Raw genomic sequence first — 144,179 nt, 5'->3', positions numbered from 1 at the left:
TGACTGTCACCCAGCCTTTCTCTTCTTGTCTGTCACCCAGCCCTCTCCTCTTGCCTGTCACCCAGCCCTCTCTTCTAGACTGTCACCCAGCCCTCTCTTCTTGACTGTCACCCAGCCCTCTCTTCTTGACTGTCACCCAGCCCTCTCTTCTTGACTGTCACCCAGCCCTTTCCTCTTGTCTGTCACTCAGCCCTCTCTTCTTGCCTGTCACCCAGCCCTCTCTTCTTGACTGTCACCCAGCCCTCTCCTCTTGACTGTCACCCAGCCCTCTCTTCTTGACTGTCACCCAGCCCTCTCTTCTTGTCTGTCACCCAGCCCTCTCCTCTTGTCTGTCACCCAGCCCTCTCCTCTTGCCTGTCACCCAGCCCTCTCTTCTTGACTGTCACCCAGCCCTCTCTTCTTGTCTGTCACCCAGCCCTCTCCTCTTGTCTGTCACCCAGCCCTCTCCTCTTGCCTGTCACCCAGCCCTCTCTTCTTGACTGTCACCCAGCCCTCTCTTCTTGACTGTCACCCAGCCCTCTCTTCTTGACTGTCACCCAGCCCTCTCTTCTTGACTGTCACCCAGCCCTTTCCTCTTGCCTATCACCCAGCCCTCTCTTCTTGACTGTCACCCAGCCCCCTCTTCTTGTCTGTCACCCAGACCTCTCTTCTTGTCTGTCACTCAGACCACTCTTCTTGACTGTCACCCAGCCCTCTCCTCTTGCCTGTCACCCATCCCTCTCTTCTTGTCTGTCACCCAACCCTCTCTTCTTGTCTGTCACCCAGCCCTTTCTTGTCTGTCACCCAGCCCTCTCTTGTCTGTCACCCAACCCTCTCTTCTTGTCTGTCACCCAACCCTCTCTTCTTGTCTGTCACCCAGCCCTCTCTTGTCTGTCACCCAGCCCTCTCTTGTCTGTCACCCAACCCTCTCTTGTCTGTCACCCAACCCTCTCTTCTTGTCTGTCACCCAACCCTCTCTTCTTGTCTGTCACCCAACCCTCTCTTCTTGTCTGTCACCCAGCCTTGTCTTCCAACCTGTGAAACATAATTTAATGAGAGTTTAGATGTCTGTGTTTTATATCTTTAAAGTAAATGTATTTATTTAAATCGGCTGTGTTCACTTACATCATTTGTTTACCAGTATCAGCTGATCACCTGTTTTTATCTATATCAGCTGTTCACGTGTTTACCTGTATCAGCTGATCACATGTGAAGTGGATCGCTTATCACACGTGTGTTTACCAGTATCAGCTGATGACCTGTGTTTACCAGTATCAGCTGATGACCTTTGTTTACCAGTATCAGCTGATGACCTTTGTTTACCAGTATCAGCTGATGACCTGTGTTTACCAGTATCAGCTGATGACCTGTGTTTACCAGTATCAGCTGATGACCTGTGTTGTGTCCCGTAGCTCGCCACCTCCCGCCACCGGGGCCCTGACGGAGGCTTCATCACCAGCATGATCAGGACCAGCAAAAAGTAAGTAGAGATCTGCCGCTGGGCACCACCGAGTGCACGTGATCACTGGGAAGTTCACGGGGTCACTGTTAAGTGCACGTGATCACTGGGAAGTGCACGGGGTCACTGGGAAGTTCACGGGGTCACTGGAAAGTGCACTATGTCACTGGGAAGTGCACGAGGTCACTGGGAAGTTCACGGGGTCACTGGAAAGTGCACGGGGTCACTGATAAGTGCACGTGATCACTGGGAAGTGCACGGGGTCACTGGAAAGTGCACTAGGTCACTGGGAAGTGCACGAGGTCACTGGGAAATGCACGGGGTCACTGGAAAGTGCACGGGGTCACTGATAAGTGCACGTGATCAATGGGAAGTGCACGGGGTCACTGGAAAGTGCACTAGGTCACTGGGAAGTGCACGAGGTCACTGGAAAGTGCACGGGGTCACTGGAAAGTGCACGGGGTCACTGGAAAGTGCACGGGGTCACTGGTAAGTGCACAAGGTTACTGGGAAGTGCACAAGGTCACTGGGAAGTGCACATGGTCACTGGGAAGTGCGCATGGTCACTGGGAAGTGCACGAGGTGACTGGTAAGTGCACGAGGTGACTGGTAAGTGCACTAGGTCATTGGGAAGTGCACTAGGTCACTGGGAAGTGCACAAGGTCACTGGAAAGGGCACAAGGTCACTGGAAAGTGCACAAGGTCACTGGTAAGTGCACCACGGGATCACTGGGAAGTGCACGGGATCACTGGGAAGTGCACGGGGTCACTGGAAAGTGCACAAGGTCACTGGGAAGTGCACAAGGTCACTGGAAAGTGCACGGGATCACTGGGAAGTGCACGGGATCACTGGGAAGTGCACGGGGTCACTGGGCAGTGCTCAAGGTTACTAGGAAGTGCACAAGGTCACTAGAAAGTGCACGAGGTCACTGGGAAGTGCACGAGGTCACTGGGAAGTGCACGGGATCACTGAGAAGTGCACTGGGTCACTGGGAAGTGCACGAGGTCACTGGGAAGTGCACGAGGTCACTGGGAAGTGCACGGGATCACTGAGAAGTGCACTGGGTCACTGGGAAGTGCACGAGGTCACTGGGAAGTGCACGAGGTCACTGGGAAGTGCACGAGGTCACTGGGAAGTGCACGAGGTCACTGGGAAGTGCACGAGGTCACTGGGAAGTGCATGGGGTCACTGGGAAGTGCACGAGGTCACTGGGAAGTGCACGAGGTCACTGGGAAGTGCACGAGGTCACTGGTAAGTGTACAGTGTCACTAAGGAGTGCTCAGTATCCACTATTACTGCCCACATAATGTGGGCAGTAATAGTGGATATTGAGCACTGTGCCCTGCCCACATTATGTTCCCTTGTTGCTGGAGCAACAAAGGAACATTTTCCTGAGCAGTTACCAAGGTAACACGTGAAATGGGTGGGGAGGGGCCGGGGGGGGGGGAAATAATATCCTATTATGTTGCAAAGAATGTTTGACATATGTTGAATGTTGCAGCGCCTGGTTACGAGAGATTGATGAGCCAGATACGCTGCTGGTGAACCTGAGTAAGAAGGTGGAGATGACGACGGGGCTGCATGCTCTCCGGCCGTCCGCCGGGGAGGACTACCAGGTGGGTACTGCCACACTCCCTTAGTCTCTCCAGTAGCCTTGCTCTAAACACACACAAATGTAACTATTTTACCTAACCACAGAGGTTGGAACCCAGTCAATCCACCTGACCTGTAGAAGCCGGTATGTTGAAACCTCAATATTATCAACGCTATAATTTGTACTTATACGTCTTATTTTTAACGGATTAGTCAGAAAAAGTTCCGTTACGAATGCGACACATAAGTGATAGGACGGACGGACGGACGGACGGCGGCGGCGGCGGCGGCGGCTACTTCTACTACTCCTGCTGCTGCCGCCGCCGCTACCATGACCTAGCTGTATGTCACTAAGACCAGCTAGGTTCCACCTGCGCTGCCGTTGAGTGAGGACGTGTCGCTTGTCCGCCCCGGCAGTTTGAGGTAGTTGCCGTTTTCACCAGCAGGGGGTGTGGGGGGTGTCTACCCTCCCTGCTTTTCCTGGTGGTGGGGACGTGGCGTGTTTTGCGATGGGCGGCCCTGTTCCCGCTGTCGTGCGGTTAAACTCCATCGGATTGGAGTTTACTGGCCGTATTGGTTACCCGCTGGTGGACGTGGTATTGAGTGACATGCTTCGAGTCCCGGTTCGGGACGTATATGATGTTGAGCTGGTCACTGCTCACCGTGTCATCATTAAGTTTGTGGGTGAGGTGGTGTACCGTGATTTTCTACGGAGGTACGAGGGACGTACTTTGCAGCTGCAGGAAGGCTCCGGGTCTGTGACCATTTCGGACCGTAGTGGTGCTGTGACGTATGTCAGTGTTCATGGCGCCCCCATGGAGTTTCCTGAGACTCCTACGGCGATTCTTCCAGAGGTACGGCTCCGTCATCAGTGTGCGGATGAACTCACTTTCGTCTGGCACGTATTCGGGTGTGAAGACCAACATTCGGACCCTCGGGATGCGACTGAGGTCGGACATTCCGTCCTCTGTCCGGCTGTTGGGTTACTACGTGTGGGTGTTTTATGCCCGACAACCCCGTACTTGCTTCCGGTGTGGCTTGTTGGGGCATCAGGCTGCCGGGTGTACTGCTGATCCGGTCGCTCCCGTGAACTTGTTCCGTGAAGAGGATTTCCCGCCGCTCCCTCTGGAGGAGGACTCCGGGGGTGAGGAGGTGAGCGTCCCGTTCGCTGCTGGGGCTCCCCCAGCGTCACCCGACATTCCCCCGGTTGTCGCAGACCCTCCTCCGGGTGTTGCAGTGCCGTCGGATGTTCCTTATGTCCATGTCTCTGGCCCTGCCGATCCCGTGGACCTTCCTGGTGACCCCTGTGGAGCATCGCCGTCTGCTTCCTCAACTTCGGATGCGGATCCTGGCCCTGCGTCCACGCCTCGGGTCCCTGCTATGCTGGGTGCTGGGGTGGTTGCGGAGCCTCCTGCTGTGTGTGGTCCGGTTCCTCCTGTGGTAGAGGCTGCTGCCGTTCTGCTTCGGGCGTCGGTTCGTCCGGCTAGTGGTGCCCGTGCTTCTGGATCTGCTTTCGGCTCTGACGATATCCGGCCGGAGCCCAAACATTCCAGGCGTTCGTCTACTGCCTGGGCTGATGTTGGGGAATTCAGTGACTGTGGGTCTTCAGGTGTTGAAGGCGTGGCTCCGGATGAGTCGTTGTCTCCACAGTTGGTGGTGGCGGAGGTACATGTGCCTGCTGGGGCTGGTGACTGTGTCTCGGGTGTGCCTGCTGTTCCTTCCCCACCCAGGGGGCTCTCCGCAGTGGGGTGTGGTGGCTTTCGGTGCAAGGGGTGGTGAGGATGCTGGTGCTGGGCGTGGCCTGGTGGTGACTTTGAGAAAGGATGCGCGCCGCCTTGGTTCCCTGCAGTCGTCTGGTGGTGTGCCCGTGGCCGCTGGTGCCCCTGTGGTGGTGCCCTCTGTCCGGCCCCCTACTATGGTGGACCTGGAGGCCTGGGTTGCCGAGTTCCTGCTGTCTGAGAAGCCGGAGGACTTTTCTGATGAGCGGGTTCCAGGTGTATGGGATAGGGTGGCGGATACTCGCGTCCAGAAGGACACCATATGGGTTCCCTGTCTGCGAGTGTTTGTTGCCGGGGTTCCGCTTCACATGGCGCCCCCGGTGGTGGGTAAAGCCTCTTGGGGGAGGTGGCTGATTTGGGAGGCGTTTCATGTGCGGTATCCCTATTCCCGGGCAAATATGTAAGCTGATTTTACTTTGACATGTATGTTATCCTTCTGCATTGCTCGCATGTGTTTTTATTCTTATCTTGTTGTGTGTTGTGCGATTTTCTTGTTTTGTTTCATGATGTCCTTTATGTTGTGTTTTGTTCTCGGTCCTTCAGGCCGATGCGTGTTTGTTGTTGTGTATGTACCTATGTTTATTTTCTGATTTGCATGGGTTGCTTGGTTATTATTGGTTTGTTGCGGGGCGGTTGGTTTGGTGTGGGTGTTTTTATTCATGTCTTGTTTCTGTGCTGTACGTTTGCACTGGTGTTTTAATTATTACTTTACATGTTGTACTTGTTTATTATTTTGTTTATTTTTTGTTGTGTATTGTGCTTGTCCTGTTATGTTTTTTGTTATGCATCTTGATGTTTGTTTTGTTTATGATGTTTTGTTTTGCGATGTTAATGTGCTTGCTTGTTTGACAATTGTTTTCTATTTTGTGTCTTGATGTCTGTGTTTTTCACTGCATTTATCGTGTTTGTATTTTGTTGTACTGAGCTGTCAGCCCTTCTGGCCGGTGGTCTATTTTGTTTTGTTTTGTTTTCTGTGTTTTTTTCTCGTTTTTATTGTATTTAAATTGCATGCTTTGCATGTAAAAAAAAAAAAAAAAAAAAAAAAATGACCAAGCTGTATGTCACTAAGACCAGCTATGTATCACCATGACCAGCTATGTATCACCATGACCAGCTATGTATCACCATGACCAGCTATGTATCACCGTGACCAGCTATGTATCACCATGACCAGCTATGTATCACCATGACCAGCTATGTATCACCATGACCAGCTATGTATCACAATGACCAGCTATGTATCACCATGACCAGCTATGTATCACCATGACCAGCTATGTATCACCATGACCAGCTATATATCACCGTGACCAGCTATGTATCACCATGACCAGCTATGTATCACCGTGACCAGCTATGTATCACCATGACCAGCTATGTATCACCATGACCAGCTATGTATCACCATGACCAGCTATGTATCACCATGACCAGCTATATATCACCGTGACCAGCTATGTATCACCATGACCAGCTATGTATCACCATGACCAGCTATGTATCACCGTGACCAGCTATGTATCACCGTGACCAGCTATGTATCACCATGACCAGCTATGTATCACCATGACCAGCTATGTATCACCATGACCAGCTATGTATCACCATGACCAGCTATGTATCACTGTGACCAGCTATGTATCACCATGACCAGCTATGTATCACCATGACCAGCTATGTATCACTGTGACCAGCTATGTATCACCATGACCAGCTATGTATCACCATGACCAACTATGTATCACCATGACCAGCTATGTATCACCATGACCAACTATGTATCACCATGACCAGCTATGTATCACTGTGACCAGCTATGTATCACCATGACCAGCTATGTATCACCGTGACCAACTATGTATCACCATGACCAGCTATGTATCACCATGACCAGCTATGTATCACCGTGACCAGCTATGTATCACCATGACCAGCTATGTATCACCGTGACCAGCTATGTATCACCATGACCAGCTATGTATCACTGTGACCAGCTATGTATCACCGTGACCAACTATGTATCACCATGACCAGCTATGTATCACCGTGACCAGCTATGTATCACCATGACCAGCTATGTATCACTGTGACCAGCTATGTATCACCGTGACCAGCTATGTATCACCATGACCAGCTATGTATCACCATGACCAGCTATGTATCACCATGACCAGCTATGTATCACCATGACCAGCTATGTATCACCGTGACCAGCTATGTATCACCATGACCAGCTATGTATCACCATGACCAGCTATGTATCACCGTGACCAGCTATGTATCACCATGACCAGCTATGTATCACCATGACCAGCTATGTATCACCATGACCAACCCAAAACAGGAGCCGAGCGGGCCAGCCACGGACACAAACTGCCAGTTGTGGTACTCATGTCTCCCTCGTGGGTTGCCATACTGTAACAAGGTGACGTGCTGACAGGTTGCCATAAAGTAACACGGTGACATGCTTACAGGATGCCATACTGTAACAAGGTGACGTGCTGACAGGTTGCCATAAAGTCACACGGTGACGTGCTGACAGGTTGCCATACTGTAACAAGGTGACGTGCTGACAGGTTGCCATACTGTAACAAGGTGTCGTGCTGACAGGTTGCCATACTGTAACAAGGTGACGTGCTGACAGGTTGCCATACTGTAACAAGGTGACGTGCTGACAGGTTGCCATACTGTAACAAGGTGACGTGCTGACAGGTTGTCATACTGTAACAAGGTGACGTGCTGACAGGTTGCCATACTGTAACAAGGTGACATGCTTACAGGATGCCATATATAGTAACATGGTGACATGCTTACAGGATGCCATATAGTAACATGGTGACATGCTGACAGGATGCCATATAGTAACACAGTTACATAAAGGTTGTCATACAGTAACATGGTAACATGCTGACAGGTTTACATATAGTTAAACTGACATACAGGTTGCCATATAGTAACAGTGACATGCTTACAGGCTGACATATAGTAACATGGTGACATAAAGGTTGCCATACAGTAACGCAGTGACATACAGGTTTCCATATAGCAGTACGGTGACATGCAGGTTGCCATATAGCAACGCGGTGACATACAGGTTGCCATATAGTAGCGTTGACATGCAGGTTGCCATTCAGTAACACGGTGACATACAGGTTGCCATATAGTAACACGGTGACATACAGGTTGCCATACAGTAACACAGTGACATACAGGTTGCCATACAGTAACACGGTGACATACCGGTTGCCATACAGTAACACGGTGACATACTGGTTGCCATACAGTAACACGGTGACATACTGGTTGCCATACAGTAACACGGTGACATACTGGTTGCCATACAGTAACACGGTGACATACTGGTTGCCATACAGTAACACTTTGACATACTGGTTGCCATACAGTAACACGGTGACATACTGGTTGCCATACAGTAACACGGTGACATACTGGTTGCCATACAGTAACACGGTGACATACTGGTTGCCATACAGTAATACAGTGACACACAGGTTGCCATATGTTGTACATGAGTATTTGCTTTGTAGGGTCAATGTTTAAGGTAATAGAGTAAGCAACTACTGGGGTTAGGTAAGGCCCGGCCCCCAGGGAAACGATTCACAGCAAAAGAATAAAAGATACCAAATAAATGGTCTGTTGTCTATAGTGATCGCCTGACTCCCTACACAGTGCAGGTGACGGAAACTCCAGTTAACATTTACCTTAATATAATATTTATTAACCCTAATTCCCCCAAAGTACAATAATTACCTTACTACTTCGATCTTACGTTACCTTCCTGAATCCACATAAGCAGGAAACGAGGGTTACAAACAGCAAACTAGAGGTAAGTCTACGTTCCTTAAGGGATAGCACCCGACACTAACAACTTCACACGTGGCAGGAGTCCACCTGGAGCTGCCGTGAGGTACAGACGTGTCGTCTGGCCTCTGGTAGTTTGGGGTGTTTGCCGTTTTCGTCGGCAGGGGTGTGGGCGTCTGTGCCCCCCCTGCTGTTGCTACCTGGCTGCGTGTTGACGTGGCGAGCTTGCCATGGGTAGCCCCCTTCCTCCTGTTAAGCGCGTGAACTCCGTGGGCCTGTATTCACTGGTCGTGCTGGATATGCAGATATAGAGATGGTTATGTGCGACATGCTCCGTATCCCTGTGATGGCCATTTATGGTATTGAGCTTGTAACTGCCCACCGGGTTGTTATCAAGTTCGTGCAGGAGGAGGAGTATCGTGACTTCCTCCATCGTTACGAAGGGCGTTCGTTGCCGTTGCCGGGTGGTGCCGGCTCTGTGTCCATCTCGGACCGTAGTGGTGCCCTGACTTATGTCAGTGTGCATGGAGCGCCCCTGGAGATTCCCGAGGACCTTCTCCGACGTTACTTTCAGCGGTTTGGAGCGGTCGTCAGTGTGCGGGTGAACACGCTCTCCTGAGGGAGGTATGCAAGTAGGCGGGCGAACATTCGCACCTTAGGGATGCGCCTGCGGTCAGATATTCCATCTTCGGTCTGGCTTCTGGGGTACTTCGTCCGGGTGTACTATGCCCGGCAACCTTGTACCTGTTTCCGGTGTGGCCTGTTGGGGCATCAGGCTGCCGGGTGCGATGCGGCTCAGGTTGCTCCAGTCAACTTGTTCCGGGAAGAGGATTTCCCGCCGCTCCCACTGGACGAGGACTCCGGGGGTGAGGAGGTGAACGTCCCATTAGTTGCTGAGGCTCCCCCAGCGTCGCCCGACGTTCTCCAGGTTGTCGCTGACCCTCCTCCGGATGTTGTGGTACCGTCGGATGTTACTCCTGCTCCTGTCACTGGCCCTGCTGCTCCCGTGGGCCTTCCTGTTGCTCCCTGTGAGGCATCGCCGTATGCTCACCCGTCTTCAGCTGCTGCGCCTGGCCCTGCATCCTTACCTCGGGTCCCGGCTGTGCTGGGTGCTGGGGTGGCTGTGGGGCCCCCTGATGTGTGTGGTCCGGTTCCCCCTGTGGTCGAGGCTGCTGCCGTTCTGCGACGGGCGTCCGTTCGTCCGGCTAGTGGTGCCCGTGTGTCTGGGACCGCTTCCGGCTCTGACGATCTCAGGCCAGTGCCTAAACATTCCCGGCGTTCGTCGTCTGCCTGGGCCGATGTTGGGGAATTTAGTGAATGTGGGTCTTCGGGTGTGGATGGAGTGGTTCCGGATGCGTCGCTGGCTCCGCAGTTAGTGGTGGCGGAAGTCCATGTGCCTGCTGACGATGGTGTCCGTGTCTCGGATGTGCCTGCTGTTCCTTCTCCACCGGAGGCCTCTCTGCGGTGAGGCGTGGTGGCCTCTGCTGCCAGGGATGGTGGGGATGATGGTGTTGGGCGTGGCCTGGTGGTGACCTTGCGGAAGGATGTGCGCAGCTTGGTTTCCCGGCAGTCGTTCGGTGGTGTGCCCGTGGACGCTGGTGCCCCTGTGGTTGTGCCTTCTGTCCGGCTCCCTCCTCTAAGGAAGTACGTTGGGGGACGTGTTACCGGAGTCTGTGATGCCGTTGGGTCACTGGTTGCAGATTGCTGCGTTACCGATCTGCGAGGAGGCGCTGGCCTTTCAGGATGGGGCAGTTCCATTGGTGTGGGAGCGTGTGCCAATCACTCCGGTCAGGAGTGATACCATTTGGGTACCCTGTTTGCGGGTGTTTGTTGCCGATGTCCCGGATGATATGGCGTTCCCAGTGGATGGTCAGGGCCCTGGGCAGTGGTTGCGCTGGGAGGCGTTCCATGTATGGTTCCCTCGGGACGTGTTTCCGGGCAAGTATGTCAGGTGATTTTCTACTATTGTGCTTACTCTTGTACTGTGTGCCCTTCTGGCTGTTTGTTTGCCATCTGGTAGTTTGTGCCCGTGCCTCTCCCTTGTTTGTGGCGAGGCGGGTGGTTTGGTGTGTGTGTTATTCTTCATGTATTTGTTTTTGTGTTGTTACTGTGCCCTATGTATTTTCTTTTATGCTTATGTGTCGTGATTGTCTTTTATTTTATTTTGTTTGTTATTGGCTTGTTGTGTGATATGCTTTCTTATTGTATATCATTTTGTTCATACTGTTGTGCTTTGTTGTCGGTCCTTCAGGCCGGCGCTTCTGTCTGTTTTGTTTCATACTGCTAAATTGTTTTAAATTGTTGCTATGTACTTGGTTTGCTTGCTTGTTTGTGCCTGTTTTCTGTTTTGTATCTTTTTGTGTTTTTATCCTGCATTTTCTGTAACCTTTCCAGTTTTGGTAATTGTTGTTCTGGCGGTCCTTCTGGCCGGCGGTTTCTTGTTTTCTATTGTTAGGTTTCAATTTGTTGTTTTATTGTAATTTAACTCGCATGCTTGCATGTAAAAACAAAAAAAAATAAAAAAAAATTACACATGGCCAATAGGCCACCTCAGAGAGGTAAACACTTGGGGCTCAAAACAATCCCAAACAATCAGGTCTTGTCACAAAAATAATGGAGTGAATGGTCCCTGTATGTAAAGAGGAGCGTTATGATCCTGAACCTGACATTCATAAAGCAGTTACGCAAGTACTTACGAACGTGTACATCTTTCCTCAATCTTTGATTACATTTATTAAACAGTTTACAAGCATAAAACCTTCCCAATCAACTGTTGGTATTATTATAAACAGCCTCCTGGTGCTTCGGAGCTCATTAACTGTTTAATAATTGTAAACAAAGTCGCCAAAGATTGAGGAAAGATGTACGTACGTGCTTGCGTAACTACTTTATGAATCCGGGTAATGGGTTCTTTCGCAGTGCCAATTATGGACCCAGGGTCGTAACACCATATGGTAACGTGGTGACATACAGGTTGCCATGCGGTAACACGGTGACATACAGGTTGCCATAAAGTAACGTGGTGAGGTACCTACAGGTTGCCATAAAGTAACGCGGTGAGGTACCTACAGGTTGCCATAAAGTAACGCGGTGAGGTACCTACAGGTTGCCAACTACGGGATCGGTGGACTGTACGTGACGCATACCGACCACCTCATGATCAACCCGGACCTCTCCGTCTACACTCCCTGGGAACGGTTCATGGGCGACCGGATGGCCACCTTCATGGTTTACGTGAGTTGGTGCAATTCTTTCCTCTAAATGTCACCTAGTTGAAGAGCACATTATGTGCATGAATTATTGCAGTCATCACCGATTGTTATGTACTGAGTTGTCTTTTGATGATACCCTGTGGGATAGTATTGCAACATGTACTCTGGTGATCCCCCTTGGCGGACGCGTCCACTCTCCCTGTGTTCACTCGAGAGGACTACACGAGGCACCAGTAAGCAACCAATCTGTAAGGACATATATTTTATTGTGATAATGTGGGTTTTATTGTTGTGTTATGTTAAGTATGGTGGCGAGTATTGTGTGGGCCGTGTGACGTAGAGTACTGCAGGAGTCACTGAAGGTTCCTCTCGCCAGGTGGCGTTACTGTCACCTGGTGGCCGGGTGCCTCCATGCTCTACTCTTCTCTACACCTTATTTATAAACGATCTAGTTACTAAGAATTATTTAAGGCAAATTTCTCATGATTCAAAGTTAGGAGAAAAAGTGGAATACAAGGATGATTTTATGAACGTTTAATGGACTTAAATAAGTTGAAACAACGGTCGGACAATGTAAATTCATTTAAGTGTGGAGGGCAGTATGTAGCAGTAGCTGGAGTTTCTTCAACAAAACCAGTCTGACTTAACTTCTCATAACGGTGTTTGTATAAGCTTTAGAGACTAAGCTGGCTAATGGAGTTCTCCAACAGATGTCTTTGTCCTGAGCAAAATGTCCTGTGTTCCCTGTTTCTTTCCAAGTAGATGCAAGTTTGCGTCTTGCCATCGGAAATGTAAGAGCATATCGTTGCAGCTGTCTGACGTGGAGGCTGGAGGGGCGACGGTGTTCCCTCGGGCCGGTGTGACCATCTGGCCCAAGCGGGGGTCAGCAGCCTTCTGGTGGAACCTCTACCGTTCCGGTGTAGGGGACGAGAACACCAGACATGGCGGCTGTCCGGTCCTCCACGGCTCCAAGTGGAGTGAGTGCGCCTCTCACATTCCTTCCCCCACACAACCTTCTCCTCACAAGTCATTCCTATCTCCACTTTAACTGAATTTGTGTTTATATGACGGATCACTTTAAATATCAATAAATAAGTTTATATAAATGTGCCATAAGTTAATGTATACAAAAGATAGCACAGATGACTAATACTGGAACATTCTTTTTTTGCTCATGGAAAACTAATAAGATATCAAAATACTACATGTGTCGTATATTAGTGTAAGCTGTTCTAACATAGTTTATTAAACACTTACAGTATGCAATAAATGGATCCACTATAACGACCAGTTCCTGCAGCATCCTTGTGGCCTCAATACCTGGGATAAGTTGACGAGCCCCTAGTGCTGCCCACCATCCACAACCCTTCCTATACTGCCCACCTTCCACAACCCTTCCTATACTCCCCACCTTCCACAACCCTTCCTATACTGCCCACCTTCCACAACCCACACCCCTATGTTTTTTCCAGTGCCGATCTCCTCCCTCCCTCCCTCCATCTGATGCAGCCCCCCTTCCTAGTGTGTCAAGTGCCGCCCGCCTCCCACTGCACTCCCACCCACTGGCATCCATCAGCACGCCCACCTAATCATCACCAACTCTCCGTCTTGAACTGGACAATCACCGTCCTCCTCTTGATTAAACTCCCACTTGAACAAAAGAAACTGCATTAATTCAGGATAAAATGGCCAAAGGCTATTTCATTTCCCGGCCAAATGGCCGGGATTATATGACTTTGCCATATAATCCCGTGCCCGGTGACTAAGGGAGAAAATAGTGATGATTCACATACACTGGAAAGACTGTATACGAGATGGTAGCTGAGTGCGTGTGACCACCTTCACGGAAACCATTCAGGTCATGAAGAACACACTCGAGTACCTGTGAACATATCTTGGCAGACATGACATGCAGTGACATATGCAGATGTTATCCTAGTCAAGAATACAAGGCATTGATGTTATGATTCAGTGTGACAAGATAAAACGTTTGCAGGTAATGATAGTATTGAGTTTATAACGAGTGAAGCACTGAACATAATCCTCAGTGGGCACCAGATGAGTCATAGCCCAGTATAACAGTGAGTGCATGACAGTGCCTTAGTTTAGCCAACTATAACTATTCTATCTTATTTTGCGGGAATGAAGTATTTGGGGACGGATGAGTCCGCCTTACTCAGCACGCAACACGGAGAGCTGAGTCAGTCTGACTCATAATTATTAACTAAACGCTGCTACTCTGGCAGGAGCCTCTTCCTCCGTGTGTGAAAAACATTACGGGCTATTCATGCCCGTGCCACCTCTTGGAGTGGCTTCATCATCAACCATCTGTGAAAAAACAAACCCATTCTCCAAACTTATAGTATGGGCAGCGTTTTGAGCTACTGGTATTACGTTGGTTAGGTAAACAAATGTCAACCTTACTTAACCTCTTCTGGGCCTATTATAATTTATTCGAGGACTATTATAATAAAAATCCCTAGGGCCATTATAAACAATCCTAGAGCCATTATATGGAAGCTTCGGCCTAATCTAAAACATGTACTATACATGACCTGTGAAAGCGTACTTGTTACATTCTTTATCGGGTCATTTACAATGGCAATTGTACACGACGGATTTTTTTTGGGGGGTGGGGGGGGGGTAGCACCATAGTTTTTTTTTGTACATACTCCACAGTCGCAATGGGTACTATCATTCTTAGAGGATATGCTGCAATGAAAATATTTCTCAGTCGATTACTTTCCATTTTTCCCCAAACTCCCTTCGTTCACTTGCTATGTTGAAGCGCACCTTGCTACATGCTTCACACACCTACTGTAAATACAAATGGATGCAGCTTTAATGACTGTAGTTTGAGAGCGGGTTGTTCCTCTGAGTCAGTCTTACTCATAATGTGATGTGGACAGATGAGTCAGCCGTACCCACCATGTGATAGACATCAGAGTCAGTCTTACTCACATGTAATTGTGATATGAATGGATGAGTTAATCATACTCAGCGTGCGATACGCGTGGCTGAGTCAGCCTTACTCAGCGTGTGATAAGAGCATCCGGGTCGGTCTTACTTTCCATGTGATATGAACGGATGAATCAGCCTTACCCTGCGTGTGATAAGGTAATATACGTCAGCCTTAGCCAGCGAGTGGTTTGGTATCCTCCCTTGAACCAGCCATGACTTACACTCTTGCACTCATTCTAATCATTTCTCGGTTCATGGTTCTTCTGTACTGCCATACACGACGCCAAGCTTGTACACAAGAGGTGCCCTCAGCAGGTGACACAAGAGGTGCCCTCAGCAGGTGACACAAGAGGTGCCCTCAGCAGGTGACACAAGAGGTGCCCTCAGCAGGTGACACAAGAGGTGCCCTCAGCAGGTGACACAAGAGGTGCCCTCAGCAGGTGACACAAGAGGTGCCCTCAGCAGGTGACACGAGTTGGATTGCGTCTCCAAAATTATATGTGACACTGTAACACAACATATCACAAACCGTAGCATATCAACAAATGACATCACGATGAAACAGAATAACTTCACATAAAATCACATAATGTAGCATAACACACACTGTAACAATTATTCGCTAATATGACATACTACAAACAACATATACTTTATATTGAAAACAACAACACAGTTCAAGAAAAACTGTGCTCATCTAGTTCCTATAAATGTATTTTTCTGATACAGTATATATACAGTATATATATAAAATGAATGTATGCGTGTGTACGACACCTTTTAAAATTATGACTACTGTACAGCAAAAAAATAAATATATATTGTACATTCATATCATTCATGGATACATAAAATATAAAATATGCATAGTGTATAATTTTGTGTTCCCCCAGTGCAAAAATAAAGGTTTATCCCCATGTATACGAGTTGGGGGAATTAGATTGAACATACTATCATTACTTCATATTTTATATTACACGTCTCTTAAAATATTTTTTTATGTGTGCACGAACCTATGATGAAATAAAATTAATAGAATCAGTTATTTCTAATTATATAAATATTGTTCCCCACAACGAGAGATGAGTCTGTACATCAAGAACTATGGAGGAGAGGTGACTTTTGTTCTCTTGTCCCCGTCGAGGCCACTAGAGACATGATGGCCCTCAGGTAAATACAGGTAACACGACTTAAAAGATTAAGCGGTCAAGTTTAAAGCCACTTTTTGTTAGAGCTGGTGGTTAATCAACTCACTTGAGGAATACGTACACTAAGAGGTGTACCTGGCTTATCTGTGCATACACACTGAGTTTACTGTAGTATATACTAAAGTGAACTTGCCGGTTAGCCAGTCAGATAACTGTAGTCTTTAATAACCTTCCCGGATTTGATAGACCCAAAGGAAAGATAATTATGAGAATGTTTTAGGCCAATATGATTATGTGGTGCATAGAAGGGATATGAGGATAAAGAACTGGGATATGATGACGAGGATCAGCTGGGGTGTGACGACAAGGACCTGGGATATGATGACAAGGAGCTGGGATATGACTGCTAGGTAACAGGGGCATAGGGTGAAAGAAACTCTGCCCATTGTTTCTCGCCGGCGCCCGGGATCGAACCCGGGACCACAGGGTCACAATTCCAGCGTGCTGTCCGCTTGGCCGACCGTCTCCCTGGCGGGTACTTTTTTTTTTTAATTGTTAGTATGAGTTATGGTCATATACATATATATTTATATTGACGGAATCTTAATTTTTTTTACGAGGGAGCCAGTTCCCCCACCGAGGGAGGATGTGACTACGCATAATAAGGAAGATGACAAGAATTCTCCTACAATGAAATTCAAGTTAAGAGATGAAGAGGTCGAGATGGAGGTCATCTCAGACGATGTGGTAGAGAAGGTACTTGTCTCTGAAGATGTGGTTGAACATGCAAAACGTCCAGAGATAGAGAATGAACCAGAGTGGAGCAGAGCGATATACCAGAATAACAACAATGACATCTCAATTAGGGACTTTGTATAATAGTGCAATTAATAAACTTTTAAACAATTGATTGATTGTTGACCAGACCACACACTAGAAATTGAAGGGACGACGACGTTTCGGTCCGTCCTGGACCATTCTCAAGTCGATTGTGGTCCAATCGTGTGGAGAATGGTCCAGGACGGACCGAAACGTCGTCGTCCCTTCAATTTCTAGTGTGTGGTCTGGTCAACATACTTCAGCCACGTTATTGTGACTCATCGCCTGCAATTGATTGATTATTTTTTTCTTTATTGAATAATTGTAGCTATAGGATGGATGGAAACACACTCTCTCACTCAGTTCAACAAGTAGACTTTGATTCAGTCTTGGGCAGCTTCCAGAGACAAATATGATTCTTATACTGATAGAGCCACACAAATACTTACCATCTACTAATGATACCTGAAAACTGATGTCAAACAACGATAAACTCTAATAAGAGAGAGAGAAACCATGTAACTCCCAGAGACACGTAAGATTCTGATAACATCACACAAATTACTTTCCATCTGTTGAGAGGTGAGGCCAAAAATCCAAAGCTCAACCAACACACAGACACAAATGTAAAGCATTAAACATGTTTGATCATTGAGAGGTGACAAATAGGAGAGTACAACTAGGGGAGCTTACACACACACACACACACACACACACACACACACACACACACGTTTAAACATGTTTGACTATTGAGAGGTGGCTCCAAAGAGCTGAAGCTCTACCCACACACAGACACACAAATGTAAAACAAATACAAATAGTAAATACACACACATGTTCAAAACATGTTTAAACACAGGTGGGGCCAAGGAACTGAAGCACAACCCTATGTAAGCTCAATTAGGGTTACACCCCCCCTCAAACATCGAGGTAAGCTTACACTCACACACGCACGTGCGCACGCAAACACACTTCCACTGAGAGGCAAGGCCCAAGAACTGAAGCTCGACCCCAAGTAAGCACAGTGTTACACCACTCAAACACTGATGCCTATCACTGATAATCACATTTAAGTAGCGATTAAGTACTGATAAGCACACTTATCAACTGAGAGGCGGGGTCCAAGAACTGAAGCTCGACCCCCCCAAGTTTGCACAATTAGGGTTACATCACACAAACACAGATGCCCATCACTGATAATCGCATTTAATTAGCGATTAAGTACTGATAAGCACACTTAATGTATGCACTAAGCATGTTCCTAGATAACATATCTGATAACAACACCCATTACATCAGATCTGGCGCGATAACAGGTGTCTCGGCCTGTCAAGTGTGCAACTATTCTCGACTATAAAGAGTTTTCACTATTACAATTTTCTCCTGCTGGACCTCGGGCTGTACACATGAGCTGTGTATTATATTCTTAGTGCCATTTGTTATCTATAGTTTCCTCTCGAGGGGAATGGATCGCCTTTTCTGTCATACTATTTATTTATTTATATACAAGAACGTACAATGGGTTCTGAAAATACATAAGTTGTTAAGTGGTATATTTTTGCAAAGTCACTAACTTTTCGGGCAGGTCCTGAAGCTAAACATTGAATTTGAAGAGAAATTTCAACAAGGTGAAATATTGAATAAAAAATAAATGTAACAGAATTTGAATTCGCATAATTACATCAGCATAAAGAGGTGATCAGATAAATTATACTGATGAATTGCATTTCTAGATTGTAAAATACTAGGTGAGTTAGTAGCACAAAATACTTCAAGAGTTAGTAGCACAAAATACTACACGAGTTAGTAGCACAAAATACTACACGAGTTAGGAGCACAAAATACTTCACGAGTTAGTAGCACAAAATACTACACGAGTTAGTAGCACAAAATACTGCACGAGTTAGTAGTACAAAATACTACACGAGTTAGTAGTACAAAATACTGCACGAGTTAGTAGTACAAAATACTACACGAGTTAGTAGCACAAAATACTACACGAGTTAGTAGTACAAAATACTACACGAGTTAGTAGTACAAAATACTACACGAGTTAGTAGTACAAAATACTGCACGAGTTAGTAGTACAAAATACTACACGAGTTAGTAGAACAAAATACTACACGAGTTAGTAGTACAAAATACTACACGAGTTAGTAGTACAAAATACTGCACGAGTTAGTAGCACAAAATACTGCACGAGTTAGTAGTACAAGGTGGGATACATTAATGGTAAAATGAGTGCAATTACCTAAGTGTAATCCAATAGGTAAGTGTGTGTGTACTCGCCTATTTGTACTCACCTCTTTGTGTCTGCAGGATCGAGCATTGACTCTTGGATCCCGCCTTTCGAGCATCGGATGTTTACAGCAATGACTCCGGTCCCATTTCCCTTTCATACCTAATTTTAAAATTATGAATAGTATTTGCTTCCACAACCTGTTCCTGAAGTGCATTCCATTTTTCCACTACTCTCACGCTAAAAGAAAACTTCCTAACATCTCTGTGACTCATCTGAGTTTCCAGCTTCCACCAATGTCCCCTCGTTCTGTTACTATTCCGTGTGAACATTTCGTCTCTGTCCACTTTGTCAATCCCCCTGAGTATTTTATACATTCCTATCATGTCCCCCTATCCCTTCTTTTTTCTAGTGTCGTAAGGCACAGTTCCTTCAGGCGCTCCTCATACCCCATCCCTCGTAACTCTGGGATGAGTCTCGTTGCAAACCTCTGAACCTTTTCCAGTTTCCTTTTACGCTTCTTCAGATGGGGACTCCACGATTAGGCGGCATACTCTAAGACTGGCCTCACGTAGGCAGTGTAAAGCACCCTAAATGCCTCCCTACTTAGGTTTCTGAATGATGTTCTAACTTTTGCCAGTGTAGAGTACGCTGCTGCCATTATCCTATTTATATGAGCTTCAGGAGATAGATTAGGTGTTACGTCCACGCCGAGGTCTCTTTCTCTCGCGTCGTCACAGGTAGGCAGTTCCCCTTCATTGTGTACTGTCCCTTTGGTCTCCTATCACCTAGTCCCATTTCCATAACTTTACATTTGCTCGTGTTGAACTCCAGTAGCCATTTCTCTGACCATCTGTGCAACCTGTTCAGGTCCTCTTGGAGGATCCTGCAATTCTCATCTGTCACAACTCTTCTCATCAACTTTGCGTCATCCACAAACATTGACATGTAGGACTCTACGCCTGTAAACATGTTGTTAACATATATTAGAAATAGAATTGGTCCCAGCACTGATCCTTGAGGTACTCCACTCGTCACTGTTCACCAGTCCGACTTCTCACTCCTTACCATAACTCTTTGGCTCCTTCCTGTTAGGTAGTTCCATATCCATGCTAGGACCTTTCCTCCCACCCCCTCCTGCCTCTCGAGTTTGAACAGCAGTCTCATGTGCGGTACTGTATCAAAGGCTTTTTGGCAGTCCAGAAATATGCAGTCTGCCCAACAATCTCTGTCCTGTTTTATCCTCGTTATTTTATCACTGAATTCCAAGAGGTTAGTTAGGCACGATTTTCCTTCCCAGAACCCATGTTGATGTAGCCTAATTATTCTTTAAAGTATTTTGCAGGGGATGCTTGTCAGTGATACAGGTCTATAGTTAAGTGTCACCTCCCTAATACCTTTCTTGAAAATCAGTACGACATTTGCTTTCTTCCAGCAACTGCCTTCTTTAGTTGTGCTAGCGGGGGTTGAGCTTTGGCTCTTTGGTCCCGCCTCTCAACTGTCAATTAAATGGTGCCCAGATTCCTGAGCCTACTGGACTCCATTATATCTACATTTAAAATTGAGTATGGAGTCAGCCTCAACTACATCACTGCTTAAAGTATTTCACCTGTTAACTACTCTGACACTGAAAAAGTTCTTTCAAACGTCCCTGTGGCTCATTTGGGTACTCAGTTTCCACCTGTGTCCCCTTGTTCGCGTACCACCAGTGTTGAATAGTTTATCCTTGTCTACCCCTGTCAATTCCCCCTGAGAATTTTGTAGGTGATTATCATGTCTCCCCTTACTCTTCTGTCTTCTAGTGTCATAAGGTGCATTTCCCGCAGCCTTTCCTCGTAACTCATGCCTCTTAGTTCTGGGACCAGTCTAGTGGCATACCTCTGAACCTTTTCCAGCTTCGTCTTGTGCTTGACAATGTAAGGGCGCCATGCCGGGGCCGCATACTTCAGGATTGGTCTTACGTATGTGGCATCCAAGATTCTGAATGATTCCTTACACAGGTTCCTGAAGGCTGTTCTGATGTTAGCCAGCCTCGCATATGCCGCAGACGTAATTCTTTTTATGTGGGGCTTCAGGAGACAGGTTTGTTATGATATCAACTCCTAGATCTTTCTCTGTCCGTTTCATTAAGTACTTCATATCCTATTGTGTATCCTGTGTCTGGCCTCCTGTTTCTACCGCCTAGTTTCATTGCTTTACATTTACTTGGGTTGAACTATAGCAGCCATTGGGCCATTCATTCAGTTTGTCTAAGTCATCTTGTAGCCTCCTACTATCATCCTGTTTCAATCCTCCTCATAATTTTTGAATCATCAGCAAAAATTGAGAAACGAGTCTATACCCTCTGGGAGATCATTTACATATATCTGAAACAGTATTGGTCCAAGGACTGACCCCTGCAGAACTCCACTTGTGACGTCTCCAATCTGAGACCTCACCCCTCACAGTGACTCGTTGTCTTCTGTTGCTTAGGTACTCCCTTATCCAGTGTAGTACCTTCCCTTTTACTTCAGCCTGCTTGTGTGTGTGTGTATGTGTGTATTCACCTAGATGTATTCACCTAGTTGTGCTTGCGGCAGTTGAACTCTGCTCTTTCGGCCCGCCTCTCAACTGTTAATCAACTGTTACTAACTACTATATTTTTTTCCACATCACACACCCAAGGAAGCAGCCCTTGACAGCTGACTAACTCCCAAGTACCTAATTACTGCTAGGTAACAGGGAGATCAGGGTGAAAGAAACTCTGCCCATTGTTTCTCGCCGGCGCCCGGAATCGAACCCGGGACCAAAGGATCACGCGCCCAGCGTACTGTCCACTCAGCCACCGGCCCTGCCGGTGTGTGTGTGTGTGTGTCACTCAGTAATGCTGAGTGTTGCTACCCTCCGTATTTGCTTGTCCGCTTAAGATTTCCAGTAGGTATTAACAGCTTGTACGTTGACCAAACCACACACTAGAACGTGAAGGGACGACGACGTTTCGGTCCATCCTGGACCATTCTCAAGTCACAATCGACTTGAGAATGGTCCAGGACGGACCGAAACTTCGTCGTCCCTTCACTTTGTAGTGTGTGGTTTGGTCAACATATTTCAGCCACGTTATTGTGACTCCTCGTCTGAAACAGTTTGTACATTTACTCTTTGATGGTGATTTTCACTTGCAAAGAAGCCTTTCATAGACGTTTTTGTGTGAGAAGTCCATCATGCCAAACTTTGTCAAAAGCTTTTTCAACATCTTTTGTGGCGAATGTTGTCTCGAGAACCAAGTAGGTTCTGATTCGTGTAGCTGTAATTAATGATGTTGAAAGCATTTTGTGTGGATCAGTGATGCTTGCAATTAACCGTTTTCAATCAAATATTTATTGTCTTCTAGATTTTGTCGAAGTCCACAGCTGATTTGTCGTTCGTATAATTTTCTAGTGTCTCTAGCAAGCTGATTGATTGCAGTGTTTGAGGTCAGTTTCTGGTTTAATAATTTTGGGGTCTGACAATGGCTGTGGCAGCTTTGAAGAGGGGGGAAATAACCAGAGTTAGGGGTAACTATAAGTGAGTAATCAGAGGTGAGAAACTAGAAATAATCAGAGGTGAGTAAATAGAAGTAATCAGAGGTGAGTAACTATACTAGAGGTGAGTAACTAAGTGAGTAATCAGAGGTGAATAACTAAATGTAACTAGAGGTGAGTAACAAACTGTGACCGCAATTGAATTGGGTATTTAAAGCTGATATTTATGAGTCTCGAAATGATGTGAGAAGAGGCAGTACTAGTTACTCCCACGGCCCTGGGAGGAGTGCTCCCTCGGCCCCTAGGGAAAGTGCTCAAAACCCGTCCTCTTCTATACTACACAGCATTCCGACCTATAAATACTCTAAGGCCAAAAACTGATGCACTAAAATTTTAGCGCCTCACAAAATTGACGTGATATCCTGTTTTCTATGCGTCGGTCCTTGCTTGCTTGCTCCCTTGCTTGTTTTCTTGCTTGTTTGTTTAAAATTGCAGAGGTTTGATATGGGTGTTGTTGTTGTTTAAAAGATGTATATGACTTCATTCGGGTCTCTTATGTTTTGATCGTTATGTGTAAAGTATATGTCGTACCTAGTAGCCAGAACGCACTTCTCAGCCTATTATGCAAGGTCCGATTTGCCTAATAAGCCAAGTTTTCCTGAATTCATATATTTTCTCTAATTTTTTTCTTGTGAAATGATAAAGCTACCCATTTCATTATGTATGAGGTCAATTTTTTTAATTGGAGTTAAAATTAACGTAGATATATGACCGAACCTAACCAACCCTACCTTACCTAACCTAACCTATCTTTATAGATTAGGTTAGGTTAGGTAGCCGAAAAAGTTAGGTTAGGTTAGGTTAGGTTCGGTAGGTTAGGTAGTCGAAAAAAACATTAATTCATGAAAACTTGGCTTATTAGGCAAATCGGGCCTTGCATATTAGGCTGAGAAGTGCGTTCTGGCTACTAGGTACGACATATATATATATATATATATATATATATATATATATATATATATATATATATATATATATATATATATATATATATATATATATATATATATATATATATATATATTTCCAGAGACTGTGACAGCATGGGTCGTCCACACACTGCCCCCGACCGTGTGGACGTCTTTGCAACACACTACACAGCAACATGTCCAAGCAACAAGCAACATGTCCAAGCAACAAGCAACATGTCCAAACAACAAGCAACATGTCCAAACTGACGTTAAAAGTAACACTGTTCATGTTTTAGATGAATAAACATGAATTGCTGGTTACTATAGAACATCATGATGCAAGAAGCCGGACATGCGATGCAGTTAAAGCGAGTGTTCTTCGTAAAGCACAGTTTGTTAAATTAGAGATTTCAGGTAGTTACATATTGGTGCGGTTACAGCAAAATACACAAAAATCGACTCTGGGATTCATTATGGCCTGACATAAGCAATGAATAAGATGGAAGCTAACATAAGGACTGTAAACGGGGCAAGGGTAGTGGAACTGGCACGACTGCAGCCATCCACGCCATCATTGCCGTCCACAAATATATTTTTGACTCGGTCCCAGGTTCCATTGTGAGGCTGCGGCGTGAGGTGCAGAACGTGGGTCAGGACTTGATAAACATCAACCACGTGGATGGGATCAATTATCCACCCACACTTGAAAGCTGCAAAATGAAATACTTAATTAAAGAACTAATTATAATAAAACATTGTTTAACTATCTGAAATGGTGCTATAATCATTAGCAGAATGATTATAACAACTTTAGAATTATAGGGACATAAAATGATCACTTTGGGATTAACATTGTATTTTCCCCTCTATAATTAGACCCCCCTCTAATTATAAACCTATATCATTGGCAAGTGTAGTAGTCAACATACTAGAAAAAATAAATAAAACCAAATGGGGAGAACACCTGGGGAAAAATGATATAACAACAGACAGGCAATTTGGTTTTCAATTTGGAAGATCCTGTGTAACGAATTTACTGTTTCTATGATAGAGCCACAAAGATTTTGCAGGAAAGAAATAGTTGGGTTGACTGCATCTACCTGGATCTACAAAAAAGGCTTTTGAGACAGTTGCACGTAAGACGTTGTTCTGTAACCTGGAACACACTGTAGGAGTGACAAGGAGGCTTCGGATATGGATGAAAAATTTTCTGACAGAAAAATGAGAGCAGTAATCAGAGGCAATGTATCTGACTGGAGAAGTGTCAGGAGCAGAGTACCACAGTGTTCACTTCTTGCACCGGTAATGTTCATTGTCTACATAAAGGACCTACCAGATGGAATAAGGTATTATATGAACATGTCTGCTGATGGTGCTAAGATACTGGGGAAGACAAGAAACTTAGATGATTGGTATGACCTTCAAGAAGACCTGGACAAAATAAGTGTATGGGAGCACCATTTAACAAATGGAATTTTATATGAACAAATGTCATGTTATGGAATATGGAAGAGGAGAAAATACACACAACCTACAAATTTTGTGAAAAATCTTTAACAAAGTCTGATAAAAAAGAGATGTAGGTGAGGTTCTAAATAGAAAACCGTCACCCGAGGACCACATAAAGAACATTGTGTGAGAAGCCTATGCTATACTTTCCAATTTCAGAATTACTTTTAAATACATTGATAGTGAAATACGAAATACAACCTTTGTGACACAAAACTTGGAATATGCGATGGTTGTATTTTGCCCATATCTTAAGGTGTCGAGGAGTGTTGGGTACTCTGCCATAGTTTTGAGAAAGAGTATGGGATACTCTGCTACAGTGTTGTGGAGGTGTGTGGAGTACTCTGCCATTGTGTTGTGTTGGAGTGTGGGGTACTCTGCCATGGTGTTAGAGAGGAGTGTAGGGTACTCTGCCATAGTGTGTGGAGATGTGTGGAGTACTCTGCCATAGTGTTGTGGAGGAGCGTTTGGTTTTCTGCCATAGTGTTGTGGAAGAGTGTGGGGATCTCTGTCATAGTGTGTGTGGAGTACTCTGCAATAGTGTAGTTGAGGTGAGTTGAGTACTCTGCCATAGTGTTGTGGAGGAGTGTGGGGGTACTCTGCCATAATGTTGTGGAGGAGTGTGGAGTACTCTGCCATAGTGTTGTGGAGGAGTGTGGGGGTACTCTGCCATAGTGTTGTGGAGGAGTGTGGAGTACTCTGCCATAGTGTTGTGGAGGAGTGTGGGGGTATTCTGCCATGGTGTTGTGGAGGAGTGTGAAGTTCTCTGCCATAGTGTGTGAAGGAGTGTGGGGTGTTCTGCTCTAGTGTTTGGAGGAGTTTGGAGGAGTTTGGAGTACTCTGCCATAGTGTTGTGGAGGACTGTGAAGTTCTCTGCCATAGTGTGTGAAGGGATGTTGGATACTCTGTAATAATGTTCTAGAGGTGTAGGGGTACTCTGCCATAGTGTTATGGAGGAGTGTGGGGTACTATGTCATAGTGTGTGGAGGTTTGTGTGTCTTAGTTTAGTGTGATAAGGTCGACGCCATCTGTTGAGCGCACCATGAACCATTTTCTGTTCCCTGTGGATGGCTATGATCTAACTGACACCTGTGTAGTTTCTTTCTTACTAATCAACTTTTACTCCTCAGAAGTGATGTGGGTGGTACCTTGGTCGACAAGAACCAGTTCATCCAGGGCAGTCCTTAACTTAAGATGTGTTCCAGTGAGACCAAGTGGCCAAGTCGGTGCAGACTGTGATTTGTCCGATTCTTAGTGATGTATTGATGATGGGACCGACATGTCCCAAGATGGCCAGATTAAGTTACGATATGGAATTAATGTCTGTTTGTTAAGGCTTGTTATAATTGAAGCCTGTGTGGAAGCTTGCCAGTGTGTTGCCGGAGACACCTGCTGTTGTAATCCACAAGTTAGTAGGGATTATTAGCTAGAGGATCATTACTACAACACTTAACGAATGATGATTGGAAGTACATGTTAAGTAGACAGACTATGGATCACATATCCAAGAAAGGTCAAAGGGATTAAGACCGCAGCTGTTAGCCAAACTAAAAATTCCTGGAAAGAGGCCTCAGGCTTCTAGGAACAAGGTTACCGCTTCTAGAGATAAGGTTAATCGGAATATACCTTCCTTGAGAGGTGTGGTAAAATGTTTGAGGCCTTGGCTGACTGGAGACAGTCTTGTTGTGCGAGTGGAACTGGCAAGTCCTCCGGGGTCTCCGTTTGTGGCAGCAGCGAAGTGTAGCAGACAGCTATGCGAGAGCCTGATGTGATCTTAGTGACCAAGTTAAGTCTGCAGCATGTGAGTATTGAATGAAAGACTAACCGGGTGTGGAGCGTTGTAGTAATCATTCCGTATTAGGGACTCAGGCGGAAGTTACGAGTGCAAGTGGTGACCGTGGAGGTCAAGTGGTCTATGGGTATTGGAAGTGTATTTACCTAATAGAGTATGTTAATATGCTATTATTTGTCAGAGTCTATTCTGTGTAATTAAATGAAACGACATATTTGGTGGCAGCGCAAACAGGTTTTGGAACACTTTGAGTGATGAAGGAAGTGTGTTACTGGTTTAGTTGGTGAGGGAATGTTAGAGACCACTGCTAGCGTGTTACTGGAGACCCCTGCCAGCATGTTGCTGGAGACCCCTGCCAGCGTGTTGCTGGAGACCCCTGCCACCGTGTTGCTGGAGACCCCTGCCACCGTGTTGCTGGAGACCCCTGCCAGCGTGTTGCTGGAGACCCCTGCCACCGTGTTGCTGGAGACCCCTGCCACCGTGTTGCTGGAGACCCCTGCCACCGTGTTGCTGGAGACCCCTGCCACCGTGTTGCTGGAGACCCCTGCCACCGTGTTGCTGGAGACCCCTGCCAGCGTGTTGCTGGAGACCCCTGCCACCGTGTTGCTGGAGACCCCTGCCACCGTGTTGCTGGAGACCCCTGCCACCGTGTTGCTGGAGACCCCTGCCACCGTGTTGCTGGAGACCCCTGCCACCGTGTTGCTGGAGACCCCTGCCACCGTGTTGCTGGAGACCCCGGCCAGCGCGCGGCTCGAGACCCCGGCCAGCGCGCGGCTCGAGACCCCGGCCAGCGCGCGGCTCGAGACCCCGGCCAGCGCGCGGCTCGAGACCCCGGCCAGCGCGCGGCTCGAGACCCCGGCCAGCGCGCGGCTCGAGACCCCGGCCAGCGCGCGGCTCGAGACCCCGGCCAGCGCGCGGCTCGAGACCACGGCCAGCGCGCGGCTCGAGACCCCGGCCAGCGCGCGGCTCGAGACCCCGGCCAGCGCGCGGCTCGAGACCCCGGCCAGCGCGCGGCTCGAGACCCCGGCCAGCGCGCGGCTCGAGACCCCGGCCAGCGCGCGGCTCGAGACCCCGGCCAGCGCGCGGCTCGAGACCCCGGCCAGCGCGCGGCTCGAGACCCCGGCCAGCGCGCGGCTCGAGACCCCGGCCAGCGCGCGGCTCGAGACCCCGGCCAGCGCGCGGCTCGAGACCCCGGCCAGCGTGTTGCTGGAGTAGAAGTGGTGTTTTGGTACTGTGATGGTATTGTGTAGGACTGACCCATGATTTACTTAGAAAGGTGATCTCGCCAGCGTGATGCGAGTTCACCTCAGGAATCAACGAGGGAACCTTGAGTGGTGTACGATAGAAGATAGAAGTGGACTCGTCGGGAAAGAATGCAATAGTTCTTTTATAGTATCAAGTATAAAAGTGACACCTGCTGTGTTATGTACTGGTACATATGTGTATGTATATATATATTTAAGAAGTATACTTGATGATGGTTCTGTTTAGTGTTGTTTACCCCCTTTTACTTGAGATGGACTATTACTTTCAGTTCTTAATAACTTAACTATGACTCGGGGTTGGATCGAGTAAGAAGAGGCATTAAAGTACCTTATAACGTTTAATATGAAAAGAACCCCGGTTACAGGTTAAGTGAAGCTGTAACATTTACCATAGATGTTAGAATCATCTGCAAGTCTAATGATGTGTTAATTAATATTGTTAGTAATATTTTAATGTATGCGACAAAAAGGGCTGGTTTCAAGATGGAACCTTGTGGAACATCACTTACCACATTTTTCCCATTCGATTCATTTTCAATTAGGATGACTCCTTTACTTTCCATGTTTTAATCATTGTTTGATCTTTTTTACCCTCTATCACATGTGCTTACAATTGCTTTGTCAGTCAATCATTTGATACCTTATTAACAGTTTCAGAGAATTCCATGTATATTATGTCTACTGGTAGTCCTTCATCTGAATAGCTGGTTATCATTTAAAAAAAAATATGAGCAGGTTAGTAAAGTAGGATATATTTTTAACAACCATGCTGTGTTGATTTTAATAGATTGAGCACTGTGTGATAGTGAATGATTCCAAACTCTAGGATTCTCTCCTTGATCTTGCATATATGTGAGGTTAGGTTGAATGGTCTGTAGTTTTCTGCTGAGTTCTTTCTACCATATTTGAAGACGTCGGTGGCATTTACAAAGTTACAATTTAAGAAAACAGATGATTTCCGAATTTCTGAGCAAAAGGTTCAATGGTAGGCTGAGTTCTTCGGTTATTTCTCTACGATTATGGATTGAATTCTATCCACACCTGGGCGTTTAGATTCTTTTAATATGTCAATGTTTTTTCTGATTGTTTTGTACGTTATGGGATTATCCCTTAATTGTCCTCACCTATTTCAGACATTTGTGTATGTATTGCGATGTTGGCTAATGTTGACCAGACCACACACTAGAAGGTGAAGGGACGACGACGTTTCGGGCCGTCCTGGACCATTCTCAAGTCGATTGTGAGACTTGAGAATGGTCCAGGACGGACCGAAACGTCATCGTCCATTCACCTTCTAGTGTGTGGTCTGGTCAACGTAATTTAGCCATGTTATTGTGACTCATCGCCTGCATGTTGGCTAATCTCTCTAGTGTGAACTCTGATGTAAAGTATTCATTCAGGTTGTTGAGTGTCTTTTATTCGTTTTAAGTATGTCAGGTAACCAGCTAGTTAGCTTGGAGATCTCAAGGTGCCCCTCCGAGAAGAAAAGCTTGCTATATACAATATAATGTAAAGCAAAAAGTAATTGTTTACATATAATGCAGAAGTAAAATCAATTGTTTACTTATAATATAGAAGAATTTTTTTACATATACATAAAATTTAAACTTATTACATTTATTGAACAAAACATGAAAGAACATCAAAAATTACAAATTACTCCATAAAATTTAATAAAAGTAATAAATTTCTAGAAGCCATGATTTATCTTCAGATAAAAAAATGAAAACCTTCAACGCACCTGGACCTTTAGCAAAGAATATTCCCTTCATGTCTTGATTTTCTGGATCATAACCATGAGCACCAATGTAGACAAAGTCACCTCTTGGAGGAAGTTGCTTATCCGACTTGGAGCTCATGATGAAGTGTCCTGTTAGTAAGGAACAAAATACATTAGAGACAGCCACACTTATGCTACACTTGTGGGAAACTTGTGGCATAATTTTAGAGTCTTTGGTTTAGCATTGCTTAAGTGTCATATATACAACATACACAACATCATATTCTTCAAGTTATAAATTGTGGGTCTATATTTGTCAGGGACAGAAAGCCTGTTAACTCTCTAGCATTGAAATGACGCTGAAGAGTGTCATCTACACTTTTTTTTATTATTGTTATTTTCTACCATAAACGTGGCCACACATTTACAATGCTAACCAGCATATACACATTTTCTTCTGTCCTCCATGGACAGGGTTAAAGATGTGTTAAACATATAGTTCAGGGGTTTATTGAACAATCAACCACAGAAGGTGATTCGGTGCTTTTAAAATGCTAAGCTAACCTACATACGTAAATACATAGATACACAGATTTACGTATGTCTTACATAAAGTGTTCGATGTGTCTTTTACATAGTGTCATTAATGTGCATTTACAAAGGTGAAATGTAATTCTGATCAGCTTTCACATATACTTTATATACATACATATACATACACACACACACATATACGTACATATACATATATACATACATATATACACACACACATGCATTCACATACATTTGTCTCTTTTACTCTGACACGGTGAGATAGCTGATAGAGAAACTAGTGTGCAATTAAGCACTTAATCACTGAAGGTGATGAAGGTGCTTTTACAAGCTCAGGTTATATAGTTACATCACATACATGCATTGTATAATTGATACATTACATGGTTAATCTTGGGTACAAGTCCAATATATCATCAGGTGTTCCAGTACTCATATAGTAATTACACAGTTCAGCATACCTTAGCCCAGGAGGGCGAAAGTCAGTCAATATGGGACATTCTACAATATAATGTTCAAGAGAGTGCATGTTTTCTCTTTCACAAAGTTGACACATTGTGTACTCGACATTTGGGTTTTGAGAAAGCTGCCAGATACGTCTATATCCCAGGCGTATTCTGGCCACTATAACATCACATTGCCGGGTTCTTGTTCTATTAGTCCCATATGTGAATGTCTCCTCACGATATCTATCATAATATTTTTTTCAGTTTTTTTAGTTTATTTTTAAATATCATCTACACTTGGCAGTAAACGATCCGGTGAGACCATAATGCATCATCTGACCTCGGAACTTCCATAAATCACTTCCGTAACCGTTCTTTTTTAACTTTCATGACGAAACTCTTGAAATACACGAGCCCAATGTGCGTGCAGCTTATCAGAGGCCAACCAGTGTATCAGGGGATCAACCAAAGTTGTCAGGGGCCAACCAAAATTGTTAGGGGTACCAGCCAATGTACCAGGGAACCAATAAATGTATCAGGGGACCAACCAAAGCATCAGGGGTACCAACCAAAACATCAGGGGTGCCAACCAATGTATCATGGGAACAACCGAAATATCAGGGGTTGGAGCAACTAAAGTATCAGGGGACCAACCAAAGTATCAGGGGGACCAGTCATTTCCTCCGAGGAGTAACCAAAATGGCATGGGGGGGACCAACCAATGCATCAGAGGACTAACCAAAGTAGCAGGGGGACCAATCAATGCATCAGGGGACCAACCAAAGTAGCAGGAGGGGCCAACCAACTCATCAGGGGATCAACCAAAATATCACAGTTGGATCAACAAATTACCTAACATAACAACTAGAAAGTTATGTTTATTACATTTTACAGAAATGTTCATATTTTTATTATGCTGAAAAAAATGAGAAATGTTGAAAGCTCATTAATATTCATATATTCAGAGCCATTGCACATTCTATTTTCATTACACCTCTTTTTTATGCATCTGTACTCTGAAACATTCATTTGCATACACTGTGACACCGTAAATATAATTAAACACAAAAAGTGACTTTAAAAAACAATACGCATTTTAGGTGTCACTGACTGTAGCTTTGAAAGGCGAGTGATGTGTATGGTCGGGCTGTCGGCGAGGGAGCAGGCCTCTACCAAAGTTCCCTAGATCTACTACCGATCGTTCCAAGGATGCAACCCACAACAGTTGCCAAATTCCCAGGTATTGCTGCTAAGTGAACATGTGTATTAGGCGAAGGAAAACTTGCCCAAACGTCTTCCTCCTGCCACAGCAATCAAACTTGCGTCCTTTTGGTTTATAACCAACAATACTGGCTACTGATAATTTGTAAACCCATTACTTATTTTACAACAATTGCTAAAATTGTATGTACAAATGTGGGTTGAATAATATATACCAAAATTATTATATATATATATATATATATATATATATATATATATAGATATATATATATATATATATTGTGACGGTAACGCGTTGGTGTTCGGCTGTTTAAGGCTAGGGGTATGGCCTCGTCACATAGTTATAAAAAAAAATAGAAAAACTGGAACTTCGTCTGTGGTAAGGTAAGGAGAAGACACACAAAACACAAGTAAACTTTAACAATGAAATTTTAATTACGTTAAATAAATCAAAACATGAAAATAATGCACAAACAAATATGTATAATAAAATCAATGAATCAAAATAATAAGAATACTTAAATGACACAATGAAAGTTACGTTAAGGCAAAATAAGAAGTGCAACACAAAGGTAAGTGGGAGGTGCTGGAATATTGGCTTAAAGCCACCACCTCTCTCAGTACACGCTAACGTCTAGCTGGGAGGAGTGCTGGCTACGAAAGCACGGAACATTCTGAGGACTGATGTTGGGGCGACCCCAGACATCAGGTAGTATTGGGGGCGAGTGCAGGTGCAGCCAGACCGGCGACCAATCAGCGGAGCCGTAGCGATCAACGGGTAGTTTGGTGGTTGGAGTTCGAACAGGTGGCTGGTTGCATACGTTTCTGCTCACCCTGGCAAGCCTTGCTGGTGCTGGTGTTGTTGTCGTTGTTGGACATTTCTTCCATAGTCTTTTTATATAATTGTGAAGACGTAATTTTGGAGGGAAGAGCAGGCTCAATCTCTTGAAGGAGATTATCGTCACAACTCTCCCCCGAAGCCTGCGGTTCTGGAAGAAGTACGTCGTTATGTGGTGGAGTAATGGATGGAGTTGCTTCTACTTCATAAACTCTGGAGAGATCATGGGCTAAGATGTTGTCAGACTCTTGGTATAGCGTGTCTCCAGGTTGAATTTCTGCAGTTAGCAAGCCCATAGTAGAAGACGTTGAGATGAGAAGTGGGCGTGCTGCAGGAGGTGTAGGGTGGTGTGGTCCGTATTGATGGTGGACCGAGCACTTTTCAGGTGTGGAGTGAAGTGCTGAAGCTTCAGGATGAGGAAGAGTAGCTCCTTGCCAATTGTTCCGTCGTTCCTTGTAGCAGTAGTCGCTGACAGGTGAATTCTTCTCGCCTCGTTGCTGCATCACGACACCACCCACGTCGGTACCATTGGCGTCGACATGGAGGATGAAGGGCTTATCTGACGAGGTGAGAGTGGAATTAGAAGAGGGCATAGGAGCACGATTATTATCCTGAAAGCATTTGGGAAGATCATTAAGGATTTTGGAATTAGAAAGCGCCGACTCCTTGTCAGTGCTTTCGGGAGAAGAAGCCGGGATGGTCTCACTGTGGAGGTAGGGTTCTGTGAAGGTAGAACAATTAATCAAGACAGTGGGAGGAGTACCATTATATTGCTTCAGGAGGTTGACGTGGCACAGCTGGGTCTTCCGCCGCCTATCTGGAGTCTCTATCACATAATTATTATTATTCCTGCACTCTTTGACGCAGTAGGGTCCTGAAAATCTGTTTTGTAAAGGTGAACCTGGGATAGGGAAATAAGCAAGGACGAAGTCTCCCGGCTTGAATTTTCTTACTTTGCTGGTCTGGTCGTAATGAGTCTTCATTCTCACCTGGGCTTTCAATAGATTATCATGGGCAAAGCGGTGGACTCTCTCTAGAATGTGCTGAAGGTTTTGAAGAAACTGGGGCACATTCTGATGCTCACTGAAGGTGGCATCTCTGAGAGAGTCTTTGAAAGCCTTAAGGGGAGTACGGCACTTACGGCCGTAGAGCATCTCATAAGGAGATACTCCTAGGGACTCATTGGGGAGACTTCTGAAAATACACATTATTAGGTCAATCTGCTTATCCCAATCCTTTGAGGTTTCACTACAAAACTTTTTCAAGAGTGCTTTGATGGTCTGATGACTACGTTCAAGAGAACCCTGTGAAGCAGGATGATAGGGGCTGGACAATACCTGTTTGATGTTGAACTCCTCCAGTGTCCTTTTGAAGAGATCACTGGTGAAGTTGGTGCCACAGTCACTTTGAATCTCCCTGGGAAATCCGTATTGAGTGAAGATCTTCAATAGATGTTTGATAACCGTAGCAGCCGTGATGTTCTTCACTGGAACTGCTATGGGAAATCTGGTGGTAGGACACAGGATGGTTAGGATGTAGGCGTTACCTGAACTGGTCCGAGGTAAAGGACCAACACAGTCTATTATGAGTCTGTGGAAAGGTTCCGCAGGCACCTGTATGGGAATCAGTGGTGCTCTGGGAATGGAGACGTTCGGTTTGCCTGCCATCTGACATGTATGACACTGTTTTATGTACTGTTTGACGTTGTTTACCATACCTGGCCAGTAGTAGTCTTGACGAATCCCATGGTAAGTCTTGTTGAAGCCGTAGTGGGAGAATGCTCCATGGGCCAGGTGTAGAATAGTGGGCCGCAGGCTGGTGGGAATCACAAGTTGTTCGGTGTTGGCCCAATCGTCCTCCTCCTTCAGTTTACTGGGTCTATATCTGCGGTAGAGCAAGTCGTTCTCTAGGAAGAACCCAGGAATACTGTCGGGTTGAGTCTCAGCCTGGAAAAACAATGGTGTTAAAGTAAGATCTTCCCTCTGCAACTTACGGAACTCCAACTTGGTCAGATGCGGGGGTAGTTTCTGAGGGTCTTGAGGGACAGCGGTAGCAGTAGAGTCAGCTGGCTGTGGACGTGCGGCTTGTGCACGGGTGGTCACGAGAACCGGAGGAGAAACTTTATCACTCTCTTGAACCTCTGCTGGAACATACTCGAGAATAGGATTACTTGGCACAGAGTTACACACCTGGGGTTTATCCATGACGATCAGGTTGGTCGGTTGCAGGTCTTCTGCCAAGTCGTTGCCTAGGAGAAGTTGCACTCCAGGCATGGGAAAAGGCTTTTCCCTGACGGCGACTTGGACTTCCCCGTTCACGTAGGGACAATCCAGGTGGACTCTGGCGAGAGGGTATGGAGTGGTAGCAGTGAGGTCAGTGATGAAGACTGTTTCCCCGGTGTAGACTATGTTGGGCACAGCCGACTTCAAGATGATCGATTGTAGAGCCGCTGTGTCCCTCAAGATCTTCAATTTGAAACGTCCCTCCGGATTTGAACCGTTGGCAGAGACAGTTCCAGTATACAGGTGGTTACTGAAAAGAGAAAGATCATTAACATCAACACCAACATTCATCACAGGCTTACCGGACTTAGGAGGAGTTGGTTTGGGTCGTTGTTGGTCAGTGGTTCCCTTGTATTGAGACTTACCACACTTGTCTATGGTATGTCCATAGAGTCTACAATACTTGCAGTACAGTTGTGAACCAGCTTGATCGGGGCTCACCTTCTCGTAACTGTACCACGACTTCTTACTGGAGGATGGTTCAGGTGTCAGCCGGTGGATGAGGCTGTAAGTGTCAGCCGACTTAGCACACTTCAGGTAGTCGGTTTCTTCTTTATCTGCTAAGTAGAGGCGGACAGGAGGCGGCACACGTCTCAAGAATTCTTCAACAAGCATCAGGTTGACGAGTTCTGCAAAAGTAGAGACATGTGCTGCTTCCAGCCATTTCATGAAATACCTCCGTTTCGTGTTAGCAAACTCAAGGAAGGTAGTGGTACTTGCCTTCAGGTGGTCACGGAATTTCCTTCTATAACTTTCAGTAGAGAGGAGGTAGGCGTCCAACACTGCTTGTTTCAGAGTGTAGTAGTCATTCTCAGACGCCAAAGTACTGAGTGTGACTGCAGCTCTACCTGTAAGATGGACTCTGAGAAGTGTGGCCCATTGGTCGACAGGCCAACTGAGTTGATTAGCAAGGGTTTCAAAGGTGGTAAAGAACACATCAACTTCTGCTTCTACAAAGGATGGCATTAACTTACTTGCACGTGATATATTAAAACTGACGGGAAGATTGGCAGTAGCTTGCTGGCGTTGAGCGAGGTGTGAAGTTTCCAACGTGTATTCCCGTTGACGACACTCAAGAGCCAGATTCGCTTGTTGCTTGTCATGTTCGCGTTGTATTTCCAACTCGCGTTGTTTGGTTTCAAGCTGTAAGCGTTCACGTTCACGGAGCATTGCAAACTCACGTTCCTTGAGGGCGATCTCTTCCCTTCGTATGTCAGCTGCTTCCCTTTGCTGTTCGCGGGCTTCCCTTTGCTGCTCACGTTCAATCTTGGCCAGCTCTAGTTTGAGTTTCAGCGTTGCCAAATCAGTTTTATCTGCAATATAGTAAGTTTCGTGAGTTTCAGAGTCTATCTTACCTTGCTCTAAATAGTAATCCAGCAACAGGTTGTGTAGGTCATTTTTGTTGGCTTGGTAGGGAACTTCTAGTTGATACTCATGTGCAAGAGTTTGTAATTCAGTCCTCTTGGCACGACTTAAAGTCCCTATTTCATCTGCTGGATTTGCACGGAAAGTTTGGAGACGAAACATGGTGAAATTAGCAAATAAAGGTACACGAATGTTCAATAATGAAATGTCAGAAACAGGACAACGTGGCAACTGGTACCTATCCTGTGTGATCTTTAACAATTAACGTTAAGTGAAAGATATTAAATGATTAAATTAAATCAAGGGCGCAGGAAATCTTGTACCCGGTACTCATGTAAGAGAATAAGGGCAAGAAAATCCTACTAACAAATGAAACAAAGTTTCGAAAACAAATGAAACAGTTAAATGCTTCAAAAGTAAAATTGGTAGTCCAAGGATGTAGGCATACCTTGCCAAGTCTCTATAGGACATAAAGCAAGTTTTTCCTACTGAATTTAATATGATACTTACAGAATTAGCGAACTTTTGTGCTCTGAAAAAATAAGCTAATTCCCTACCGTTGTATGTATCATCATCTCTGACTGACGTGTAGGGGTGCGAGGTGTCAACTGGTGACGAGAACTGCTGCTGAGGTCCCAATTCAGCAACTAAAGTTCGAGCTAGAGGAACTATGGCCCTCTTTGTCCTCCTACAGTCAGATTGCAGAAGATTGGGTACTCTTGACCCGGGGCAGACCACAGTACCAGGGTACCAATATGATGATCTGTCAGAATGAGAAATATTCAAGGGACATAGATGGTAAACACGAGTAATAACAAGGAGGGAGAGATGACCAATTAAGAGTATGACTGCGGCCTACAGTCACCACGTAATCCAAAGTTGTCTCACCTTCACTATATGTTACTCTCGTAATGCACAATACACCGCACCTTATAAAAAATGAAATTGAATGAAAAATAGTAAAGCTACGTTAACAAAGTTAAATACGCTTACCATAAATTACCACTTGGCACCAGTACCTGAGTGAGGCTCCTAGGACAGGCCCCCATATAACTTGTGACGGTAACGCGTTGGTGTTCGGCTGTTTAAGGCTAGGGGTATGGCCTCGTCACATAGTTATAAAAAAAAATAGAAAAACTGGAACTTCGTCTGTGGTAAGGTAAGGAGAAGACACACAAAACACAAGTAAACTTTAACAATGAAATTTTAATTACGTTAAATAAATCAAAACATGAAAATAATGCACAAACAAATATGTATAATAAAATCAATGAATCAAAATAATAAGAATACTTAAATGACACAATGAAAGTTACGTTAAGGCAAAATAAGAAGTGCAACACAAAGGTAAGTGGGAGGTGCTGGAATATTGGCTTAAAGCCACCACCTCTCTCAGTACACGCTAACGTCTAGCTGGGAGGAGTGCTGGCTACGAAAGCACGGAACATTCTGAGGACTGATGTTGGGGCGACCCCAGACATCAGGTAGTATTGGGGGCGAGTGCAGGTGCAGCCAGACCGGCGACCAATCAGCGGAGCCGTAGCGATCAACGGGTAGTTTGGTGGTTGGAGTTCGAACAGGTGGCTGGTTGCATACGTTTCTGCTCACCCTGGCAAGCCTTGCTGGTGCTGGTGTTGTTGTCGTTGTTGGACATTTCTTCCATAGTCTTTTTATATAATTGTGAAGACGTAATTTTGGAGGGAAGAGCAGGCTCAATCTCTTGAAGGAGATTATCGTCACAATATATATATATATATAGATATATATAGATGTTTGGAAAATTTTCTGCATCATTAAAATAGTAATTTTTATATTTTTGATAAAAAACAAGCGTTGAATGTAATGAAACGCCTTTTCCTGGGTGAGACCCAGAGGCTCCCCGGAGCTATCCAGGCAGATATGTGTGTCTAATAGATTTCTGGCATCAAAGTGCATGGTGTTCTTGCCTACCGGGGACCACGAGCCAGAACCTGGCCCCCTCAGATAGGCACGAGGAGCAATGACCTATAAAAAAACTTGTAGTTGGGAGCATTCTATGTCTGCCATCGACAGGGCCTGGCACCCAGAAAGGTAGGTGCCCCAAAATATATCCCTATTCTGGTGAAAATATTGCTACTGAAAGCCGAACGAGTGGACAGAATTCCCCAAACGAAAATTAGCAATCGATCATAACGTCATCACGTTGCCGCGCCGCTGTTTGGGCAACCCAACTGGCAGTTTTTATGCTGAATATAAAAAACGCGAAAACATCGCCAACCAAAGGGAGGGAGGGATGCACTTCCGCCAGTACACTAGAAATCTGAACCTGGTGAACCAGAAAGAACCACCCCTCCAGCGAGCAGACAAGCAGACTAGCTAAGAGCCTACACCAACCAACCATTGAGGTGGGCCAACATCCGAATACCAAGCAGATGTAGATGGTCCAACACGATACAGAAAAGTGAGGTGCCAAAAGCAGGCCAAAAGAAAGGCAATGAAGACAAGAAGTAAACCGCCCCATCACGAAAACAAACCAGGACCTGAACCCCGGAGGAAATAGGACATACCAATAAGCAACCTGAAGGGTCAGAGACACCACCCAACAACCCGGCCCCAAAAGAAGCCGGAAATGGGACAGAGTAATCCAGAAGGAAGCCAGCGGTACAGACAGAACAAAACCAGAATCAACCTAAGAACCACACAGTCCTGGAGGGGGACTGGAACAAGAGGACTCGATGGAGTGAAGGGGAAGATGCCCACCCTGCCAGTTCCGAACCTCCACAGAGGAGGAGAAGCCACCCAACACAACCACAGGATGGAGGACACAACCCGAAATGCCCACGAAATGCGGGACCAAGCGTGGGCCAACAGAGCAAGCCTTTCCCCAGCATCCCGTCAATGGGGCAATGCGCAAAGTGACTGGTGCCCGTTCCGAGAAAAAAATAAAAAAGCAAAAAGCTGACATGAGGAATTTGGCACCAGCACAAAAGCTGCACCAGAGGCCCACCTCGACAAGCAGAAGCCAATACCCAATAAGTGCAGTCTGCAAGCCAAGAAGAACCCAGAACCCAGAACCACCAAAGGCAACCCGAACCTCCTAAGGGGGAACCCAAGAGGAAGAAAAACCTCTGGATCAAAACCGAAGAGCCCAAAGGAACCTGGAAACGAACCTGGGAAGAGCCTAAACCACATTTGCTGGTAGAACCGCACCACAGAAGGAAGGACCAAACACAAGACCCAGACAGAACCCCTAACTAAAACAGCCAGAAGCGAAAGAAAAACCGATGGCCAATGGCCGTGGGAGTAATCGGAGCAAACGGGCATAGACACAGGGTTTAAAAACTAGGACCCAGACCTCAAACACAGACAGAAAACACAAAATCGGGTGAAAAACAACAACAATCAAACGTTCCTAGAAGAACAGAATGAGCAGAATGCCCCAAAAAGAAAGAACAAAACAGACACGGCTAATAAAGGAGAATAAACTCCAGCCAGAGGTATAAACATGCCCCCAGAACACAAGCGCTCACTCCTAAGCACATATAAACAAACCGCAGTACTGCCCTGGCAACCAGGCAGGAAAGCGCCTGTGAAAATAAATTTGCCACCACAGCAAAAGAAGTCGCTGCCGACGCAAGGGAGCCAAAACACGACAGTAAATGAGGGGAAAACAAAGCAGACGGCAGGTGGGACGAAAAATATATACCCAGAAGGCACAAAACCCCAAACAGGGGCAAATAGCCCCAGAACCACAAGCAAGCTTCCCCAACAGCCCCGGGAACCCACTGCAGAGGCCCCAGGGCAGAGCCGTCCACCACACCCTCTACCCTCACAGAAAAGGCAGAGTCCAGGGGAAAGTCTGAGAAGAAGAAAGTCTGCTAGTAAGACCAGGAAGCCTCGGCAGGAGGAGCAAGCTTGAATGCCTCCGTCGCCGACTGGCAAGGGGACGTCCCCGAAGACGCCCAAATCTCAAAACCCTCTAAACCCCACCCTGACTCCGAAACCCTCAGACGTTTGGGAGCCGGAAGCAGGACAAACAACACAAACCAGGGAAGGACTTGGAAGCATGGATGAAACCAAAGTTGAAGCAACTAACACTCTCAAGTCCGGGTCCCAATAACCCAAACGGTGCAGCCTCGTGGCATCAGGGTGATCAACCAACCTAGCATGCTGCACCAACCAATATCTAGCAAGCAATGCAAAAACTGCCAGTACCCGAATATCAATATCAGAAGAATGAGTAATCTGGAGCACGAGCAAAGAATAAGACTTGCAAGACTCCGGGTCAAAGGTGTCATTGACCCAGCAAGCAGCATGATGGAGGCTAAACTAGTGTGTGTCGCCTTGAGACAAGAAGACAGAGCAACCATCAAACTCGCACCGGGCGAGTTGGAACCCAAATGTCCATAGGTCCAATGAGCCCAATGGGGTTTTCCAAGGCCCTTAGGTTGACTGCTAAGGGAATCCCAGGCAAGGTATTGCTAACTGTTTTGCTTAAACCACCAAGAGAACTGCTAAGGCTGAACCCCAGAAAACCCTGTGAAAGCACAACGCCCCCAGGAGGAACAGATCCGGCCGCTGTGATTAATGGGACACAAGCTACACAATACCTTGCAACGATACCACTTCCTATCCAAGGCCAAACAGTGGCAACAAAAGCCCCAGCTAGTCCCAAGGGCGGGTAATTGACGAGCAGTGAAAGACCTTTACGGATTCGGTTCCCGAACACCTTGTGGAAGGTAACCCCGAGACTCAGGGGTAGTACTTACAGGGCGCTTAGGGAAGGCAGCTCTAAGCGTATACAGCCCTAGTACTGATGAATTACTCCTGGCCTGCACACCACACTCAGCAGAAATGCACCAAAAGGCACAGAACTGCAAGAGTCAGAGGCCAGAGTCGACAACGACCACAGTTTACATCAGCCAAGGAACTGATAGCTGGAGCGGGGGGGACTGCACGGACGATCGACACGATAGCATTAGTGACGTTTGCTTGTTTGCTATTTTAGTTTGAGAGTTCTGCCTCCTGATTTGGCTTTTAGGTATCAGTTTTTACTATGTAAGGTTTGTTTTGTTACGCCTACCTTTCTGGGTGCCAACTCCAGTCGATAGCAGACATGGAATGCTTCCAAACATATGGGGAAAGGTTTCCATTGGCCATTGCTCCCCTAGCCTCTCTGAAGGGGCCATGTTCTAGCTCGTGGTCCCTGGTAACCAAAGAGCTCCAATTGACTGATGCCATGGACTAATACATACATACATAGCCCGGTAAGCTCCGTGGAGCCGTACGGGCTCCCCACAGAAATCTGTTTTAAGTCAACTCTTAACACTCACCTTGATTAGCTAAGAGAATAATGTCGTGGACATATTTGTTATTTTTGAAAAAGAAGTGATTGGGGATGTCATCGTGCTTGTATGCTGTCACCCCTGGTATTTGTGACACCCGTTTATACACCTGCCAAAATTTTAAGGAAGTTATCGTTACACAAACATACACTGACCTTCAAACAAGATAATTTTGTAATTTCAACAAAACATATTGGATGATTAAAAAAGTCTGGAATGAGAAAAATAAAGATACATAACACAAAGCAAATGAGGATTTTGAAGAATTATTTCATGATAAATGAAAATCCATTATTTAAACAACGAAAAATTCCACATTATATATAAATATATATATATATATATATATATATATATATATATATATATATATATATATATATATATATATATATGTTGTACCTAGTAGCCAGAACGTCGTACTCGGCCTACTATGCAAGGCCCGATTTGCCTAATAGGCCAAGTTTTCCTGAATTAATATATTTTCTCTAATTTTTTTCTTATGAAATGATAAAGCTACCAATTTCATTATGTATGAGGTCAATTTTTTTTATTGGAGTTAAAATTAACGTAGATATATGACCGAACCTAACCAACCCTACCTAACCTAACCTAACCTATCTTTATAGGTTAGGTTAGGTTAGGTAGCCGAAAAAGTTAGGTTAGGTTAGGTTAGGTAGGTTAGGTTGTCGAAAAACAATTAATTCATGAAAACTTGGCTTATTAGGCAAATCGGGCCTTGCATAGTAGGCTGACAAGTGCGTTCTGGCTACTAGGTACGACATATATATATATATATATATATATATATATATATATATATATATATATATATATATATATATATATATATATATATATATATATATATATGTTGTACCTAGTAGCCAGAACGCAGTACTCAGCCTAGTATGCAAGGTACGATTTGCCTAATAAGCCAAGTTTTCCTGAATTTATTTGTTTTCTATTTTTTTTTCTCGTAAAATGATAAAGCTATCCATTTCATGATGTATGAGTTCATTTTGTTTAATTTGATTTAAAACTAACGTAGATATATGACCGAACCTAACCTACCCTACCTAACCTAACTTAACCTATCTTAACCCAGCCTAAACTTATATAACTAAGTCAATAATTTACGTTCCTAGTAAAATAGAGTGATAATAATTCAAATAAACCAATTGCAAACAATTTATGAAAAATAAAGAAAATCACTCGGCCTATTAGGCCTCGCAAACGTCAAGCCGCCTGCTATCGCTGTATCTATCGATGATTTCTGTGTTGTTTATCATCGATAGATACAGCGATAGCAGGCGGCTTGACGTTTGCGAGGCACTACACATCAAGAAGTCAACACCAGCAATCAACAGCCAATTATTGCACAACTATATTCTACCCACCTCAAGACTCCACTCCAATACAGAAGCATCAAGAAATATGGACCAATAGGCTTTCTACAAACACTTCTATTCAATACCCATTGTTTGTGTTCTGTCTTGTGTTGATACTTTTAATACCCTATTAATATCCCCTCTTGTTCTGTCTTGTGTTAATGCCACATCACCCCTCCCACCTCACTCAAATGTAGATATAAAATCGGAGATACGTAAGTTCTATTCAGTTGTGTATTTGTAAAGTCTTTGAAAATGTAATAAGTTTTACGAAACGCGCCCGTGTCGCGTCAGACTAGAAATAAAAATGAATTTTGGAGAATTAATTTTTGATTTACCTCCAACAGTGAAGCGTAATGTACGAAAGATTGAGAAAATTCGTGTTAGAATTATTAATCTTACTTTTTCGGTCATATTTAATAATATATGTCTACAGGAAAGACTGCTACCAAAATATACTAATATAAATATATATATATATATATATATATATATATATATATATATATATATATATATATATATATATATATATATATATGTCGTACCTAGTAGCCAGAACGCACTTGTCAGCCTACTATGCAAGGCCCGATTTGCCTAATAAGCCAAGTTTTCATGAATTAATTGTTTTTCGACAACCTAACCTACCTAACCTAACCTAACCTAACTTTTTCGGCTACCTAACCTAACCTAACCTATAAAGATAGGTTAGGTTAGGTTAGGTTAGGTAGGGTTGGTTAGGTTCGGTCATATATCTACGTTAATTTTAACTCCAATAAAAAAAATTGACCTCATACATAATGAAATTGGTAGCTTTATCATTTCATAAGAAAAAAATTAGAGAAAATATATTAATTCAGGAAAACTTGGCTTATTAGGCAAATCAGGCCTTGCATAGTAGGCCAAAAAGTGCGTTCTGGCTACTAGGTACGACATATATATATATATATATATATATATATATATATATATATATATATATATATATATATATATATATATATATATATATATATATATATGAACAAGCTTGAATGGTCCCCATGCCAATAAGCAACTGAAAACTCCACACCTCCAGAAGGATTCGAACCCAGACAACCAGGAGCACTATGCACCATGGCGTCCCCTGGTTCCTTAACCACTCGATCACCGTGACTGTACAAAAGTCATTGGTAGTCGAGGCTATATCCCCAACAACCCAACAGCACTTGGTGGTAAGCTTGGGCATAGATATTTAATCGAATCACCAACTTTGTGGGGCCATGTGAGCAACACATGTGCGAACAAGGTTGAATGATCCTCATGCCCTGGTAAGTCTCCAAGTGAGCTAGGACATGGAGCAACAGCGGAATTGAGGGGGAAGAGGTATAGGTAACCGCACCATGACCAGTTGTGCCGAAAAGCATCGACCCCGACAGCCTCGGAGTTGGGAAAGGGCGCCACATATACTGGGAGATGCCTCGACCACACCAACACAGGTCCACATCCATGTCCGGCAGAGCTATCTGAATGAGTCGACGTCGACACCATTCCGTGGACAGAGGAATGAACAGAGACAGGCTGTCGCCAGGACGTTGGACACCCCTTGAACATGAACGGCCAAAAGAGCCATACCCCGAGAACTCGGCAGACGAGTCACCCAAAGCGACCAGCCCCAAAGAGCCAAGGACCACATTGAATCCCCCAGTACAGGCAATCAACCATCGGGGAGCAATCCAAGTGGAACCTGATCATTGATCCGTGAGTGACCTGAACCCCTTCGAAGTGACATCCACACCACCTCGGACTCTGCACTGTGCTGTGGGCCTGATGGAAGGAAGGACGGACCCCACCGCCCCTTAGCCGGCCTGGTGAGCACTGGTTACAAAGCCCCAGCCAAGAGACAGTGCATCCATGAACACATCAAACGAGAGTTCGAGTAGGTGCCATGGCACTGAACCCCGAAGAGGACGCCGGCGACGCAGCAGCCGACACAAGGCCATCGGAGGTTGAACCCAGCGATCGTGAGAGAGGTGGAAGGAATGTCCCCAAAGGAATCATAACAGCCGATGAAGCCAAACCTGACCCTGCAGATAGACCACTACTGCAAAGTTCAGGCTCCCGCACAAACCCTCGAGCAACCGCCGAGTGATCCAGGAGCTCCTCAGAAACAAGCGAAGGTGGGAGAGCAGCCAAAGCAGAAACTCTGGAGGGAGAGACAAGGAAGCGGTCCAAGAGTCCCATACAAGCCCCAGCCAAATTCGAACCTGAGAGGGGAACCACATGGGACTTCTGCCAGTTCACAAAGAACCTGAACCTGGCGAGCTGGGAAAGAACCAGATCCGTGGTGAGCAGACATGCGGACTGCCTGAGAGCCCAGACCAGCCAACCGTCAAGGTAGGCCAGCACCCGAAGACCTAAGAGACACAGAAAGAGCCACCATGACCCACATAAGGTGTGTGAACACGCGAGGTGCCAGGTTCAACCCGAACGGGAAACAACAAAAGTGGTAACTGAAACGTCCACGACAAAACCGAGCCAATCCCTGAACCCCGGATGAATCGTGACGTACGAATACATGTCCCAGAGGTCCAGGGACCAGTTGTACAGGGCCAGGGACCAAGTGCCTGGCTCCAGCAGAAGCTGAATCTGGAACAGAGTGGCAATCCGAAAAGAGGGGCAATAGACCCAGGGGTTCATATGGGGCAAGTCCTTAATGAACTGCAGGTCTGCACAGTCCGATGACTGGGAACAGATGGGAAACCACTCGGAAATGACTCAACAGAGCGCAGGAAAAGAAACCTGCCCCGAACCTCCTGATGGAGGAGGGGCCACCCAACAGCACCAAAGGCCGTCGGAAACGACCCGAAAAGTCCACAAATCATGAGACCAGGCATGAGGGAACAGCGCGAGCCTCCTCCTCCCCCCCCATCGCCCCTTTAATGGGGCAAACCATGAAAGGGTCGACGCCCCGTGTGAGAATGTGACTTACACACAGAGCGATCACCGCCCTGACTAGACGAAGGTGGGTCCGCAGGTGATGCTGGCACAGAAACTGGCAACAGCAACCTACCACGACAAGAAGAACTCCCCAGTCCAGACAAGACCCTTCCGGGAGGAATCCGCCCCCGGGACCCCCAAAGAACCAACAAGAAACGACCTTGGGCGACAACAGGAAGATGCTGCCTGCAGATACTGCCCAACAGCAGACTCTGCAAACAGCAAGAGACAAAAGGGTTACGAAACTTAAGAGCCAGGGACCAAGCAGATTCCAAGGAGGAAGCGAACACCACTTCCCAACACATAAGGCGCAAAGCGAAAAACATCGATACCGCATTCTGCAGGATTGCCCCAAACAGCTTCATCAGCACAGACAATGCACACATCGCCGAGACCAAAGTATCAGACCCAGGAACTGCCCGAAGCGCCTCCAAATCCTCATCAAGCAAATCCGAAGACAGCTCCCGGAGGGAAAAGAACCGCAAGACCGAATCCAGCAGGCCTCGTGCTCACAAGTCCTCAGTCACCAGTGTAGCCGAAAGGGAGGGAACCTGTACGTGAAGCTGCACCACGCCAACATCCCACTGAAGGGCAGGGGCGAACAAACACCTATTGAGGTACTCAAAATCGCCTGGATCATCGTCAGCACATTGCGCCACTCAAGCAAGCGGGTACAACAGAAAGTACTCCAAGCATCCAAAGTCAACACAGGGCAGTCCGCTAGCCAGGACGACTCCGGAACCTCATAACGAACCCAGTAGGGAGACGAAGACCCAAACCTCAATGAAGATGGATCCATTATAAAGGTGAAACTCGGGTCGCACATGAGGTAAGAAGCAATGCCGCCCACACCTCATGAGACGAGATGCGGGAAGCCAAAAACCTCCGGAAAGATGGAAACGACAGTCTCGAAGGGACACGGAACCGATCCCGGTGAGGGGCTGACGCCAAATCTAACTCATATGCAGAGAGGGGGAGGGGGTAGAAAACCCCACTCCTTGCAACAGTAAGCCCCACTCAGAGGGTAGGAAAACCCAGGCGGGGTCCAATGGGGCCAAGGCCTCCTAGTCAGCCCCTCCCCAACCCCGGAAACCTCCACACCAGAACCCAGGGCAGAGTCATCCTTCAAAGCCCCGGCCTCAAAAGAAAAAGCCGGGAAAAAATCCTATACCTAGCATGCAATGCCTGAGCTACCTGCACCTGGATAGAGCTATCAGTGGCATGGGTAAACTGAATCACTAACAAGAAATAAAACTCGCAAGACTCTGGGTCGAAGATGTCACCAACCCAACAGGCAGCATGACGGATGCAAAAACAGCGAGCCGCCCTTAGACAAAAGGACAGAGCTACTCTCAAACTCGCACATGGCGAGAAGGATCCAGGGCTGTCATCCTTCAGACCCATTGCACCCCTGAAGGGTTTCCCTGGGCCCTTACACTGGTATTGCTAAGGGAAGTCCAGGCAGTGTACAGCGAACCGGCGCCCATGTCTACCAAAATAACTTCTAAAAGCTGAACCCCTGGGACGTGTTCACCTATAGGGGCCTAGAAGGGGATACCAGCTAAACCCCATATATATTATATATATATATATATATATATATATATATATATATATATATATATATATATATATATATATATATATATATATATATATAATATATAATATATATATATATATATATATATATATATATATATATATATATATATATATATATATATATATATATATTAAAGACAGTGTCATTGAGTGATACTAAATTGTAAAATATGTTGAATATTTCAGATTGCATAGCTTAAGTGATCAATATTAGTGGTACATTTACTGTGTGATGTTTGTAAATTAAACGTTGTGCGAGTGTTTTCATTTAAGCATCAGCAGCATCTTTTTCATTACTAGAATAATTGTTTTCACTCTGAAATGTTACTATATTTGTATTTGTATTATTTTAGAAATGTAGTGAAACGAGTTCAATATGAAGTGAAATGAGTTAAATAAGCTTTGATGAAGCAGCAAAGTGGATTTTTTCAATATCAAAGTATTTAATATTAAATTACGATAATCAGACATGTATCAACTTCTTAAAATAACATGATAACTATACACATCTTACTGACAAGGTCAATGTTCTGTGGAGGAATCTTGATGTTCATGAGGGCCCCCTTATCGGCAATATTCTCAACAGTGCTGGCATTAAGGTAGTCATCAATTTCATGCCGTTCAATTGCTCCTGGAGCAGTGTAAGTCATGCCGTGATCACTCACTATCACAATGTTCACTGCAGGGTAAAAGAATTTTGGTTAGCACATATCAACATCTAGATACAGATATTAGTTTTGCAAAAAGTGCACATTATTAGCATAATATATTAATTATAGACTGTGAACAGAAATTTGTACTATAAGAGAATATATGTCTGATTGTCTGTTGAATGTTATGAGGCCAGACGCTTCGACCTATCTTCACGTAAATTGACAGAGGGAATGGTTTGGGGTCCGGGATGAACATAGGCTGGTCGGCGTCAAAAATTCAAAAGAGAACAGTGTGCCAGGGTCACATTTATACCCCCACGACGATTTATGGCACTGGCTGCTGGCAAACCCTTTAAATATTAAAAAAAAAATCACATCAATTATTTTGGTGGTAATAATATGCAACATTATTCATTGATGTTGGGAAAATAAACAGAGTATCTCTTATATTTTGGCCAAAATGCAATAAAACACGCAAGTTAAATACAGCCACCAATCCTTCCACAGCCCCAATATAAGAAAACAGATAGACCAGCCCGTCCTCTGTAGCCTCTAAAATGATATACAAAATTGTCCGAGCCTAACCTAATCGAGAACTCACGAATAGTAAGTAACTATCTAAAGAAGGCACCAAGCCGAGGAGGCTATGTAACACCATTAAACGTGCAGGATATTCTAAAGCCAATAAATATCATGAAGGATGCCAATAAGTGAACAAAACTGCATAAGGTGAATGATATCAAAGGTATCCGATTCACCAAGGATTCTATCAAGGGACAGGTGACCGCGAGGGACAGTCGGGAAGCAAGACACACGCTCATCCTTGAAGTCAGGATATTCAACAAGGATATGCATGACCGTAAGATGGACAATGCAGTTTGGACAATATGGAGCATGCTGCTCCATTAAGTGCCAGTGAGTTAAACGGGTATGGCCATTACATAACCTCGCCAGAGCCGTTTCCCACCGCTGGTTACGGTGGTAGGAGGAAGGCCACAGGGACACGCTACCCCCAAGAGTACGTAGTTTGCTATCAGTAACAGAAGACCAGCGATCCTGCCAACAGCCACGAATTGAGGAATGAACAACTAGGTAGAAGTAGAAATAAGCAATACCTTTGCAGGAAATGGAACAAGTGCAGATAGCCTTCTTCGTGGCAGTATCCGCATGTTCATTTAAGGGAACACCAATAGGGCTGGGAACCCAGCAAAACTAGAATATGCTAGTCTCCGGGGGCAGATGACACATACAGGTATAGTCAGAATAAAACAGTAGTCCTACATTGTCGGCATATTTAGATCCATCTGTGAAGCCGGAAATGGAGCGTCAAGGTTTTACAAAAACTTAGGAAGAGGGACCTTCCAAGGGGGCAAGGATGGAATGTAATGAGAAATATTGGTAACACGAACTGAGAAACAACCTTGCAAGCGAGACAACCGCTCAAAAATGGGAAGGTGGTGAAAGGGAACAGGAGCCTCAGGAGGGGTAATAGTCAAAGCACGACATAAGCGAGAGTGAGGGTGTTGTAAGGACCACGCAAAGTAGCGAAGACAGTAGCGATCACGACGATCCTGTAGAGACAGGATGCCGGTTTGATCCTGTCTCTGGATGAAACCAACGAAAGGTCGAACGAAAGGCACCAGAGGTGAGGCATAACCCAGTATGGTGAAACGTATCAAGACGACAAAGGGTGGAGGGAGAGGCAGACGAGTAAGCAGGACAGCCATATTCGAGTTTAGACTGCACAAAAGCGGAATGTAAAGAGAAGAGCGTGCCCCTATCAGCTCCCCAGAAGTATGAGACAAAACCTTAAGTAAGTTAAGATTTTATCACGACGATTGGGGAGTTAGAGCATTCAACTCCGAGGTAAGAGATATGGGGCGACCAAGACAAAGGAGTGTCAAAGATTAACCCCAAAGTTTAGCAGAATCGTTAAACAAAAGAGGATTACCATAAAGCGATAGAGGGGGTCGAAGAACGATCTGCTTCCGAGTAAATGTCCTACCACAAGTCTCAGTTGTAGAAAATTTGAAGTTATGATTAGTGGCCCAGGACGACAACATCAATTGCGAGTTGATGCCGCTGTTGGAGAAAAGATGATTAATCACCTTGACAGCAGAAGGTAAGATCGTCAACATAGAGAGCTGAGAAAAATGCCAGAGGGAAGGTTGGAAAGAAGACCATTGAGGACAACCAGAAAAAGAGTAGTGCTCAGAACACTACCTTGGGATACACCTTTGTATTGCCGAAAAGAGGTGGAGAGTAGTACCAAGCCTCACTCTAAAGGAACGACTTGAGAGGAAGCTTTGGAGGAAGAGAAGGAGATTACCATGAAGGCCAAAATAACAGAGTTGGGACAGAATATGGTATCTCCAAGTGGTGTCATACGCCTCTTCCAGTTCAAAAAGAACAGCAACAACCATGTCTGGGAGTCGTCCTCAGGCACTGACGACGACTCCCAGACAAGGTTATATATATTCAGTAAATACTGAAACGTACATGAAGGGAGATGGCGAAGCATTTCATAATGAATATCATCTGAGCCCATCACCATATAACCACAGAGGGCCAGGGCAGACTGGAATTCTGAGAGAGAAAGGATCGTTATAGGGAAGCTGAAGATGAGTGCGAAAATTTATGGGACAAGATTCAAGAAGGTGCTTACTAGTAAGGAAAGAAGGAGGAAGTTGAAAACTGGAGCTAACAGTCGAAAATTTTAAACCCAGTTCGGTTGCAATCGACACAGGATCCGCCGCAAAAGAACCACGGAGATGAAGGACTGGCGAGACATCACGAACAAACTTACCTTCTATCTTCCGTGTTTTCTTCCAGATCAGGGACAGAGAAGTCTCAGTGGTAAAGGCGGAGATATAAGATTTCCAACTCTTTCACTTCTCCGTATGGATGGCTCTATGAGCTACAGCACTATTCTTCAGAAAAAATCAAAGAATCGAGCGTCCGTCGGCGACGGTGTTTCTTCCAGGCTACACGCTTACAGCAGACAGCCCGAGCACAGTCTGCAGTCCACCAGGAAACGCACGTCTGCGTGCCCCAGAAGGTAGAGCGATGAGCAGAGCAGAGGGCATTATCAAAACTGTGTCATGAAGTAGGAGGAAGGCTCTGGGGAAAGGCAGATCAGAGAGGTTGGAAAGAGCAGTGCATAAGTTGAAAAGGTTTCAGTTAGCCTTTTTTTCTTACTAGAGATGCTATACCGATAATGATACTTTTCAAAACGCTAGTGCTCTCTAGAGTGGAGTACTGCTGCACAATGACAGCCCCTTTCAAAGCTGGAGAAATTGTTGACCTGGAGAGCGTGCAGAGATCCATTACTGATAGAATCAACTCAGTAAAGCATCTAAACTATTGGGACCGACTAAAGAGCCTAAATCTGTATTCTCTTGAATGCAGGCAGAAGAGATACATAATAATTTACACATGGAAAATAGTAGAGGGGCTGGTCCCAAACCTGCACACAGAAATAACATCACATGAGACGAGGAGGCATGGCAGGAGGTGCAGAATACCCCCGTTGAAAAGCAGAAGTGCAACAGGTACTCTGAGAGAGAACTCTATCAACATCAGAGGCCCGAGACTGTTCAACACGCTTCCACTACACATAAGAGGCATAACTGGCAGACCCCCTCACAGTGTTCAAGAGAGAACTGGATAAGCACCTCCAAAGGATACCTGATCAATCAGGTTGTGATTTGTACGTCAGGCTGTGAGCAGTCGCGTCCAACAGCCTGGTTGACCAGTCCAGCAACCAGGAGGCCTGGTCGACGACCGGACCGCGGGGACGCTAAGCCCGGAAGCACCTCAAGGTAACCTCAAGGTAAGGCAGCCTTGACAAACTGCCACCTGGTGAAGGAGAGGGGAGTGTGAAAAGAGAAGGTGACAAGGATGGGGAAATGATCACTTATGGAGGTCATCAAGAACCCGCTATGTGAAATCTAAATAAAGAGAAGACGAGCAGAGAGAAAGATCAAGACAGGAGAGGGTGCGAGTGCAGGAGTCCACATGAGTGGGTTCACCAGAATTCAGAAAAGAAGAAGAGAGGACAAATGGTTCTAGGGAGCAGCTCCGGGTGTTTGTCAGAACATCTCCTCTGAGGGTATGTCGACAGTTAAAATCACCCAACAGGAGCACAGGCTCTGGTAATGAGTCCAACAAGTGTTTAAGATCTGGAAGAGAAAGTGGGACATTTGGGGGGAGATAAATGGAACAGACTGTATACCATTTACTCACAACGATATGGGCCACAGAACACTGAATAGGCGACTGAAAAAGTCACGGAACGTAAGGAGTATGATGACTGATCAAGATAGCAGTAGAGTTAAGGACTCCAGCAAAAGTTGGAGGGGGAAGAGAAAGGAATAACCATGTTAGCGATCAGGACGAGCGCCAAGCATCGGCTCCTGGAGACAGACACGAAGAGGTGAATACTGCGTGATCAGAAGTTTGAGTTCATAGAAGTTGGTATAAAATCCACGAATGGTCCATTGAAGAACAGACAGGCAAAAGAGTGAGAACGGAAACAAAGATAACAAGGGAGAAACAAAAGCAAAGAAGATCATAGTAGACTAAGTAACATCAGGACCAGGATCAGTGAAATCGGAGTGATGGGACATAGGCAAAGCTAGCAAAGAAATGGAGGCAAGAGAGCGAGAGGATGAACCAGAGGCGGGCTGACGGAGGCCAGAGAGGGAGGAGGCTCCTCCTCCGGACTGACAGAGTCCGGAGGAGTATATGTGGCATATACCACATATACATATACTACCACATATACCACCATATACTACCACATATACTACCACAACACCCACCACCTCAACATTAACTACACCACACTACCATGTCCAGCCACATATATTACCACAGCACCCACCACCTCAACATTATCTACACACACATACCTGCATTTGCAAGATTTCTCTTTTCAATTTCGTTCATTAAATACATCAACACGTCATCCAGGTCTCTTACTGCTTGCTTTATATCTGGGGAGTCCGGGCCTTTGTTGTGTCCTGTGTGGTCAGTGTGCTCAGTGTACACCTGGTAAGAGAGCTCGGTTAATACCTCTCAGAGTACTGTGCATGGAGGGAAGATTATCTGGTATTAACAGTAACACTGACAACACATTAAACTTCAATTGTCATTTACCAAATAAAAAATAAATATATAAAAATGTCAACATATTCTCTAAAATCTTGTGTACCTCGCTGTGTCCTGGTGACGCTCGTCTGTTCATATCTCACCTGCAGTATATCACTGGGAACATACAACTCAAAACTACCGGAGACACAAATAAGGAACTGGAACAATGGCAAACTGGCCCAAGGCAACATGCAGCACCATTATTTAGATCATCGAGTGCACTTCACACTCAAGTGTACCCTTTATTTTTAAATCTCTGAAATGCAACTCTATTCACGACTCAGCCGCTACTGAGAGAGCTGTAATACAGCCCATAGACACCACACAAGAAACTAACATCTATTTAATATTCTAAGAGTCCGACTCAATCAAAGCAAAAATGTCATGCAAATAAATTACTGGAATGCTCTTCGAAGTGGAATAAAATGTTGTGCTTCTCTTAGCAAGTTTAATGGAGAAAAAAATACCTAATTTAGCCCATGCAGGCATTCAAATATCTTCATCACCAAGCAAGTACTTATTTAATGAAGGCACCATGTCTAGAAGGCAATGTAGCACCGTTTGTGTCGCTGGATATTCAAAAGGCGCTAAATATCACTCAAGATGCCAAAACGTGAACAAAGGACATACAGATAGCTACATCTCAGTTATCTTTGTTGGTACTTGTGATCTTTGTTGATACCCAGATATGAGGCGATATTCACCAAGGATTCAATCGAGGGACAAATGATCCCTAGGGATATGAGGAAAGCAAGACACGTACGTTCTGTAAATCAGGACATTCTACTAAAAGGTGAACATCTGTAAGTGGAGAAATGGAGTCCGCACAAAGAGTAACAGGACGTTAAGCTAGTGTGATCAATACAATAAGCATCCTAGCTAAAGCTGTTTCTCTTCGTCCATTACCAGGGTAAGAGGATGGCGAAGAGGAGTGGTCACTTAAGAGCATACGGTTTATTACCTGCAACGCCAGCCCAAGAATCCTGCCAACAGTTCAGAATGCAGAATGAATGACTTGGTAAAAATACGAAAAAGGATCCCCTTTCCACGAAATGGGAAAAAATGCAATCATAAATGATCTAATCAGCACGGGTGTTCCACTGGTTCATTCAAGGGAATCCCAGTATGGCTGAGATCCCATTATAATCCCACTGTCTTATACTTGCCAAAGATAAGAAACAGCCAGAATAGGATTTTGACCATCACAGGATGCAAAGGGTTGAAAGATTCCAAAGCCATGAGGGGATTACGATGGGAGAGTCAACCACAATGCCAAAGAATTGTTGATGAAGTGAAAGCTGCTTTAGAGCATACAAACTGCTTAAGCTCTGCCACAGAGATGCTAGTCTCTAGGAGGCGGTGGCACATCAGGGTTTGATCGGGAAAACTACCGAGTAGCAAACACCGTCGGCAGACTTAGACCCATCTGTGAACAGGGCAATGAAGTGTGAGTAAGCGGAAAATGTTAAAGGAAAATAATTCAAAACTGTAGTGGCAGTATAAGCATTCACCACGTGGGTCAAAGTATTGAAAAATTTCCCAAGTGGGACCCATCATGGGGGCGCAGTAGGAACAATACGAGAGGAGACATAGCCTATTGTGAATCGAGAGAAATTCTTGCAAAAGAGCCACCCGTGCAGGAAAACGAAGACAGAGAAAGGGATCGGGTCACTCCTGAGGAACAGTGGTCAAAGTTCGCCCAGAGCTGGAGTGGGATGTTGCAGGGGCCGTGTGAGGTATAGAAGGCAGCAACGAACACGATGCTCCTACAGAGACAGGACACCGGTTTCTATATACAATCTCCTCTTGGGGAGAGGACGAATGTAAGGGACCAGAGCTGAAGTGTAACTCAGTATGATTCAGAGCATTAAGACGATGAAGGATTATCCTGATTATTTTGAGATGATTTCGGGGCTTAGCGTCCCCGCGGCCCGGTCCTCGACGAGGTCTCCTTTTTGTTACACACACCCAGGAAGCAGCTGTCTAACTCACAGGTACTGGGATAGCTAGCCCCCCCCCCCCCCCCACCCACCAGCGACTCCCAATGACTAGAGACCCCCAGGGACAAGCGACAACCAGGGACTAGCGACCCCACAGGGACTAGCGACCCCACAGGGACTAGCGACCCCCCAGGGACTAGCGACCCCGAGGGACTAGCGACCCCCCAGGGACTAGCGACCCCCCAGGGACTAGCGACCCCGAGGGACTAGCGACCCCACAAGGACTAGCGATCCCCAGGGACTAGCGATCCCCAGGGACTAGCGACCCCCCAGGGACTAGCGACCCCGAGGGACTAGCGACCCCACAAGGACTAGCGATCCCCAGGGACTAGCGACCCCCCAGGGACTAGCGACCCCCCAGGGACTAGCGACCCCCCAGGGACTAGCGACCCCCCAGGGACTAGCGACCCCCCAGGGACTAGCGACCCCACAGGGACTAGCGATCCCCAGGGACTAGCGATCCCCAGGGACTAGCAACCCCGAGGGACTTAGCGACCCCGAGGGACTAGCGACCCCACAAGGACTAGCGATCCCCAGGGACTAGCGATCCCCAGGGACTAGCGATCCCCAGGGACTAGCGATCGCCCAGGGACAAGCGACAACCAGGGACTAGCGACCCTCAGGATAGCGATCCCCAGGAACTAGCGACCCCACAGGGACTAGCGACCCCCCAGGGACTAGCGACCCCCCAGGGACTAGCGATCCCCAGGGACTAGCGATCCCCAGGGACTAGCAACCCCGAGGGACTTAGCGACCCCGAGGGACTAGCGACCCCACAAGGACTAGCGATCCCCAGGGACTAGCGATCCCCAGGGACTAGCGCTCCCCAGGGACTAGCGATCCCCAGGGACTAGCGATCGCCCAGGGACTAGCGATCCCCAGGGACTAGCGACCTCCAGGGACTAGCGAAAAACCAGAGACTAGCCACACCCCCCCAAGGAAAAGCGACCCACCCCCCGGACTGGTGAACCCTCAGGGACTGTGACCCCCCAGGGACTATAGTGACCCCTAGGGACTAGCGACCCCCCCAGCGACCCCCCAGGGAATAGCGACCCCCAGGGACTAGCGACCCCCTGGGACTAGCGGTCCCCCAGGGACTAGCGACCCCCCAGGGACTAGCTACCCCCCAAGGACTAGCGACCCCCGGGGACTACGACCCACAGGGTCTAGCGACCCCCCCAGAGACTAGCGACCACCCCAGGGACTGGTGACCCCCAGGGACTAGCTACTCCCAGGGAATAGTGACCACCAGGGACTAGCGACCCCCCAAAGGACTAGCGACCCCCAGGGACAACGAACCCCTGGGACTACTACCCCTAGGGACTACAACCCCCAGGGACAACGAATCCCAGGGACTACTACCCCTAGAGACTCTAACCCCCAGGGACTACAAGCCCCAGGGACTGCTACGCCCAGGGAATAAGAACCCCAGGGTCTAGCGACCCCCCAGGGACTAACAATCCCCAGGGACTAAGAACCCCAGGGACTAGCGACCCCAAAGGACTACTACCCCCAGGGATTACTACCCCCCAGGGATACAACCACCAGAGACTAGCGACCCCCAGGGACTAGCGACCCCTCAGGGACTAGCGACCCCCCCAGGAGCTAGCGGCCCCCCAGGGGTTAAGGACCCTCAGGGAATAGCGACCCCCCCCCTAAGGACTAGGGACCACCCCAGGGACTAGCGACCCCCCAGGGACTAGGGACCACCCCAGGAACTAGCGACCATCAGGGACTAGCGACCCCCCATGGACTAGCGAATTCCAGGGACTAGCGACCCCCTAGGGACTAGCGACCCCAAGAGATTAGCGACCCCCAGGGACTAGCGACCCCCAGGGACTAGCGACCCCCAGGGACTAGCGACCCCCCCCCAGGAACTACCAACGCCCAAGGACTAGCGACCCCCAGGGACTAGTGACCCCCTAGGGACTACCAACCCCCAGGGACTTGCGATCCCCAGGGACTAGCGATCCCCAGAGACTAGTGATCCCCAGGGACTAGCGACTCCCAGGGACTAGCGACCCCAAGGGACTACCAACCCCCAGGGACTACCAACCCCCAGGGACTAGCGACCCCCAGAGACTACCAACGCCCAGGGACTAGCAACCCCCAGGAACTACAAACCCCCAGGGACTTGCGATCCCCAGGGACTAGCGATCCCCAGGGACTAGCGATCCCCAGGGACTAGCGACCCCCAGGGACTAGAGACCCCAGGGACTAGCGACCCCCCAGGGACTAGCGACCCCCAGGAACTAGCGGCCCCCAGGGACTAGCGACCCCCAGGGACAACCAACCCCCAGGGACTAGCGACCCCCAGGGACTAGCGACCTCCAGACACTAGCGACCCCCAGGGCCTAGCGACCCCCAGGGCCTAGCGACCCCCCAGGGACTAGCGACCCCCCAGGGACTAGCGACCCCCAGGGACTAGCGGGTGCATGGAATCACTTTTGGGTCTTTGTTTGGAGGATGGCTGCAGGAAAGAGCAAAGAGGATTCAAATGCTTCGGAATCACCTCCTCAACAAACCAGATTACCATAGAGAAGCAACCCATCCTCAACTCAAGTCCATTACATTCAGCGGTCAACCCCACAGACGCATTCATAAATTTTATCATGCTGTTCATTCAAAACGGGAATTTTCTCAAGTATAAATTAATATTATAATATATTAGCATATTGTGTATAAATAGGCATAGGTTAGGTTAGGTCAGGTGTTTAGGTTCTGTTGGCGATTATTTGTATTTGTAGTACGTGGGTGAAGCATTTACAGCGTTGTGGTTCGAACAAAATTCGTCAGTGAAGCACTTGTTCCGGATATGTTCGAACGTCAGCAGTTGTGAGTCGTGTGTAAACCGCTTTTCATTCATAAACAGGGGGTTTGGCGGGTGCATAAAATCACTTTTGGATCTTTGTTTGGAGAACGGGCTGAGAGAAGATCTACAATCTGAGACAGTGCTTCAAGTGCCAACACTACCCGTTTATGAATGAAAAGCGGTTTACACACGACTCACAACTGACGAAATTCTAACACTTCCAGAACAAGTGTTTAGCTCACATCCTCTGTTCGAACCACAATTCTATAAATGCTTCATCCACGTACTTCAAATACAAATAATCCCCAACAGAACCTAAATACCTAACTTATGCCTATCTATATTTTTATGTATAATAATATTAATTTATATATGATTTCAAACCAATTTTTAATACATAATATGTTAAAAATGACGAATGCGACTGGGGTGGAAGGCCGCTGTTTTAAACAGCCTAGTGTTAGGACGGATTGTCTCAAACAAGTTCCCAGAACAAATGGCTAAATGCAGCGCATGCTCTGGTGTACAAATTACAAGGACTGCACTGTCAACGCCAAGAAATGCACGAAGTGTGGAGAACAGCACGCTGCCATCTCTTACCTCTGCACAAAAAAGGATGGGGAACTGAAGATGATTTATGAGCAGACCACCACTCTGCCGACCACCCTGAGACAAGTCGCCGCAACTTTGGACCTGACCAGTTCCCGAGCCTCCCTTCTACAAGCTCGGTTCCCTTCCGAGCTCTCTTCTACAGACTCAGCCCGCAGCCCGTCCTCCAAACAAAGATCCATAAGTGATTCCATGCACCCGCCAAACCCCTTGTTTACGAATGAAAAACGATTTACACACGACTCACAACTGCTGACGTTCGAACATATCCGGAACAAGTGCTTCACTGACGAATTTTGTTCGAACCACAACGCTATAAATGCTTCACCCACGTACTAAAAATATAAATAATCGCCAACAGAACCTAAACACCTAACCTAACCTAACCTAACCTATGCCTATATATGCACAATATGTTAATATATTATAATATTAATTTATACTTGAGAAAATTCCCGTTTTGAATGAACAGCATGTAAAAATTTATGAATGCGTCTGTGGGGGTCGACCGCTGGATGTAATGGACTTGAGTCGAGGACGGGTTGACAGACTACGATTGTATGGACTTGACGCCCAAACAAGCCTCAGCAGCAGGACCCAACAATACCAGAGTCACCGACATCCATCCTGAACATCCACATCCAGGTCAATGCCTCTGCGGACAGAGTTGCGAAACAAGATAGTTCACTTGTTCCTCAAAACAGTTAACGGGCTGTTTTAACGGAAGCAACTGGCTTTGCGTCTATGCTGGTACCAGTGAATGAAAATGGAATGGGAGCCACTCAGACTGAAGTCCCACTGATGACGGCAACTGTGGACACCCAGACGGACGATGGCAATTAACTGTGGACACCCAGACGGACGATGGCAACTGTGGACACCCAGACGGACGATGGCAACTGTGGACACCCAGACGGACGTCGGCAACTGTGGACACCCAGACGGACGATGGCAACTGTGGACACCCACACGGACGATGGCAACTGCGAACACCCAGACGGACGTCGGCAACTGTGGACACCCAGACGGACGTCGGCAACTGTGGACACCCAGACGGACGATGGCAACTGTGGACACCCAGACGGACGATGGCAACTGTGGACACCCAGACGGACGATGGCAACTGTGGACACCCAGACGGACGTCGGCAACTGTGGACACCCAGACGGACGATGGCAACTGTGGACACCCAGACGGACGATGGCAACTGTGGACACCCAGACGGATGATGGCAACTGTGGACACCCAGACGGACGTCGGCAACTGTGGACACCCAGACGGACGATGGCAACTGTGGACACCCAGACGGACGCCCCACGGACGACGGCAACTGTGGACACCCAGACGGACGATGGCAACTGTGGACACCTAGACGGACGTCGGCAACTGAGGACACCCAGACGGACGATGGCAACTGTGGACACCCAGACGGACGTCGGCAACTGAGGACACCCAGACGGACGATGGCAACTGTGGACACCCAGACGGACGATGGCAACTGTGGACACCCAGAGGAACGTCGGCAACTGTGGACACCCAGACGGACGATGGCAACTGCGGACACCCAGACGACGTCGGCAACTGTGGACACCCAGACGGACGTCGGCAACTGTGGACACCCAGACGGACGATGGCAACTGTGGACACCCAGACGGACGTCGGCAACTGTGGACACCCAGACGGACGTCGGCAACTGTGGACACCCAGACGGACGATGGCAACTGTGGACACCCAGAGGGACGTCGGCAACTGTGGACACCCAGACGGACGATGGCAACTGCGGACACCCAGACGGACGATGGCAACTGTGGACACCCAGACGGACGTCGGCAACTGAGGACACCCAGACGGACGATGGCAACTGTGGACACCCAGACGGACGATGGCAACTGCGAACACCCAGACGGACGTCGGCAACTGTGGACACCCAGACGGACGTCGGCAACTGTGGACACCCAGACGGACGATGGCAACTGTGGACACCCAGACGGACGATGGCAACTGTGGACACCCAGACGGACGTCGGCAACTGTGGACACCCAGACGGACGATGGCAACTGTGGACACCCAGACGGACGATGGCAACTGTGGACACCCAGACGGACGATGGCAACTGTGGACACCCAGACGGATGATGGCAACTGTGGACACCCAGACGGACGTCGGCAACTGTGGACACCCAGACGGACGCCCCACGGACGACGGCAACTGTGGACACCCAGACGGACGATGGCAACTGTGGACACCCAGACGGACGTCGGCAACTGTGGACACCCAGACGGACGATGGCAACTGTGGACACCCAGACGGACGCCCCACGGACGACGGCAACTGTGGACACCCAGACGGACGATGGCAACTGTGGACACCCAGACGGACGTCGGCAACTGAGGACACCCAGACGGACGATGGCAACTGTGGACACCCAGACGGACGTCGGCAACTGAGGACACCCAGACGGACGATGGCAACTGTGGACACCCAGACGGACGATGGCAACTGTGGACACCCAGACGGACGTCGGCAACTGTGGACACCCAGACGGACGATGGCAACTGTGGACACCCAGACGGACGATGGCAACTGTGGACACCCAGACGGATGATGGCAACTGTGGACACCCAGACAGACGTCGGCAACTGTGGACACCCAGACGGACGATGGCAACTGTGGACACCCAGACGGACGCCCCACGGACGACGGCAACTGTGGACACCCAGACGGACGATGGCAACTGTGGACACCCAGACGGACGTCGGCAACTGAGGACACCCAGACGGACGATGGCAACTGTGGACACCCAGACGGACGTCGGCAACTGAGGACACCCAGACGGACGATGGCAACTGTGGACACCCAGACGGACGATGGCAACTGTGGACACCCAGAGGAACGTCGGCAACTGTGGACACCCAGACGAACGATGGCAACTGCGGACACCCAGACGGACGTCGGCAACTGTGGACACCCAGACGGACGTCGGCAACTGTGGACACCCAGACGGACGATGGCAACTGTGGACACCCAGAGGGACTTCGGCAACTGTGGACACCCAGACGGACGATGGCAACTGCGGACACCCAGACGGACGATGGCAACTGTGGACACCCAGACGGACGTCGGCAACTGAGGACACCCAGACGGACGATGGCAACTGTGGACACCCAGACGGACGATGGCAACTGCGAACACCCAGACGGACGTCGGCAACTGTGGACACCCAGACGGACGTCGGCAACTGTGGACACCCAGACGGACGATGGCAACTGTGGACACCCAGACGGACGATGGCAACTGTGGACACCCAGACGGACGATGGCAACTGTGGACACCCAGACGGACGTCGGCAACTGTGGACACCCAGACGGACGATGGCAACTGTGGACACCCAGACGGACGATGGCAACTGTGGACACCCAGACGGATGATGGCAACTGTGGACACCCAGACGGACGTCGGCAACTGTGGACACCCAGACGGACGCCCCACGGACGACGGCAACTGTGGACACCCAGACGGACGATGGCAACTGTGGACACCCAGACGGACGTCGGCAACTGTGGACACCCAGACGGACGATGGCAACTGTGGACACCCAGACGGACGCCCCACGGACGACGGCAACTGTGGACACCCTGACGGACGTCGGCAACTGAGGACATCCAGACGGACGATGGCAACTGTGGACACCCAGACGGACGTCGGCAACTGAGGACACCCAGACGGACGATGGCAACTGTGGACACCCAGACGGACGATGGCAACTGTGGACACCCAGACGGACGTCGGCAACTGTGGACACCCAGACGGACGATGGCAACTGTGGACACCCAGACGGATGATGGCAACTGTGGACACCCAGACGGACGCTGGCAACTTTGGATACCCACAGTTGCCGCATCCCAGAGGTGGCACGGGCAATTCATGCCCGTGCCACCTCTGGGGTGGCTTAATCTTCATCAATCAATCGGTAGCAGCCGCATTAGTTGTCGATATGTAAGTTTCGTCCTGACAACATACTCAGACCTTAACAAAGCACTTTGGAAAGCGAGCAAGACAGTGTAAATCTTTAAATAAAATTCACAAAGAAATAAGTATAGATATGTTATTATGTCTGAGAAATTACCATTACTTATTATTATTATTATTATTATTATTATTATTATTATTATTATTATTATTATTATTATTATTATTATTGTGAGCGCAAATCTCACCTGTACAAAGTCAAAACCTTCATCAAATTTGTTTAATGCTTCTTTTATATTCTTCAAGAAGATTGCCTTGCCAGGTATCTTAGTGAAGGGTTCACAGAAATGTGTGAGAACGCCCTGGATGGCCACGTCACAACGAGCCCACAAGTACTGAGCTGTACGAAGACCTGCTTTTTCTGCTGTTGTCCAGATAGGTTCCGATGTCCACCACTAAATAAAAATACAGATGTGTCACTGGGTTAAAATCAGTTGTAAATACAAAGAATTTTATATTGTAAAATAGCGGAGATTAATAACAAAAAAAGAACAGCAGAAACATCTTTTAATAAACCGTAGGATTCCTATAGATTTCAATTCGGGAGGCGATAATCAGGAAAGATATCTTTGTCTCCTCGACTATAGGGATACATTCTAACACTGCATTTAGGAAAGGCTTTTTTAATCATATTTTTATTACCGTATTAATATGATATAATTTACCTTCTCTTTCCCAGTGCTTTCTTTATCAAAGAGTGAGAAGACTTCCTTTGTTTCAGAATCGTAGAAATAATTACCAACAATGCCATGTGTTTCAGCATACTGGCCAGTTACAAGGGAGGTCCAGGTTGGATAAGAAAGGGTTGGAAAGAGAGGATTAGTCCAGTGGGCTCTGCCTCCCTCTTGCAAGAACTTTGTGAAGCCAGGGAGCACAGAGGCATCTTGCTCATCCAAGTAATTCCACTTGAATCTGCAAAAATTGAGAGTACAATAAAATTAAACATATCTTTCTGGGAAGCTTCCCAGTGGCCTTTCTCGGTTAATTTTCACCTGTCATACACCTGTGACAATAATTATAATAATAATAATATTTTACTTAAGCAAGAGTATATACATACATGCATTACTTAACATACATGAACAGTGGAGGATACAGTGGTAAGATACAGTGCACGAAGCCACTGATACTCAGAGCATTTTGGGCATAAAAAAATTAAGAGAACAATGTACATTTATATTGTAATATTCAAAACCAAATGAGAAAACAGCATTTATGAATTGATGAGAAAAATTTATTGAAATTTTTTTATGAATTATTTGGAAACTAATTTTTGTAACACCATTTGAATTTTTGAAGACGTTAAAGAGATAATATGCCATCTGTATTATATTTCGACACGACATATTTAGTAACAGTAATAGCTGTTACTGTTACTGTTGTCCCACCGTCCCCAGACGGCAGCATCGCCCACTCACCACCCTCGCAAACTCAGTTCCCTCTCTCATGGCCAAGGGAACATGGACCGTTGAGTGTTAGTTTACCCAAATTTACTTGAGGGCCAATAGCACTCTAGTGGCCTCGACGAGGACAGGAAGCCGGCGGCTTGTCACCGCCTATTTTCCCTGATGGATTTTTAAGTTGGATTTTAAAATTCATCCGGGTTTTGGCATTTACGACTTAGGCGGGTGAGCGGTTCCATGGATTAATAACACTGTGGGTGAAGAGGGTGGGAATTATCAAGGAAAAGCACGAAGCCATTACGACTATATAGCCCATGGAAGGAGTCAGGATAAGGATTTGTGATAGGACGGAGAAAAGGAACGGTGCCCAACCACTTGGACGGTCGGGGATTGAACGCCGACCTGCATGCTCAACCTCTGTATGTGTGCACACAATGCTGAACCTCAGCATGTGTGCACACAATGCTCAACCTCAGCATGTGTGTACACAATGCTGAACCTCAGCATGTGTGCACACAATGCTCAACCTCAGCATGTGTGCACACAATGCTCAACCTCAGCATGTGTGTACACAATACTCAACCTCAGCATGTGTGCACTCAATGCTGAACCTCAGCATGTGTGCACACAATGCTCAACCTCAGCATGTGTGCACCCAATGCTGAACCTCTGTATGTGTGCACACAATGCTCAACCTCAGCATGTGTGCACACAATGCTCAACCTCAGCATGTGTGCACACAATGCTCAACCTCTGTATGTGCACACAATGCTCAATCTCAGCATGTGTGCACAATGCTCAACCTCTGTATGTGCACACACTGAGTCAAATTTAATAACTAAGTTTCTGGAAATGAAGGAACTTAAACTCGAGGCGCATTTTCTAGGAAGCTGTGTTAATGGTGTTGCATTTTGCACACTATTATTCTGCATGTTCTCCTTTTGGTTTTATTCCTGTGAATCAGTGGAGATATATAGGTTTCATTCTGACTCTGACTCACTGATTAGAGGCCTTCGTTGTCCTCTCCTTCAGTTGTGTGTTTCCTGGGACTTAGCCTTCGGTGGGGGTGGGGGGTGATGGAAGGCGCTTGTGCCCAGCACCCCTGTTCTTCCTGGCTTTGAGCCCCAGGTGGGAAGCAGGCTTGGTGCCTGGCTCTTCCTCTCCCACTGATCTCGATGTTTTTGGCGTTCGTTTGTCTTTTTTACCATCTGAGCCTTGGTGTTGTTCTAAGCTCTGTGCCTTCTTCCACACACTGCGTTGTATTTTGTTTCTGTTTTTCCTGCTATTCTGTGGGTTCTTTGTCTTCATGTTTGGGGGTTTTGCCCTTGGCCCTTCTGGCTCTGGGTTGTGGGTGAATGTTTGCGCCTGGCCAGTTGTGCTGCATGGCCTTGTCCCGAGTAGGGTGCTTTGATTTCTGGCAGCTGTGTCACTTGTTCGGGCGGTGTTCCATTCCTTTCATCTAGGATCTCATGACCTTCTCTTTTCCAGACCTGTACTATCCTGGTCACCCAAGGCTGCAGACCTTGGGTGACCAGGTCACTAAGGTCTGGTCTAGTACTAGTTTCCGGGGCTGCTGGCGCTGGGTTCCTAGTCCCAGTCCCCAGTTCTTTTGGGCGTGTGCATTAATAGTATTCCTCCTGAGACTATTGTTGTACGTTCTTGGCGGCCTATGGTGGCTGGTGCGGGACTCCTGCTACCCGGATGAAAACGCCACGCCCTGATGGTGTATTCCTTTCTGGTTGCCTTATTTCAGTGTTAAGGGCATGACAGCTGGGCCTCAGTATTGGAATGGCTTGTTTCGTCCCGGCAACTGTTTTTGGAGGCATTTCTTTTTCCGTGTTTTTTTTCTGTCCAGAATGATGTCTAGTTCGGTTTGTTGTTTGGGTGCCAGCCTCATTCAGTTGGTCATCAATTGTCCCCTGGTCCATTTCTGATTATCTTCCTCCTTGTAGCTGTCATTGAGTTGGTCAGTGGTGTGGGCCTTTTTCTTCTTTGGCTGTGTCCATGGCTGCTGTCGGGGCGTGGGGAAGTTTTGTTGACCCATTCTGACGCCGATTTCTTGCTCCTTCTTGAATGGTCCCCATCTGTGTGATGCATCGACACACCAGTTACTCCTCCTCTCCGAACTCCAGGCTCCGGACTCCAGGCTCCGGACTCCAGTCTCTGGCCTCCAGGCTCCGGACTCCAGGCTCCAGACTCCAGGCTCCAGACTCCAGTCTCCGGACTCCAGGCTCCTTCCATGCATTTTACGCATTTTTTCTTGCCGAGAGAATGAAAGTGAGAACATTACAGAGAAAATAATGAATTAAGTCATTATATTCTGAAAATCACACACACTATATGTACTGGGAGAGGCAATCATCAACAAATACTGGCCCAGGATTAAGTTCTCAGTCTCGTCCCAGTAATGATCCACAACAAATTTAAATATAGTAAATTTTCATCTCCGTGACATAGTAATTAGCCAAGTGTAGTTATAGGATGAGAGCTGTGCTCGTGTTGTCCCCTCTTCCCATTATTCTAGGTCATATGAAGTGTTGAAACTACTGACAACTTAACTTGTACCGGCCGTCTACCACTCTGTTTAAAAAGACAACGTTTAGAACATTTTTTCGGCATCTTCGTTTCTTCAGCTTGGATCTACGACACGTGTTCTTGAAGTTGCTGGTCACAAGAATTCTTATTTGTCAATTTTGTCGATTCCTATTACTATTTTGTACGTAGTGATCATATCGCCTCTTTTCTTCCTTGTGTCTTGTAACTCTGGTATATTTACTGCTTCTCTATTCGTAGCTCTTTTTTTCAGTTCCGAAAACCATTTTGGAGCATGTCTTAGCACGTTTTCCTGTAGATAGTGTGGCACTCGTTTAACAAGAGTAGGATACTAACTCTCACAGCCTCACCCTTGGCTAGGGGTTACTTAAATAAATGTAAAAAGCTTCTTGTGTATGACAACGGCACACCATACCTTTCCTGATATACCATACCTCAATACGAAGGAGAGAGTTAGTTGTGTACAGGAAATGTTCTACTCACATAACTATGACAACTATTATCTGCATGGTTATAGAATATCATTATCAGCCCAGATGATAATGACGAGGCACTTATGACAAATAAATGGCAACATATCACTGCTATCTGGCTTGTAATATATGAGAATAATATATATAACAACACATAGTTGTTTGAATACTGATTATAGAACTAACCCGTCCATGAGAATATAGAGCAGCTTGCCATGGTGCCCTGGCTGAAGATCAGGTTTGGGCACGGCACTTATTGAAGACACGAAGCCTGGAGCCCACACTACTGTCCATAGCAAACATGCCATCCGAACACCTCCAGCCATGTTTGTCTACCTAGAAGAGAGACTGTATTTAATATGTATGTCACCAGATATCTAAAACATTAACAATGTTGGTATGTAGAGTACCACTATGTTAAGAGCAATAATAATAATTTATATATATATATATATATATATATATATATATATATATATATATATATATATATAAATAACAGAAGACCTGATTACAGTGATTCTACAGAAGATGTTTGTATATTTTTTAAATAATTGCGCACATTTCACATACTTTAAGACTAATAAACTTTTTAATATATTTTTTTGGGCAATACTTAATACAATGAGGTACTAGTTAACGTATATATAAACAAAATTAATTTATCAAATAATACAATGTTCCAGGACCTAGATTCAAGAAGCTCCATGTATTTCTTCGTAAGTAGGTTTGCTACGAAGGTTCCTAAGTATGGCCTAAGAAGATGCTTAGGTCGGGAGGTAGGGAGCCGGTCGGCCGAGCGGATAGCACACTGGACTTGTGATCCTGTGGTCCCGGGTTCGATCCTGGGCGCCGGCGAGAAACAATGGGCAGAGTTTCTTTCACCCTATGCCCCTGTTACCTAGCTGTAAAATAGGTACCTGGGTGTTAGTCAGCTGTCACGGGCTGCTTCCTGCGGGCGGAGGCCTGTTCGAAGACCGGGCCGCGGGGATACTAAAGCCCCGAAATCATCTCAAGATAGGTGCAATTCAGGTAGGTCCACTTAGGAAGATATTTGGGTTTTGGGTCTGGTTCACCTGCGTGCCGATAGAGGTCACTACTGTGTTTCGTTTGGCCAATCAGAGAGCAGCAACATTCTTCATATTGAAGATTTAGCGCTGGCTTATCGGAGCTCTACTGCCTCCTATTTACGTCGAATTTTCTTATAAAATTAGTATATTTCGAAGTAAAACTATGTTTTTTCAACTTCTACAGCCAGCACCGACATTGTAGTAAACAAATATGTTACATTTTTTGTTTACCTACGTAATTCTAAGAGATACTGTGTAGCTGTCCTTGTTGCTCGGAAGATGCGCTGACAATTATTGTATACATTTACTGAATTTACCCAAGGGTCACTAACTATCTAGTAGCCTGGACGAGGACAGAAAACCGGCGGCTTGTTAAAGAGCCCGCCAATTGTCTTAATTATATTTTTTACCGGAATTTGGCATTTACGACTTCAGCGGGTAAGCGGTTCCATGGGTTTATAACCCTCTTGGTGGAAAAAACATCTGTTTTCAGTCCTACTTGAGAGAACATACTCTCCAACACTATATCTGTGATTGGCCTGTTATCAGTGACTTCATACCAAATGGTATGAGGTACTTTGAGCTCTGTAATTACTTCATACACTCTGGAATATTGGAAGATATTCTTGTGCTGCACCCAGATTTTGCCAGTGCAGGCTAATAGATCAGCCTTAAGTATTTTGTTATCTCCTGATTCCATGTATGACTGGCCATCCTGTGAGGTGAGAATGTTGGATGAGCTTGTAGCTGGTTTTTTATCTACACTGTGTGGTCCTTTATACAGAATAGGGAAGCAGCAGTATTGCTGTGTATACCTAAACATGTTAAAAAAACATTGTTTGAGAGGAGTCTTGTAGAGACTGGTAAGAGTAATTATAATATAATGTTTCCATGATTCAGTGCTTACCTCTTGTGAAAATCGTGAAGTGTTGTTTAGTCAGAATTTATTTGTTTTTTTGTATTGAGGCTGATATTTTTATTTTCTACCTTGATTCCATGTATGTCTAACCATCCTGTGAGATGGGAGTATTAGATAAACTTATAGCTAGTTTTTTATCTACACTGTGTAATATTCCATATAGAATAGGGTAGCAGCACATTGCTGTGTATACCTAATCATCTTAATAAAAAAAATCAGTAATAAAGATTGTAAGTTATAGTTTGTATTATTACAAGTACTGTATTAACCTTATTAAATCATGTTAACCATGGATCATTATGATCTCATGTTGATATGTAATAATCATATTTCTTTTGAAGTGCTAATCCATGCTAATCATTTTTTAATCATTCATTAAATTGTGCATTATGTCTCAATTTTTCACTTCCTTGGATATACTATACATACATATATATATATATATATATATATATATATATATATATATATATATATATATATATATATATATATATATATATATATATATATATACTTGGATATACAGTACAAAAAGATAGGATAAAAATAAACCAGTAATATTTCTTTCATTATATTTTTTATTTAAATAACTGCATCAATATTTTTACAGCCGACAGGATTTGTTTTACCATACAGGTGCATTATTTGCAAAAAAAAAATTGGTTTATTGTTACACACAATGATGCTACATAGCCTTCCCAGCTTGGTGCCTTCTTTTAATACTAATAAATAAATATATTAATAAATAAATAAAAATAAAACAAATTTATTCAGGAAAAGTACATACATAGTTGATTTACAAACATGAGGTTGAATTTATAGACAGAGCAATTCAAACATACAATTCCTAAAGCCACTAATACTCATAACCTTCCCGGCATGGTGACTTTTTTTTTTTTTTGAGATATATACAAGAGTTGTTACATTCTTGTACAGCCACTAGTATGCGTAGCGTTTCGGGCAGGTCCCTGGAATACGATCCCAGCCACGCACAATCGTTTTTTCATCCAAGTACACATTTTACTGTTGCGTTAAACAGAGGCTACAGTTAAGGAATTACGCCCAGTAAATCCTCCCCGTCCAGGATACGAACCCATGATATAGCGCTCGCGGAACGCCAGGTGAGTGTCTTACCACTACACCACGGAGACTGTAAACTTCTTTTGATAATTACTTGTTCCACACCCAAGTTGTGGAACAGGAAGAGATCTTGGACCCCTACTTCCCTCTCTCTTTTTTAATAGTCCATATAGTCATAATTATAGCTTTAAGTATTCAATGAATAAAGTTTTTGACATTTTTACCCTTCTCCTTACCTAACATCATTTGTGCAGCATATTTTTATTTTATGTCTCACCCAGATTTAATTGCAAAATAAAACCAAACTAAATAAATTGGTATGTATAGCTAAGGTACACCCTTACTACTAGGTGAACAGGGACATTTGGTGATAGTAAATGATCCCATCAGGCAGGGCTCATCACCTTCTCTCATATTTCATGTCTTAATAACTACTGGTATAATATCTTGCTATTATAAAACTAATTCTAATATCATAAAAAAAACATATTTACTTCAAGTTTCAAGCAGAGAATGCATATATAACTAACACGAAAGACTCCTCTTTACGAGATTCACCAGCTATAATCTTTTGTTTATGTTCCAAAATCTTATAATCGATCCCAGTGTTATGTAGTAGAGAAAAATTGAGTTATATCCAGTTTACGTAAAGCTACACTTAGCTTACACTTAGGTCGACAGCACACTTAGATGACGGACCAAACTTACGAAGGTTTTTCTTCTTAGTGTAGCTACCTGAATACCGACGTAGCCGCCACGAAGGTACTAAGAAGAAAAACATTCGTAGCTAAGAAGAAAAACATTCATAAGTACCTTCGCGAATCTGGCCCCAGAACGTTACTTAATGCTACGGGGTGTATACTATTTTGTTTAAACTGTTTTAATGGCAAATATAAAAATAGTATTAAATAATGTAAATGTACTAACAATAATATCAAAGACACTCAATAAGAGGAACTATTATATTTATAATTATTGTGCAGTAGAGATATAAACGACTACATGATGCTAATTTGGTGCTTCTTTGTAACTTTTTTAGTTCGTTAGAGTAATGTATAGCATTTTAGTGCATTTCATAGATCTTTCCACAAATTCTTGAAGCATCAAATATGCATTCGTTTATGTGTGGTGCCAATGGTTCTGTTGCAACCCTTTATGGAGCGTTTGAGGTCTGGATTTGTACAGCACTTTAGGAATTTGACGGTATAAAGTACACGTGAGAATATTTGTAGTATTTTGTATAGTTAGAAAATTGCAGGATTTAAGTTAAAATGCTGCATGCTGTCTAATGATATAATTTATTATTTACAACTGCTGTTTTTGTTGAATATTTATGTGGGGCAATTTTGAGTCATACAGTATTGAGGGCTAAGCATTGAGACCTCATTTACTGAAGGTAGTATGTACATTGGAAGATGTAAAACGCAGTGACAAAAATTTTTCAGTTAAGTCGACTCATGCCAGGAAAGAGCCACTGGACTAACAACACTGCAAACCGGACACGACAAGGCTCATCTCATAGAAATAATTAAAATACTGAACAAATGGGAGTATTTTAATCAAAACAATTTCTATAGGAGGCCACATGTAACATATACAAGAAGCAACAGCTTCAAGCTCAACAAGCCAAAATGTGGGAAAGAACACAGGAGATGCTTTGTCATCACTAAGGTTATAAGCCCATGGAACCACCTACCAGCCAAAGCCATAAATGGTAAGAATGGAAAGATATTTTAATAGTTCCAAATCCAGTCCCTGCCTTGGGCACTACAGATGGTGACCCTCAGGTAAGTCTTGATAATATAGGTGAGATATTGATAGATTAATGAATAATATAGTGATATTAGGCCAAAGTAACTTACAAAGAAGAATATTCTTGTACTTAATTTAATGACAGCTTAATTGACCTTCACTGGTCTTCTTGTATGCTTAATTTCCCCTTGCCAGTTCCTCGTCAGTTCGATTTCTCCTTGTTGGTCACCACTGGAAGGATCCGTCTGGACAGAGTTCCAGTTCCGTGGTCACCCCTGGAAGGGTCCGCTCGAGTCTGGGTAAATAAGTTCTGCAGTCAGGGTTTTTAAGAGAGGTTTTCACCTCCACAAAGTTATAGACAGTTTGGGTCCTGCAGTCAAGGGGTTTCAAATGGAACAAGGTATATGTTTAATATTAGACACAGTTTTGGGATCTATTATAAGCAAATAAGATTCCCGCATGGACGGACCTTGTGTCCTGTCCTCCCTCCAGCCATAATCCGTTCTTGTATCTTAACAAGTGGTCTGATATTTACAAAATTTTAAAATTGTATTTTGGATAGAGTATAAGGAAAGGCTCCACCACTAATCATGGATCTCGGTTCTTCCTTCCAGTTCTGTAACTATGTGGCAGATGTTTATAACAAATTCCCAAGGGCCGTGACAAGGGTTCGAACCTACGTCTGAGAGGATCCCAGACGTGCCTTAATCGACTCTGCCACGACATGGTTAAATGAATTGCTACCGAGAGTTCAACTGACCTCACAAGGATCCAGCAGTCTCTCCGAGACACAAACCAGGGTTTTACACAATTTCCCCATGCACCCGGGCCCTGTCAATAAGCTATTCTAGCTCTTCGCCCTTACTTCGTTACACAACTTACTTCATTACTCAATACTTAATGGCAAACCTAAGCAATTCATTACTCATTGAGTTTCTTCATTACTCAATAGCCTATTGACAGAGCCCGGGTGCATGGGGGAATTGTGTTTGTCCCTGGTTTGTCTCGGAGAGACTGTAGGATCCGTGTGAAGTCAGTTGAACTCCCGGTAGCAATTCCTTTAACCATATCGTGGCACAGTCGATTAAGGCGCATCTGGGATCCTCTCGAATGTAGGTTCGAACCCTTATCACTGCCCTTGTGGATTTGTTTATATGATGCATCACGGTATAGTGATTTCTGTGTGAGATGTTTAGAAAATTTAAACCAGCAACATTTTGGATAGAGTCTAGGGAAAGGACTTAGCTTTGGGTTCTGCCTCTGTCTTCAGACCTCGATACAATGTTAAGAGTTTCCTAAGCTGTAACTTAATTCTACCAAATTTAAAACTGTTACAATTGGGACAGACTGTTACTAGTCTTTAGTTCATGGGCCCCGCCTCTAGCCAGAGACCATTATCCACAATTGAAGTTTCAAAACCAGTCTCTTAATTCCTGGGAGCACAATTAAGTAAAAATGAGTACAAGTTCTGGCATTCCACCTCAACTGGCCTTCTTCACAACTCTTGCAACCGGATACGCCACTGCTCAACTCTTGCGCCTGGACACGCCAGTAGTTAAAACCAGGACTACGAAGTGCAATTGTCATTTTTTTACTGCACCTCGTAGTCCGCATTTTTTTCCTGCAACCTTAGCTACTGCACCTTGTAGCCCTCCCTGAATTTAGTCACCTCAGCGACACGCACAGTTGCAGCCATCCTCAATGTTTAATTACCTCATCAGTCAGCCATCCTTCATCGTCCCTCAATAATTCCATTTTCTGTGATGGCATATTTAATCCCACTTTCATTTATTAAATAATGAATCTCATTTTCAGAGATTATTTCTAGTATAAAGATCGCATATTAAACACAAGAATGAAATTAAAGAAGGCCTTTCGGGTGGACCATACGGTATTTTCTATTTACACCCATTTTGTACCAATAATTAACCACCATAATGAAATTAAATAAACCACTGAAGGCGTATACATAAGAAGCACGGGAAATAGCACAATGTCACAACACTGGTATTTGTCCACGTCTTACCTAATGTTGGATAAATACCCCCTTTCATCCCTATTTATCCACTTATTCCATTCGACCATGTCACTCATCGAGAGGCAATATGCAGAAGTCCCTATTAATACCCCATTTTATACCAATTCATTCTCTCTCCACCCAACTATAATAGCTTATTTGTTCCAATTCTTTTTAGGAGACCATTTAAGTTGTAAGAAAATGAATTGTGCCCAAAGAATACTTATTTATACCTAATATTTATAGTATATAGCCAAAGATGTTTTATCGAGCATAGGAATGAATGAAAGCCTCTGTCTTTCATTCATATAAAGGAAAGGAAACAACTTGTTATGAACTGACAAGTATCTCACTTGTTTAGGTTAAATATCTACGAGTCCCAAATTCAAAGATAATGAGAATGCCCTGTTGAAATGTCCAAACCAATCGTCAGGCGCAGATAGTCTCAGTGAGAGGGTGTGTTAACCGGAGCTCCTGAGTGTTGTTATATTATCACAGCAATATGGAAGTTGTAGTGAAGGACCTGGTGACTCTAGTGGGAGCCCTGAGGACAGAGTTGGACTCTCTGCGGGAGGAGGTGCGTCAGCTGAAAGAACAACGAGAAGTAACGAAGGAGGAGACCAGTAGTAAAGGGACCTCGTCTTGGAGAGTTGTGAAAGTATGCTCGTGATGGGGTGCATCTATCGAGAGCTGGGGTTGTTGCTGTTGCGAACTCGTTGGAAGAAGTGGTTAGAGGTGTTTGTTTGGGTTTAAACTGTTAGTAGATAGAGGTATGGGAATTGATTTGGAGGAAGGAGGTAATAAAAGTATGTGTTTGTGGGAGAAAGGAATTGGCAAAATGATCAGGGAAAGAGAAGGGCCTCAAAATAACAATTCACTTAGGGTATATTACACTAACAGTAGAAGTCTAAGAAATAAAATTAACGAATTAAATGCTCTTGTCTGCACAGAAAAAATAGATATTATTGCACTTACCGAAACGTGGATGAATGTAGAAAATAGAGAACTATTAGCTGAATATCAAATAAATGGATTTAAACTAATTCACACAGATAGATATATTAGACGAGGAGGTGGAGTAGCCATATATGTTACGGACAATTTGAAATGTAGTCTCAAAGAGGGAATCAAAACTGAGCCACACACAAACTATTTGGATAGAATTAAACGAAAAAGCTAATAATATTATAATAGGAGTTATATATAGGCCACCAAATTTAGACAGAATGGAAGCAAAGCACCTATGGGATGAAATATCTAGAGCATCTAGATCTAACAGTATTTATGTCATAGGTGACTTTAATTTTAGCGGAATAAACTGGTTGAACAAAACAGGGAATAGTGAAGCAGAAGATTTTCTAGAATTAATTGACGATTGCTTTCTTACGCAACACATTAAGGAACCAACACGGGAAAATAATATTTTAGATTTAGTGTTAACTAACAGGGAAACACAAATTAATGACATCAAAATAGGGAGTGAGCTAGGGAACAGTGATCACAAAGAAATCAGATTTAGCATAGAATGGAATAGACCAGTAGGAGAAAATTCTGTTAAAGTGCCAGATTTTCGAAAAGCTGATTTTAATAGCATAAGAAATTTTTTGGGTCAAATTGATTGGAAAGTCTTGGGTATAGGGTGTGGGCCGGTCTTGGAGCGAGACATGAACCCAGCGATAGGTGACTTAAATGGGGATTTCGATGTGGATTCAATATATAACTTATTTAAGAATATTCTAAACAAAGCACAGGAACGTAGTATACCATACAAATTGAATAGATTGAATACTAATGACCCAAAGTGGATAACAAAGAATTTGAAGAACCTTATAGGTAAAAAGAGAGCTTGGTACAAAAGGATTAAAAATGGGGAGGTCACTTTAGTACAGGAATTCGTACAACTGGTTAGAAATGTTAAAAAAGAGATAAGGAAAGCAAAAAGAAACTATGAAGTTCGCATAGCAGGGCAAGCAAAGACAAATCCTAAAGGGTTTTTTCAGTTATATCGTACTAAGACTAGGGAAAGGATAGGTCCATTAAAAACTGAGACAGGTCAAATAACAGATAGTGATGAAGAGATGAGTAGTATTTTTAATAAATATTTTGTATCTGTATTTACTAAAGAGGAACTTAACAATATGCCTTCAGCCGAACAAGTCTATGTGGGTGGGGACGAGGACAGGTTGACAAGTTTAGCAGTTACCAGGGAGGATGTTCCTAAACAAATCGTAAAACTCAAACCAAACAAATCCCCAGGGCCGGATGAAGTGTTTGCCAGGGTGCTTAGAGAATGCAAAGAGGAGCTTTGTGACCCACTGTCAACCATATTTAATAAATCAATAGAGTCAGGCAGAGTGCCAGAGTTTTGGAAAGTTGCTAATGTGATACCAGTTTTTAAGAAAGGAGATAGATCACTTGCATCTAACTATCGACCAATTAGCCTAACGTCTATTGTGGGAAAGTTACTCGAATCTATAATAGCAAATAAAATTCATCTTCATCTTGAAAAACATAAATTAATAATTGAGTCGCAACATGGTTTTATAAATGGCCGTTCATGTTTAACAAATTTGTTATCTTTTTATTCTAGCATAGTTGAGGCAGTTGATAGTGGTAAGGATTGTGATGTTGTGTACCTTGACTTTAGCAAAGCTTTTGATACAGTGCCACATGAAAGACTGATTAAAAAGATAGAGTCTCATGGTATTGGGGGTGCTATATTAAGCTGGATTAGGGCATGGCTATACCAAAGGAAACAGAGAGTTAGTATAAATGTAATCAAGTCAGAGTGGGAAAACGTAAGTGGAGTGCCTCAAGGCTCTGTCCTGGGACCTCTGTTGTTTATAATATATATAAATGATTTAGATTCAGGTTTGAGTAGCAACATTTGCAAATTTGCCGATGATACGAAAATCGGTAGGGAAATTAATTCGGAGGAGGACTCACTATCACTTCAAGTTGATCTAGATAGGGTTTTGAAATGGTCAAAGGATTGGCAGATGCAGTTTGATGCTGATAAATGTAAAGTTCTGAGGTTAGGGGGGCCTCGTAGCCTGGTGGATAGCGCGCAGGACTCGTAATTCTGTGGCGCGGGTTCGATTCCCGCACGAGGCAGAAACAAATGGACAAAGTTTCTTTCACCCTGAATGCCCCTGTTACCTAGCAGTAAATAGGTACCTGGGAGTTAAGTCAGCTGTCACGGGCTGCTTCCTGGGGGTGGAGGCCTGGCCGAGGACCGGGCCGCGGGGACACTAAAGCCCCGAAATCATCTCAAGATAACCTCAAGATAGGTAATGATGATAGAGTTACAAGATACGAGCTAGATGGTGTTGAGATTGCGAAGTCGGATTGCGAAAGTCGGAGAGGAGTTTCGGACGTAACGGTGGAGACATAAGACTCCCAGCAAGCACGTTTAGCTGCACGGATGGTCCTATGGGCCACCGCACTCGCCTTCTGAAACAAAAGAAAAGACTCAACCGTCTGCCGGCGGCGATGTCTCTTCCAGGCTGTACGTTTACTGCGAACAGCCCGAGCATAGTCCATATTCCACCAGGGAACGCACTTCCGCGTTCCCCAAGAGGAAGAGCGAGGAACAGAGTGGAAGGCAGCGTCAAAGACAGTGTTGTGAAAAAGAAGGAGGGTGCGAGGGAGAGGCAGATCGGAGAGGTCGGAAATAGTAGCATGGAGAGTAAAGAGGCACCAGTCAGCCTCGGCAAACCGCCACCTAGGGAAGGAGAGAGGAGGACGAAAAGAGAAAAAAGAAACAAGGATAGGAAAATGGTCACTGCCATGGAGGTCATCAAGGACCCGCCACCCGAAATCTAAGGAAAGGGATGACGAGCACAGAGAAAGATCGAGACAAGAAAGGGAGCGAGTCCGAGAGTGCAAATGAGTGGGCTCAACAGAATTACGAAGGGACAGGGAAGAAGAGAGGATGAAAGGTTCAAGGAGGCGACCCCGGGTGTTCGTCAGCACATCACCCCAAAGGGCATGACGACAATTGAAATCACCCAGCAGGAGCACAGGCTCCAGCAAGGAGGCTAAGAGGTGTTTAAGATCGGGAAGAGAAAGTGGGACAGGGGGGGGGAGGAGATAAATGGAACAAACCGTGTACCATCTACGCACAAAGACACAGGCGTCAGAACAGTGGAGAGGCAAGGAAAAAAGTAAGGGGACAAAGGGAACATCTGAACGAATCAAGAGAGCAGAAGAATTATGGACTCCAGCTGTCGCTGGGGGGGGGGGAGAGAGAAAAGAATAGCCACGGAAGCAACCAGGACGAGCACCAAGCATCGGCTCCTGGAGACAGACACAAAGGGGCGAAAACTGTGGAATGAGAAGTTGGATGTCAAGGAAATTGGCGTAAAATCCACGGATGTTCCATTGAAGAAAAGACATCAGCAAAGAGAAAGAGGAGAGGAACAGAGAGCGAAGAAGAAACAAAGGTGAGGAAGGAACACAGCACGCTAAAAAAGCGCAGAGTCAGGAGCAGGGTCAACGAAGTCAGGGTTAGGGGGCATGGGTAAACTGAGTAAAGAAGGAGGGAAAGAAGAGGGAGGACAGACCAGAGGTGGACGAGCAGGGTCTGGAGGAGGAGGAAGGGGAGGACGAGGGGCAGAAAGAGGGGAGCGTACCTCAGCAAGGGCAGTAACTGAGATGGAACTGGGGGCTAAAGAAACCCACACAGTAGGAACAGGGGGCTCCACCACCGAAGCGGGAGGGGAAAGAACGATAGAATCAGAGATAGGGGGTGAAGAAGAAAGCAAAGCCTTCTTACCGACAGGGGAGGAGGAAGGAGAGGAGCCAGGTTTCCACTTCTGACTAAAAGATACGGGCGTCCCAGCAGCAATGTACTGGGCAACAGACTCCAGCGTCTCGATAGGAGAAGAAGAGCGAGAGTGAACAACACAACCATCAGGAGAGCAATGGACGTCGGCCCGAACAGTCAGGCGGCGTGGAGAGCCAAGAGACAGAGGGGAACAACGGGAAGGAGGACTAGAGGGAGAGGAAAAAGAAGACACAGGAGACAAGACAGACTGGATAGAAAGAAGGGGAGCCCTAGACAGAGAACCAGGAGGGGGACCTTTCGGAACAGAACGGAGGGAAACAGGGGAGGTGGTGGTAGGCGTGTCCAAGTCTAAGGCTCGGAAACGGTTGTGAGACTGAGAAAGGTGGGAAGGACGAGAAGAGGAAGAGCGCACCACGCGAGCATAGGAGACACCAGCGAAAGAGGGGAGACGATGAACTTGGCGCCGAGCCTCAGGAAAAGACAAACGGTCTCGGTACTTCAAGCTGAGGACAGCCGCCTCAAGTTTGTAACGAATACACGCACAGGAGAAAGTAGGGTGGGCCTCACCGCAATTGAGGCAGCGGGCCTGGGAAGAAGTGCACTCCAACTTAGAGTGACCCTCGCTTCCACACAGGGGACAGAGAGAGACAGGACTAGAGCATTTGAGGGTACCATGCCCAAACCTCCAGCATTTACTGCAGAGCCTCGGAGAGGGAATATATTCCTGAACGGAGTGAGGAGGAGACAATGGAGAGGAGCAGTAAAGGACAGCAGCAGGAAGAGGGGGAGTAGAAAGAGGGGAGCGCATCTCAGCAAGGGCAGCAACCGAGAGGGAAGCAGGGGCCAAAGAAACCTCCATAGCAGGAACAGGGGGCGCAACCACTGAAATGGGAGGGGAAGGAGCAATAGAGGCAGTAGTAGGGACCGAGGAAGAAAGCGAAGCCTTCTTACCCGCCGGGGAGGAGGAAGGAGAGGAGCCAGGACAACTGGCTCAACTGTGGACATCTTCAAGAGAAAACTAGATATTTTTTTCCAAGGAGTACCGGCCCAACCGGGCTGTGGTGGATATGTAGGCTTCTGTGCCGCTCCAAGCAACAGCCTGGTGGACCAAACTCTCACAAGTCAAGCCTGGCCTCGGGCCGGGCTTGGGAAGTAGAAGAACTCCTAGAACCCCCATCAAGCAGGTATCAAACAAGCAAGTGGTGCACCCTACACCCAGGCAGCGGGCGGAGGTGCACCCTACACCCAGGCAGCGGGCGGAGGTGCACCCTACACCCAGGCAGCGGGCGGAGGTGCACCCTACACCCAGGCAGCGGGCGGAGGTGCACCCTACACCCAGGCAGCGGGCGGAGGTGCACCCTACACCCAGGCAGCGGTGCACTCCACGGATGAAAGAAGGGCTGCCATAAATGCTTCACCCACGTATTTCAATTAGAAGTGTTGAGGTTCTGATGGCGATCATCTCTCCAAATCTATGCTAAACTATATATTGAATTTGATTGTATACTAATATTAATTTATAAATGAGAACAAACCTATTTTTTAACTAAGAGTATTGAGGAGTGTGGCCCCACGACCGGTCGGCGGGTCCACACACACGCTCCACTGCTCATGTTTGTAAATAACATGTTTTCATCCCTGTGCCTGTTACTGCCTCTGCAAGAGTCTAGCACTTAATCACGAACGTATATAATTACAACATTGAACCTGGCTTCAAATCCTAAGGGGAACAAAAATGGTTGGGCACGCGTCCTTTTACCTAATGCTTTTGCTCATCTAGCAGTAAATACGTACTTAAACGTTGGTTGTTGTGGGTTTACATCCTTGGGAGACTGAATAGTTCCATCTTCGAACATCAGAACATAATAATGAAGATAACTGCAGAAGGCCTACTGCCCAAACAAGGCAGATACTATTTATAGCAATCAAAACTCATTCATATATAATGTGATCTACGCTTGAAACATTCATGAGGGCGGGTAGAATCAGCACCACCACCCAGAGGGTGTAGCACCATCAACACCACCCAGGGAGGTGTAGCACAATCACCCACGGGGGTGTAGCACTACCATCCAGGGGCGGCTGTAGAACCAGCACCACTACACAGCGGCGTGTAGCACCAGCACCACCAACCAGGGGGTGTAGCACCCGCTCCACCACCCAGGTGGGTGTAGCATCAGCACCTAGGGGGGTGTAGCACCCGCTCCACCACCCAGGGGGGTGTAGCACCAGCACCACCAACCAGGGGGGTGTAGCACCCGCTCCACCACCCAGGGGGGTGTAGCACCCGCTCCACCACCCAGGGGGGTGTAGCACCCGCTCCACCACCCAGGGGGGTGTAGCACCAGCACCCAGAGGGGTGTAGCACCAGCACCCAGGGGGGTGTAGCACCCGTTCCACCACCCAGGGGGGTGTAGCACCAGCACCCAGGGGGGTGTAGCACCCGCTCCACCACCCAGGGGGGGTGTAGCACCAGCACCCAGGGGGGTGTAGCACCCGCTCCACCACCCAGGGGGGTGTAGCACCAGCACCACCACCCAGGGGAGGTGTAGCACCAGCACCCAGGGGGGTGTAGCACCTGCAACACCACCCAGGGGGTGTACCACCAGCACCATCACCCAGGGGGGTGTAGCACTAGCACCACTTCCCAGGGGAGGTGTACAACCAGCACCACCACACAGGAGGGTGTAGCACCATCACCACCACCCAGGGCAGTGTATCACCACCACAACCCAGGTGGGAATAACACCAGCACCGCCAACCAAGAGGGTGTAACCCCAGCACCACCACCCAGGGGGAGTGTAGCACCAGCACCACCACCCAGGGGGAGTGTAGCACCATCACCACCACCCAGGGGGGTGTAGCACCAGCACCACCACCCAGGGGGGTGTAGCACCATCACCACCACCCAGGGGGGTGTAGCACCAGCACCACCACCCAGGGGAGTGTAGCACCAGCACCACCACCCAGGGGGGTGTAGCTCCAGCACCACCACCCAGGGGGGTGTAGCACCATCACCACCACCCAGGGGGAGTGTAGCACCAGCACCACCACCCAGGGGGGTGTAGCACCATCACCACCACCCAGGGGGGTGTAGCACCAGCACCACCACCCAGGGGGGTGTAGCACCAGCACCACCACCCAGGGGGGTGTAGCACCAGCACCACCACCCAGGGGGGTGTAGCACCATCACCACCACCCAGGGGGAGTGTAGCACCAGCACCACCACCCAGGGGGGTGTAGCACCATCACCACCACCCAGGGGGGTGTAGCACCATCACCACCACCCAGGGGGTGTAGCACCAGCACCACCACCCAGGGGGGTGTACCACCAGCACCACCACACAGGGGAGGTGTAGCACCAGCACCACCACCCAGGGGAGGTGTAGCACCAGCACCACCACCCAGGGGGGTGTACCACCAGCACCACCACCCAGGGGAGGTGTAGCACCTGCACCACCACCCAGGGGAGGTGTAGCACCTGCTCCACCACCCAGGGGGGTGTACCACCAGCACCACCACCCAGGGGAGGTGTAGCACCTGCACCACCACCCAGGGAGGTGTACCACCAGCACCACCACCCAGGGGGGTGTGGTACCATCACCACCACCCAGGGGAGAGTTAGGGCCATCACCACCACCCAGGGGGGTATAACACCACCACCACCACCCAGGGGGTGTAGCACCAGCACCACCACCCAGGGGGGGTATAACACCAGCACCACCACCCAGGGGGTATAGCACCAGCACCACCACCCAGGGGGGGTATAGCACCACCACCACCACCCAGGGGGTATAGCACCAGCACCACCACCCAGGGGGGGTATAACACCAGCACCACCACCCAGGGGGGTGTAGCACCAGCACCACCACCCAGGGGGGTGTAGCACCAGCACCACCACCCAGGGGGGGTATAGCACCAGCACCACCACCCAGGGGGGGGTATAACACCAGCACCACCACCCAGGGGGGTGTAGCACCAGCACCACCACCCAGGGGGGTGTAGCACCAGCACCACCACCCAGGGGGGGTATAGCACCAGCACCACCACCCAGGGGGGTGTAGCACCAGCACCACCACCCAGGGGGGGTATAGCACCAGCACCACCACCCAGGGGGGGTATAACACCAGCACCACCACCCAGGGGGGTGTAGCACCAGCACCACCACCCAGGGGGGGTATAGCACCAGCACCACCACCCAGGGGGGTGTAGCACCAGCACCCAGGGGGGGGGGTGTAGTACCAGCACCACCACCCAGGAGGGGTGTAGCACCAGCACCACCACTCAGAGAAGGTGTAGCACCAGCACCCAGAGGAGGTGCAGCACCACCTCCAGTTCAAATTGGACTCTGACGAATTTTGCTCACAAAGTGGACTCTGTTAATGGTCAGGGTAAAACTTGATTCTGATTATTTCAGGCATAAACAGAACTCTGATGAAATTTGAGCTTTAAACTGTCTCTGACTAATTTTGCTAACAAAATGGACTCTGAAGAATTTTGAGCTTAAACTAATTTTCTGTCTTAAATGCATATAAACTAAATGTCATGGCTAAGATGTCTGTTTTCCTTAACAAAACGTCTAAGGCAATATTCTCTGAAAAATTGTCTTTTTAAAAATTTGGTCATAAACATATAAACTTCTATGATTATTTGAAACTCTGAAATATTTTCTTAAAACTGAACTCTGAAAAATTTGAATTTTCCCCATAAGAACTGTTAACAAACTTCTATGAAATTATTTTCCTCATATGAACTCTTAAAATGAACATATTCTCAGAAAATAGTCTTTTTGAAAAATCCACGGTTTTGAAAACTGGTAAAATATGTCCTGCAACTCCTGGGTAATATCGGCCAACATTGGAGGAGGAATAATATTCTGTGATTCAAAGTCTGCTCTTCAAGCAATCGAAAACTTCTCTTGGAAGATCGACAGCAAGAACCTCATACTGCCAATTATAAATGACCTAATTCATGCACAGAGTAAAGGGTCTCGAATCTCCTTTGTATGGATAACTTCAAACATAAATATAACCCATCATAATGAGACAGACATTGCAGCCAAATTAGCGTGTAACAAGTCTGAAGTTGAATTAGATCTAGGTATCCCCATCTCTGCTCTCAAAACTGTATTGGTCCAATCATTCAGATCTGATAGGAAAGAACTTAGTGACTCCCAACGACCTGAAAGTACTTGTATAAAAAGCTATGATTTGTTCAGATCTGAAACCTACATCTATGGACAGCACAAAACGTCCACTAGACTGTGCGACACAGTGGTTGCAAGGATCAGGTTGGGTTACCGTTAACTGTGGCAGGTGGCTGCAGGTGACGGGTCTTCCAATCCTGAGCACTCCAGTTGCAAACTCTGGGTCCAGTTGGACTCTGTTAATTTTCGGGGTAAAACTTGACTCTGATTATTTCAGGGATGAACTGGACTCTGAATATTTTTGGCACAAAGTGGACTCTGGCGAATTTTTGGTATAAACTGGACTCTGATGAAAATTGGTTTGAAAATGGACTCTGTCTAATTTCACAGATTACAGGTCTCTGATTATTTTCTGGAACAACAGGACTCTGTTAATTTTCAGGGTAAAACTCGACTCTGAAGAATTTGCTAACAAAGTGGACTCTGACGAATTTTGAGCTGAAACTGGTTTGACTAATTTTCGGTCTTAAATGCATATAAAACTAAATGTCATGGCTAAGATGGCTGTTTTCCTTAACAAAACGTCTAAGACAATATTCTCTGAAAATGGTCTTTTTACAAAATTCGGTCATAAACATATAAATAAATTTCTATGATTATTTGAAACTGAAATATTTTCTTAAAACTGAACTCAGAAAAAATTTGAATTCCCCCCCCCCCCCATAAGAACGGTTAACAAACTTTTAAAATCTCAGAAATTATTTTCCTTATAAGAATTCCTTAACTCCAAATCTGTGACTGGCCAAATTCACCCGGAACACCTGAAGACACAAACACGATATTTCCAAATCTACCTGAAAACCCTGTGCCATAAACACGATATTTCCGATGTTGAAAACAGGCAAAATATGTCCGTAGAGTTTACCTGGAAATGCTGTGTCTTAAAGGGGATTTTTTCCTGAATTTTTCTTTAAGATTTTCCTACTTATTTTCATCATAAGAACTTTTAACAAACTTCTAAAATCTCAGAAATTATTTTCCTCATAAGAATTCCTTAATTTCAAATCACTGACTGCCCAAATTCGCCTGAAAATCCCCGGCTCATAAACACGATATTTCTAAATTTACCTGAAAACCCCCACGCCATAAACACGATATTTTCCCACCGACAAAATATCATCTGTGCGGCTTACTCCCAACTACTCCCAAGGGTATAGGACCACCACCCAGGGGGGGTGTAGCACCAGCACTATCACCCAGGGGAGGTTTAGCATCACCACCACTACCCAGGGGAGGTGTAGCACCACCACCACCACCCAGGGGGTGTAGTACCATCACCACCACCCAGGGGAGGTGTAGCTCTAGCATTACCATCCAGGTTAGTGTAGCACCAGCACCTCCACCCATAGGAGGTGTAGCACCCGCACTACCACCCATAGGAGGTGTAGCACCCGCACCACCACCCAGGGGAGGTGTAGCACCAGCACCACCACCCAGGGGGAGTGTAGCACCAGCACCACCATCTCATAATTTTGCCCATGCTGTTTGCAGATGCTACGGTTCGGCCGTATCGGCAAGTGGCGGATTCTTGTTTTCATCCATTATTGGCCTTGTTGGTCCTTTAGTGGTTTTGGCGGGGTTCCTACCAGCCGGTGTCTCTGCTCGCCTGGGTTGTTTCTTTCCCAGCTTTCTGGGTTCCTGGTTCCCTGGCGGACATTCCTTCTGGTTCCTTGTCAGCCTTGGTTTCAGTCGCTGCTTGCTTGGTGTCCGACCCCGGGGGTTTTCCCCGGCTCCGCCTCCACCTCTTTCTAATGATCGGTCCAGTCCATAACGGGGCTGGTTCAGTCTTCTCCTCGAGTCTTCCAGTCTGGTACTTTTGACTCGGGTCTCTCACCATCTATGCGGTGATCAGGTGGCTTCGTTAATGGTGTCCCACCTGCATGCTTCGTCTCAGCAAAGGTATGGGGTTTTTCTGGCAGTCCTTCCTTTTCTTTTTCTCTCTTCGTAGGTATCCTGCAGTTTTTGTTAACGTGGTCTTGTCCTTCCCTCGTGGGGGGTTTGGGACCGACTGCTTCATGCATACTGTTGCCTTGTCTCATGTGACGCTGGCGGAGCTGCTCCGGTTTGCTTTTGATTTCAATGTTCCTTCTGCACTGTTGCGTGGGCTGTCTCGGGAATTGTATATCTCAGGCCTGATCATGCGCCACCTGCACCGTCCTGGTCTTTGAACGGTGTGCTCTAGTTTTGGTCTTCGCCTCAGTTTGTTTTGGCCCCTGCGGTTCAGGTTTGTTTTTTCCGGGGCTCTTTCTTATTCGTTTGGAGCCATCTCATTCTTTTCTGCATAAAATGAGTCTGCTGCTTTCTAGAGGGGTCCTTGGGTTGTTGATGCTTTGTTGGTCAGGCCGGAGGTGCATCATGTGTTGTGTCCGGTTGCGGCCCTCCACCGTTCTTTGCCCGCCATGGCTTCTGTGTCCTGGGATGGGCTTTTTATTGATCCGGTTTCTCCTCCTTCCCTGTTCGCGGGTACGGGTCTTTCAGGTCGTCTGCAGGGTTATTATGTCTAGTCGGCCTGCGGTCTATCCCCGTGCCAATGACATTTGTCAGTTTGTGCTGCTCTTGCTGCCGTCTTTGGTAACATGTCCTGGGCTGACATTCGGGTCAGCCCACACAAAATTCTTGTAATCACAAAGTACTTACACTAACTCATATTTATGCTCTTCTGTTAGAATCTTTCTGTGCTATGTGAGAAATCTTTGTTTTAACTACATGTCACTCACTCTCTCAAGAGTTCATATTCCACTCACTAGTCTGCAACATTGCAACGCAAAAAATAAACAAATTGGGCCAGAGCGGGCTAGTGGGAAGACCAGTTTCCGGTCTGACCTCGAGCCCTGGCTCAATTTTTAGTTATTTCGACGCACAGGTGGCCAGCCAGCAGCACAAGTGGCCGGCCAGCAGCACAGGTGGCCGGCCAGGTGCATGGGTGGCGGTACCTGCCTTCCCACCTTGCTAAAATTTAGTATAATGCCCAAGAATTGGTGGTGAAGGGTGCTTATGTGGGCGACCCGATGGCTTACCCCTCCCCTCAGGGACTTACCCCTTCAGTTGCTTACCCCCCCCCCCCTTTCAGTTGCTTACCCCTCCCCTTCAGTTGCTTACCCCCCCCCTTCAGTTGCTTACTCCTCCCCCCCTCAGTTGCTTACCTTCCCTCAGTGGCTTACCTCCCCACCTCAGTGGCTTGCCACAGGGGACAATATTCAAGAGTGGTTTTGGTTTATCGTTGAATCAATGTTGTTAACGTTGATTCGGCATTGAATTTGTATTGTTTTTGGTATTGTGCCCACTAGGACATATATAATAGTATACTTGAAACGAAAATCGCCAAAATTATTAATAAAGGCTTTACATTCAGGTGGCGATGACTAGGAATCAAATACTTTCAATAACTAGGAAGAATAAAAAACACCAGTAAATAAGTAATGTTAAAAATGTTTTTAAAAAATATGAAATGTATATAAACTATTGAATCATTAAGAAATAATAAAGATGAAGCCGCACAAAGGGAACACGTAAAAATCAATTGAGGAGCCTACCATATGCCACCCAACAACACCCAAGAAGTAATGAAAATTTGTTACTAAACTCCAGCAACTATTAAAAAACATCAGCAACTCCGTGTATGAAGATGGGCAGCTCCACTGTGGTCTCGGGTCCTGTTAAGGCCACAATGGGTCGCAACCGGCAGGAATACTGTGGGAGGTGGGGAGGGGGCAGGAATACTGCGGGAGGTGGGGAGGGGGCAGGAATACTGTGGGAGGTGGGGAGGGGGCAGGAATACTGTGGGAGGTGGGGAGGAGGAAGGAATACTGAAGGGGTGGAGAGGGGGCAGGAATACTGCGGGGGGTGGGGAGGGGGCAGGAATACTGCGGGGGGATGGGGAGGGGGCAGGAACACTGCGGGGGATGGGGAGAGGGAAGGGATTCTGTGGGGGGTGGGGAGGGGGCAGGGATACAGCGGGGGGGTGGGGAGGGGGCAGGGATACTGCGGGGGGTGGGGAGGGGGCAGGGATTCTGTGGGGGGTGGGGAGGGGGCAGGGATACTGCGGGGGGGTGGGGAGGGGGCAGGGATACTGCGGGGGGTGGGGAGGGGGCAGGGATACTTCGGGGGGTGGGGAGTGGGCAGGGATACTGCGGGGGGGTGGGGTGGGGGCAGGGATACTGCGGGGGGGGGTGGGGTGGGGGCAGGGATACTGCGGGGGGGTGGGGAGGGGGAAGGGATACTGCGGGGGGGTGGGGAGGGGGCAGGAATACTGCGGGAGGGTGGGGAGGGGGCAGGAATACTGCGGGGGGTGGGGAGGGGGCAGGGATTCTGTGGGGGGTGGGGAGGGGGCAGGGATACTGCGGGGGGGTGGGGAGGGGGCAGGGATACTGCGGGGGGGTGGGGAGGGGGAAGGGATACTGCGGGGGGGTGGGGAGGGGGCAGGAATACTGCGGGAGGGTGGGGAGGGGGCAGGAATACTGCGGGGGGTGGGGAGGGGGCAGGGATTCTGTGGGGGGTGGGGAGGGGGCAGGGATACTGCGGGGGGGTGGGGAGGGGGCAGGGATACTGCGGGGGGGTGGGGAGGGGGAAGGGATACTGCGGGGGGTGGGGAGTGGGCAGGGATACTGCGGGGGGGTGGGGAGGGGGCAGGGATACTGCGGGGGGTGGGGAGGGGGAAGGGATACTGCGGGGGGGTGGGGAGGGGGCAGGGATTCTGTGGGGGGTGGGGAGGGGGCAGGGATACTGCGGGGGGGTGGGGAGGGGGCAGGGATACTGCGGGGGGTGGGGAGGGGGCAGGGATACTTCGGGGGGTGGGGAGTGGGCAGGGATACTGCGGGGGGGTGGGGAGGGGGCAGGGATACTGCGGGGGGGTGGGGAGGGGGAAGGGATACTGCGGGGGGGTGGGGAGGGGGCAGGAATACTGCGGGAGGGTGGGGAGGGGGCAGGGATACTGCGGGGGGGTGGGGAGGGGGCAGGGATACTGCGGGGGGGGTGGGGAGGGGGAAGGGATACTGCGGGGGGTGGGGAGGGGGCAGGGATACTGCGGGGGGGTGGGGAGGGGGCAGGGATACTGCGGGGGGTGGGGAGGGGGAAGGGATACTGCGGGGGGTGGGGAGGGGGCAGGAATACTGCGGGAGGGTAGGGAGGGGGTAGGAATACTGCGGGGGTGGGGAGGGGGCAGGAATACTGCGGGGGGTGGAGAGGGGGCAGGGATACTGCGGGGGGTGGGGAGGGGGCAGGGATACTGCGGGGGGTGGGGAGGGGGCAGGAATACTGCGGGAGGGTGGGGAGGGGGCAGGAATACTGCGGGGGGGTGGGGAGGGGGCAGGGATACTGCGGGGGGTGGGGAGGGGGAAGGGATACTGCGGGGGGTGGGGAGGGGGCAGGGATACTGCGGGGGGGTGGGGAGGGGGCAGGAATACTGCGGGGGGTGGGGAGGGGGAAGGGATACTGCGGGGGGTGGGGAGAGGGCAGGGATACTGCGGGGGGTGAGGAGGGGGCAGGGATACTGCGGGGGGTGGGGAGGGGGCAGGGATACTGCGGGGGGTGGGGAGGGGGCAGGGATACTGCGGGGGGTGGGGAGGGGGCAGGGATACTGCGGGGGGTGGGGAGGGGGCAGGAATGCTGCGGGGGGAGGGGAGGGGGAAGAGATACTGCGGGGGGTGGGGAGGGGGCAGGAATACTGCGGGGGTGGGAAGGGGGCAGGAATGCTGCGGGGGGAGGGGAGGGGGAAGAGATACTGCGGGGGGTGGGGAGGGGACAGGGATACTGCAGGGGGTGGGGAGGGGGCAGGGCTACTGCGGGGGGAGGGGAGGTGGAAGGGATACTGCGGGGGGTGGGGAGGGGACAGGGATACTGCAGGGGGTGGGGAGGGGGCAGGGGTACTGCGGGGGTTGGGAGGGGGCAGGGGCACTCTCACACAACAGGTGTCGCCCCTCCTCACACAACAGGTGTGGCCCCCCCTTCACACAGCAGGAGCCCCCCCTTACTCAGCAGCAGAAGCCTCCCCCCCCCTCACACAGCAGGTGTCGCCCCCCCCCCTCACACAGCAGGTGTCGCCCCCCCCCTCACACAGCAGGGGTCGCCCCCCCCTTCACACAGCAGGGGTCACCCCCCCTCACACAGCAGGGGTCACCCCCCCTCACACAGCAGGGGTCGCCCCCCTCACACAGCAGGGGTCACCCCCCCTCACACAGCAGGGGTCACCCCCCCTCACACAGCAGGGGTCACCCCCCCTCACACAGCAGGGGTCACCCCCCTCACACAGCAGGTGTCGCCTCCCCCCTCACACAGCAGGGGTCGCCCCCCCTTCACACAGCAGGGGGCGCCCCCCTCACACAGCAGGGGCGCCCCCCTCACACAGCAGGGGTCGCCCCCCTCACACAGCAGGGGTCGCCCCCCCTCACACAGCAGGGGTCGCCCCCCTCACACAGCAGGGGTCGCCCCCCCCCCTCACACAGCAGGGGTCGCCCCCCCTCATACAGTAGGGCCCCCCTCACACAGCAGGGGTCGCCCCCCCCCCCCTCACACAGCAGGGGTCGGCCCCCCCCCTCACACAGCAGGGGTCGCCCCCCCCCCTCACACAGTAGGGCCCCCCTCACACAGCAGGGGTCGCCCCCCCCCTCACACAGCAGGGGGTCGCCCCCCCCCCTCACACAGCAGGGGTCGCCCCCCCCCCTCACACAGCAGGGGTTGCCCCCCCCCCCCCCCCGTCACAGTATGTGTCGTGCACCTCGGAAACAAATTACAAAATGCAAACCAAAACCATAACGTAATCTATTACATTCTTTATGCACTTTATTCTTAACTCTAAATTATATACATTGGTACATTTGTTTACAATACTATGAAGCAGGAGGACATATAATTTTACACTTAAACATCTATGACAAACATAATTATTTTGGCTGAACACTACCGTGAGAGTAGCGACGGTGCGGACCAGGAGCAGGCCGAGTAGCGACGGTATGGACCGGGAGGAGGCCGAATTGCAATGTTGTGGGCTGGGAGGAGGACGAGGAGCAACGGTGTGGGCCAGGAGGCCGAGGAGGAACGGTATGGGCCAGGAGGAGGCCGAGGAGCGACGGTATGGGCCAGGAGGAGGCCGAGGAGCGACGGTATGGGCCAGGAGGAGGCCGAGGAGCGACGGTATGGACCGGGAGGAGGCCGAGTAGCGACGTTGTGAGCTGGGAGGAGGCCGAGGAGTTGTGGTGGTGGTCGACCCGCACTGGTTACAGCGCCGCCTCCGGCCCTGTAGGCAGTGGACTGGCCACTTGAGCACCCATGTTCTCGTACTGCATCAGCATATCACTTGTACGTCAAACACGAAGTGTATATTTGAAGTTTTTACTGATTAATAAACGTTTAAAAAACCTCCTATAGTTATCCGATAATTGTAAATACAATAACAACATTCTTACATATTTATTAATTAGGCAGCAATTGGAACAGCTAGCAAACTGCGGTAAGGAAAAAGTACGAGATTTTACTTTTGTCAATTTATTGAAGTTGCCCCCTGCCCATCATATGCGGGCGCAGGCCCAAACCCGCCGTGTGAGGGCAGGGGCACATACCCACCATGTGCGGGCAGGGGCCCAAACCCGCCGAGTGACGGCAGGGTCCCATACCCACCATGTGCGGGCAGGGGCCCAAACCCGCCGTGTAAGGGCAGGCGTCCATATCCACCGTGTGAGGGCAGCGACCCAAACCCATCGTGTTAGAGCAGGAGGCCCATACCCATCATGTGCGGGCAGGGGCCCAAACCCACCGTGTAAAGGCAGAGCCCAAACCCCACAGTGTGAGGGCAGGGGTCCAAACCCACCGTGTGAGGACAGGGGCCCAGACCCACCGTGTGAGGGCAGGGGCCCATACCCACTGTCTAAGGGCAGGGGCCCAAACCCACAGTGTGAGGGCAGGGGTCCAAACCCACCGTGTGAGGGCAGGGGCCCATACCCACTGTCTAAGGGCAGGGGCCCAAACCCACAGTGTGAGGGCAGGGGCCCAAACCCACAATGTGAGGGCAGGCGCCAATACCCAACGTGTGAGGGCAGGGGGCCCAATCCCACCGTGAGATGGCAGGGGCCAAATCCCACCGTGAGATGGCAGGGGCCCAAACCCATCGTGTGAGGGCAAGAGGGCCCATACCCAACGTGTGAGGGCAGGGGGCAATACCCAACTTGTGAGGGCAAGGGCCCATCCCCACCCTGTAAGGGCAGGGAGCCATCCCCAAAGTGTGAGGGCAGCGGCCCAATCCCACCGTGTGAGTGCAGGGGGGCCATACCCAACATGTGAGGGCAGGGGCCCATACCCACCGTGTGCGGGCAGGGGGCCCATTCCCACCGTGTCAGGGCAGGGGCCCATACCCAAAGCGTGAGGGCAGCGACCCATTCCCACAATGTGAGTGCAGGGGGGCCATACCCAACGTGTGAGGACAGAGGCCCATACCCACCGTGTGAAAGCAGGGGTCCATACCCACCGTGTGAGGGCAGGGGGGTCCATACCCACCGTGTGAGGGAAGGGGCCCAAACCTACCAAGTGAGGGCATTGGGCCAAACCCACCGTGTGAGGACAGGGGCCCATACCCACCGTGTGAGGGCAGGGGCCCAAACCCACCGTGTGAGAGCAGGGGCCCCATACCCACCATGTGAATGCAGGGGCCCAAACCCACAGTGTGAGGGCAGGGGTCCAAACCCACAGTGTGAGGGCATGGGCCCATACCCAACATGTTCGGGCAGGGGCCCAAACCCACCGTGTGTAGGCAGGCGCCCATACCCAACGTGTGAGGGCAGGGGCCCATACCCAACATGTGAGGGCAGGGGCCCAATCCCACCGTGAGATGGCAGTGGACCCCAAACCCACCGTGTGAGGGCAGGGGGGCCCATTCCCCCCGTGTGAGGGCAGGGGCCCATACCCACCGTGTGAGGGCAGGGGGCCATACCCAACGTGTGAGGGCAGCGGCCCATTCCCACCGTGTGAGTGCAGGGGGCCATAGCCAACGTGTGAGGGCAGGGGCCCATACCCACCGTGTGAGGGCAGGGGCCAATACCACCGTGTGAGGGCAGTGGCCAAAACCAACCGTGATAAATAATCAAAGGATTATTGTTATATATAGGCATTTACTCGTTTGAAGGGTTAATTTCTCAAATGGCCATTTTTGCATTTCAAGGGTTATTTGTTAAAGTTCATCAAGTTGCTCATAGGTTGTATTTATTTTGTTTGTTATAATTGTTCTTATTCTTCCCCCCTTAACCTAACCTCTTTAATCTTAGTGTATTCATTATGTTGGTTGAACTTTAACAAATAACCCTTGAATTGCAAAAATGACCATTTGAGAAATTAACCCTTGAAACGAGTAAATGCCTATATATAACAATAATCCTTTGAAATGCTTAAATACCCAATCTTTAACATATAGCACTTGAAATGCATAAATGACCATTTGAGAAAAATAACAATGGAAAAAAATGAATATGAGACATTGATTGACGAAACACAAAAGACAAGCAGGAATATTTATGTAAGTTAGGTTACATAAGTTTATGTAAGTTAGGTTATGTAATTTACGTTAAGTTAGGTTAATTTAAGTAATTTAAGTTAAATTAGGATAGATTAAGTTAGGATAGGTTAAGTTAGGATAGGATAAGTTAGGTTAGGTTAGGTTAAATAAGTTAGGTTAGGTTAGGATAAGTTAGGTTAGGTTACGATAGGTTAGGTTAGGTTAAGTTAGGTTAGGTTAAGTTAGGATAGGTTAGGTTAAGTTAGGTAAGGTTATGAAAGTTAGGTTAGGTTAAGATAGGTTAGGTAAGTTAGGGTAGGTAAGCTAGGTTAGGTAAGTTAGGTTAGGTTAGGCAAGTTAGGTTAGGTTAGGATAGGTTCGGTATGTTAGGTAAGGTAAGTTAGGATAGGTTAGGTTAGTTAGGTTAGGTTAAGATAGGTTAGGTAAGTTAGGTAATGTAAGTTAGGTTAGGTTAGGTAAAGTAAGTTAGGATAGGTAAGGTAAGGTAAGTTAGGTTAGGTAAGGTAAATTAGGATAGGTTAGGTAAGTTAGGTTAAGTTATGTTAGGTTAGGTTATGCAATTAAGTTAGGTTAGGTTAGGTTAGTTAGGATAGGTAAGTTAGGTTAGGTTAGTTAGGATAGGTAAGTTAGGTTAGGTTAAGTTAGGTTATGTTAGGTTAGTTAAGTTAGGATAGCTAAGTTAGGTTTGGTTAGTTAGGTTAGGTTATGTAAGCTCGGTTAGGTAAGTTAGGTTAGGTAAGTTAAGTTAGGCTAGCTTAGTTAAGTTAGGATAGGTAGGTTAGGTTAGGTTAGGTTAAGTTAGGTTAGAGTTAGTTAGGTTAGGTTATGTAAGCTAGGTTAGGTTTAGGAACGCTATGTTAGGTAAGTAACATTGGGTGGGGAGGATAGGTTAGGTAGGCTTAAGCAGTGTTGTACAGAGAACAGTTTAATAGGTAAAGCGTCTAAGAATATATATTTTAACAGAAGTGCAAATTTGATAGGAAAAGCTGAACTAGTTACATTTTGGAGAGAATTTTTTATGCCTGAAGATGGCTTAGAGAACAACATTGATGTCTTAAAGTATAACTTGTTGGAAGGAGAGTTTCTTTGATGAACGAATGTGTCTTAGAGAACAACTTTTGATGAACGAAGGTGAGTTAGAGACCACCTTTGATGACTCTGAGAATGACTTTGATGAACGAAGATATCTCATAGAAAAACTTTAATAGCTCTGGGAATAACTTTTATGACTTAGAGAATAACTTTGATGAATGAAAGTGACTTAGAAATTACCTTTGATGACTGAGAATAACTTTTGATGACACTGAGAATGACTTTGATGTCTTAGAGAAAAACTTTGATGACTTAGAGAATGACTATGTTGAACGAAAGTGAGTTAGAGATTACCTTTAATGACTCTGAGATTAACTTTGATGAACGAAAGTGTCTTAGAGAACCACTTTTGATGAACGAAGGTGAGTTAGAGATTGCCTTTGATGACTCTGAGATTAACTTTGATGAACGAAAGGTGAGTTAGAGATTACCTTTGATGACACTGAAATAACTTTTGCTAGCTCTGAGAACAACTTTGATTACTCTGAGAATACCTTTGACGACTCTGAGATTAACTTTGATGACTTAGAGATTAACTTTGAGGACATGAGAGTACCTTTTGATGACTCTGAGAATGATTTTGATGTCTTAGAGAACAACTTTGATGACTTAGAGAATGACTAAGATGAACGAACGTGAGTTAGAGATTACCTCTGATGACTCTGACAATATCTTTGATGACTTGGAGAAAGACTTTTGAGAACATGAGTAGTATTTTTTGATAGCTCAGAGAATAACTTTTGATGACTTTGATGCCGTGTGAGGACAAGGGCCCATACCCACCAGGTGAGTGCAGGGGTCCAAACCCACTGTGTGAGGGCAGGGGCCCATTCCCACCGTGTGAGGGGTAGGGTCCCAAACCCACCGAGTGAGGGCAGTGGCCCATGCCCACAGTGTTAGGGCAGAAGCCTATACCCACTGTGTGTGAGCAGGGGCCCATGCCTACCGTGTGAGGGCAAGGGCCCATACCCGCCGTGTGAGGGGCAGGGACCCAATCCCACCGTGAGATGATAGGGGCCCAAATCCACCGTGTAGGGGCAAGGGCCCATACCCAACGGGTGAGGGCAGGGGCCCATACCCACCGTGTGAGGGCAGGGCGCTCATATCAAACATGTGAAGGCAGGAGCCCATACCACCGTGTGAGGGTAGGGGCCCATACCCACCGAGTGATGGCAGGGGTCCATTCTCACCGTGTGAGGGCAGGGGGGCTCAAATCCACCGTGTGAGAGCAGGGGCACATACCCACCGTGTGAGGGCAGGGTCCCATACCCACCGTGTGAAGGCAAGGGCCTATACCAACCGTGTGAGGGCAGGGGCCTATACCAACCATGTGAGGGCAGGGGCCCAAACCCACCGTGTAAGGGCAGAGGCCCAAACTCATCGTGTGATAGCAGGGGCCCAAACCCACTGAGTGAGGACAATGGGCCAAACCCACCTTGTGCGGGCAGGGGCCCATTCCCAACGTGTGATGGCAGGGGGGCAATACCTAACGCGTGAGGGCAGGAGACAATGCCCACCCTGTAAGGGCAGGGGCCCATACCCACCGTGTGAGGGCAGGGGCCCATACCCACCGTGTGAGTGCAGGGCGCAAATACCAAACATGTGAGAGCAGGAGCCCATACCCACGGTGTGAGGGCAGGGGCCCATACCCACCGAGTGAGGGCAGGGGTCCATACCCACCATGTGAAGGCAGGGGGGGCGCATACCCACCGTGTTAGGGTAGGGGCCCAAATCCACCGAGCAAGGGCAGGGGGGCCCCATACCCACCGTGTTAGGGCAGGGGACCATATCCACCGAGTGAGGACAGGGGCCCATACCCTCCACGTGAGGGCAGGAGCCCATACCCAATATGGGGGGGGGCAGCAGCCCATACCCACCATATGAGGGCAAGGGCTCATACCCACCGTGTGAGGGCAAAGGCCCATATCCACCGTGTTGGGGCAGGGCCCATACCCATTGTGTGACGGCAAGGGCTCATACCTACCGTGTGATGGCAGGGGCCTACACCCAACGAGTAAGAGACTTGGGCCAAACCCACCGTGTAAGGGCACGGGCTCATACCCACTGAGTGAGGGCAGGGACCCAAACCCATGTGTGAGGGCAGGAGCCCATACCCACCATGTTGGGGGCGGGGCCGGGCGCATATATACCCACCGTCTGATTATGTATTTTGGTTCTACAAGGTAGCCAACTCCATCAAAATATTAAATATGTACCCAACTCAATTAATGATTAATCAACCAATTGCTCCATGGGATAACTGGGATCTATCAGTTGATTTTGTAAATGCGCCCAAGAAAGATAGTTTGCACTCTACATTATTAAAACAGTTAACACTGAAAAGCATCACTGAAAGTACTCAGAGTATGGGTAACGATGTGTATCAGTGCTATACCGACGGCTCTGTAGAAGAAGGTGGACGATGTACTGGATGTGCATGCAATATATTTGAACAATCTTCTCTCGTATATACAGCAATGAAGCGCGTCAATGACTGGGCAAGTACAACTCAAACCGAACTTGCAGGCATATACCTTGCCACTAAATTTTTAAAAGACAAAGGCAGTGGACTTATATACTGTGACTCGCAGAGTGCACTCCTGGCATTGAAGGCACATAGTAGTGACACCCATAAAATAGTCAGTGATATTCGAATGAATGTTTTAGCTGCTAAAGAGAACAGATTTGAAATTAAATTCCTATGGATACCATCACATGTTGGCATCTCAAGGCATGACACTGTTGATATGCTTGCAAAGACAGCCTGTAGAAAACCAGTGGTAGAAATTGATATGGGTGTTTCATTAGCAGTGACAAAGAGAATACTTAAACAAATATCTAATGAAGATCTCACCGACCTAACAAATTCACAAAGACCTGAAAATTGTAGCATTAAATATTATGATAGATATCGTGAGGAGACATTCACATATGGGACTAATAGAACAAGAACCCGGCAATGTGATGTTATAGTGGCCAGAATACGCCTGGGATATAGACGTATCTGGCAGCTTTCTCAAAACCCAAATGTCGAGTACACAATGTGTCAACTTTGTAAAAGAGAAAACATGCACTCTCTTGAACATTATATTGTAGAATGTCCCATATTGTCTGACTTTCGCCCTCCTGGGCTGAGGTATGCTGAACTGTGTATTTACTATATGAGTACTGGAACACTTGATGATATATTGGACTTGTATCCAAGATGGACCATGTAATGTATCATTTATACAATGTATGTATGTAATGTAACTATATAACCTGAGCTTGTAAAAGCACCTTAATCACCATCAGTGATTAAGTGCTTAATTGCACACTAGTTTCTCTGTCAGCTATCTCAGAGTAAAAGAGACAAATGTATGTGAATGCAAGTGTGTGTATACATGCATGTATATATGTATATGTACGTTATATGTGTGTGCATGTATATGTATCAAAATCAAATCAAATCAAATGTTTATTTAAGTAAGGTACATACATACAAGAGATTTTACAAAGAGTGATGAATTTATAGATAGGGCTAGTACATACAATGCCTAAAGCCACTATTACGCAAAGCGTTTCGGGCATGAAAAACTTAAATGACTAAAGCTTAATACTAATTGAGCATAAAGAATAAAATGAAAACATGGAATGAAAACATAACTGAAAAAGAAGCACAAATACAATTCTGTCGAGAAACAGCGCTCTTTAAAAAAAAAAAACAGACATTGGTTGACAATAGAGGGGTAAGGTAGGTTACAGGGAGTTTATTAGGTACAGCTTCGTTTTTATCTTAAACTGGTTGAGAGAGGTACAGTCTTTAACATGGTTGGGAAGGTCATTCCACAATCTGGGTCCCTTGATTTGTAGAGCATTTCTAGTTTGATTAAGTCGTACTCTAGGAATATCAAAACTGTATTTATTTCTGATGTGGTGCTCATGGGTTCTGTTACAACCTTCTCTGAAGCTTTTGAGGTCAGGATTGGCATTACAGTTTAGCGTTTTATATATGTATAATACACATGAGAGAATGTGCAGTGACATAATGTCTAACATATTCAGAGATTTGAGTAGGGGTACCGAGTGATGTCTTGGGCCAGAGTTGGATATTGTCCTAATAGGAGCTTTGTGTTGAGTAATTAGAGGACGTAAATGATTTTGGGTAGTAGAACCCCAAGCACAAATACCATAGTTGAGATATGGATAGATGAGGGAGTAGTAGAGAGTCACCAGGGCAGGGCGGGGTACATAATATCTGATCTTAGAAAGATGCCAACAGTTTTTGAATTTTTTTTTTATATATTTAGAATGTGTCCCTAGAAATTCAGCTTGTGGTCAATGAGAATGCCAAGGAATTTGCCATCTAATTTGTTACAAATTTAGGTATTGTTTATTTTGAGATTTATTTGATTAGAGGATTTATTGCCCAACAGAATATAGAAAGTTTTGTCAATGTTAAGGGTGAGTTTGTTGGCAGTTAGCCAAAGATAGACTTTATTTAGCTCAGTATTTACTGTGGCATTTAGAGCAAGGGGGTCAGGACTGGAGTAAATGAAGGTTGTGTCGTCAGCAAATAGAATTGGTTTGAGGTGTTGGGAGGCATTTGGAAGGTCATTAATGTAGGTGAGAAAGAGGAGAGGGCCAAGTATGCTGCCCTGAGGAACACCAATGTTGATGGGTAGGGTGGGAGAAATTGAATTATTCACAGAAACATACTGGAGCCAGTCAGTAAGGTAGGATTTGAGGTATTGCAGGGAGTGTCCTCTGACTCCATAATGATGTAATTTAAGAAGAAGGTTTTGGTGGTTGACAGTGTCAAAAGCCTTACGCAGGTCCACAAATAACCCAACAGGGAACTCATTTTTATCAAGAGCTGTATGAATCGAGTTAAGCATACTAATAAGTGCATCGTTAGTGCTTTTTTTTGGGGTCTGAAGCCATATTGGCAAGGGCTAAGTATATTGTGTTTGGCTAGATAAGAGTAAAGCTGCTTGTAGATTAGTTTTTCAAAAATTTTTGACAAGTTAGGCAGGATTGATATATGTCTGTAGTTGTTAACATCTGTGAGATCACCACATTTGTGGACAGGCGTTACTCTCGCTTTTTTTTTAGAATATCTGGAAAGGTTTGGAGTTCAAGTGACTTGTTGAAGAGCAATGCAATAGCAGGGGCTAAAGATCTGGAGGCTTTTTTGTAAACTAAAGTTGGTATCAACTCAAGGGCACTAGACTTGGTTTTAAGGGAAAGGATTATCTCATTGACGTCAGTGGAATTAATAGGCTTTAGGTACAGAGACTGTGGATAGTTACCTGTAAGATAGTCCTTAACGTCAATACTGGAAGATGGAATATCATTTGCAAGGGATGACCCAATGGAAGAGAAGAACCTATTGAACTCAATAGCAAAATCTGAGGCTGAAAGCTGACCATCGTTATTGGACAGGAGTGTTGGTTTGTTATTTAAAGTCTTCTTTGATCCCAATATTTGTGAAATTGTGCTCCAAGTGTTTTTAATGTTGTTTTTAATGTATGTGTAAAAAGTACATATGGAAGCTGATCAGAATTGCATTTCACCTTTGTAAATGCACATTAATGACACTTCGAACACTTTATGTAGGGCATACGTAAATCTGTGTATCTATGTATTTACGTATGTAGGTTAGTGTGACGGGAAAGTGTTGGATCATTGATGTTCGGCAGTCCTCCAATGGCAGGTGTCAATGCCTGGTCACACTTACAGAAAAAAGATAGACTGCTTGCCTGTTGTCTGTGGTAAGTTAGAGGGAGGAACACGTAAAACACAAAGTTTGAACAATGAAACTTTAATATATTTACTTTAAACATAAATGAAAATAAAGACAAATCTCGGGTAAATGACTGGTGCAATAAAATGACAAAGATAAATGCAAAAACACAATAGATTAAATAATATAATGTGAAATGGTGCTGAGAATATTGGCTTTAGCTGAGACCTCCCTAAGTATACGAAAGCCAAAGAGCTTAGTATGCCAGAGAGAGATGTCAACTCTAAGAGCACAAAGAGTATTCTGAAGTTGATGGCTGGTCAGGCTCAGACGTCGACTCAGGTAGATGGCGCTGAGGTGCAGTGTGCAGGTGCGCGGTTGGCGAGTCACCAATCAGGAGCAGGCTGGCTGGGATGGGTAGTTTGCTGGTTGACGACGAGCCGGCGTGGAGGGTGTATGGAGTTGGGGGTTCTTGGGTACGTTTTGCCTCCTGGTCAAAACGTTTTGCACTACCGGTGACGTATCTTAAATGTAGCATCTTGTACTTGTAGAATTGACGTAACTTTAAGTAGGGAAGAGCAGGCTCAATCTCTCTTGAAAGAGATTATCGTCACAACTCTCCCCCGAAGCCTACGGTTCCGGGTGAAATTATGTCTTCAGGAGGTTGAGTGGTAGGTGGAGCAGCCTCTACCTCATAGACTCTGGAGAGGGCGTCTGCTATGATGTTGTCAGAACCCTTGATGTAGAGATCTCCAGGTTGAAATTCTGCAGATATCAAGCCCATCGTAGAAGCCGTAGATTGTTGAATTGGGCTTGCTGCAGGAAGCATAGGGGATTGTGGTCCGAGTAGATGGTGGTAGACCGAGCACTTTGCAGGTATGGTTCGAAGTACTGCAAGTTCAGGACGATGAGTAGCTCCCTTTCGATCGTGCTGTAGTTCCTTGTAGCTGTAGTAGCTAACAGGTAGAATCTCCTCGCCTCGTTGTTGCATCAGATCACCCCCGATGCCGGTACCACTGGCGTCGACATGGAGGATGAAAGGCTTCGTGATATCTGGCGAGGCGAGAATAGGATTAGAACATGGCAAAGGAGCACTATTATAGTCCTGTAAATTGGGATGAAGATCAGGTAGGATTTCCGATTTGGAAAGCACCGACTCGGTGTTAGCGCTTTCGGGAGAAGCAGGGAAGGTTTCACTGTGGAGTATGGACCTTTAAACGTGGAGACTGCTATCAACACAGTGGGGGGAATACCTTGATACTGCTTCAGGAGGTTGACGTGGCACAGCTGGGTCTTCCGCCGCCTATCTGGAGTCTCAAGAACGTAGTTGTTGTTGTTTCTGCACTCCTTAATGCGGTTGGGTCCTGAAAACTTGTTTTGCAATGGAGAACCTGGGATAGGAAAATATGCCAACACGAAGTCTCCTGGTTTAAATTTCCTTAATTTGCTGCTTTGGTCAAAATGAGCCTTCATCCTCTCCTGAGCTTTCAATAGATTGTCATTGGCAAATTTACGTACTCTCTCTAGAATGTGTTTTAAGCTTTGAAGAAACTGGGGCACATTCTGAGGGTCACTGAAGGTGGCATTACGTAGAGAGTCTTTGAAACCTTTGACAGGAGTACGGCACTTACGTCCGTAGAGCATCTCATAAGGAGATACTCCTAGAGACTCATTGGGGAGACTTCTGAAAATGCACATAATGAGATCAAGGTGTTTATCCCAGTCCTTCAGGGTGTCATTGCAGAATTTCTTTAGGAGTGCTTTAATAGTCTGATGACTACGTTCAAGAGAACCCTGTGAAGCCGGATGATAGAGGCTGGACAGTACCTGTGTGATGTTGAACTCCTTGAGGTTACCTTGAGGTGCTTCCGGGGCTTAGCGTCCCCGCGGCCCGGTCGTCGACCAGGCCTCCTGGTTGCCGGACTGATCAACCAGGCTGTTGGACGCGGCTGCTCGCAGCCTGACGTACGAGTCACAGCCTGGTTGATCAGGTATCCTTTGGAGGTGCTTATCCAGTTCTCTCTTGAACACTGTGAGGGGTCGGCCAGTTATGCCCCTTATGTGTAGTGGAAGTGTGTTGAACAGTCTCGGACCTCTGATGTTGATAGAGTTCTCTCTCAGAGTACCAGTTGCACCTCTGTTTTTCAACGGGGGTATTCTGCACATCCTGCCATGTCTTCTGGTCTCATGTGATGTTATTTCTGTGTGCAGGTTTGGGACCAGCCCCTCTAATATTTTCCACGTGTAAATTATTATGTACCTCTCCCGCCTGCGCTCAAGGGAGTACAGTTTTAGGCTCTTTAGACGGTCCCAATAGTTTAGATGTTTTACTGAGTGGATTCTAGCAGTAAAGGATCTCTGCACGCTCTCCAGGTCAGTAATTTCTCCAGCTTTGAAAGGTGCTGTCATTGTGCAGCAGTACTCCACTCTAGAGAGCACAAGCGTTTTGAAAAGTATCATCATCGGTATAGCATCTCTAGTGTGAAAAGTTCTTGTTATCCAACCTGTCATTTTTCTTGCAGTTGTGACGGCTACTTTATTGTGTTCTTTAAAGGTAAGGTCTTCCGACATGAGTACACCCAGATCCTTTACATTGCCTTTTCGTTCTATGTTATGATTTGCCTGAGTTTTGTACGTGGTTTCCGTTTTTATATTTTCATTTTTTCCATAGCGCATGAGCTGGAACTTATCTTCGTTAAACACCATATTATTTTCTGTAGCCCATAGAAAGACCTGATCTACATCTGACTGGAGGTTCGCCGTGTCCTCTATGTTGCCTACTCTCATGAAGATCCTAGTGTCATCTGCAAAGGATGATACAGTGCTATAGGTTGTGTTCTTGTCTATGTCCGAAATGAGGATGAGAAAAAGTACTGGAGCAAGCACATTACCCTGGGGGACTGAGCTCTTCACGGTTGATGGGCTGGATTTTATTTTGTTGACTATTACACATTGGGTTCTGTTGGTCAGGAAATTGTAGATCCATCTGCCTATTTTTCCGGTAATTCCTTTTGAACGCATTTTATGTGCAATAACACCATGGTCACATTTATCAAAAGCTTTTGCGAAATCTGTGTAAATTACATCCGCGTTATGTTTGTCTTCCATAGCATCTAATGCCATATCATAGTGGTCCAGCGACTGCGACAGGCAAGAGCGCCCTGTTCTGAAACCATGTTGTCCGGGGTTATGGAGTTGCTGTGATTCCATGTATTTTGTGATTTTACTTCTTAGCACTCTCTCAAACATTTTTATGATGTGCGATGTTAGCGCTATCGGTCTGTAATTTTTTGCCTCTGCCTTATTTCCTCCTTTATGAAGTGGTGCTATCTCTGCTATTTTTAGTATATCAGGAATAACGCCAGTATCTAGGCTTTGTCTCCACAGAATGTGGAGGGCCTGCGATAGTGTTTTTTTACAGTTCTTTATGAATATGGAGTTCCAAGAATCCGGGCCTGGTGCAGAGTGCATAGGCATACTGTTTATGGCTTCTTCAAAATCCAGTGGGGATAGGGTGACGTCTGATATATGATTTGATGTTGGTATCGTATCCATGAAAAATTCATTTGGGTTATCAATCTTTAGTGTGTTTAATGGCTCGCTGAAAACAGAGTCGTACTGCGTCCTCAGTAGCTCGCTCATTTCTTTGTTGTCATCGGTGAAAGTTCCATCTCCCATTCGCAGGGGCCCGATACTAGATGTGGTTTTTGATCTTGATTTTGCATAGTAGAAAAAATATTTCGGATTTCTTTCTATTTCACTGATGGCCTTTTGCTCTCTTTGCCTCTCCTGGGTTCTGTATGATTCTTGTAGCTTCCGTTCAATTGTTTCTATTTCTCTACCTAACCTTCTTCGCCGTTCTTGAGATAGGGTGCGACTCTCAAGTTGTTCCGCGATTCGTTTTCTTCGCCTATATAGGGAACGACGTTCCCGTTCCAATCTGCATCTCTTCCTCTTTTTTCTTAGAGGTATGCGGTTTGAACATATTTCTAGTGCTACTGAGCTTATTTTTTCCAGGCACTGGTTCAGGTTTGCATTTCCTAGCTGTTCTTCCCAGTTTATTTCTGTGAAGTTCTGGTTTATTCGCTCCCAGTTTATCTGTTTATTATTGAAGTTGAATTTGCTGAAATCTCCTCCACCGAGAATCTGGACTGGTTTTGAAGGTCTACTCCCCATGGTTGTCATAACTTCAATTAAGTTGTGATCTGAGTAACAGGTATTTGTAATCATTATGTTCCTGATCAATTCATCATTATTAGTGAAAATGAGGTCCAGCGTGTTCTCCTTCCTAGTTGGTTCTACTATTTGCTGGTTTGAGGCAAACCTGTCGCACATCCGTAGCAGGTCATTTGCATGTGTCTGTTCATTTAGGCTACTTCCTGGTATTCTTTCTGATATTACTGTATTAGCCAGGTGACTCCTCCAGAGTCTTCTTGAAGAGATCACTGGTGAAGTTGGTGCCACAGTCGCTTTGAACCTCTCTTGGAAATCCATACTGGGTGAAGATCTTCAATAGGTTTTTCACCACAGTAACAGCCGTAATGTTCTTTACTGGAACTGCTATGGTGAATCTGGTGGTAGGACACATGATAGTTAAGTGGACTGTATTTCTGCAATAATCTCACAAATCGATCCACTACACATTAGGGGGGGTTTATATTGAATTTATATATATGCAGCCAATCAAACTACAGTATTAAACTACATATATTAGTAAACATTGAGGAGGTTCCTTATCTTATGGTACAGCAGGCCTAAGTCCACTAGGTATAACTGGGATGTAGATACCAAATTATCCTCATTTGAGGCTGCTTCCAACACCCAGTAACTGGTACACAAAGTTTGCTTCCTCTTCTTGACCTGTCAAAAGGGCGCTAGCTAAAAGCCAGAATCCTAATATATGACAGCTATATCAGAGAAAACACTGTACAATGAATCAGAAAGACCAAGGTTTAATTACCTTTTTTTAAGAGGCTGTTTGCATTCTAACCGGCTCGCCCTATCTACTGACATTAATGACCAAAAATGATTAGATAAATGGGTTTCGTCAGAACACTTTCCATGTATTTGTTGACAGCGTGTTGATGATAAAAGACCTTTGGTTTCCATAACACTTCGTCCAAGAGAAATTAACAGGAGCCGAATTTGCTCCCGTGCGCCTCTGGTCTAAGAACAATAATAATGGCTGACCACTCCTTCCACACTGACGCCTCCCTCACTTTGTAGAGATGTCAGGAATTAATAGAAAGGTCACATTTACTCTATTTTAATATTGATAATTAAATTAATTCAAATCAGATGTTTTTATGATGGTAAAGTCCAAAGACTAATGTATTTAAGAATAATTCCCACCATAATAGCTGGTGAATTTATAATAGTATGTGGCAATGATATTCCATTTTCTATAGACGGAAAGTTCCACTACAAGTTGCATTTTCTATGGGTAACTTGTGTATACAATGGCAGCAATATTATCTGCCTGTATTGATATTATTAAATGGTGTCGGATTTTCCGACAGCTGTGGTGAGTCCTGCGGGTGTGGAGCGGAGGTGTCAGCTTAGAAGCGTGTAGGTCGCCTCCCAGGATACCTCTCACGGTGGGCATGAGAGGCGTGGTCCGCCTTTCGGGCCCCACCGCGTGTTCCTCGATTATCACAGGTTTTCCTCATCCTCGTTCTACCGTGGACCTGGAAGTATTAAAGCAGTAAGGGTGGGTAGGAGCTGGTATGCAGTGGTAACGTGAAAGGCAAAGGCACAGTTGCGTGGGACCCACATCATAAGTGTACTCTGGCAACTTAGGCTGCAAGAGTGGGGATAACTGGATGCGACACCTGCTGCGAAAGGCAGGAATGGGTAGAATTGAATGAAGTCCCAAGCATAACTGAGTGGTGAGTAACTGAGAAGCCTAGTGATGGTACTGCCAGATACAATAAGTGCTAACTCCTGGAACAATCGGACGCCTCCTCAGCGGGAAACTAAGAGAAGTAATGAATGCCAGCGTCAAGTAGTTAGTAGGCTCCAGCACGGCAATTATTAATAATAATATAAATTATAAGTCAATGTTAAAACACAGAGCAGACAGTGGACTGCAGGTGGCCCCGAAGACTGCATTGAGTGCAGCGAAGTCCATATCACTATGCAGCGGGTAGATACTAAGGAACGCCAACAGGCCAAGGTAAGAGGGTGTTAAGTGGCATCGAACTGCAGAACCACTTTCGCTCAACAAGACGAATTAGAACTGTAACGAAATTATTATTAAGAATGGAGAGAGAAAATGCGTTCTTCCCTTCTTTTCTCGTGAAAATCCTTAGCTAGGACACGCCATCTGTAGCCTCCGCAGCTGGACCATTGCAGCTGCGACATCTTCGGTTGGACACCGCTAGATGTCAACTTCAGCAGCTGGGACATCGTCGGCTGGATACTTCCTTCTGGAGCCTCAGCTGCTGGGTCATCGGCTGGAAACTCTTCAGCCGGAACACCAGGAGCTGGGCTTGGCCCCCAGGGCATGCTCAGCTGGAACACCGCCAGTTGTGCCATCAGCTGCTGGATCATCGGCTGGGACCACATTAGCCGGAACATCAGCGGCTGAGCTTGGCCCCCAGGGGGAATGCTCAGCTGGCACACCACCAGCAGGCCCATCAGCTGCTGGGTCATCGGCAGCATATCCACGTCAGCCGGGACATCAGCAGCTGGGCCTGGCCCGAGGGCAGCTGGGCCATTAGCTGCTGGATCATCGGCAGGGACTACTTCAGCCGGAACAACAGCTGCTGGGTCTGCCCGCGGGCGGGCAAAGCAAATGAGGAGTGAAATTATAATAACCAGTATGGATAAATGAATATGAGGGTAATGATAAACAGGGAAAAGTGAATAGACATAACCAGACACAATGACTGATTAATAATTGAGCCCTCCTTTGTGTGTACCCCGACACTGCATTGGGTAACTGGCACTAGGCTCCGTCAGCAATGTGCCATGACACAATCTCCCTAGTAGCATCAATTGCAGCACTGGCGCACTGCTCAGTTAGGTTATACGGCATCGAGTAATGTGGTACATCCATTGTTCTTTATCCAATAATTAATAAGAACAGGGGGAGAACGTTTATAATAAAGAATAATAACACTAAAGGATAACAATAATAAAGAATAATTGACAGGATTCGGCTGAATCGAATCTTCGGGACTGAAGTAATTCTTGATCTTACTATACATAACATAACAACCCATTCTCACACAAGACAGCACATATATGACTTAATGCTTAAAGTCAATATATGTTGAATGTGATTTAGTACATATGTGATATATTTCCAGTTACCTTTTTTTACCAAGGCCCAAACTCTTCCTCACGTACCAATTTACGTCTCACAGTACCCGTCCATCAACGTAGATAGCAGAATAGTCGTGATTGGTTCAATTATAATGAAAATTGTAGTTTTCAGGTCCCACATGGGTTGTGAAATTTACCTACTATTGCCCATGCTCTTAGAATATTACAGATCAGCTACATCCTATTGAAGGCTCGTAGTTTTGTTTTGAGAAATATTAGTTGTTCTTAGTAAATTATAATAAGCACTATAAATTATTACATAGAATAACAGTGCTTCACCAATCAATATTATATACCATAGTTTTTGCTTTAAAAATCTTTAAAGAATGTTTTGTAGGAACGCTAACAGAAAACGATGTTATGTTGGAATGTTTATGGGGTAAACTACTGCAAACTTGGGGATCACTTCCACCCACAGGAAGGGTATGGGATCCAATACCATCCAATGGATGTGTATGGTGTCCACTACCACCGACAGGATGGGTATGGGGTCCAATACCACCCACAGGATGAGTATGGCGTCCACTATCACCCACAGAATGGGTATGGGGCTCCAACCACCCACAGAATAAGTATGGGGTCCAATAACACCCACTGGATGTGCATGGTGTCCATTGCCGCCCACAGGATGAGTATAGGGTCCAGTATCGCCCACAGGATTAGTATATAGGGTCCACGGCCGCCCACAGGGTCGGTAAAGGGTCCACTACCGTCCACAGGGTTGGTAGGGGGTCAACTGCCGCCCACAGGGTCGGTAGGGGGTTCACTACCGCCCACAGGGTCAGTATGGGGTCCACTACCGCCCACAGGGTTGGTATGGGGTCCACTACAGCCCATGGTCGGTAGGGGTCCACTACCGCCCACAGGGTTGGTAGGGGGGTCCACTGCCGCCCACAGGGTCGGTATGGGGTCCACTACCGCCCACAGGGTCGGTAGGGCATCCACAGGGTCGGTAGGGGTCCACTGCCGCCCACAGGGTCGGTAGGGGGATCCACTGCCGCCCACAGGGTTGGTAGGGGGGTCCACTGCCGCCTACAGGGTTGGTAGGGGGTTCCACTGCCGCCCACAGGGTCGGTAGGGGGGTCAACTGCCGCCCACAGGGTCAGCAGGGGGTCCACTACCGCCCACAGGGTTGGTAGGGGGGTCCACTACCGCCCACAGGGTTAGTAGGGGGGTCCACTGCCGCCCACAGGGTTGGTAGGAGAGTCCACTGCCGCCCACAGGGTCGGTAGGGGGTCCACTGCCGCCCACAGGGTCGGCAGGGGGTCCACTACCGCCCACAGGGTCGCTACGAAGTCAACTACCGCCCATAGTGTTTGTATAGTGTCCACTACCGCCCATAGTGTTTGTATAGTGTCCACTACCGCCCATAGTGTTATTATGGGGTCACCTACCCCTCATAGTGTCGGCATGGGGGTCCATTACTACCCACAGGGTGTGTCTGGGGTCTATTTTTTTCTATTTTCTACCCAAAATCATTTACGTCCTCTAATTACTCAACACAAAGCTGCTATTAGGACAATATCCAACTCTGGCCCCAGACATCACTCGGTACCCCTACTCAAATCTCTGAATATGTTAGACATTAAGTCACTGCACATTCTCTCATGTGTATTATACATATATAAAACGCTAAACTGTAATGCCAATCCTGACCTCAAAAGCTTCATAGAAGGTTGTAACAGAACCCATGAGCACCACACCAGAAATAAATAGTTTTGATATTCCTAGAGTACGACTTAATCAAACTAGAAATGCTCTACAAATCAAGGGACCCAGATTGTGGAATGACCTTCCCAACCATGTTAAAGACTGTACCTCTCTCAACTAGTTTAAGATAAAAACGAAGCTATACCTAATAAATTCCCTGTAACCTACCTTACCCCTCTAATGTCATCCAATGTCTGTTTTTTTTAAAGAGCGCTGTTTGTCGAAAGAATTGTATTTGTGCTGCTTTTTCAACTATGTTTTCATTTTACTCTTTATGCTCAATTAGTATTAAGCTCTAGTCATTTAAGTTTTTTATGCCCGAAACGCTTTGCGTAATAGTGGCTTTAGGCATTGTATGTACTAGCCCTAACTATAAATCCATCACTCTTTGTAAAATCTCTTATGTATGTACCTTACCTAAATAAACATTTTTATTTTTTTATTTACTCTTCACTAGTCATTTACTGAACTTAATTAATTGAGTGCATTAATATTTCTTCAGGTCTTATTAATTATACAGTCATAACTGAACTATTTATAGTTAATAATCATTAGCTTAAATTTGCCTATGTTTATTATTCAACTTTTTCTTTGATTTCATTTATTACCTAGGCTGCCTAGCCTCGCCATACTCCCTTACTCCATTGTACCCCTGGCTTTACCTGTATCTCAAATTGCAAATTGTTACAGTGTACTTGAGAGTACTTGTAAGCAATCTACCTCATTTTTTCTTTTTTTGCTCAATTTGTTTTTGTATTGTATAGTCTTGTTTATATCTTTGTTTTGTATTTCTATATCTTTTGTTTTGTATAGTCCATGTTTATATGTTTTTTCTTTGATTTCATTTATTACCTAGGTTGCCTAGCCTCGCCATACTCCCTTACTCAATTGTACCCCTGTAAGCCCCCTGTAAGCTACCTCATTTTTTTCTTTTGTTGTTCGTTTTGTATAGTATTGTTTATATATTTTTCCCCCTTTTATAGCTTAATTCTACTTTGTAATTTGCCTTTCTTGCCTTGTTTTCCTGCAACCAGCTTTTTTATGCAGACAAGCATAGACCCAGAACTAAACCTCTTATCCACTATCTATGACAATCATCACTTTAATATGGTCTAAATTGCAGATATTTTGCAGCACATGATGTAAACAATGTATTAACTCATAATCACAATATCTCTGTAATCATCTTGAACGTTAGATCCCTAGGTAAACACATCGATGATGTTAGTACCTTGATTGAAACTATTGACAACAAATTCTCTTTGATTATACTTACTGAAACATGGTTGAAAGAGGATACTACTCAACTCTTTAACATACCTAACTACTCGGCAATTCACAACTGTCGTCAACTTCAGAGAGGTGGTGGCACTGCTCTTTACTACCACCAAGAACTAACATGCTTAAAAGAAATTAGAACTAGAGACTGCTGTGGGGAGTATATCTTCGTCAGCTTCAGCTGTCAAGGGTGCCGAGTCTGTCATGTCTGTGGGTGCAGTCTATAGAATTCCTAACACTGATGTGTCCGAATTCAACTCAAACCTTAGAAATCTAATACTCGATAACAGACTGAACAAAAACCATCTAATTATCGCAGGGGACTTTAATATTGACCTCTGCGAGCCTGAACACCTAACTGCTGTTAGCTTCCTCAACTGTATGAATTCCTGCTTCCTCATACCCTTTATCACAAGACCTACTAGAATCACTGATAGTACTGCCACGACTCTAGATCACATCTGGACAAACATAACCTCTCCGCTTACTTCAGGTATAATCACCGATAGCACTACAGACCATTACCCCACATTTCTCTTAACTAACATTAGCAAACCACCTCTAGAGTCAAAGGAGTTAAGTTTTAGGCTGCACAATGAAACTGCTATAGACAATTTTATAACTGCTGCTGATAATGTCAACTGGGAGTCCGAGTTAGGTAACATAGGGGACATCAACCTAGCAGTGCAATGTTTTCTTCAAAAAACTCTTAGCCTATATAACACCCACTGTCCTATGCTTACAAAACAAGTCACAACCAAAAGGCTTAACAATCCCTGGCTTACAAAGGGAATACTTAAATCAATTAATAAAAAACATGACCTTGAGAAGAAGTATAGGTTAGGAATTGTCTCCAAAGAATTCTCAAAGAATTACTCGTTATTGCTATCTAAGATAATTAGACGAGCCAAAACTAAATACTACGAAGATAAATTTACCCAAATAAAGAGCAACATTAAATAAAAAAAACTTGGAGCACAATTTCACAAATATTGGGATCAAAGAAGACTTTAAATAACAAACCAACACTCCTGTCCAATAACGATGGTCAGCTTTCAGCCTCAGATTCTGCTATTAAGTTCAATAGGTTCTTCTCTTCCATTGGGTCATCCCTTGCAAATGATATTCCATCTTCCAGTACTGACGTTAAGGACTATCTTACAGGTAACTATCCACAGTCTCTGTACCTAAAGCCTATTAATTCCAATGACGTCAATGAGATAATCCTTTCCCTTAAAACCAAGTCTAGTGCCCTTGAGGAGATACCAACTTTAATTTACAAAAAAGCCTCCAGATCTTTAGCCCCTGCTATTGCATTGCTCTTCAACAAGTCACTTGAACTCCAAACCTTTCCAGATATTCTAAAAAAAACGAGAGTAACGCCTGTCCACAAATGTGGTGATCTCACAGATGTTAACCACTACAGACCTATATCAATCCTGCCAAACTTGTCAAAAACGTTTTGAAAAACTAATCTACAAGCAGCTTTACTCTTATCTAGCCAAACACAATATACTTAGCCCTTGCTAATATGGCTTCAGACCCAAAAAAAGCACTAACGATGCACTTATTAGTATGCTTAACTCGATTCATACAGTTCTTGATAAAAATGAGTTCCCTGTTGGGTTATTTGTGGACCTGCTTAAGGCTTTTGACTCAACCACCAAAACCTTCTTCTTAAATTACATCATTATGGAGTCAGAGGACACTCCCTGCAATACCTCAAATCCTACCTTACTGACAAGCTCCAGTATGTTTCTGTGAATAATTCAATTTCTCCCACCCTACCCATCAACATTGGTGTTCCTCAGGGCAGCATACTTGGCCCTCTCCTCTTTCTCATCTACATTAATGACCTTCCAAATGCCTCCCAACACCTCAAACCAATTCTATTTGCTGACGACACAACCTTCATTTACTCCAGTACTGACCCCCTTGCTCTAAATGCCACAGTAAATACTGATCTAAATAAAGTCCATCTTTGGCTAACTGCCAACAAACTCACCCTTAACATTGACCAAACTTTCTATATTCTGTTTGGCAATAAATCCTCTAATCAAATAAATCTCAAAATAAACAATACCCAAATTTGTAACAAATTAGATGGCAAATTCCTTGGCATTCTCATTGACCTCAAGCTGAATTTCCAGGGACACATTCTAAATATATCAAAAAAAGTTTCAAAAACTGTTGGCATTCTTTCTAAGATCAGATATTATGTACCCCACCCTGCCCTGGTGACTCTCTATTACTCCCTCATCTATCCATATCTCAACTATGGTATTTGTGCTTGGGGTTCTACTACCCCAAGTAGTAGGAGGAGGCCTGGTCGACGACCGGGCCGCGGGGACGCTAAGCCCCGGAAGCACCTCAAGGTAACCCAAAATCATTTAATTACGTCCTCTAATTACTCAACACAAAGCTGCTATTAGGACAATATCCAACTCTGGCCCCAGACATCACTCGGTACCCCTATTCAAATCTCTGAATATGTTAGACATTAAGTCACTGCACATTCTCTCATGTGTATTATACATATATAAAACGCTAAACTGTAATGCCAATCCTGACCTCAAAAGCTTCATAGAAGGTTGTAACAGAACCCATGAGCACCACACCAGAAATAAATACAGTTTTGATATTCCTAGAGTACGACTTAATCAAACTAGAAATGCTCTACAAATCAAGGGACCCAGATTGTGGAATGACCTTCCCAACCATGTTAAAGACTGTACCTCTCTTAACCAGTTTAAGATAAAAACGAAGCTATACCTAATAAATTCCCTGTAATTTACTTTACCCCTCTATTGTCAACCAATGTCTGTTTTTTTTAAAGAGCGCTGTTTGTCAACAGAATTGTATTTGTGCTGCTTTTTCAGCTATGTTTTCATTTTATTCTTTATGCTGAATTAGTATTAAGCTTTAGTCATTTAAGCTTTTCATGCCCGAAACGCTTTGCGTAATAGTGGCTTTAGGCATTGTATGTACTAGCCCTATCTATAAATCCATCACTCTTTGTAAAATCTCTTGTATGTATGTACCTTACCTAAATAAACATTTGATTTGATTTGATTTGATTATCCACCTACCGGGCCGGCTCAACGTGATAGCCGACGCTCTGTCCCGGTTGCCTGAGTAACATTCATCTGGGCCACAGGAAGCCATATACCAACTGTCATGCTTTAGTTATATATATCATTTTTTTAGGTTCTCCTGTGACATTAAATATTCCGTGTCCAATTTATTTACTTCCCTGTTTTTTTTTTTTTGTGTATGTGTTTTTCTTTCAGAGAATTCCTTTGTACTTTTCTTGCAGAGAAATTGTTGTTTTTGATTGATTTTCTTTTATGTCATAGATTTTCCTTTTTATTCTCTGTATACTCTAACAAAAAAATATGACTACTATTCTAGTAGCCACATTTTTTTTCTCTGAAGGGGGGAGGAGTGTTATGACCCTGGGTTCCTCAGGTGGAAACCAGAGGGCCAGGAAACCAAAGTTGGAAACCATTGAGCTAAATAAACTACTTTTTATTATGTGATGCGATACTTGACTTGTGTCTGTATCTTCCCTGCCAGACGTAAGACGATTCTTGTTTCTCACAGAGCAGTTAAAGACTGAGCTGGTGGTTGATTATTAATTAATAAAATAGGCATCAACTATGTTTACAAATGATTAGAAAGTATTAGTAAAGTAGATCTGAGTAAACTTGGATATAGGGCCGCTGTACGATTAGCTGAGTAGTTGGCCGGCAGCGAGTCAGCTGGTGGGAGCTGAAGCTCACGGCTAGCTTCCTTCTCTGGGCTGGCATCGTGGTGTTAAGGTCTCTGCATCCCTCTCCCCTTCCTCCTGCTACTCTCCCTTACCTATTTCTGTGTCTAGTTTACCAAGATAAATACTGTATTGTGTCCTCATTTTCTGGCATAATTCGCATGTTCAAGTGTGTAGAACATTACTGTGGATTAATTAGGTGATCACTAGTGTTTATATTGGGAAGTTACTCTAAGGGGGTCCCAGTGGAACCACGTGGGCTCCAGTAGTACCAGTAAGCTACCTAGAGTCCTTGCTAGTGTCCCTTGCCTAGTAGACTTTACCCTAGCTTGTGCTCATTGTAAAACCTTGTATCCTGCTTATGTGGACCAAGGCTTTTAACGTAAGATAGTGTGGTAAAGTAATTATTGTTATTGGTGTGAATGTATATGGGGGTTGATAAGGGGTTAATAAATAAGTAAGTTAGTTTTAAAGGAGTATCCATTCTTCCTGTGTAGGAGATTTATGATTTACCTCTAGGCTGACATTTTCAGTGAGCCACTATAATTATTACTCTTATATTTTTATTGGGGGCCGGGCCTTTAAGATCTCCATTACTTTTGATACATCTTGATGCTAACTGCTGACTCTATTCCATAATACTAGCCCCACATAGCAGACTATTAAATCTTTAACAGCACCTCCCCAAGCCTTCGCTCGATGTGTTCACGAACGGGTCATCTCTTGGCTGGGGCTTTGTGACCAGTGCTCACCAGGTCGGTCGGGGATGGTGTGGTCTGTCCGTCCGTCAGCCTCACAGTACGGTTCGGGAGTTTGTGACTGTCTGGTCTGCGCTTCGGAGGGTTTGGGTCACTCGGTGCTCTACCATTCAGCTCCATTCGGACTGTTCTCTGGCGGTTCTTTGCCGGACCCACAGGGTTTCTCTTAGTTGTTTGTTTTTTGGGTTGCTCCCTTCGAGTGGCTCGTTTGCTGGATTCTCAGGGTTTGGCTAACTGTGAGGTTCATGTCCTGGGTGTGTTCTATGTCCTGGCGGATAGCCTGTCTCGCTTCATTCCTCTGTTAACGAGTTGGCCAGTTGTCGCTGACTCGTTTCGTTGGCTCTGCCGGACGTATGGACTCCTGGCAATGGACGTCTTCGAGTCGGTGTGGTCTAGGCGTCGCCCATTCTATGTGGCGCCCTTACCCGCCTGCGAGGTGTTCACGATGGATGCCTTTCGGCACGACTGGTCAAGGTGGGGTTACCTGTTTCTCTTCTCCCGGTCCAGCTGTTGCTTTGGGTTCTGGCTCAGTTGGAGCCCATTCCCAAGAGAGCAGTCCTCATGGTCCCTTGGTGGCCGGCCCAGCTTTATTTTCAGACGATACTTGATAGGTGTCCGAACCCTGGGCGTTTTCCGGCGGCTCCACCTCTTTCGGCAGGTTGGACCAGTCCTGTACGTGACTGGTTCGGCTTACTCCTCAGCTCTTCGTGTCTGATTTTTTGACGCGGGTATCACCATTTCTGTGGTGATCAGGTGGTTTTGCTGATGGTGCTTCCATCACCTGCGAGCTTCGTCTCTGCGACAGTATGATGTTCCTGGTGTTTCTATGCACCTTTTCCTTGCTCTTTGTAGGTCGTCTTCTCTTTCGCATCGGGTTGTCTTTTCCTTTCTTGGGTTTTCAGGACTACAATTATTTGATGTTTCTTACTGTCGCCTCGTTTTGTGCGCCGCTGGCGGAGCCGCTCCGGCTTGCATGTGGGGTGGACGTCACATCTGCCCCGTTCCGTAAGCTTTCTCGTGTTTTGCTTCACCTCCGGCCTGCTCATGCATCGCCTGAGCCGTCCTGGTCCTTGATCAAGGTGCCCTCTTATCTTCTCCTGAGTTTGTGGTAGCCCCTTTGGTTCAGGTTTCTGCTCTTTGGCACTGGTGGTAGGTTTGTACATTACAGCCTTTCTCCGTCCTTCTGGCGACGGTCGAGATGGCTGCTTACCGGGGAGGGTCCTTGGGTTATTGATGCTTGATTGGTTTGGCCGGGGGTGCGTCCTGTGTTATCCGGTTGCGCTTTTTGTCATTACCTGCGTACCGTGTCTAGGGATGCGCTTTGGGTTGATCCGGTTCCCTGTTTTAAGGATCGGGTCTCCCAGGTCGTCTGCAGAGTTTTTAGGTCTTCCAGCCTGCGGTCTATCCTTGTGCCCGTGCTGTTCAGACGTTTGCAGCTTTCACTGCTGTGCTGGTGATGTCTAAGGCTCATTTCGGGCGCAAGGATTTGAGGGTCGCACAGGTTCCTGGCCGCCCGTTCTTTATGTGCGTATCTGCCCTGTGCATTCTTGTTGCCTTGGGTCGCAGGTTGCAGCTTGTTGTCTCGACATCCGTTGCAGAGTTTGTGGCGGCCGACTCTCGGGTCAGCCCTTTCTTTTCCTTCTCTTTGGGTATGAAGCTCCAGGGAGCCATAGGGGCTCCCCACAGAAAACCAGTGCTGAATGTAATGAAACGCCATTTTCTGGGTGAGCCCCCGGAGGCTCCCTGGCAACCCTCCCTCCCACCGGTCAGCGTTTTTTTTTTGCGTTGGTTGAAGCTTAGCTTCCGAACTGATGCTAGGCAGCCGGCGCGGTGAGGTCCGGGGTTCCCCCCTCCCCCTCTAGGGGGTGGGGAGGGCTGCGCGGACGATCGGCACGGCATTAAAATGTGATGTTTGCTTGTTTCCTTGGGATTGTAGGGAGTTTCTACCTCTCTGTTCAGTTTTTTGTTTAAGTTTTTTACCATGTGGGGTTTGTTTTGTTATGCCTACCTTTCTGGGTGCCTAATCCCGGTCGATGGCAGATAAGGAAAACCCCTACCACAAGGGAGTTTTCCAGGGCCATTGCTCCCTGAAACCTCTCTGAAGGGGCCAGGTTCTGGCGCTAGTCCCTGGTAGGTCTGAACTTCTTAGCTAATGCCCTAGGGCATTAGCTAAGTTATATATACCCCAGTTAGTATGTTATATTACCCCAGCTGGGGTAATATAACATACATTAGCCCGATAAGCTCCAGGGAGCCTCCGGGGCTCACCCAGGAAATGGCGTTTCATTACATTCGACGCTGTTTTTTTTTTATTTTTTATTTTCACAACACAATTCATACTTAAATCTCAATTAGTATTAACTTTTAGTCTTAGTGTTTTTCCTGCCCGAAACGCTATGCGTAATAGTTATTAGGATTTTAATTATAGGATTTATATATATTCAATTATAGGATTTTAATTAACCATTACTAAGCTAATTATCTTCAAGATCATTTTTTTTAGTGATTATTATTTTTCTTACTATTTTTTATTTTACATTTATATTGTCAGTCTCTACTGATTTTTTGTTTTTTATTTTATGTAACTTCTGTGTCCTCCCTGGCTATCTACCTTGAGGCGCTTCCGGGGCTTAGTGTCCCCGCCGCCCAGTCGTCGACCAGGCCTCCTGGTTGCCGGACTGATCAACCAGGCTGTTGGACGAGGCTGCTCGCAGCCTGACGTATGAGTCACAGCCTGGTTGATCAGGTATCCTTTGAAGGTGCTTATCCAGTTCTCTCTTGAACACTGTGAGGGGTCGGCCAGTTATGCCCCTTATGTGTAGTGGAAGCGTGTTGAACAGTCTCGGGCCTCTGATGTTGATAGAGTTCTCTCTCAGAGTACCTGTTGCACCTCTGTTTTTCAACGGGGGTATTCTGCACATCCTGCCATGTCTTCTGGTCTCATGTGATGTTATTTCTGTGTGCAGGTTTGGGACCAGCCCCTCTAATATTTTCCACGTGTAAATTATTATGTACCTCTCCCGCCTGCGCTCAAGGGAGTACAGTTTTAGGCTCTTTAGTCGGTCCCAATAGTTTAGATGTTGTACTGAGTGGATTCTAGCAGTAAAGGATCTCTGCACGCTCTCCAGGTCAGCAATTTCTCCAGCTTTGAAAGGTGCTGTCATTGTGCAGCAGTACTCCACTCTAGAGAGCACAAGCGTTTTGAAAAGTATCATCATCGGTATAGCATCTCTAGTGTGAAAAGTTCTTGTTATCCAACCTGTCATTTTTCTTGCAGTTGTGACGGCTACTTTATTGTGTTCTTTAAAGGTAAGGTCTTCCGACATGAGTACACCCAGATCCTTTACACTGCCTTTTCGTTCTATGTTATGATTTGCCTGAGTTTTGTACGTGGTTTCCGTTTTTATATTTTCATTTTTTCCATAGCGCATGAGCTGGAACTTATCTTCGTTAAACACCATATTATTTTCTGTAGCCCATAGAAAGACCTGATCTACATCTGACTGGAGATTTGCCGTGTCCTCTATGTTGCCTACTCTCATGAAGATCCTAGTGTCATCTGCAAAGGATGATACAGTGCTACAGGTTGTGTTCTTGTCTATGTCCGATATGAGGATGAGAAAAAGTACTGGAGCAAGCACAGTACCCTGGGGGACTGAGCTCTTCACGGTTGATGGGCTGGATTTTATTTTGTTGACTATTACACATTGGGTTCTGTTGGTCAGGAAATTGTAGATCCATCTGCCTATTTTTCCGGTAATTCCTTTTGAACGCATTTTATGTGCAATAACACCATGTTCACATTTATCAAAAGCTTTTGCGAAATCTGTGTAAATTACATCAGCGTTTTGTTTGTCTTCCATAGCATCTAATGCCATATCATAGTGGTCCAGCAACTGCGACAGGCAAGAGCGCCCTGTTCTGAAACCATGTTGTCCGGGGTTATGGAGATGCTGTGATTCCATGTATTTTGTGATCTTACTTCTTAGCACTCTCTCAAAATTTTGTATGATGTGCGATGTTAGTGCTATCGGTCTGTAATTTTTTGCCTCTGCCTTATTTCCTCCTTTATGAAGTGGTGCTATCTCTGCTGTTTTTAGTAAATCAGGAATAACGCCAGTATCTAGGCTTTGTCTCCACAGAATGTGGAGGGCCTGCGATAGTGGTTTTTTACAGTTCTTTATGAATATGGAGTTCCAAGAATCCAGGCCTGGTGCAGAGTGCATAGGCATACTGTTTATGGCTTCTTCAAAATCTAGTGGGGATAGGGTGACGTCTGATATATGATTTGGTGTCGGTATCATATCCATGAAAAATTCATTTGGGTTATCAATCTTTAGTGTGTTTAATGGCTTGCTGAAAACAGAGTCGTACTGCTTCCTCAGTAGCTCGCTCATTTCTTTGTTGTCATCGGTGAAAGTTCCATCTCCCTTTCACAGGGGCCCGATACTAGATGTGGTTTTTGATCTTGATTTTGCATAGGAGAAAAAATATTTTGGATTTCTCTCTATTTCACTGATGGCCTTTTGCTCTCTTTGCCTCTCCTGGATTTTGTATGATTCTTGTAGCTTCCGTTCAATTGTTTCTATTTCTCTACCTAACCTTCTTCGCCGTTCTTGAGATAGGGTGCGACTCTCAAGTTGTTCTGCGATTCGTTTTCTTCGCCTATATAGGGAACGACGTTCCCGTTCCAATCTGCATCTCTTCCTCTTTTTTCTTAGAGGTATGCGGTTTGAACATATTTCTAGTGCTACTGAGCTTATTTTTTCCAGGCACTGGTTCAGGTTTGCATTTTCTAGCTGTTCTTCCCAGTTTATTTCTGTGAAGTCCTGGTTTATTTGCTCCCAGTTTATCTGTTTATTATTGAAGTTGAATTTGCTGAAATCTCCTCCACCGGGAATCTGGACTGGTTTTGAAGGTCTACTCCCCATGGTTGTCATAACTTCAATTAAGTTGTGATCTGAGTAACAGGTATTTGTAATCATTATGTTCCTGATCAATTTATCATTATTAGTGAAAATGAGGTCCAGCGTGTTCTCCTTCCTAGTTGGTTCTACTATTTGCTGGTTTAAGGCAAACCTGTCGCACATCCGTAGCAGGTCATTTGCATGTGCCTGTTCATTTAGGCTACTTCCTGGTATTCTTTCTGATATTACTGTATTAGCCAGGTGCTTCCATTTCAGGTGCCGTAGGTTGAAGTCCCCAAGCAGGATGATGTTCGGAGCTGGATTTGTGAGGTTTTCCAAGCAGTGTTCTATTTTCATTAGTTGGTCTTTAAACTGCTGAGGGTTTGCCTCTGGTGACTTATATACAAGGACAATAACTACATTTAAAATCTCTATTTTGATTATCAGCACTTCCACCATATCATTTGAGGTGTTTAGCAGCTCAGTACAGATGAGTATGTCTTTGATGTAGAGGCTGACCCCACCCTGAAGCCGGTGTTTCCTATCACATCTGAAAAGATTGTACTCTGAGATCCATATTTCACCATCATGGTAGTCCTTTGTGTGGGTTTCTGTTAGGGCTGCAAACACTGCATTTGCCTCATGAAGGAGACCATCTATGAAGTGAACTTTGTTGGATTTGCGTGTTTTTATACCCTGGATGTTGGCAAATATAAATGATGTTATCGTGTTAGTGGAAGTGCTGGATGCTTTACTTGGTGTTAATATCTGAGGCTCTGGTAAGGAGGCCACCGTGTTTGCGTCCAGGGTGTGTCGTTTTGGAAGTGATTCGTCCAGTTTTGGTAGTCGGACGGGTGTTGTCTGGTGTAGTACCTGTGTGCTTGTTGATAATTCGAATTCCAGTCTTGTGGGTATCTCCGTTCCCCTCTGTAATCCTGTAGTGGTTCCATCTGACTGTTCCTCTCTCTTATATTTACTACTCTGTTTCTGCCTTCCTCTAAAAAATTTCCAGTAGTGTCATATTGATCTTCCCGTCTATAACGCTCTGTACCTCTCACATGGAATTCCGGACACTGAAGATTGTAGCATTTTTTGTCCCTAATTGAAAATTGACATAATTTAGGGTGGAAGTATCTACACCCTGTTCCAAAACGGCATGTACCCCTCTCCAACATGTTCCTGCATTTTCGAGGATGCAGAAAATGGCATTTTGCTCCTAATTTTCCATATTTGCATATTCCTTTAGCGTAGAATTTGCAAATGTGTTCCGGTTTTGTGTTTTTCAAGGTATTTATATCTGTGACTGTCTTGTCTACCTCTTTATAGGAGCCATCTCCGTTTTTCGTCCCAATTCCTTCATCTATGCACTCTGTCTCACTGTTGCTCTCATCGTTTATATTATCTGGCTCTGCAATATTGCTGTTATTTTGTACCACAATATTCTCCTCCTCCACACTACTGCTGCGGTTCTCTAAACTATCTGTTCCTGAGTTTTGGTCGTTATCCAATGTTGACTTTTCGCAGTCCGCATATATCACTGGTAGCCTGTCTGAATGATAATCTCTGTGACTCGGGAATGTTTTTCATCAGTTTAGTTATGTTCTCTAACATTAATCTGTCATCTTTGCAAACCCAGTAAATTCCTTGCCTTTTTATGCATCCTGGAGCTAATTCTGTACAGCCCAGGTGAAATCTTATGTTGCAGATGCAGCACGTTACGCCTGCATTACGTCTTCCCAGTACATTCGAACACTCGCCACACCTCTCCATTGTCTGATGTATTGTGTTGTATTTGAGATTCACTGTATGGATCACTTGTTGATGTCAGTCCTTTTAACTCTTTATAAAATTATATGTATATATATTTATTTGTTTAATATTTATATTATTATATGTATACCGTATATTTGTAATATTATGTATGTTATTTTGTTCAAACTTTATGGCAGGTACTTAGCGTAGGGTAGCGAAGCTGGTCCCCCCGGTCGGTACAGGTGACCTCTTATTGTTGACCCAGGTTGATGTCACCAGTTTCCAGTTACCCGATTTATAACCACTGATGCCGCCTCTTGCCACTATTCTATATTTCTAGTATTCTATATTTATAATATTCTATGCACGATTTTCCTTCACTTCCAACTTATATTTTGTTGTGATACCCATTCCACATCACTGTTCCACGAATCACCGTTCACTATTTTTTTTTCCTCATACACGCATGTACACAAAGCCTCGTGCACTGACTCACACGTGGTCTCCCGTTTATTCTCTATTTAACACAAAGTTCTATTGATCTATTATTCTAAAGATCTATTGGATCTTTATTTTACTTCTAAATTGTTACTATTTTATTGTTTTTTTTTTTTTTTTTTTTTTTTTTTTTTTTTTTTTTTTTTTTTTTTTTTTTTTTTTGTGATATATACAAGAGTTGTTACATTCTTGTACAGCCACTAGTACGCGTAGCGTTTCGGGCAAGTCCTTAATCCTATGGTCCCTGGAATACGATCCCCTGCCGCGAAGAATCGTTTTTTCATCCAAGTACACATTTTACTGTTGCGTTAAACAGAGGCTACAGTTAAGGAATTGCGCCCAGTAAATCCTCCCCGGCCAGGATACGAACCCATGACATAGCGCTCGCGGAACGCCAGGCGAGTGTCTTACCACTACACCACGGAGACTGTGCTTTTTTTTTTTTTTTTTAAAAGCGGAGATTTGCTTTTATTCTTGTGTTTTGCTTTATCGTGTATCTTGTATCATCTTGTATCGTATCCCTCTGCATCTCTATGCACACTGATATTGATCCTGATCAAAATCTTCTGTCTCATGTCTACACCAACCAGCACATTGATCATCATTATTGCAAATATTTCACAGCACACCAGGCTAAAAACAAACTCCAAAATAGCACCTGTCTATCAGTTTACAACCAAAATGTTAGATCACTTGGTAAACATTTTGACGATTTAAATGCATTACTCACAGCACTAGGTACTAACTTATCGTTCATTATTTTAACAGAAACTTGGCTAAATAAAGACTATACCCAACTCTACAACTTAGCTGGTTATAAAGCCATTCATAACTGTAGGCCTAATAAAAAAAGGTGGTGGCACAGCTATATATTACCGAGATACATTTATCTGCAACAGTGTTATTAGTGACAGAGATGACTACTGTGAATATACTTTTGCTCAGTTTACAATTAAATCCCTTAAATTCTCTTTGACTATTGGAGCCATCTATAGATTTCCCAATACTAACATAGCTTCTTTCTCAGACAACCTAAGGAATCTTATTATAAACAACAATCTCAACAAAAACCACATCATTCTGGGAGGAGACTTTAATGTTGACCTGGGTCAACAAAATTGCTCTCAAGTTGACTATTTCCTTAACAGCATGAACTCCTGTATGCTAATCCCCACAATCACCAAACCTACCCGAGTCACTCAAACATCAGCCACTACCTTGGATCACATATGGACAAACATAACAGCTCCCCTTGTATCTGGTATAATCTACGACAGAACAACTGACCACTATCCTACCTTTCTCATAGCGGACATGGACATAACACCACCAAAAAGCAAGAAACTTTCATTTAGGCTACACAGTGAATCAGCTTTAGGCAATCTTACAGATGCACTTCACAATATTAACTGGGATTCTGAATTCAATAATACCCATGATATAAATTCATTAGCTAACCTCTTCCTCTCCAAAACTCTAAGCCTCTACAACCTTCATTGTCCCCTTCTTACCAAGCAAGTAACTGACAAAAGATTAAACAATCCATGGCTCACAAATGGCATTCTCAACTCAATCAACAAGAAACATGAATATGAAAAGAAACTTAGGATTGGCCTAGTTTCAAAGGAAGTAGCTAAAAGGTACTCATCAATGCTTACCAGTATCATAAGAAAGGCAACTTGCATATTATGTGAATAGATTCAATGAAGCAAAAGGCAACATGAAAAGCACTTGGAAAACAATCTCTAGTATCCTAGGAACTAAACAACACTCACATAACCAAATAAAACTCTACAAGGATGGGGATATACCATCAACTGATTTAGAAATGGCAAATGAATTTAATAGTTTCCTTTCATCGGTTGGTGCTAATCTTGCCAGTAAAATCCCACAGACACATATTAACACATATCTCTCAGGCAGCTATCCAAACTCTCTTCTCCTTTCACCAATCAGCCCGGCAGATGTTGTGTCCATCATACACTCTCTAAAAACCAAGGCAGGGAACACCAGTGAAATTCTGTCCATTGTGGACAAGAGAGCCTCCCATGCCCTTGCCCCACCCATAGCACTACTGTTCAACAAATCTATAGTGTGTCACACCTTCCCTGATATCCTCAAAAAAGCAAGAGTAACGCCAGTCCATAAAGGAGGCAGTCCGGCGGACATAAACAATTATAGACCAATATCAAATCTACCCATTCTATCAAAAATATTTGAAAAAATTATTTACAAACAGCTCTATTCCTACCTCGTAAAATTCGACATACTCAGCCCCTGCCAGTTTGGCTTCCGGTCCCAAAAGAGCACCAATGATGCAATCATTAGTCTCCTTGACGTTATCTACTCAGCCCTTGACAAAAATGAGTTTCCGATTGGACTCTTCATTGACCTAAGAAAAGCCTTTGATACTGTTAATCACAACTACCTCTTACTTAAACTCCAGCATTATGGAATCCGAGGCCTTGCCCTTGACTACATCCGATCCTATCTTAGTGACAGACACCAATATGTAACCATCAATGATACAACTTCTTCCACTCTACCAATTACCGTTGGAGTGCCACAGGGCAGTATCTTAGGACCTCTTCTATTTCTTATATATATAAACGATCTGCCTAATGACTCTAATATTCTCAAACCTATATTGTTTGCTGACGATACTACCCTTATCTATTCAGACATCAACCCACATACACTAAATAATGTGGTGAATAATGAATTAAAAAAAGTCCATGTATGGATGTCAACGAACAAACTAACATTAAACATCGAAAAGACTTACTTTATCTTATTTGGAAGCAAATCATCAAATGCAATTCAGCTACAGATAGACAACATTAACATCAGTAATAAAAATGATAACAAGTTTCTTGGCCTATTCCTAGACAAGAGACTCAACTTCAGCACCCACATTCAACACATAACTAAGAAAGTCTCTAAGACAGTTGGTATACTCTCCAAAATCAGATATTATGTTCCTAACTCTGCTCTCCTCTCACTATATTATGCACTAATCTACCCCTATCTTAATTATGGTATCTGTGCATGGGGGTCTACCACTGCAAACCACCTTAAGCCCATCATCACACAGCAAAAATCTGCTATCAGAATAATAACTAACTCTGCTTTCAGACAACACTCAGCTCCCCTGTTTAAATCCCTAAACTTGCTAAATATTAACTCCCTCCACACATTCTCTTGTGTCAACTACATTTACAAAACCCTGTTCTTAAATCCAAATCATGCTCTGAAACTCTTCCTGGACAGATGTAATAGGACCCATTATCACCACACCAGAAATAAATATCTCTTTGATATCCCCAGGGTCAAGCTTAATCTGTGTAAACGCTCTATGCAAATTAAGGGACCTAGTCTATGGAACTCACTCCCTAGTGAATTGAAAAACTGTAAAACTTTTGCCTTATTTAAAAGCAAAATCCAAAAGTACCTAATTTTATCTTTCTTAGTTTCCTACACTGAGCTTTAAATTTGCTCTGTACCTAGTGTTACCCAATCTCCTAATTTTTATGTAGTATCAAACAACCTTATCATTGTGTTCATTGCTGTCTTCTTTTATGTGCTAGCCATATACCTGGTTGATACCTGGTTGATGGTATGCTGATGGTGCAATATGCTGTATTGTGACTACCAATTTTTGTCAACTACCATTCAAGCTGTCATTTATTTATTTATTTATTTATTTATGCATATACAAGAATGTACATAAGGAATGTGAGGATACAAATATGGTAATTACAGTCTTGTAAAGCCACTAGCACGCGCAGCGTTTCGGGCAGGTCCTTGATCTAAGAAAATTTTAAGGAGGTAAATACTTGCAAAATTTATAGACAAAAAAATGATAACAGATTACATGGAATGAAAAAAAAAGATGAGAGAAAATTATAGGTACAGTATATTAAAGCACATAGGTAGCTATGATTGATTGCAATGACAGCTTAAAATGGTAGTTGACAAAAATTGGTAGTCACAATACAGCATATGGCTAGCACATAAAAGAAGACAGCAATGAACACAATGATAAGGTTGTTTGATATTACATAAAAATTAGGAGATTGGGTAACACTAGGTACAGAGCAAATTTAAAGCTCAGTGTAGGAAACTAAATAGGCGAAGTTAGGTACTTTTTGGTTTTGCTTTTAAATAAGGCAAAAGTTTTACAGTTTTTCAATTCACTAGGGAGTGAGTTCCATAGACTTAAGGGACTAGGTCCCTTAATTTGCATAGAGTGTTTACACAGATTAAGTTTGACCCTGGGGATATCAAAGAGATATTTATTTCTGGTGTGGTGATAATGGGTCCTATTACATCTGTCCAGGGAGAGTTTCAGAGCATGGTTTGCATTTAAGAACAGGGTTTTGTAAATGTAGTTGACACAAGAGAATGTGTGGAGGGAGTTAATATTTAGCAAGTTTAGGGATTTAAACAAGGGAGCTGAGTGTTGTCTGAAAGCAGAGTTAGTTATTATTCTGATAGCAGATTTTTGCTGTGTGATGATGGGCTTAAGGTGGTTTGCAGTGGTAGACCCCCATGCATAGATACCATAATTAAGATAGGGGTAGATTAGTGCATAATATAGTGAGAGGAGAGCAGAGTTAGGAACATAATATCTGATTTTGGAGAGTATACCAACTGTCTTAGAGACTTTCTTAGTTATGTGTTGAATGTGGGTGCTGAAGTTGAGTCTCTTGTCTAGGAATAGGCCAAGAAACTTGCCATCATTTTTATTACTGATGTTAATGTTGTCTATCTGTAGCTGAATTGCATTTGATGATTTTCTTCCAAATAAGATGTAGTAAGTCTTTTCGATGTTTAATGTTAGTTTGTTCGTTGACATCCATAAGTGGACTTTTTTTAATTCATTATTCACAACATTATTTAGTGTATGTGGGTTGAGGTTTGAGTAGATAAGGGTAGTATCGTCAGCAAACAAAATAGGTTTGAGAATATTAGAGACATTAGGCAGATCGTTTATATATATAAGAAATAGAAGAGGTCCTAAGATGCTGCCCTGTGGCACTCCAACGGTAATTGGTAGAGTGGAAGAAGTTGTATCATTGATGGTTACATTGATGGTCATTGCAATCAATCTTATATTGTTTCTGCTGTATTGTGCCTACCAATTTTTGTCAACTACCATTCAAGCTGTCATTGCAATCAATCATAGCTACCTATGTGCTTTAATATACTGTACCTACAATTTTCTCTCATCTCCTTTTTTTCATTCCATGTAACTGTTATAATTTTTTTGTCTATAAATTTTGCAAGTATTTACCTCCTTAAAATTTTCATAGATTAAGGACCTGCTCGAAACGCTGCGCGTACTAGTGGCTTTACAAGACTGTAATTACCATATTTTGTATCCTCACATTCCCAATGTACATTCTTGTATATGCATAAATAAATAAATAAATAAATAAATAAATAAATAGTGGCTTTAGGCATTGTATGTACTAGCTTTATCTATAAATCCATCAATGTTTTGTATCTCACCTTCAATGTATGTACTTTACCTGAATAAATATTTGATTTGATTTATTAATTAGTAATTAGCAGTAATAGTTATTCTCTTCAGTGGCAGTTATAAATATATGAATAATAAATACCATCTGGCTGGTCATATGAAAGTTAAACCAGTTGAGAATTAATTTTGGTCAATACAAGTGCCCAAATATTTAAGTTTAATTTAAGAAATTTAACACTGAATGGACTCATTCGAAATTAATTAAATCTTACAACAATAAATAAAACCGATTTGGAGTTGTGTGAAGCAAAATAACAAACAAACCTTTTACACCGTCCACTGAAGGTAAGATAAAGTAAAGAAACAATAATTTTATGCACATAACCCCACACATCGCAGCTGTGTGGGGTTATGTATCCCTCATAACTTTAAATCATCATTAGATACAGCTTCACAACAAGGTTAATGAAAACTACATAAAGAACTTTGCAAAATGTTTACTAAAGGTTACAAAAAATTATTGTGCATATCTTTTGTTAATTTGTCAACTATCCATAATACAGCAATCAGATACATATACTGTATAATATTTATTTATCTCTGCCAATTTGTACTAAACTACTGTACATGCAAAATGTAATAAATTTTAGAAAATATTTTAACATGAAATAAATAGGATTGTCAAACTTTTGCAGGTATGACTTCTCATAATTCTGGATTCAAAATACACATAACTAATATCATGTAATACACATTCTGTTCATTAACTGGCATTATTTAAAATAATTATCAATATGCATATTTTATCATTCTAAGTATTGCTTGTTTAAATTATTCCTTGCCAATATTAAGATAAAATAAACTTCGAATATTAATAAATTGACCATTTAAATTAAACTTGTGTATGTAAAGCTAAATGGTGGGGCATGATCCAGCATTGACATTACCAACAAAGGTGGTATATGCTAGAGCAACTGGTTCTTTATTGACAGTTACATTTCTCATACAGCCAACATACTTCTCACTAGTGGCTCCTCCACGTCGTTTCTGCACAAGAGGCTGTGAACCCAGGAAAAGAGGGTTCTTTGTGTCAGTTGAAGTAGCCCCGATCTTGCCTGACACAGGATTGGTAGATGTTCCGTCAACTACAAGAATTGCAATGTTCTTATTCTTGATAACTGAAAATGAATTAATACAGTATTATTATAAGATGCAAGCATATTAGGATGTAAAGATTGAACATAAGCTTTGAGATAATGAGCAAACCTAAACTAAAGCAATTAGTTTGAAAATTTGAAATTGCATTTAACACTTTCGCGCTTTCCGCAAAGGTCACTCAGCCAACCGAATGTGCGCGCTGCGTTTTTATCGCTTAAGCGTAAAAACAAAAATGTGTATACTCTTTTTACTCTTCTGACCTTAGTTCTCATGCTACGTATTTCATTTTGGTACCAACGTGTTCGCAATAAAATTCTCTAGAAGAACATTAGTAAAATAAGTCACGAAACATATAGGGATACCAGCACCAAATAAATAACTACGTAGATGACTCGCCGTGAGCGCCCATCAGCAATAAAATGTTTTTACTCTTGGGATTGTAATCACCTCCACACTTGTTCTACAGCGTTAATTTTGGTATAAATGGACTCGCAATGAAATTCCCAACACGGTGATATGAATATAAGCGTAGAATAATGATGCAGCCCGCCCGCAAGAGTGTGGGAAGTGGTGAAATTGTTACCCGGTATCGGTGACGGGATGACGCACGGCGCTTTGAAAGTTTATACTTATTTCACTCTCATGACATTAATTTTCTATGTGCGTCATTCATTTTTATGTCAATGTGTTCGCAATAGAATGTTCTATGTGCCCATAGGTAAAAAATATCAACAAAGCGTAAGTTAGAATAGCGACAAATATAAAACAACGCTGGAACATATCAGTGAGCGTCAAACACACACGAAATATTTTTACTTTTGTTATGTTTGTCAAGATTATACTTGTTGCACACAGTTATTTTTGGTTGTATATTGATCGGAATAAAATTCCCTAAACAGACATATGCATATAATACATGATATGGGGGAAGAATTACCAGTATAAACGGCTAAAGTCACCCACCTGCAACCCGTTTGGGACAAAATACCATTTGATCGAAGTTATCCACACCTTTCATGAACTTATTGTACGATGCAGCCTAGTGGTGAGAAAGAGAGCCTCATAGCGCGCAGTTTGAAACAAACCCAAAGTAAATCGGATAAAAATTGAATTTTATACAAATATTTTAAAAGTAGACATAACTTTATGTCCACTATGCGTTTACGTTAGACGAAACCGAACGCGCCGGCGCGTCCAGATAGCGCGAAAGTGTTAAGATAGCAGTAGGCATCCTTCAGTCTCGGGAGACTATGGAGTTGCGCTCTGGTTGCTCTCCAGGACGCAAAGCCATGGGTAGGTCGATATGAAAAAGAAGCTTTTACCCATGCATCAGGTCCCCCCTCTCCACGTTGCTGAAATTATCCAATGCAAAGGCAAATGATAATACACATGGTTTCAGCACCATCACAGAAGATGCCAGAATGAGGTCGAAATCGACAACGAACTGCCTTAGGGGCTCTAACTCCGAATTTATCCTCGAGGTTGACTCCTGAAGCCTTTCCCAAAAGAGGGGGTATGGCCGCAAAGCAGCAGAGGTTTAGAATCAGGGGTTTTCCTTTCCCTAGATGAGTTGCCCACCCAAGCTAATGAGTCTCATCTACCCAGCGCATTTAAGATAATTATGATTATAAAGAGGTGGTGCTGTTTCTTTTTTATTTTATAATTTATAATAATTTCTTACTGACACCCCTTCCCCCCCCCATACTCTGCTTCACCTCAATTCAACACCCATCCCTCCCTCCATCCATCCATCCATCTAACCATCCATCCATCCCTCCATCCATCCATCCATCCATCCATCCCTCCATCCATCCATCTCTCCATCCATCCATCCCCTCCTTCCTTCCCCTCCTTCCCTCCATCCATTCATTCCTCCCTCCATTTATCCATTCCTCCCTCTTTCCATCCATCCCTCCCTCCATCCATCCATCCATCCATCCATCCATTCATCCCTCCCCCTCCCATCCATCCATCCATCCATCCATCCATCCATCCATCCATCCATTCATCCCTCCATCTATCCATCCCTCCCTCCCCTCCTTCCATCCATCCATCCATCCATCCCTCCCTCCCTCCCTCCCTCCCTTCCTCCTTCCTTCCATCCCTCCCTCCCTCCCTCCCTCCCTCCCTCCCTCCCTCCCTCCCTCCCTCCCTCCCTCCCTCCCTCCCTCCCTCCCTCCCTCCTTCCATCCCTCCATCCATCCTTCCCCTCCCTCAATCCATCCTTCCATCCACCTCCATCCTCTCCCTCCCCGTCTACCTCCCAGCCTCTACCTGTCTGCCTCCCTCCCTGCTTCCCTGCCTCCCTCCCAAGCTCTGCCTGCCTGCCTCCCTCCCTGCTTCCCTGCCTCCCTCCCAAGCTCTGCCTGCCTGCCTCCCTCCCTGCCTCCCAAGCTCTGCCTGCCTGCCTTCCTCCCTCTCTCCCTGCCTACCTCTTAGCATCTTCCTGCCTGCCTCCCTCTCTCCCTCCCTCTTAGCATCTTCCTGCCTGCCTGCCTACATTTCAGCCTCTCCATCCCTGCCTGCCTGCCCATCTACCCACCAGTCAGCCATCACTGACACAATGAGTGCATTTGGAGCCAACATGATGCATGGATGTTCCTCGATTGCGCAGATATGTCCAACATAGTTATGGAATGAACACTCCAGCCTCTTGACAAATCAAAACAATCTGCCGTGAATATGTGACGTCACAGGGTAGAAGACACTAGAGTGGTACGACACTTAACTTCGGAAATACCGGAGCTCCAGAAATAACGACCAGGGTACAGCCCCATATAGGCTGTTAAATCAAGTGGATACTGTGTGTGTGTGTGTGTGTGTGTGTAATTACCTAAGTGTAATTACCTAAGTGTAGTTACAGGATGAGAGCTACGCTCGTGGTGTCCCGTCTTCCCAGCACTCTTTGTCATATAACGCTTTGAAACTACTGACGGTCTTGGCCTCCACCACCTTCTCACTTAACTTGTTCCAACCGTCTACCACTCTATTTGCGAAGGTGAATTTTCTTATATTTCTTCGGCATCTGTGTTTAGCTAGTTTAAATCTATGACCTCTTGTTCTTGAAGTTCCAGGTCTCAGGAAGTCTTCCCTGTCGATTTTATCAATTCCTGTTACTATTTTGTACGTAGTGATCATATCACCTCTTTTTCTTCTGTCTTCTAGTTTTGGCATGTTTAATGCTTCTAACCTCTCCTCGTAGCTCTTGCCCTTCAGTTCTGGGAGCCACTTAGTAGCATGTCTTTGCACCTTTTCCAGTTTGTTGATGTGCTTCTTAAGATATGGGCACCACACAACAGCTGCATATTCTAGCTTTGGCCTAACAAAAGTCATGAACAATTTCTTTAGTATATCGCCATCCATGTATTTAAATGCAATTCTGAAGTTAGAAAGCATTGCATAGGCTCCTTGCACAATACTCTTTATGTGGTCCTCAGGTGATAGTTTTCTATCTAGAACCACTCCTAGATCTCTTTCTTTATCAGAATTCTTTAAAGATTTCTCACATAATATATAGGTTGTGTGGGGTCTATGTTCTCCTATTCCACGTTCCATAACATGACATATATTAACATTAAATTCCATTTGCCAAGTGGTGCTCCATATACTTATTTTGTCCAGGTCTTCTTGAAGGGCATGACAATCATCTAAATTTCTTATCCTTCCTCTTATCTTAGCATCATCAGCAAACATGTTCATATAATTCTGTATACCAACTGGTAGATCATTTATGTACACAATAAACATCACTGGTGCAATAACTGAACCCTGTGGTACTCCACTTGTGACATTTCTCCATTCCGATACATTGCCTCTGATTACTGCCCTCATTTTTCTATCAGTCAGAAAATTTGTCATCCATGATAGAAGCTTACCTGTCACCCCTCCAATATTTTCCAGTTTCCAGAACAACCTCTTATGTGGAACTCTGTCGAAAGCCTTTTTTAGGTCCAGATAGATGCAGTCAACCCAACCATCTCTTTCCTGTAATATCTCTGTGGCTCGATCATAGAAACTGAGTAAATTCGATACACAGGATCTTCCAGATCGAAAACCATACTGTCTGATATTATATCATTTCTCTCCAGGTGTTCTACCCATTTAGTTTTGATTAGCTTTTTTAATACTTTCACTATTACACTTGTCAATGATACAGGTCTATAATTGAGGGGGTCTTCCCTGCTGCCACTTTTGTAGATTGGAACTATGTTAGCCTGTTTCCACACGTCTGCTACGTTACCTGTACACAGGGATGCCTGAAAGATCAGGTGAAGTGGAATGCTGAGTTCAGATGCACATTCTCTCAGAACCCATGGTGAAACGCCATCTGGGCCAGCTGCTTTGTTCTTCCCGAGCTCCTTTAGCATATTTTCCACTTCATCTCTAGACACCTCTATCCGCTCTATGTTGTTCTCTGGAATTCTTATTGTGTCTGGTTCTCTGAAGATTTCATTTTGTACAAACACACTTTGGAACTTTTCATTTAATGTTTCACACATTTCCTTTTCATTTTCCGTGAATCTGTTTCCCATTTTCAACCTCTGGATATTATCCTTTCCCTGCAATTTGTTGTTTATGAATTTGTAGAATAGGCCCGGTTCTGTTTTACATTTATCTGCTATCCCTTTTTCAAAATTTCTTTCTGCCTCTCTCCTTACTGCTGTATAGTTGTTTCTCGCATCTTTGTATCACTGGTATGTTTGAGGGTTTGGCCTCTTCCTATACCGATTCCATTTTTGTGTCTTTTGGTCTCTTGCCCTCTCACAATTTCTGTCGAACCAATCCTGTTTTCTGGCCCTGCATCTCTGTTTTGGTATGAATGTTTGTGTGCCTTCCTCGTATAGTTTAAAAAATTTGGCATACATTTCATTTACTTCCCTGCCTAGCAACAATTCTGTCCAATTACACTCATTAAAAAAATTTCGAAGTTCCCCATAGTTGCCTCTCCTTAAATCGAGTTTATCAACTGTTTCAATGTCCCCATTTTCTTCTAGATGATATCTTAAAGCATATTTAATGTCTAACAGGACATGATCACTCTTTCCCAAGGGAGGAAGGTACTGGATGTCAAAAATCTCTTCTTCTTTCCTGGTGAATACTAGATCCAGTACTGACGGTACATCTCCTTCCCTCATTCTTGTGGCTTGCTTTATGTGTTGATACAAGAATGTCTCCAGAATGAGGTTCACAAATCTGCATGTCCAAAAGTCCTCCGTTCTTGCTTCATAGGCCTCCCAGTCTATTGCTCTAAAGTTGAAGTCCCCTAGTATCAACAGTCGTGATTTATCTTTATCTTCTTGTACAATAATATCTCTCATGACCATTATGAGGCCCTCTCGTTTGTCATCCAGTTCTTCCTTTGTCCATGTGTTGCTTGCTGGTGGGCTGTAGGTATTTACAATTATCAGCTTATCATCCTGATTCCAGACCTGCAATGCCATTATGTCAATATCTCGAGGGTTTTCAAATATTAACTCTTTTACCTTCAGGTGTTTTTTCACCAGTACAGCCACTCCTCCTCCCTTCCTATTGTGTGTGTGTGTGTGTGTGTGTGTGTGTGTGTGTAATTACCTAAGTAATTACCTAAGTGTAGTTACAGGATGAGAGCTACGCTCGTGGTGTCCCGTCTTCCCAGCACTCTTTGTCATATAACGCTTTGAAACTACTGACGGTCTTGGCCTCCACCACCTTCTCACTTAACTTGTTCCAACCGTCTACCACTCTATTTGCGAAGGTGAATTTTCTTATATTTCTTCGGCATCTGTGTTTAGCTAGTTTAAATCTATGACCTCTTGTTCTTGAAATTCCAGGTCTCAGGAAGTCTTCCCTGTCGATTTTATCAATTCCTGTTACTATTTTGTACATAGTGATCATATCACCTCTTTTTCTTCTGTCTTCTAGTTTTGGCATATTTAATGCTTCTAACCTCTCCTCGTAGCTCTTGCCCTTCAGTTCTGGGAGCCACTTAGTAGCATGTCTTTGCACCTTTTCCAGTTTTTTGATGTGCTTCTTAAGATATGGGCACCACACAACAGCTGCATATTCTAGCTTTGGCCTAACAAAAGTCATGAACAATTTCTTTAGTATATCGCCATCCATGTATTTAAATGCAATTCTGAAGTTAGAAAGCATAGCATAGGCTCCTTGCACAATATTCTTTATGTGGTCCTCAGGTGATAGTTTTCTATCTAGAACCACTCCTAGATCTCTTTCTTTATCAGAATTCTTTAAAGATTTCTCACATAATATATAGGTTGTGTGGGGTCTATGTTCTCCTATTCCACATTCCATAACATGACATTTATTAACATTAAATTCCATTTGCCAAGTGGTGCTCCATATACTTATTTTGTCCAGGTCTTCTTGAAGGGCATGACAGTCATCTAAATTTCTTATCCTTCCTATTATCTTAGCATCATCAGCAAACATGTTCATATAATTCTGTATACCAACTGGTAGATCATTTATGTACACAATAAACATCACTGGTGCAAGAACTGAACCCTGTGGTACTCCACTTGTGACATTTCTCCATTCTGATACGTGTGTGTGTGTGTATGTGTGTGTGTGTATATATATATATGTCGTACCTAGTAGCCAGAACGCACTTTTCAGCCTATTATGCAAGGCCCGATTTGCCTAATAAGCCAAGTTTTCCTGAATTAATATATTTTCTCTATTTTTTTTCTTATGAAATGATAAAGCTACCCATTTCATTATGTATGAGGTCAATTTGTTTTTATTGGAGTTAAAATTAACGTTGATATATGACCGAACCTAACCAACCCTACCTAACCTAACCTAACCTATCTTTATAGGTTAGGTTAGGTAGCCGAAAACGTTAGGTTAGGTAGGTTAGGTAGTCGAAAAACAACTAATTCATGAAAACTCTTGGCTTATTAGGCAAATCGGGCCTTGCATTGTAGGCTGAGAAGTGCGTTCTGGCTACTAGGTACGACATACATATATATATATATATATATATATATATATATATATATATATATATATATATATATATATATATATATATATATATATATATATATATATATAGATATATATAGATATAGATATATATAGATATATATATATATATATATACACATATATATATACACACACATATATATATACACATATATATATACACATACACATACAGGGGTACCTCGGTTTAAGAGTTTAATCCGTTCCTGGAGACAGGTCGTATTCCGAAGCTAATTTCCCCATAAGAAATAATGGGAAATGAATTAATCCGTTCCTGACTACCCCAAAAACCCCACATCAAACTAAATGTTTATACCTAATTCATCTAAATATACCTACAAAACTATGTTCAAGTTATTACTTACCTTGCTGTTGAAGGCTGTAGGCATATGGAAGATGGTGAGGAGGGGGGAGGAGGAGAGGAGTTACTGTTTGGAAGGGGAGTCCCCTTCCATTATCACATCAGGCAGTGAGGACTTCACTGGTATGCACACACTGGCACATTTTGCCTGCATACCACTAGAACTTGCTTGTCTTACTAAGAATTTGTCTAAAGACACTTGTTTTTTCCTACATTTTAACACCTGTCTGTAGTAAGACATCACATTATCATTTAAAAGGTCAATGCAACGGCCTGCTACAGCTTTATCTGGGTGAGTTTTTTCAACAAAACTTTGCAGTTCTTCCCATACTTCACACATTTTCTTAACCCTTTAAGTGCACATCACGTCATATGACGTGTTGGACGTTGTTCCAGTCAACTGCGCATCACGTCACATGATGCTTTGGAGTACTACGCAAGATTTAAACAGCCCGCGGATACACGGGGTTCACCACACCTTCATCAGGGCTCTTGTAAACAGACGCCATTTTTTTAAAAAATCATGGACCAAACTCCCGGGTGTTTGGGGCCTCAGTATTGAGTCAGCTACCAATCCTGACGCACGCAGCACGAACTCACAGCACTGCTGTTCAGCTTGTGACCACAGCATCGCCTAAAAATGCCATAATATACTTGTTCATGCTATTATGTAGCGATGATATTATTACAGACGACCCCTGACTGTGATAAAACTGACCAGGGTTCTGATAATAGCAGGATTGTGGTGATATTTGGCGCTGTGCACCATGGAGGGAGGAGTAATGCTGTGGGAGGGAGGATGGTGGCGTTGTCTTTTGAGTGTGTGTGGCCACCTTTTATTGACTGCACTCAGCATACCAGCTTAGTGGTTCGCTATGGTGAACACAAATGTAGATACTTATATATAACGTGTGTATAGAGGGTATAAACAGCAAGAGAAGGTTTGGAGCCTTCATTTTGGTGAGGGCGGTGGCGTCGTCTGCACGACGCCACCGTGCAGACGACGGTGTTGTTTACTGGTTACCACGATGGTCTTTGGGCACCATACCAGTTTATTTGTACAAGTATGGTGAATAAAATAGGTAGATATTTATATATAATGTGCGTATATAGCGTAATAACACCACAGTGTATTGTTGGAGGAGAAATATCAGTGCGTCTGGCCTTGAGGGCGGCAGCCATCAGCTGACTGTGTGAGGTCCTACGTCTTTGTGCCTGTACTCACCATACAAGCTTAGATGTACAGTTATGGTGAACAAAACATGTAAATACTTATATATAACGTCTGTATATAAGATATATAGCGTAATAACACCACACAGAATTGTCGGAGGAGAAATATTAGTGCGTCTGGCCTTGAGGGCGGCAGCCATCAGCTGACTGTGTGAGGTCCCACGTCTTTGTGCCTTTACTCACCATACAAGCTTAGATGTACAGTTATGGTGAACAAAACATGTAGATACTTATATATAACGTCTGTATATAGTGAATTATAGAAAAAACAGTATTGTGGGAGGAGAATGTGGGTGAGTCAGATGACTGGAGGGAGGGAGGGAGTGGCTGGCTGGTACACGGCGGTCACTCCTCATTACTTTTTGACTCATAATAGCTACTTAGTGGTTCGTTATAGTGAACAAAACATGCAGATACTTATATATAACCTGTGCTTATAGTGTAATAACCGACAAAGTATTTGTTCACTGATTGATGAACATAATTGAATCAACAATATGCAAACCATATTTTTGAGTACAGCGATGATTCACTCATTTTCTTATATAAATATATCAAACTACACACTATTGAATAATAATATAGCAAAAAACTATGAAAAATCAATCAGAGACATTGAAATAATTAGGTAATTATCTCTTTGTGGCAACTCCAGCCTGACAGCTGGCGAGCAACAGACCGCCTGGGACGCATGCTGAGTCAGCGCCTATAATTTGCCAGACTTCCCTGCCCTATACCGGGCAATATATGACACTTACGATTTTTTTATTATTTTTCCCGTGATCAGTAAACACAAATTAACAGGTTAGGAAGAAAAAATTTTTTGTTTTTTTTTCAAAATGACATGCGCCTGTGGGGATGACAGGATATTAAACCCCGAGCATGTTAAGGGTTAATCAAGAAGGGACATCCTCTACTGCCTCTACTCACAGCTATTTTCTTAGGTTGAACCTTACCAATGGCTTTCTTGAGACCCATGGCGAGATATATAATGACAACTTTTATGCTCAAATGGCCAAAAAAACGAAAAAAAACTGTAAATCTTTGTGAAGAATTCAGGTGGGATAGTCACTGGGCACGAGACACTGGTAAACTGAGGCACGATCGCCGTGCCACCACGAACTAGTCGGCCTGGACACGTATCAACAAACTCGTGTTCCGAGGTAACCCTCGCCTTCCGAGGCACATTTTTCGAGCAAATCCTGCTCGTATTCCGAAAAACTCGTATTCAGGGACACTCGTATTCCGAAAAACTCGTATTCAGGGACACTCGTATTCCGAGGTACCACTGTATATATATATATATATATATATATATATATATATATATATATATATATATATATATACACATATATATATATATATATATAACTGAAAACTCACATCCCAGAAGTGACTCGAACCCATACTGCCAGGAGCAACGCAACTGGTATGTACAGGACGCCTTAATCCGCTTGACCATCACAACCGGACAAAAGGAAATGATAGCCGGAGCTATTTGAACCACTTTCCCGCCAGCACTCGGATGGTAATCTTGGGCATAGCATTTTATCAAATCGCCTCATTCTTTGGGGAACACGTGAGGAACACAAAAGGTGTGAGTTTTCAGTTGCATATAGTCCTGGGGACCATTCAGGCTTGTTCGTATATTATATATATATATATATATATATATATATATATATATATATATATATATATATATATATATATATATATATATATATATATATATTGTTATTTTCTTTTGGGGGATTTCTCCAGTGATTTCCTGAACTTTAGTCATGATGCTGGAGTTCGAGTCTCCCAGGTGTACGGGGTCAGCTGTGGCACCTGTCTCTGTGTCTATTTTACAAAAATGTAAACATGGTAATACTATACATTACTATCATCATAAACAAATTATTTTCTTCTATTATCCTAAAGATTACAAATTTTTTAAATGCATACATTGAACCCTGTTGCATTTCCACACAGACTTTTAATCCCTGGGCTGCTCTTGCAATTATAGTTGCTCCTGCAACATGCCCAGGCTCAAGAAATAAAAAAAATAAACCTTTTTTTTCTGGGGGGGGGGGGGGGAGCCCCGACAGCTCCCCAAAGCTATCCAGGCTGAATGGATATGTATAACTTTCTGGCATCAGTCAAAGTGCTAGGAGTTCTTGCCTACCGGGGACCACGAGCCAGAACCTGGCCCCCTCAGAGAGGCACGAGGAGCAATGGCCTATAGAAACCCCCTTGTGGTTGGGAGCATTCTATTTCTGCCATCGACCGGGATAGGCACCCAGAAAGGTAGGCGCCCCAAAACAAACCCCTATTCTGGTAAAAATATTGCTACCGAAAGCCGAGCGAGTGGACAGAACTCCCCAAATAATATTATCTAACTAGCATGATGTAATCACGTCGCTGCGCCACCGTCTGTGCAACCCCTCCCCCAGGGGTTGGGGAGGGGTTGGGTTGGAAGGGGGAGCCCCAGATCCTCCATGCCGGTGATCCAACTGGCAATTCTTGGCTGATGGGATTACTGGCTGGTCGAGTGCCTCTGGCTCCGATTTTTGTTTCAGTTCTGTGCCTTGTGGTGTGGACTGTCTCTACCGGTGGGGTGTGAGCCAGGAGTAAAATTCTACGGTACTCGGGCTGCATGCGCCTAGGGCTATGTTGCCTAGGTGCCCTGTAAGTACTGTACTGCCCTTGGGACCACCTTCCACATGTCACCTTGGGTTCTATCTCTGCTGTGTCCTTTACTACTCGATACTGAGCCGCCCTTGGAGTCGGCTGGGGGTTTGTCTCTGGGTAGGTGGTAGTTTTCGTCACTGGTAGGGGCGCGGGGTACTGCACAGCTAGTTTTCACCATAACAGCGTCCGACTCTGTTCCACCTGGGTACGTTGTCCTCTTGCGGAGTTTTTCTTTTGTTTTTGTTTTTGCCTGGTGGGGGTCTGCCTTTGTGGTCCCCCATTCCTGTTCTAGGTGATTTCTTTTGATTCCTTCTGTTGGTGGTACTCCCCACTTGGCCCCCATGAGTGGACACGTCCCAGGGGTTCAGCTTTAGCAGTTTGTAGTATTGGGCGCCGGTTCGCGGTACCCTACCTGGCTTCCCTTAGCGTGTACCAACGGCTAAGGGCCCTGGAAAACCCCACCGGAGCTCCGTGGTCCTATAGGTGTGTCCCCGGAGTCCCTCTCGCGTCCTGCGAGTTTGTTGGTTGATCTGACCCCTTGTCTCAGGGTGACACTCACCGGTTGTGCCTACCCATGCTGCCTGTTGGGTCATTGTTTTTGTGACCCGGAGTCGTACGGCGAGTATTGTCACTGTGCTCCCTTTCACCGAGGCCACTGGTCATGTTAATCGGGTGCAGGCGACTGCGGCGTTGCTTGCTGGTTGTTGATTGCTGCGACCCTCTTCGTTGTTTGCGGCCCTGGATGCCCCGAGGCTGCCCCGTTTTGGTGGTTGGGGTCCGGACTTGGGGGTGGGGGGTCGCTTCGGCTCTGGCTCCTTCTGCTCCTTGTCTTTCCCCTTTTGTTCTACACACTTCCTCCCTTGCTGCCTGCTCCGAACCATAGGAGGGTTTCGGGGTTGGGGCGGGGTCTGGTTGGGTTGAGACTCGGGCGGTCTCGGGGGTTTCCTCTTCCGGGGTGGCGGCGGAGGCATTCGAGTCGGTTCCTCCAGCCATGCCGTATGGGTCTGACCAGTGAGCTCCCTTCCTTGGTGTTTGCATGGCTGCCCCGGCTTTTCCTTGTCAAGCTTTGGTTTTGGGGGTGCGGCTTGTCCCTAGGTCATGCCGTCAAGGTCCCAGGGGTTAGGGAGGGGTTGCCTGGGGGGACTTGGCCTCGTTTGCCCCTCTTGGGTCCTTGTACCTTTGGTGAGGGGCTGGCAGTTCCTCCGAGTGGGGTTGTTCCTTCCCTCTCTGTGTTCCTGTTGTTTTTGGGTATACCGCTCCCTGGGCTTGGTTCCGTATTCCTTCGGGTTCGTCGGTCCCGTCGTTCCTGGGGGTGTGTTTCGCCCCCCTTTTCCTTACCCTTTTCGCTCTCACGTTACGATACTTTTCCGGAAAAAAAAAATCAAATGTTTGTTCAGGAAAGGTACATTCAAACAAGGTGTGAAACACACGTTGATGTATTTATATATTGCCTTGTACATACAATGCCTAGACTACTTCGTATCATTGTCCCTGCATGTCCCTTGCTCAGGGGTGCTTGTTGTTGTTCTCATTGGTTTGCGAGTCTCTTCGTACCTTCCAATATTATTGGAATGTCTGTTGATTTTCGATGAGGTTTCCCTCTGGTCTTTTGTCGGCCTCGTTGGTTACCTTCATTCATCTGTTTTCTTTTGCTTTGTTTTCACCTTGTTTTGTTTTCGTGTTGTCTCTACTTCCATTTTCGGCATTCTTCGTCTTCGTTACGCACGCCTTCCTGGTGTTTGTATGATGTGTGTTTACGTTGTCTGTATGTTGTGTGTACGATATGTGTGTCCGCCTGGTGTACGAGCCACACCTCCCGGTGGACAGGTGGTGCGTTCGTACCTCGTGTGCTGGGGCCGCGGTGTGCGTTTTGTTTATGGGCGGTATACTTGTGTGTTCGCGTCGTTTCTCGTGGTTTGTCCACGACTTCTTGCTTGTTTTCTCCATCCGGTTGTGGCCCTCTGGATGCTGAGGGTGTTCTGGATTTATGTCTGGGGGTGTCACTTCGTTCTTCCTCTGCTTCCGGGTGTGGGATGGCTCGGCGTGGCGCCGCTTCTTCCCCCTCTGTCCTGCTCTGTCTTTTGCAGGGCACGCGCCTCTGGACGTATTTCTCCTCCGACTTCCAAATTTTATTCAGGTAATGGTACATTCCATGCCAACTGCCTTGAGTATGCTTGGCTTTCGGGCACACCATTAGCGCTCTCCTGGTATGTTACTTGGCTCGCCTGTGTTGTGGCACGGTCATGTGTCTGCTCTGCAGGTGAGGTTGTCATGTCTGGCGCTTCTGTCGGCCATGGGCTGGTTCTCATTTTTTGGTGGGGAGCTTGCCTAGTTGTGCTTGCGGAGGTTGAGCTCTGGCTCTTGGGCCCCGCCTCTCATGTCAGTTGACAGTTGTGCAGTTTCCTGAGCCTCCAGAGCTCTGTCTTCTCTACGGTTGCTCCTGTGGGTAGAGTCTGCCTCCACCACATAGCTTCTTAGTGCTCTCTGCTTCCTTTTCCCTCTGACATTGATCGGGTTCTTTTTCGTGTCTGTGGCTCCTTTGGGTACTCGGCTTCCTCCTCTGTCCCCTTGTGCATATGACCATACGGACATAAGACCAGAGGTACTGCAGAGGGCCTATTGGCCCGTACGAGGCAGCTCCTATTTCTTCCCAACCATTCCCGCTCACATACATGTCCAACCCACGTTTGCACAAATCGTGGGGCCCCACCACCACGTTATGCAGTAATTGGTTCCGTGAATCACCGAACCTGTTACCGTGCCTGTCATTCCTCAGGTCTTTCCTGATTCTACACTTATCCCTTTTATGCCCATTGTTTCGTGTCCAAAATGTGCTGCAAGGGTGGCATGTGCCTCTGTCCCAGTTCTTTTGTTTTGAGAAGATTGGTGACAATAAACACAACCACTCAGAGGCTACTTATGTTTTGTTGCGTAGTGGTATGTGGGTGTTATTTTGGCGGGCAATGGTGCGAGTTCAGTGCACTGGGAGTCGGTACAGTTTCTCGCAAGTGTCTGTTCTAGACCACACTTGCAGGTCGACTAGTTATTATTCGCTACTCTGCTGCTTCTATGCTCAGGCAATACCTCGCCATTCTCCAAAGGTGGGCAGGCATATTAACTGGAAGTTTGGAACAGTTTGAGTTCCATGATTGGTCCTCCGTAGAGCTTTGCTTCTCTTGTTAGGCTAATGCATTTGGAGCAAGTATCTTATTGGGATAATCTGCTCACTCCACCACTCTTGTTCACTGCTCCATCCTTGTTTACTCTTCCCCGCTTGACGGGATTGAGTCGATGGCTCCTAAAAGGGGTGTTTGGTATGGTGTGGTGTGTTTGGTCACTTTGCGTGGGTCTTCAGTGACTTTTGTCCCTGTCTTTTGTTCTTTGTTGTCCTGTGGGGCTCTGCCTCGCATTTTGACGCTTTTGGTTTCGTTGTCGACACCTGGGTCTTTTCCCTCTCGGGACAGTCATTCCTTGCCTAACTTCGGTGCCTGACTGCACCCTGCTGTCCATGAGGTCCATCGGGTATGTACACCCTCCTCTATACATTTTGTGGTTGGTGGTGTGCCTTATTTCCCGGCCGCTCCTTGGGCCGTATTCGGGGTTTTCCATACCTATTCCCATTTTTCCTCCTCCCATGCTCCACCAATTTGTGTATCT

The 144,179-nt window shown here is 45.5% G+C and overlaps 3 protein-coding genes across 8 annotated transcripts in view; 1 reads left to right on the top strand and 2 right to left on the bottom strand.

Annotated features, from left to right (window-relative positions):
- Positions 1–15,670, top strand: part of LOC123747527 (prolyl 4-hydroxylase subunit alpha-2) — a 51,400-nt gene extending 35,730 nt beyond the window's left edge. The window contains exons 8-12 of the mRNA XM_069308779.1: positions 1,392–1,459; positions 2,941–3,055; positions 11,738–11,866; positions 12,656–12,821; positions 13,104–15,670. Coding sequence (XP_069164880.1) covers positions 1,392–1,459; positions 2,941–3,055; positions 11,738–11,866; positions 12,656–12,821; positions 13,104–13,189 — 564 coding nt within the window. The 3' untranslated portion in view covers positions 13,190–15,670. The remainder of the gene's footprint in view (positions 1–1,391; positions 1,460–2,940; positions 3,056–11,737; positions 11,867–12,655; positions 12,822–13,103) is intronic.
- An 8,269-nt stretch (positions 15,671–23,939) lies between these two features.
- On the bottom strand, positions 23,940–91,524 carry LOC123747528 (glycerophosphocholine cholinephosphodiesterase ENPP6). 2 transcript variants are annotated; one of them, XM_045729746.2, is made up of 9 exons: positions 91,201–91,524; positions 67,653–67,802; positions 63,703–63,949; positions 63,226–63,432; positions 53,347–53,485; positions 48,299–48,459; positions 41,794–41,914; positions 29,793–29,921; positions 23,940–24,195 (listed from the first exon to the last, which is right to left on the bottom strand). In XM_045729746.2, exons 2-9 carry the CDS (start codon positions 67,790–67,792, stop codon positions 23,957–23,959), a joined length of 1,383 nt encoding a protein of 460 aa, XP_045585702.1. In that variant the 5' UTR covers positions 67,793–67,802; positions 91,201–91,524; the 3' UTR covers positions 23,940–23,956. The 2 variants fall into 2 exon arrangements, with proteins under 2 accessions (XP_045585702.1, XP_045585703.1); XM_045729747.2 differs by lacking the exon at positions 91,201–91,524 and adding an exon at positions 72,401–72,929.
- Positions 91,525–128,582: 37,058 nt separating this feature from the next.
- The window catches only part of LanA (laminin subunit alpha), a 550,694-nt gene continuing 535,097 nt past the window's right edge, over positions 128,583–144,179 (bottom strand). For all 5 annotated transcript variants that reach the window (XM_069308774.1, XM_069308775.1, XM_069308777.1 and 2 more), the window contains one exon: positions 128,583–129,279. In XM_069308774.1, coding sequence (XP_069164875.1) covers positions 129,014–129,279 — 266 coding nt within the window. In that variant the 3' untranslated portion in view covers positions 128,583–129,013. The remainder of the gene's footprint in view (positions 129,280–144,179) is intronic.

The sequence above is a fragment of the Procambarus clarkii genome, chromosome 63 (assembly GCF_040958095.1).
Source record: "Procambarus clarkii isolate CNS0578487 chromosome 63, FALCON_Pclarkii_2.0, whole genome shotgun sequence".
Taxonomy (NCBI): domain Eukaryota; kingdom Metazoa; phylum Arthropoda; class Malacostraca; order Decapoda; family Cambaridae; genus Procambarus; species Procambarus clarkii.
This window is presented reverse-complemented; position numbering and strand designations above follow the sequence as displayed.

What these genes read in the sequence shown, in the direction of transcription:
- LOC123747528 (XM_045729746.2), bottom strand. Translation starts at nt 67,792, where the DNA reads ATGGCTGGAGGTGTTCGGATGGCATGTTTGCTATGGACAGTAGTGTGG. An exon ending in CTCTATATTCTCATGGACGG is followed by an intron (nt 63,950 to 67,652) that starts GTTAGTTCTATA and finishes CAATTTTTGCAG; the next exon opens with ATTCAAGTGGAATTACTTGG. An exon ending in TATTCTCTTAGCTAATCAAG is followed by an intron (nt 29,922 to 41,793) that starts GTGAGTGTTAAG and finishes CCTTACTAACAG; the next exon opens with GACACTTCATCATGAGCTCC.